The sequence below is a fragment of the Malurus melanocephalus genome, unplaced genomic scaffold, assembly GCF_030028575.1.
Source record: "Malurus melanocephalus ecotype Western Australia unplaced genomic scaffold, MMel_1.1 scaffold_51, whole genome shotgun sequence".
NCBI lineage: Eukaryota > Metazoa > Chordata > Aves > Passeriformes > Maluridae > Malurus > Malurus melanocephalus.
This window is the reverse complement of record NW_026623283.1, coordinates 1,064,207-1,208,385: the sequence shown is the minus strand read 5'-3', so window position 1 is coordinate 1,208,385 and position 144,179 is coordinate 1,064,207. Positions and strand designations below refer to the sequence as shown.

At 40.9% G+C, this 144,179-nt stretch overlaps 4 protein-coding genes across 12 annotated transcripts in view; 3 read left to right on the top strand and 1 right to left on the bottom strand.

Moving 5' to 3' along the window:
* HECW1 (HECT, C2 and WW domain containing E3 ubiquitin protein ligase 1) overlaps positions 1 to 6,685 on the top strand; it is a 250,690-nt gene extending 244,005 nt beyond the window's left edge. For all 5 annotated transcript variants that reach the window (XM_057365334.1, XM_057365332.1, XM_057365336.1 and 2 more), the window contains one exon: positions 1,715 to 6,685. In XM_057365334.1, the coding sequence (XP_057221317.1) occupies positions 1,715 to 1,826 (112 nt within the window). In that variant the 3' untranslated portion in view covers positions 1,827 to 6,685. The remainder of the gene's footprint in view (positions 1 to 1,714) is intronic.
* Positions 6,686 to 15,029: 8,344 nt separating this feature from the next.
* On the top strand, positions 15,030 to 39,972 carry STK17A (serine/threonine kinase 17a). Its single transcript, XM_057365338.1, has 7 exons — positions 15,030 to 15,376; positions 22,748 to 22,960; positions 29,100 to 29,244; positions 33,854 to 33,980; positions 34,698 to 34,746; positions 34,873 to 35,052; positions 35,858 to 39,972. Exons 1-7 carry the CDS (start codon positions 15,198 to 15,200, stop codon positions 36,189 to 36,191), a joined length of 1,227 nt encoding a protein of 408 aa, XP_057221321.1. The 5' UTR covers positions 15,030 to 15,197; the 3' UTR covers positions 36,192 to 39,972.
* A 4,373-nt stretch (positions 39,973 to 44,345) lies between these two features.
* Positions 44,346 to 97,261, bottom strand: LOC130573118 (cytochrome c oxidase assembly factor 1 homolog). 2 transcript variants are annotated; one of them, XM_057365330.1, is made up of 6 exons: positions 97,183 to 97,261; positions 68,152 to 68,352; positions 52,258 to 52,360; positions 49,250 to 49,401; positions 47,280 to 47,356; positions 44,346 to 44,787 (listed from the first exon to the last, which is right to left on the bottom strand). In XM_057365330.1, the coding sequence occupies exons 3-6, from the start codon at positions 52,349 to 52,351 to the stop codon at positions 44,700 to 44,702; spliced, it is 411 nt and encodes a 136-aa protein (XP_057221313.1). In that variant the 5' UTR covers positions 52,352 to 52,360; positions 68,152 to 68,352; positions 97,183 to 97,261; the 3' UTR covers positions 44,346 to 44,699. The 2 variants fall into 2 exon arrangements, with proteins under 2 accessions (XP_057221313.1, XP_057221314.1); XM_057365331.1 differs by lacking the exons at positions 68,152 to 68,352; positions 97,183 to 97,261 and adding an exon at positions 52,636 to 52,734.
* Positions 97,262 to 98,836: 1,575 nt separating this feature from the next.
* BLVRA (biliverdin reductase A) lies at positions 98,837 to 134,954 on the top strand. Of its 4 annotated transcripts, none has more exons than XM_057365327.1 (7): positions 98,837 to 98,914; positions 120,846 to 120,973; positions 122,577 to 122,696; positions 123,334 to 123,431; positions 124,854 to 124,961; positions 125,698 to 125,869; positions 130,708 to 134,953. In XM_057365327.1, exons 2-7 carry the CDS (start codon positions 120,855 to 120,857, stop codon positions 130,979 to 130,981), a joined length of 891 nt encoding a protein of 296 aa, XP_057221310.1. In that variant the 5' UTR covers positions 98,837 to 98,914; positions 120,846 to 120,854; the 3' UTR covers positions 130,982 to 134,953. The 4 variants fall into 4 exon arrangements, with proteins under 4 accessions (XP_057221310.1, XP_057221309.1, XP_057221308.1 ...); XM_057365326.1 differs by lacking the exon at positions 98,837 to 98,914 and adding an exon at positions 103,254 to 103,370; XM_057365325.1 differs by lacking the exon at positions 98,837 to 98,914 and adding an exon at positions 118,312 to 118,386 and having other exon boundaries at positions 130,708 to 134,954.
* The last annotated feature ends 9,225 nt before the right edge of the window (positions 134,955 to 144,179 follow it).

Genomic DNA, 144,179 nt, shown 5'->3' with positions numbered 1-144,179 from the left:
ATGGACTACAAGAATCCTTCTGTTAATTAACTCCCAGTGGTTGATATGTACTGGCAGTGGATTGTAGAAACAACTTACATTGCCAAAGATTGCTGAGATAAACAATAAACWGTGCAGGACTACTCATGGATAATACACATGAGCTGCCATGTTTCATTTCAAAAGGTGAATTCAATAATGGCTTTATTAATGTTCCTTTTTCACTAACTCARTTGTTTCCAGCTCATTTCCACAAATTCTGTGTTTATTGCATTCTCTCTGAGACTGACCAGCTAACAAATCTTCATTCAGAAGGGGAAAAAGGATGGTAAAAGCTCCCCTAATTGAAATTCCATGATGCAGTGAAGATTATATGCCTCTGGCTATTTCAGTTGCTTGATTGCTTTTGATGATTTGCCATTGGTGCTTGATAAAACTCTCTCTCTGAATCTACAAGTCTCAGGCCAGCCTATCTACTAGCATTATGTCTTTCCTACTTTGTGGGTGGCCTAAGAGAGGACTAGTATGGTTTCATGTAGTTTTCTCCAAGATAGGTATGCTGCTTCAGTTTAACAGAAATAGCATTGAGTTAAAGTATGAAATAGAAGACCTAGAAGTAAAACAACTCCATGGCTTCAAAAAATACTGGGGACCAGAAGCTTAGACATTGTTAGCCAATGAGGCTACATTTCTTCTGTATGGTTTTGTCAGTTCAYGTTTATCAGAGTGAGCAAGAGGAAATAGAAATATTGCTAGCATCAAGCAAAACTCAAAGCTGACTGAAAAAAGCTGAAACAATTTTATTGAAAATGTGCCACTCCCACATCTGTTTATTGAATGAACTGTGTAGTTTCTCAGCCTGTTGAAATGGCTGAACTGTTGGAGCAGGGGCTGTTTCTTTACTCTGCATTTGTATAGCACCTCACACAGTGAAGTGCAGTTTGCCTCTGGATTTAATTGCTGCTGCCAGAAAAGCTGCAACAGGATGAAGGCATGCATGGAACCCATTCCATGGCTTCTTTTGAAGGTGCTGCCCATGTAAATATAGTGGTGGATAAATATAATGGTAAAACTGGGGGAACAGATGGTCATCAAGTTTGCAGCTTGCTCYGCACAGAATATTTTGCTTTTGTCTTGGGTACTACAAATAAATAACATTTAAAGGCCAGACTTGCAGCAGATGGCCAACAGCTGACTTGCAGGAACATTTTCAGCACCCTTCCGTCCTCAGTTAGCAGATCTCTGAATTATCTTTTAGCAGTCAGRCCTGCCTCACTGCAAACACATGCTGAGCCCATTCTGCCACTATAGTCCATCCCATTGTGTTTGTCCACTGGCGAAAGACTTACTGGCATTTCATGTTGGATGTACAGACGAGTGCCATTTAAAAAAAAAAATTCTTAGCAACCAAAATTATAGTAGTGAACTTTTCTATCAGGCCCTATACCCAAGCTCCTTGGTGACMTCCAGCATTCTTCTCCATCAATATCCATACAAAATCCCTGCAACACCTGACACAGGGATATCGGATGTTATATTGATGCTACTTCTTCTCTATGAAGTATTCATGTGTATGTTCACATACATTTAGTACCTCAAATTTTGGTGGAATTTAAGAGTTTTTCTTTGAGTGAACTTGAATGTCTTGAGTCTCAGTGGGAACTAGTTTTTTCAATTCTTATTTTCTCAAGTATTTTAGATTAAGCTTAACATGTAGCATATTTTCCTTTTTCAGGGCACACACGTGTTTCAACCGTTTGGATCTTCCACCTTACCCCTCATATTCTATGCTGTATGAAAAGCTGCTGACAGCTGTTGAAGAAACTAGCACCTTCGGACTTGAATGAGGGAATTCAGRCACTTCTGGTGTTTTTATGGCTGATGTCACCTTTCCTGTCCACCATCATTTGATCTTGGTTTCCCATGTTTTTATTTTTGAAAACAAAACAAAAATCAAGATTAACAAAAGCTGTGCATGAAGAACTGCCGCCCTCTACAATCTAACCTTCATGCTTTCATCCTCTATTTCCAATGGACTGCTAGTCTGTATGCAATAGAAAAACAACTGTCTCAAGGTTTCTGTATATCTCTACATACCTCCATTAATAAAAATGAAAATACAAATGCAAGTTACACTACACTTGACCAAATGTTGATAAATATTTACTTCCATCTACGTTGATTAAAAAATTAAAAAAACCTCATCAAGCATCCCAAGCTTTTATATACCCGTATCTTCTAAATTAATTCACAGCCCATCTTACTTCTTAATCGTTGAATCCAGTACTAGGAGCTGGTCAAATGTATCATCATCCATCCTTATTTTCTCTGTATGTATTGTCCATCTGAGAGACGCCTATGAGCAAAACTGAAATTTTTATATATGAACTCATGATCCACATCAGTTGCATCAGCTGGAACTGGCCCAGATACATGGTGCAGATAAGACCTTCAACAACTAAAAAAGAACCAACCTGTAATGCAATGCAAAGCATAATGGCGATTGTTATGATTGTTGCTTGCCAGTACTGGAGAGAACTTGCACTTCAGAGCTGTTGGGAGGGGCATCTCCATTGTAATGTTTACCACACAAGAAGCACAAGGTTGTGCAYACTCAAGAAGGATGTTTTATTATGTAGCATAAAGGACAAGGTTCCCTAATGTTCTACTCTTATGAAGACCGTTGAGTTCTGTTTGCCAGATYTTTGTTTTCTGATGTTTAAAATGTCCCTTTCCAAATGACAAGTCTAGACAATCCCATCCCCTGTGTCAGAGGCCATTTCTTTTCTGTTGGGTTGGGCTAATCTATGGTTGCTGGGGGCGGTTTTCAGTTCTGTCATTTCTCTTTTTTTTGTTCAGTGGAATAGTCCATATCCACAAGAGGGGCTGGTTGTAGACAGAATGTCTTTGTCTGGAGTCTGTCAAATGAGAAGCTGCAGTGAATGAGGGTATTTGTCAGGGAACTAACTCTTTGCGGGTTAGGATTTTGCTGCACATCCTCTTGGAGGAAGCCCAAAGGCCCTCCAGTCATACTAGGTATCACTAAACTAAAGATCTTGCTCTTGTTACAGCAGACACAACCCTCTTCAGTTTGGTGTACTTTCCAACTCTGAATCCAGGGCAAAAACAAGGAAAACAGACAGCAGTAGGCGTGTCTCGGATGGATTTTTCTGAGGCTGTTGCAGTCAAGTTATTGTAGTTATTAATCTTTGCTGCCCTTGTTTTCCAAGACTAATCTCAGATTGAAAGTGTTTGTCTTAACTGGGAAAAGGAAATACAAAATATCTTCTGACACTAAATATGTTAAAGGATCCAAGAAATGCAAAGTGAGAGATTTGTCAAGGTAAGTGAGAACTTCATAGTGTCTGACAGCTCACATTAAATACAACACCCTTGGGGGCTTGATATTGGTAGTTTTGTGTTAGTTATGCTTCAGAAGATGGTAAAATCAGGAGACCAGTTCAAGATCTAACACATCTAATTCATCTTAAGTTTTGTCTCCAGAGGAAAAAGTTGGACTCTGCTTTCTCATGTATTTTTATGGTGGTTGTACAGAACCTCATCACACTTGAAAAACTGCATTCTGGGAATTCTAGATCATTCTCCTGCTTTTATTCTTWGGTCAGTAGGTATTTGAAAGGTGATGGACCCAAAAATATTTTTTTGGCAATTTTTTTTTTGTTAATGATACATTAAAAAAATKAAATACTTAAATTGCCCCATTTATTCAATTTCTGTGACATTTCAGCCAATTTTATAATTATTTACTATGTGGCTTKTACTGAGAATGTATTTTATAGTATGTTGTTGTTACTGAGTAATCATATTACGGTTGCAAACAGGAACTGTAGCTAAAGGCCAGCTTCATTGTACCACACTCCGAAAATGTTTAGTGTTTCCATAAATGAGTTCTCAGGCATCTATTCCACATGACCAGCCCCACTGCACAGGAGAGATGGAAAATTTAATGTTTTTCTCAGAGAATCTGTCATCTGTCTCAGAGAATCATGTCATCTGAACATGAAATCTTCCAATGTATGTAATTCCCCTTCACCTCTGGGCCCCCTAATGCAGTGATTCTTGTATAGYTCTTAATTTGTTCCTGGTGATGTTATAAAGTTACCTGTACTATTCCAAATGTGGGATGTCTTCCAACATTAGAAGAAAAGAAAGAGAAGCATCCAACTGGTTGGTCCATCTTTGGCAAATCAAGAGCTGTCTCATTAACATAGTAAAAAAGTGAAAAAAATAATCCAATCTTTACAATGCTGTATAGGGTTTTTTAAAAAAATACTTTAAAACTATTTTTATTACAAAAAGGTGAAAATATTTTTTGTAGCATAATAAAAGATGTTTGTATTTCAGAGACATCAAGCTCCACCAAATGAAACACAGAAGGCTTTTTCCTGAAATTCATCTTCACAACATTTTCTGGCACTCGTCACACACTGAACTAGATTATGTTTGGCAGATGCCATCTCAAGCACCTTGTGTGTTCCTCCTCTGAGGAACACAGAGCATAGCCAGCTACTTCCCATCAATATCCTTGATCCAAGTTGTCTTTCAAGCACACAGCCTAATATTTTTTTAAAATTTAGTTTCTCAGTTGAYGAAGTCATGCAGATTTCCTTGGAAATTTTTTTGATATAAGGCCAGGAATAGAGACAGTTGACTGTTGTCATAAAACAAAGAGAAAGAAAATGCATTATGTGGCTTTGCTTGCATTCTGCAATTCAAATCCTATCCCTCTCTCTTCCCAAATGCCCTAYCATAGGTTTTCAAACTTGTCATATCATCTCTAGGATACCCAGATCAAYACTTCACAGTGTTTCTCCATTCCTCATCGTGGGCAGAATCCAGCCTGGAGTGAAGGGGGAGCTGTGCATSCAGTGGCATTGCAGTGTCAGAGTGAGGCAGTGAATGGTGCTAACAGGAGAAAGGGAAGAACCTGCCTCCCTTGACCTCTTATTTAATTAACTAATTATGCAATTAATTGACTTTGTTGTTGTTGTGTGTGTTCAAGATGTTGTGCATATGCAAGAACCCTTCTTTGTTCATCTTTTGATTCAAGTGCTTTTATTCCAGGTCTGCATCTTCATTTGTAAAACACTGACAGTTGATTACAGAAATTCTAGTTTCATTGTCTCCCCACAGCAAAGGGGAGATTTCCCCTTAGGGCAGATTTACAGTGAAATAATCTCTTCMGCTCTTTCACCTCAGTTTCCTTTAAACCTGGTAGTAGATATGGTGGTGGCTAGATTAGGATACAGTATCAACATCAATAGATTTTTTTTTAATGCAAGTGAAAAATGGAAGAGGCAATCTGACAGCTTTCGTTAATTCTAGTTTTCAGTCGGAGCAATGAATACTGGCAATGGTTTCAGAGTGTCCCTATGTTTCTCAAAATGATTGTCATGGTGGTATTAATGGTAGAGGGAGGGAAGTGGGTTCTCCTGTTTTTTAAATCCTTTAYCCTATTAGCATTAATCTGAAGATAAGAGAATGGAAATACGTATTTTAAATCATCAGTAGGTCTTCCACCTTGAAGTAGTCTCATTGACTGTTCAACCACATCAGATATGCAGGATTTGATCCAGTATGAACATCTGTATCTTAATGTTAACAGCTTCAGTAAGTAAGCCTTACAAATGCTGTCACTTCAGTTTGCAATCTGTTACATGAGCATTCMGTTTCAGTCTGTGCATGTTCAAAACTTGACTTTTATGTTCCAGAGAGATGCATGGCTGTCACAAGGCAAGAAGTGCATTGTCCAAACTACATCTATTATCTAATGGAGAATTCATGAGTTTTCTACAGGTCTGACACAGGACTTTTTACACGCAGTCTGCTCAAGTGCCCATGAACTTTTGAAAGAACTATAACTGAGGTTTGAGTTCATAGTCTAGTCTCAGAGATGGTCAGTGGGAAGGGGAGTGTTTGTTGCGATTGTGTTTTGTTGTTCTWGTTTCACTGTAACACATAGTTGACATACCTCTAGCTGGAAACAATATGAMACTGAATTTGAACAGGAAAATCGAAACTGAAATAAGCTAAAATATAAACGCACAGGGGATGAGTTCAACTCATCCTTCACTATTAATCCTTTGAGAATCTATGGAATTTCAGAAGGACAAGTTTCACTGGAGRATTGTTTAATTTCTGTTGAAATTATATTTGCCCTGATTCCATAGTAATATTAATAGGGCTTCCCAGTCAAGATTAAACACTTTCAGTCAAATGCAGACCAAGAGATCTTTCTACAACAAATGCGGTGCTTTTTTATTATTCTTGTTGTACCTCAATGTTCRCTATTAAAAGATAAAACTACTGCAATATACTAAATCTGGATAGGTTTTCCAGTTATCACAAGGTCCAAAAGATTGGATTGTTACTTTCTCACTAGTGAGTCATGTAGTTCTTTTGTTCCAGTAGAAAAACAGATGCCTGTAGATAGTAGATACTAGGTATAGTAAGTATTGTACCATTAGCCAAATTCCCTGCAGCTTCCGATTTATCTAACGGAAATGTCTGTTACAGTTTTTGTTAAAGACTACRTAAAGTCAGTGGCAGGAAAGGTCCTCATTATTGGACTGATTTTGCTGATATTGACAGAAAAATGTCACATGATACTCAGGCTGTGCTTTCTATTCAACCATATCACTATAGAGGAATGTCAATAAAATCACTTTGTTATGGCATTGTGTGGACTGTCTATTACAAATAAATTATTTCATAGAGGATGTATGTTAGARTGAGTGGAAACTGGCATTTTCAAGGTCCACTAGTTTCAAAAATCACACTTCCAGGATTGTGTCCTTTCCAACCATTGTGTTCAGGCCCCTCCACTGCTTTTATTCAATTTTTTGGGGTACATGTCTAAAATTTGAGGTTCTCTGCATAGGTATGCATGATCAGAGCCCCCAAGCTCTCCTGGACCAGCCCTGCCCTGAGAGCATGTGAGCTTATTCCTCACTATACCAAATGTCTGGTCAAACAGAAGGACAAAATCAGTATGTATGCTACTTATGCATACCTTGCTTCTAGGTATAATTACTGCATTATAGAGATGAAATGCAACTGCAAAGGTGATTTCTTAATAGCATATGCTGGATCTGCACTGTGTTGACAGCAAATACATAACAAGGTGCTCTGGCATCTCAGTATGTCACACCCATTTCTCTCCTGCTTGTCACTGTAATATCTCCAACATGTTTCATTAACACATTCCAGGATAGATTAACACGCCTCATACCGTCAGCAGACACCTTCCTGACCATACCTGTTTTCTTACATAAATGGCACCCCGTGAGACATCATAGTACAATGGGAAAGATGGGAAAGCTTAAATATGAGGCACTGTTTTTATAAGGACAAATATAAATCCATGAAAGAAGTGGTGAACATATCTTGCAGAAGACAAATCAGTAACAAATGTGAAACTGTGTGAGTGTGAGAACTCTTGAGARCCCCTCTGGAGCTGGCTGCATTTCCTCCCATGTGGAGGAGCACAGGTCATGAGCCCCTGCGCTGACTCTTCTGCAGCAGAGATGGCAGKGCTGGTGGCAAGAGTAGCATCTACCTATGCACATGCTCAAGAAATCCAGATGTCACAGCACAGCCTTTATTCATATCCTGTTTGTGTRATTGTGCTTGTGTGTGAGGAAGAAGTGAGGGAGAAGGCATTTTGGCACCAAGTTCGATTTCTCTGAATTGTTCACATRTAAGGGAAGGGAAAATCTATATTGACTAAAAAGCAGTGAGATGAGCTGCTGATCATTAGGGTGCATCAGAGGTGTCAGTTTCTGCAGCAGTGATTTGTGTATGATCTGCAAGTGGCTGGAACTATGCCTTTTACCAGAACCCATTCATTGATTCCACTCAAATTTTATGAACTCATGGATTCTATGAACTCATTCAAAGCCAAGATGGATACGGTCCTGAGCAACTTACTCTAGTGGGAGATTGGGACCRGTTGGTCTTTAAGGTCCATTYYAACCCCTTAACCTTCTATGATTTCTTGACAATTACTGAATTTCTGRTGAAGTAGAGCAGCAGTCCACATGAAGCCTCATGGGCACATTAGGTGTCTTTCTTGGCATGCCAACAAAATTTCATAATTCTGTAGGATATTATAAATCAATAATAATCTCTTCCTGCTGCCTTGTGATAGTAGTGTCATAGTTTTTTTTTGTTTTTTTTTTTTGGTTTTTTTTTTTTTTTTTTTATAAATCAATAATAATATGTTCCTGCTGCCTTGTAATAGTAGTGTCATAGGTTTTTTTTGTACAAAGGACAATAAATCCACATGCAGCCTTATGTTCATCCTTGTACAAGAGGCCAGACTGGATAATAGCTGTCAAGTCTGGAGAAGAAAGGTGCAAAGGATCTGCTGTGTCTTTTCTAATCACAAATCCTTCTTGAGCTGCAAAGACACACCCTTTTACTATTTTTTAATTTAATTCTGGTGAACTTGAAAATAATTTTTTGACTGAAAATACCTTTCATGACTCTATCAAGATAAAGAATGTGTGGCTGTGTTTAGTTCCTACTGTCTTGAAACTGAATTTAGAAGAAAAAAAAACCCCAATATATTATTCTATCTGAAATACAAGCCTTAATTCTTATGTATTAGGCTTTGATTTAAAGTAAAGCAGATTTGTATTGTTTTAACTGTAGTGTAAATGAAGCTCATCCCCACAATGCCATGTTACAGCTCTTTGAGGTGGAATAGAGTAGAAGTCACTGGATTGCACAAAGAGTGCAAATAACGGGGGTTTTTCCCCTGAACTTCTGGTATGTAGGATTTCATATATTAACTGCTATGGTACAAGAAAATAGTGAAGCTGCATGGGRCAGTTTTCTGTGCCAATGGTAAGCAATACTAACGCTGAGGTCACTTGCCTTTCCTTTTGTGAACAGTAATACACTTCAGGGACATTTTACTTTTTTTAATTTTTTCAGTATGAAAAGACTGGTTTGGGTTATCCTTGCTCCCCATGTACAAAATAAACCAGTCGTAAGGAAAAAGTAATCCTGTAAATATTCTGTGGTATGACACTGAAAATGTGTCCAGTCAGTTTCAAAATGAACCACAGACAGYAACTGAAAAAGTGTTGGATGTGATTTTCTGATGCTGCTTTTCCAAGATCAAAACAGCATGCAAAAATAAACTGCATATGCTCCAATGTTTCTGTTTTCAGCACTTCATATGCTTCAATCTGTAGAAAAAACAGTACAGAGTCCTAAAGAGCATGCCACAGGGAGTCATCATGTTCAGGTAACTGCTTTTCAGGAATGCAGGTGGGGCAGCACTGGAATCTTCTTAGGAACTTTGTTACAAGCTGTGGTTTGACTTCAGTACCTCTTAGGTATGTCTTGGTACTGAATGCAATCAATGACTTTTTAAGAATGACTGAAATTTAAAATAGAGATTGCTATATAAGATTATATAGCTTATATACACACACTTAGAGTGTGTGAGGATATGTTTACTGACAGCTTTGGCATCTTTGGCAATGGAATATAAGCTTCCCTGCTTTAGGCATGTAAATTAACAGCACTACTGATCTGAGCATTGATTAGCAGAACTGGGACCTTAGAATTTAAACCTTGCTTCTATAATATGTAATGCCCATGACATGACTTTTGAACACCATCATTTGGGCTTCTGCTATGTTCTTTAGTCCTCCAAATATACAAGCCAGAACAGTTTATGCTCTGAACACAGCCATACAATAAATACTGATGCATCTCGGCTCTTGTAAAATACAGTCTACCTAGTTTGTAAAAGGTGAATTAGTGTTTGGGACTGCCTGGGCATGGCAGAGAAGATGTGRCACTGATCTGAGGATCATCCAATGTAGTGGGCACCCATATGATGTGTTTTTCAACTGGTAAATTAATATTATAATAATATATGTAAAAYTCATATTCAAATGAGAATTTCTGCAAAATAGGAACCTGTGAGGGTATTTGAACAGGTTACTCATAGATTCCCTAGGCACAGGTTTATTCATCTGTCTTGGAAATTATGAAATCAAACCCTGTAAGTAAAAAAGAGGAATAAATCTTATTGTAAATAATATATAAAAAAATATAAAAATATAAAAATAATTCGACAGATCTGGCAGTTATGATGCACGACACTTAGTGAAGTTGTGCCTTCCTCCCTTAAACTAGAAAAGAGATTATAATTACAATTATAAGAGATTATAATTATAATTATAATTACTTTCTTTTGTTGCAGCTGGTAAGAAATGTCTATTTGTGCAAAAGTATAGGAGGGAACAGTTTTTCAGTGGTGCTGGGTACTCAGTGTTCTTGTGCAAGTGCTTTTACATGATGACGAGAGGCATTTCAGGAGTAGGGGAGCAAAACCCCACAAGTGAGGAATGTGTACTCTTTCTGTTGCCTCCTAGATAAAACCACCACATCAAGGAATAAGTAGCTTCAATGCAAAATAACTAACTTCAAAATGGAACTTCTGTAGCCTGCAGWAATTCCAGCCACAGAAGATCATGATTCGCTACAATTACAGAAGTTGAAACGATGAATTTAGCACCAGAAAAACAATCTTAAATTAGATGTGCTGAGCTACATACAGATTGTAAAATTTCGTATTTCTGTTACAAATGGCCCATGATGATGATGATTATTTCAGGTATCTCCTCTATCATTTTCAAGCTGTCTGAATACATTTGTATTGGGGAGAGAAATATCTTGTGATGATCAAGCCAGAGTAAGATTGATATAACAGAACAAAGCTTATGTCACTATGCAACAATTTTGATCCACCTYTTCAGGGCAGAAGAGAAATCACTYTTTGACTCCAATGCATTCAGAGATAAATTTAAGGGGACATAGCTTTTTAACAAAATACCTCTGGTGATGTCTTTCACCTCACCTCTTGCTTCTTAGCTTGCAGGCCAAACACAGAGAATGAATTCCCTGGATGCTATTGCCAGAAAGAAAAACATATATATTGAAGTATAGAAYAATTAATGTTATATGTATCAGCAGAAATTAGTACTTGCTATGCCATCTGAGTGCAATTGAGCATACAGCAGCTAATAACACTTGAGTGATTAGCAAAGAAAGAAAAACAGCAAAGAAAAAGCATGTACATTTTACCAGCAGGTAGCCTATAAGGGTAATCAGCCTGGATATATGTGTTGGYTTATCTCTAGGTAAATCAAGCATTGTTCATATCCACACACCTCTCTGTGTAGATAGCGTGTATAAGCTTATGCTGCAATATTTAAGACTGAAATGTTTTAATGCACAGGTGAAGTGCATGTTTTAATGCACAGGTGAAACTACAGTGAGTCATGAAGGTTATGTTTATCCTTTCTAGATAGACAATTTAAATTAGTACAGCACATTTCAGATCCACTGCTAGACAGAACATAGTAAAGTAAGAAAATATGTGGGACAGCCAGCGTGCTTCACCAAAGAAATCTTGTGTGACCAAGCCAGTGGCTTTCTATGATGSGGTAGCTCCACCAGTGGACAAGGGAAGAGCTACAGATGTCTTTTGTCTGATTTCTCTAATGCCTTTGACATGGTCCCCCACGACATCCTTTTCTCCAAACTGGAGAGACAGATTTGATGGGTAGACTGTTAGGTGGACAAGGAATTGGTTGGACCATCACATCCAGAGGGTGGTGGTCAATGACTCAGAATCATGATGGACATCAGTGACAAGTGGTGTCACTCAGAGGTCTGTATTGGAACCTGTGCCATTTCATATCTTCATTAATGACACACACAAAGGGATTGAGTGCACCCTCAGCAAATTTGCCAATGACACCAAGCTGAGTGCTGTGGTTGACTCACCTGAAGGACAGGATGCCATCCARAGGGACCTGGGCAGGCTCAGCAAGTGGRCCCMTGGGAACCCCATGGGATKCAACAAGARTGAGTACAAAGTGCTGCACCTGGGTTGGGGCARCCCCCAGTATCAACCCCCCAGCAGACCCAGGGAAAAGAACATGGGGGTGCTSGTGGATCAGARCTTGGACATGACCCAGCAATGTGCACTCACAGCCYAGAAAGCCAAACRTGTCCTGGGCTGCATCCAAAACCAGGTGAGGGAGAGAATTCTGCCCCTCTGCTCTGCTCTGCWCTGCTGAGATCCCACCTGGTCTGCTGCAKCCAGCTCTGGGGTCTCTGACATGGATGKGCTGGAGTGAGTCCAGAGRAGGCCACAAAGCTGCTCAAAGGGCTGGAACACCTCTCCTACRAAGACAGACTGAAGGAGTGGGGGTTTTCAGCTGGAGAAGACCTTAGAGCAGCATTCCAGTACTTGAAGGGTACTTGAGAGATGTGAGACAATTTAACAGGGTCTGTTGTGATAGGACGAGGGCTAATGGTTTTCAACTAAATTGGGGTCATYTTAAATTAAATATAAGGAAGATGTTTTCTACAATGAGGGTGATAAAACCCTGGCATATGTTGCCCAGAGAGATATTAGATGGATTGTCCCTGGAAACATTCAGGAAACATTCCCTGGAAACAATCAAGGTCAGATTGGACAGGCTGACCAACTGATCCAGTTGAAAATGACCCTGCTCATTGCATAGAGAATAGATACCATTTGTATTCTGTGGATAATTCTTTTTAAAAATGCATTAAATTTGCCTTCCCAACAGAACCAATTGCTAGATTTTTAAAGGCATTTAAGAATCTAAAACTTATAACTTATTTTAAAATAGATCCAGGGAACCTTAAATATCCTAAAGTATTTTGAGGACGGACTGTTCATATTTCAGAATCAATAATTACTCTAATTTTCATAAATTTTTATCAGGGTCCCCCCAGAAAAGTTGACTGTGAAAGTAAATAAAGAAGTAGAAAATGTCACAAGAATTAAGTATCCAAAACCTTCATTCAGGATTAATGTACCTTTAAGATCCAGTGTATTTGTCAAAAACCTATTCTCTGTAGTAAATGCCACTGATATGTACTTTCAGATGTAACAGTTATATAATCTCAGTTTAATCCAGATTTTATTGTTCAGCAGTAATATCCTGCCTCTGCTACAACTTTTGTGACTTTTTGAGTGGAAAGCACTGTGATTCCAAAAGTCTTWAAGTCTCTCTTACTCGATATACTGGTTTTGGAATTTATTCCTAAACTAGATTAGAAGGATGGACCACCTCTCTTATGAAGAAAGGCTAAAGGAACWGGTATTGTTCATTCTGGAAAAGAAAAGGCTTCAGGGTGATATAAATGCAGCCTTCCAATACATCAGAGAGACCCCACAAGAATGATGAAGAGGGTATTTTTAGAAGAATATGTAGTGACAGTGACAGGACAAGGGGGAATAAACTGAAAAGGTTTATATAAGATATTATAGAGAAATTCCTTACTCTGAGGGTGGTGAGACACTGGAACTGGTTGCCCAGAGAAGCTGTGGATCCCCCAGCCCTGTATGTGTTCAAAGCCAGGCTGCATGGGGCACTGAGCAACCTGGTCTAGTGGGAGGTGTCCCTGCCCATGGCAGGGGTTGGAACTAGATGATCTTTAAGGTCCCTTGCAATCCAAACCATTCTATGATTCTATTATTCTACTTTTTTTTTTCTGCAAATCAGATTTGGCAGTAAGAGAATGAGGAAATTCCAGCAAAATGCCTTGTTAGCAACTGTACTCCCATCCCTGATCWGTGACCCAGGTTTGGACTGAATCCTTTCCTGTATGTTGGCCTGTTTCCTCATTTGTCTTTTCTCCTCAATGCTCTGGATGTAGGCAGGAGATTCCATGCCCGTACGAGAGACAAATGGCACAGAATTTCCTTGATAAATGATGGCCACGCAGAACAGGTCTCTTTAACATGTAGATTAAGTAAGTCAGACAGTGAAGGCCTTGAGAAATAAGCATATGCTTTTTTCCAGTTAGGCTCATGCCAAATCCATGAGGCAATTCCCACCTGCCTGCACAAACAGATGACTAGGAGGCGATTCCTGCACACCTCACAGAGACACCTAGATCTCAGGCATGCATGGAAGAGATTGCTACGCATGCCCTGGCTGTAGGAAAGGCTTAACTGATGCATGTGCCACAGACACCACAGGGTCCAAGGTTTCATCCGGTGGGCCCAGGTGCATTTGGCCCTTGCAGAGCTGCCGCTGCCCCTTTTTTCCTCACCCTCTGTCAGCCTCCCTTCTCCTGGGTCCCAAGCCCAGATCAATGTGAGCCCAGATCAAGGTCCACATGGCCATGTCCCCCACCTCCTGTGGGTTCAYCCCAGGCTTCATGCTCCCTCCCTGCTATGCCTTGGGGCATACCTGAGTGYCCAGAGAGTGAAGTGCTGGGCTGAGGGATCACAGCATCACAGAATCCTTAGGGTGTGAAGGGACCTCTGGAGATCACCAAGGTAACCTCTGGAGTTACACAGGAATGCCTCTGGGTTGGTTTTGAATGTCTCCAGAGAAGGGGACTCCACAACTTTCCTGGGCAGCCTGTTCCAGTTCTCTGCCACCCTCAGTGTAAACCTCTTGTTGAGGTGGAACTTTCTGGGTTTCAGTTTCTGGCCATTGCTCCTCATCCTGTCACTGGGGACCACTGAAAAGAGTCCAGCACCATCCTCTTGACACCCACCTCTGTCATATTTGTATGTATTGGTTACATYCCCTCTCTGTCTTCTCTCTAGATTAGACAGGCCTAGCTCCCGGAGTCTCCCCTCWTAAGGGAGATATTCTGGAGCCCTGGTCATCTTTGTCATCCTSCGCTGGAYCGTCTCCAGTAGCTCCTCATCTCTCTTGTATTGAGGAGCCCAGAACCGGACATGGCGCTCCAGATGTGGCCGAATACAGGGAGAGGACACTCCAYCTGCAGTGACACGAAGATATGCGAGCCACAGAGGGAAGCAGGCCGGTCTCTCCTCMGTCACCCCCTCGGCTTTACGGGGGTTTTATTTAAACCTCGTTGAAACGAGCCAGCTCCACGGAGCCGCCGCTCCCCCGCCAGGTGGCGCTGCCCGCGGCTCCGCCCTCAGGCCCGCCCGCCAAACCGAGGCGCGCGAGGGGCGTGCCCGCGAGGCCCCGCCCCGCCCCCTCGGCCGGCGCGTGCTGCCCGCAGCCTCCGCGAGCCCGCGGCAGTGGCTGGAGGGAGCGCGGGCCGGGACACGGATACCGGGAGCGAGCGGAGAAGGGGCAGGGAGGAGGAGAGAAGAAGGGGAAGAAGAAGCCATCCCTCTGCCGAGGGTGAAGCCCCGTGCCATGAGCCCCGAGGAGAAGCCACCGCCCGGTCGCTCCCGCGGTGACCGGCCGCCGCCACCCCAGCCCGCGGCCGGGCGATCCCGGCGGCGGGGCGGGCTCCTGGCGGAGATCCGCACGCCCATCCGCACGGAGCCCTTCCAGGAGCGGTACAGCCTCAGCCCCGGCCGGGAGCTCGGCAGGTGAGCGCTGCCGCCGCTGCCCCGGGTGGCGGGGGAAGGAGCGGGGCCGGGGGGTAGTGGCGTCCCTCCCTTGCTGGTCCCTGCCGGCGTAGGGCCGCGTCCAGGGGCATCCAGCGGTGCGCTCTGCCCGCGCTCTGTCAGCTCCGAGGGCGTGCCTGTGGCATTGGCTCGGCTGGAACAGGGTGCTGGGAGGCAGCTGTACTCCGCAGCTGTCCCTCCTTGTGCTAAACAAGTCATCCTCGGCTCCCCAGCCTTGCGGATCTGGCTGGGAAGATGCTGTGGTGTTCCCTGGGAGCCCCTGTGGAGTAATGGTTATTGCTCTAGATTTCCCTTGGAGAGGGAAGCAAGCCTGCTCCTTTCAAAAAAAAAAAAAAAAAAAAAAAAAAAAAAAAAAAAAAAGAGAAAAGTATTTATTATTTCCTCGAGCTTTTCAAGCTGTGACATGCATAAAAACAACTTTAGACTCGTTTAGGGGTAGCATATCCTTGACAACAATGTAATGGTGGAACTTTTCAAAGAGTTAAAAAGCTGGTTAAAATCTTGGGTTTGGAAGTGATTCCACRTGTAAGGTTTAGACCGTGTATAATTTCAATACCTGACTGACAGAAAGCATTTTGGGTTCTGGGGCAAAAAGCCTCATTAAAAGTTTTTTGCGTCTTGGGAACTACATATATGGAATTTCAGCACCACTGAACCAATGTTTTTGTCTGAAATTCTGTCACTTCTTATTAAAATAATAATAGTGTTCTTAGAATTACATGTGCTTCATCCGAAGAATGTTCCGATAAAAAAGATTAGATGGGATACCACAGGATATATGGAACCATATCCTCCTTAATGTGTGTTCTGTTGCAAGTTGTGCTAGCTGTGTAACTCAGTTTATACAGCAGCAAAATCAACCCCTTTGGAGCTAAAGAGGAGTTGCCRTAAGTACCTCTAACAAATATTTAGGTTGTCTAGGTGTTAGCTTAATGCTCACTTGTAATTCTGATGTACCAGTAAAATAATTCCTGTTTAAACATAGTGGTCTAAAGCATTCACATGGAAAGCAGGTGGGAGAAACATCCCGTGCAAGTGAGAAAGATTTTTTTAGCTTGTTGTGACCACAATGTTCAAGGCCTGGAGACTGAAGCTAACTAAATGCAGGCTAGAAATSAGCCTAAATTCTAAGACACAGTCCAAAAGGCGTAGGAGCAGTTTAGCACAGAATGTCCACTGCTATCACTGGTTTTGGYTTTTTTATTTATTTGAAGTTCAGGTGACTTCAGAAAATATTTTGCAGTTCTTCCATGGAACAAGCATTTGTCTCAGAGCCAGCTGATAGTCATGGGCCTAATCAGAACACAGAATAGATGAAGGTTCCTTCTGGAACAAAAAAGTACAATGGAGAAGATTGGCTTTATACTTAATACAAGAATTAAGTACTGCTGCAAGTCTTAGTCTGCAGTTTAAACAAGTAAATCTCAGCATGGCTTTTTGTGTGGAATATTTTTTGATCAGAACTATATTTAAAGATGACCTTCATGTGAAAGTTGTGATTTTGCACCTGTAGTTAAAATGAGTTAAGTGGCAATTCTTAGTGTTTGTCTTGTTTTGTGCAACAGTTTTGTGCCGTGATTACACATTTTTGGTTCAGACTATCTTTATCTCTCCTCAGCTTCACAAATGCTTTCACTATCTTCTTTTTTTAGAATATAGAAATCTCTACATTTGAATGTATATGCTTGGGTTTTTATTTATCAGTTTTGGATGTTTTTTACTACATTTTGGTTTTTTAAAAGTGGATACTTCAGCTCAAATATTCCCATTAAAGACTATCCTTTGCCATTTCTGTGACAAAACATAGGTGGAAAGTCTCTGTGCCACTTAMAACTGTCATTTTATTGATAATGGATTAAAACAAATTGTTTCACTTTTACACRTTCATAAATTGTGTAATTCCTTACTTATGGGTAGAGTTTATCTTTACAAAGAACAAATTAGCACCCAGGTATGGCAGGTTTTTCTCTCAGAGGAAAAGCAGTCCTTGTGCACAGAATATAATTATCTTAGAATTAAGATTTGGTAGACAAAAGTTTATATGCTCTGTATTTGTCCATCCCATTTCCCAGAACTAGGGAAACAGTTTTAAATTTGAACTTTAGGTAGGTTTGAGAATAACAACGTTTGTATGGATTGTGTTTAAAACACAGCAGGGAGAGAGTAGGTTTATCACCTTTGCTGAGATCTGGGGTGCTGTGTGAGCTCAGCTGGTTTGTTTGGTCTTTGGCCTCYCTTTCTGTCAGTCAACACATATATGTTGAACTTCCCATGGCATTTGGAGACTGTTTTCTGTTCCCTGTCCCCTGCATTTGGAGGAGTTAGGAAGAAAGGGGAACATACCAAAACGTTAAGGCACTGTAGTTTTAGCAGTGCTGGGAAGAGAGGTATGGGGGCTCTGGCTACCGGTGGCAAGTTAGGGAGCAAAAGTCCATGGGAGAAGCAGTCCTGAGAGGTATGGATGAACCTGGGAGGAGGTGACATTTGATCACAGTGTCACCAGAGGGACTTGGGTGCAAACCCATAGGAAGTTCAGGTTCATTAGTTCTGCTCACAGGAGAAAAAASTGCTTTCAGAATGTGGAGCTTACATGCTTCAGAAGGTGCTGCCTCGTTCAAGTAGCTGAACAGGCATTTGCAGATCTGTTGAAACATAGCTGTTGGGAGAGCCAGGTTCATTTGGGAAAASCATCAAAAACTTTATTATAATAACCATTCAGGAAAGGAAATCATTGCAAGTTCCTTAGGTTGACATGGAAATAAAAGTTTTTAAATGGAATTATTTAATATTGGTCCAGTAMTCACAGCCTTAATAATTTTACTGTTCTGAAAATCAGAGTATCCTCACAAATCTTCACTTGCATGAGGTTTGAAATCAAACTTACCACTGATGACTGTTTTAAGGATGCCACTTCTCATCACATCGCTGAGACTTAAATGTTTTCAGACAGTGCTAGCGTGAGTTGGGTTAGTTTGAAGACACCAATTGCTTAACTCTTCCCCTTACCATTTGTTGTTATGCCAGAATTGTRCTGTAAAATGGGGAACAATAAATTTTCTATTACTGAGAGCTTCCTTAAGGAGTCTACTGTAAGTATATTTAGTTGTTTTGCTCATTTTCCTCAAGGAAAAAACTCCTAATTGCTAAGTATTGCTAGGCTATTAATTCTTCAGCTTGTTAATGGAATTCCTTGTTGCATTCTTTTTTTTTATGTGAAACAAGCTAAGCACATATTGGAATTCATCATTTGTGTACAGAAAATAATACTCCTGATTCTAGAGCTGGGTTAGAGGAAGGTGTAAGTGGCTGGTCTGTCTTTCTTCTGGAAGGTAACATTTGCCTTAAATGATTGATCCAAAATAAATTGTCTTCTAGTGAAATATGTGCACACACATAATTATGTGCACTGCAATTCAGTTGTTTCTCCTCATTGCCTGTTTTTTGTTAAAGTGTACAAGCTCATTCTCTACCCAAAGGTAAGAATAAGAAATACTGTAATTATTTAAGGAGACTGAAATATTCTGTTCCTGACTAGGAACTGGCTGTAGTTTACTGTGCAGATAATGCATGTCTTGGTTTTGACTTCTTTTTTTCCCAAAAGAACAACTCTGGCATGATGTTTTATTTCTCAGGTAACTTTCAGTAATGTACGTCTTAGTCTTAGCGGTACATGACACATGTGCCATTTTGTGCAGTGACAMTGCTGTCCTCAGCTGCCCTCTGCAATAGCACAACTGGGGTGAAATAGCTGTAGAACTAAGCAAAAGTGGGAAAGAAAAGAAAATGAAGAGTTGCAAGTAGTTGGTTTTGCCATTTGGGAATAAATTTATATGAGTACATTATTCATGAATGTCAGAAATTGAATCCCTGCACTTTGTTGTTTGGAAATCCAAAATTGTCAGGGGGGAAAAAAACCACACTTCAGAAAAAGTGTTTGATACTAATTACATAATAAACTGCATACAGGATTGTGGATCTTAGAAAAGTTTTTTTTTCTGAACTTTATAAAAAGTAAATATCTTCACAGGAAGAAGTTATTCCTGCATTTGTTACAGAGAGTGTTTTATAGGTTACTTTAAAAATAATTTAGTTGTTTTTAAATATTTAGTTAAGTTTAGTTGTTTTTCTATATTATAAATAAATTAGTAAGGTTAGTTCTCTGTTCTTCTGAACCTAGGACATCAAAAATTAATTGGTGTGACCAATAAATGTTCCTGCTTATCTGATTTGACATTTGATTTGTGATTTGACAATTTTCCTTTGAGCTATAATGTGTGTCTAATGAAAGACTGCAGATTCTGTTGGCAATCTGAAAAAGTGACATTGAGCTTCTTTGTTACAGATATGATTTATCTTAAATCATAATTCTTGAATGAGACTCTTGTGAGGACTGAGAACTGCTTACAGTTTCCTATTCTTGTCTCACTCCAAAGCATTTTTATTTGCGATGGGATGTCTGGTGGTCTGCTTTCAACTTGGAAAATGAGCATTAAGATTGTCATCTCAAAATTATTCTTCCTTCCATGCAGTGTTTTCACTGCTAGCTSTTCTCAATACACTAAAGTAGCAATGATGTGACTTAACACTATTTTATATACMTCTTATAAGTTCTGAAAAACAGGATTTTAAGAAAAGCAAAGATGAAGTGCATGCAATGTATACTTCATAAGAAAGCTTTTTATATCTGTCATATCTACTATTTTGTCTCAATCAAAAATAAATTCTTTAAATAAAAAAAATAAAGCAAAAATTTATTCTTTATTATAAAATGTATCTTTTGGCTTAACCGTACAGTGGATTCTATCTTTGGATCTTAACTGAAATTTTCTCAGACATTAATCTAGATCGCTGCACAGTAATTAGTTCTACTGGTTATAAACATCAGGTTTGTCAGGTTTGATCTTTTTGGGGATTGCATTCAGAAAAGATGAGTTCTAACAGGCAGTAGTTATAATAGCTCTAATTATAGGCATAACCATAAGGAATCTGGAYAGGATTCTTGGTCTGAAACAATTTTGAATTAGTATTTGTCAGCCAGCTGAACTCCAGTGTAACCTTTCCTTTGAATTACGTCACCTTTCAGGCTTCTGGCCAGCTTAGCTAAACAGGACATGCGTGGCCACACACGGTGGTGGCTCTTGCTTTTTCTTGCTGCTCCATGAATACTGTTTTATTTCCATAGTGACTAATGCACAGGGAATCRCAACACTGGTACTCATTAGGCTAATTAACTTGTTTCCAGGTAAATTTTGCATGTAATTCAAAAGAGCACAGTACTTGAGAACTGTATTATAAAGATTTCAAACTTTTCTAAGCCACTTTCTCTAGGTCCTTCCTAGTGCTAGAATTAAAAGCTTTTGACCACTCTCAGGCAACAATTCAAGAGGAAGTACACGGTGCATTCAGAGACTATATAAGGAAAACAGAGAAGGCTGAACCCAAGTAGGGACCTAGATTAATTGGAGTAAAGCTTAGTATCTATCAGGTATTTTAAAAAACTTGTTGCTAAAGGGCTTCTCAGTTTACTTTTATATGCTGTTTTTTTGGTTTTTGACAACATAGTTGCCAGCCGATTTCTTTTTTTTTGTGATGTTTTTGGTGCTAAGAACTTGAACAAGTACTTTAACACTTTTGATAAATGCATAGCTTTCTATTGTACATTATTTTTTGCTACAAAATTATCTTCATGCATTTACAAACCTTGATAGTTTCATGTATATATTAGCAATTAAGAACTTTCTCCCAAGAAGTTAGATTCAAGACATTGAAAGTATATTCTTTCTGTCTGCCCTCACCAGACATCTGGGTTGTGCTGTGATCTAGTCTTAATACATACTGTGCTTATGAAAAATATTCCTAGAGGAATTGCTGTGATCTAGTCTTAATATATACTGTGCTTATGAAAAATATTATTCCTAGAGGAATAACTGTGGCTGTATCAGTGGTTTCAAGTCCAATTATTTTATTGAGATTGCCTAGCAAATACCCACTTTGTGGGTGCTTATTTTACTTGATTCATTTAGACTGTGTGATTTTGAAATAAATGCCTATTAAAAGCAAGCTGACCACAACTTTGTTTAGCAGTTATAGTTCATGGATAGCAGTCTTCTACTAATAGACTGGGAAGTGAAAACTATGATACAAACTGAAGTAGTTAATTATGTGACCTTCAGCTTGGAGATGGGAGAGGCAAAACCCATTGTAATTGTATTCCAAAATAGATGAGGATGAGTRTTTTGGTTTCAGCAACCCTTCAATAAGTAAAGAACCAAAATAAAGATCTCTAAAGCTATTCCTGCAGCTTCATAAGGAAATGTTTACATATAAACAAAAAGGGTAGTTTTGATGATCATTATACCTGTATGCTAAGAGCTAAAGTAAGATTACTATACTTGAAAGTATGAGAATTCATCATTGCATTAGTGATAGGTAGTAATTAAAATACCTTTTCAGTCTAAAAATCAGCACTGTGTGAATGGAACTGAGTAGAGCAGGTGGTGTAAGACTCTTGCAAGGAACTTTAGAGCCACCACTTCTGSCAAAGTGCTGTGGGGGAAGTGGTATGACGCAAGCAGTGCAGTGTGGTTTTAGCTGGCCTGGTGCATCATCAGGTGTGTGTTCCGCTGAGGTGACGCTCATTAATGTGGGCTAAGCACCATGCTCAGCTCTCTCTGCTCTCAGTGTTCCTATTCACTTGGCATGGCTGCAAAAATTGTGCTGGAAAGCTTGGCGTTAGTCAAGTTGCTTCATTGTATTTAARTTATCCATGTTCCTTTTTTCTTGAGAACTGTTAACCAAAAAACTCTGGCTGTTATCATTTGAGACATGCCATGGTGAAAATACAAAGTGCCAACTTGGAAAATGTAGGGTCTGGATATTGCATGGCAAATGGAGCAGGATTCAATTAGAGTGTTATTACCTTGGATATGGTGGGATACTTAAGAAAACAATAACTGGTGTACTGTGAGGTAGTCAGAGAAAACATAAATTGCTTATTTGTACATTTTGGTTTTGCCAGCTTTTTTAATTAAAGTTTTGAGGATAAGGTGATTGTGGGAACTAGCACAGCTTGTTTATTCTGTRTTTTTGAAAACCGGGTTGTTTGAATTGATTGGGTTTTTTTCATGGAGATCATTTACATTTGGGCTGGGGTGTTTCTAACTTTTGARCACAAGGACCATCACTCAGCAAGGCATCTTTCTAAGTTTTGATTGAATCTTAAATGAACCAAATCACTATTAATGGGTACAAGTTTCCTGAAATGTTAATTTATAAAGGCAGTGCTAAAGCTGTCACTAAGGAATGTAAAACTAAATTYTTCTTTAATTTCAGGGGAAAATTTGCAGTGGTGAAGAAGTGTATCCAGAAAGACACTGAAAAAGAGTTTGCAGCAAAATTCATGAGAAAAAGAAGAAAGGGCCAAGACTGTCGGATGGAAATAATACATGAAATTGCAGTCCTTGAGCTGGCACAATGCAACCTGTGGGTCATTAACTTGCATGAAGTTTACGAAACTGCAACAGAGATGATTTTAGTCCTGGAATAGTAAGTATTAGTAATAATTCCTGAATAAGTTTCTGCAGTATTTKCTTAAAATTAATAATGTAAAAATAATGTGTATCAGTGTGAATAATGTAAAAGGTTTTATTGCTTGCCTGTTACCTTTGCTTAACTTCAAGAAGAATTGCTAAGAAAATGATGATTACAAGAAGCTATGTGCAGTCTCATAACTACTTCAGGTTATAACAAATTTCTGTAATTATGTAGTATCTTTCAAAGCTGAGCTATAATTTATGTAGTTAAAAACATTTTTAATGAAATATGAAGTCTGTACACTTCATACTTGTAAAAGAAAAGAGGAAAAAAGCAATGAGTATYTGTTCAGTAACTGAAGTTTATTTCACTGATAGTGGCAAAGACAGGATGAAATCTGTTTTGGTTTTTTACCAGTTATAAAAAAGGTATTGAAAGCAACGCCATTGCTAAAAAGGAACTGTCAAAAGCCTCTACAATAKAAAGCTTGCTAAAACAGTAYMTTTTKGGGGAAAGAAAGAGAGGAGGAGGATTGAGACCTAGAATAGTTACTTTCAAAGGTCATTTCACTCCACATTTGTCTGTGTGGTTTTCTCCACTTGAGTTTTTGCAGAAGGCTGTTCCTGCAGCTGTTGTGACTGTTCATCTCCTATGCCAATGCCTGTAGATACCAAGGCATCTAACTCGGTTCTGAGATGCAGCCAAATGCTTGTTGCTACTGAACTCTTAAGTTCTTGTTAAGCTTTATGGATTTTAAATAATTAGGAGAGGAACACTGAGACTCAGTAGTTCAGATGGGATTTGTCTGCTAAGATAAATGTAGTTTGTGCAGTTCTTGACAGCAAAAAGAAATGGTGAGAAATTTTGTGTCCCAATGACATCTGGTTTAGAAGTCAAACTATATTTAAAATTCAATGAAAAGGAATGAGACTGTGTCTCCTAAGGTGAAATTCCTTCTAGAATACATTTTTAAAACTTCATTGTGCCGTTAATGAAGTCATATGAAATATTTAAGTATCTTTTATAATACATAGATGTGACAGACCTTCTGGGGTTTTAACTGCTGTTGCTGGAAAYTCATAAATACTTGCTTTAAACATTAGCGGAAATTTAAACTAAAATATAGTTTAATTTTCTAGATCCTATAGGATTTAATATAAGCAGTGAAATCTAAATAAGCAATGAGTTTTGTGATAATTTCAATACAAAATTTCTAGTTTTCTTTTAGAACTCAATTTTCTTACAGTTGCAAAACTTCTAATCTGGAGTATTAACGAGGTTGTTCAGTAATTAGCAAAATTATTTGGYTTATATGCATCAGGCACACCTTGTTTCAGATAAATAGCTGTGTGCTGGAGTTGTAAATTACAAAAACAGTCTTTCCCTGACTTCAGCAAGTATGTCTGAATGCTTCTTTAATGTCAACATCTTCCAGAGACATGTTGCAACAAAACAGGTATGAATGTTAGTGAATTTCTGACATTCTGTATGCAGAGGATTAAAGAACATACCTAGACTGCAAGCTTCTCCAGGGCATTTCAGTTTCTATTGAGCTTGATGGTCTGTGTGGCAGATCTTTATCTCCTGAAGAGGTAAAACAAATACTTAATTCTTGGCCACTAACTTCATCTGCTGAGGTTTAAAGTTTCTTGTCTTGACATAGAATCTGCCATRAGGGCTGAGGGTTTTGCGTTGAGGAAGTGTTTTGCCTTCGGAAAGACAAATATTAATGTTACATGGATGGTTATCTTTGAAGCACTATCAATTTTTGACAGAAAATGAACTTAAAATTGGCCGCTGTTAAYATTGTGTTGAGCAGTGGAAAGCAGGGGCATTACAGTGTTGGCTTCAGCTGTAGCATAGCAAATTAGGGCTGTCTGCATCCACCCTCACAACAGTCTCTGATTTTGATTTGTTGTAATAAGATCTTAATCAGRGTATTTAAGTCAGTGTTGAAGGGGTAAGTCTGAAGGTGTAACAGATAAAGCCTGAAATTTATCTGTGTGTCAGTTRTATTTCTATATTTCACTGAAAATTGAATGAATGAAAAGAACCTAGAATTTTGCTGAAAAAGATACAGATACAGTCTGGGAAACTTGACATATCAGATATAAAAGGAAAAAAACAAAACTCATAACTTTTGGGCTTGATGCCTRAATGCAACCTACCTGTCATCTTCCAATTTCTTTTGAAAGAAGGAGCAGTAGAGCATCTGATGCTTAAGCATTGGTGTTTTTTTATAAGTGTACATGACCATGTTTTTACACATCTATGGAAGGGATAGATGATACTACTGGGTCATTCGTGGGTCAGATGTTACAGAAACCTGTAAGTGCAACTTCAAAAATCTTAGTCATTAGCATTATATTGTGAAGAGCCTCTGAACTGAGCTAGGGCCTTGTTTAAATACAGTAGGCTTTTGTTATGCTTGCTTTAAAAAAAGGAAGAAATTGTCTTTATCATCTTGAAGGCACAGTTAATATATATTTGATATGCTGGTTTCAGTGTTTTTGCACCTGTAGTTATTTGGTCCTGGATAATGTTATAGACTTATATTAATATTAATCYATTAATGCTAATGAACTTATATAGTCTTGGATATGACTTGTTGTCCTGCTTGCTGGAGGTGTGACTGGTTAAAATAAGAATCTGCTGTCAGGAAATGATCCATTTGGCATTGGATTCAATGGACAGAACTTGAAGCAAACCCACTGTAATCACAAATAACTGTGCTTCTCCAATATTTGTGTCTTGTCTATTAGAGTAGTAAGCAAAGTTCTTCTAGTTAGCAGTCTCAGATCAAGACTGGAGAGCTTAAAAAAGTTTTAGGGGAAAACTTCCCAAAKGGTCTTAGTTATGCTTTCTTTGTGTTTCATTCAGTTTTTGGGCTGCCTGATTGAAAAGGTGAAGGCAAAAAAAATTAAAGCAATTGTCTGAGAACCGAGAGCTTTTAAGACCAGTATCTACACCTTAATGCATTTGGATGCTTCTCTTCCCATATTCTCTCATCAGATATGGATTTACAGTTTTCTCAGGCTTTGGGGACATTGGTATTTTATGGTAGCCTTACACTGGAAAAATTGCCAGTCAGTGCACTTACTATCCAACAGTATGCCTAGCCAAGGGAAAGAGGTATGGTGTCAGCAGCAGTGAGCATGAACCTTTGCTAGTGTTACAGCCACTTTGGTGTGAACAGCTTAAGCTCCATGTACAGAAAGTAGATGACTTCCCATTTTCTTGCAAAGATAATCCTTTCAGGAAGATTGAGGAAGTACATCTTTGTCTATTGCAGACTRTATATAACTCAGCATTTAAGTCAAGTGTATTTTAGGAATAGATCCACATATCTGTACTCTGGTGGTTCCTACTTGTGGGTTCTTCTGAACACTAACTTAATATCTGATCCATTAAAGCTGACTGTTTTGCTTAAGGGAATCAATTCAGCTCACTCCACGGCAACAATAGACAAAATGGTCTTGCAATATTGAATTTCTRTAAGTGTTCTTGTAAAGGATTGCTGGTTAGTTATTTGCATGTGGTAATTTTTGGACAGAATAAATTGTCCAGAAGAAGTTGTTCCATCAGCATCCTAAATAGCAAAGTTGAGATCAAAAACCAAAACATTGCATATGAAATCACACTTCCATGTGAAACTATTTTGTAAAGCCAAGTGTCTACGGCAGCTGGGAATGTCAGTGTCTCATGAAGTGGGTGTGCGTGTGTAAGGGCTGTATTTGCATGTCTCACTCTTAAAAATGCTGATGAACCCAGGCATCTTAAGAAGTATTGGGAGGGACTTRAATACTTTTTATTTTTTTAATAAAGTTTCTGGATCAAGGGTTTTTTACTCTCATGTTGGTAGCACTGTCTCTTGATTTCTGATGGGAAATTGCTTCAGCTTTCATTGCCTTAACTTTTAACACCTATAATTCAGAGGTCTTTAAGTGTAGTATTAAAATTGTAGGTAGCTTACATTTTAGCATTGGTGCCTACCTCAGTTTTAATTAAGTTTCACTAATAAATAAATTGTAACAGATGGCTACCAATAGAAATATAGCAAACAGGGCTTTATAAGGTCCCCCCACCCACAACTTACACTTTTTTTCAGCTGAGTCTGTTAAAAGTAAAGTGTGATCCCATGTTTTGGGTGTAAACGCARTTTCACAGAATTAAATAGCAGAAGTATTTTTGCCTTATTTGAGGTGGCAGAGCTGTACCACAAAAATCCCAGGGTTATTGCTATAAAACACATCCTGTTAGTAATTTTGGTAGTAGATCTTATCACTGTATGTGCGTTATAATTCACTGTTACGAGGAATTAAATCACTCTTCAGGTAACATCTTGTGGCATTCTTAAAGCAGAAAGTTTAATTTATTGGTTGCAGTAGATTTTTTTATAGCTATTTGGAAGATATTGATTGCTTTTTCAAGGAATTTGGTTTAGGATATTAGAATGCACTAGCCCATGTTCATTTMAAAAATGTCATTAATATCTGAATCTTGTTCAAAGCTGAAATATTGCTATTTCCATGAATTAAATAAAAATGGACTGAAGAAAGAAGCAATATTGTYAGGCATTTGAAACTTTTTAAAAGGAATTAAAGTATTAATATTCCTTTGAAAAACTCATTTTATTCTTGAGCTCTATCATCTTTGATGCAGAATGCATAAAAATAATTATTTAACAGAGGGACTTCTTGAAAGAAAATCTTAGTTTAATAAATGAAATTGTACTGCTGTGCCATTTAGCCAGCATGTGTAGAACAGAAGTGTAAAACGCTTTAGAAAAGGTTAAGATTTAACCTTCTTTTCATTTCTTTTTTTTTTTTGAATAAGGCAATCTGCTCAGAAAATTTAAAATTATAGCAATGAGAATACCTTGGAGGGCAAAAAACTTGTTTTTAATCCATGAGGCTTAATCCATGAGGACTGTAGCAGCAAAGTTAGTATAGGCAAAATGAAAGTTTAAGTGTATTTAAGTATTCTTTTTCTGGGGGTATACATTTGAAATGCACAATTTTGGTAGAACGCACATTTGCTGTTATATTCCTGTTGACTGTGCCTGGCTGTCTTTGGGATAGCCTAGACAATACAATTCATTGGAAAAAAACAAGCAAAGGSAGAGTAGATGGGTATGCATCAATAAAGATTAGTGCTTGTGCAAAGTCATGTTTGCATGTCACAGTTTGGTCTAACTGGAGAGAATTCTGTCCTCAGGGGTTTCACCATCTTTCCCTAAGGGGCCATTATAGAATTTCCTGCAGAACAAAGGGTGTATGTGCTGATTCCACACTAGTAGTTCAACAATCCATATGCAAAGTGGCCCCATTCTGATGTTCTTATACCCATTCTGCTTTTAAGATGGAGCTTCTGTTCAGTTTATTTTACTTTTGATGCTACAAGGTTATATTGTAAAGCAATTTTAGTTCTCTAGAGCCATTGCTATACAGAGCTGGTACTGCATGTGGCTTCAGAGTATTTTAAAAACATTCATTTATATCTAGTTATTGTTAGATTTTTTTTGTTATTCTGCTATTTGTTTAAATACATGTAAACAAAAGAGGAAGCAAGCTGAGAGCTAAAATTTTCAGTTATTGTAAGATGAAAGAAGCTTAGAAACATAATATATCCCTGTATACCAGAGACTTCATAAACAATTCAATTGCAGACTTTAGATTTATTCTTTTGAGTATGTGCAAAGTGTTTTGAGGAGGATGGGAGGTGGGGCTGTTTTGCTCTATGTTTACAAGATTTGCCTTGGCCAAATTTCCATGTAGTTTCATAGGAATGGCCAAAGGCACATCTTTTGTGAAAATACTGTCCTCAAACAAATGTGGCATTCATCTGAAAGCAAAGTCAGTAGTGTTTCAAAAGTAGTCCCCAAAATTTCTGTACTATTTGTGTTCTCTAACGTAAATGTTCATATTCTCTAATCTAAATGACTAAAATCTTTGCTTCTCTCCAAAGCTGCCACACTGCAGAGAACACTTCCAAGGCTGTAAAAGCTTGCCAAATGTCTAATAATTAAAATATCACTATTGGATTATACCTCCTGCTGATCTTGCCTATATTAAAAAAAAATAGTGCGAGTAGATCCAAATGGATGCTATAATTTAGTCTTTGAACTAACAATATTCCTGCTGTTCCACAGTGCTGCTGGAGGTGAAATTTTTGACCAGTGTGTGGCTGAAAGAGAGGAGGCTTTCAAAGAAAAAGATGTTAAACGACTTATGAAGCAAATATTAGAAGGAGTTTCATTCTTGCATAGAAACAGTGTTGTTCATCTTGACTTAAAGGTAAGATTGGTGCAGTATTTTTCTTATTGGTTTCTGATCTGTTGACTTTCTTGCTGGTAATACGTCACAATAATGCCAATTTATAATTAACACAATTTTACCTAATTATACCTTGAATGAAAGATTAAGCTTTTAGGATAAAGTAGCCACTAGGTATGCAAGCCTTTTGGGGGTTTTCTGTGATTATGTTAAATATAAACTTCATTTGATTACATGTAATGTAATGAATTCAAAAGTCAATTTGCCTTGCATCTTAAATTTCAAATGAGTGCATATTATATGGGCATTGAAAAAATAGGTTTGTTTTTTGAATTTACTTGTTTCAATGAAGAAGAAGGGTGGTAGTGACACTGGTGGGATAAAGTGTAAGGTTGCAGAATGAAATGTTCATACAGGACTAGTAAATTAATGTGTTAGGTACATTTATAGCATTTTCTTCTTTTTTTTTCCCCAGTTACTGTAAAACCCAATTTAAATGTCTGTCATTTGCTGCCATACAATTGGCTGACAGCCTATTGTTATATAAATTATCATGATTTACTGAAATAAGTATTTTTTGTTATTGAAAAATAGGCTTGACCCAAATCAAGTGAAAATACAGTTGCCATCATATGAAAGCTTATGGTCAAGAAGGGAGTTGTAACAGGAATTCGGAAAACTCCTCTCCTATTGGCAGCAAGCTCCAGTTAATTTTCTTTAGCTTCTATCCATGCACTCATATGGAAGATGAGTGCAACTGTATCTTATTAGGACGTTGAAATAGTTATTACTAAGCAAGACAGTATAAAAAGTAACTTGCATTACATTTTTTAAAATTCTTGTTATATGTCCTACTCTTGTATTTTCTAAGTATGTTGTAAGATGYTCCGTGTTTGTTCTGTTGCTGAGATTCTTACTTACACTGAGTTGTATTTTGGCACAGTTACAAACCTATCAGTAGATTACAGTATCAAGCTGTATGTATTTAATATATAACTCAGCATGTCAGGAACCATTCATCAGCTAAAGCAGATGAATCATATTTGCACACAAATGTGTCGCCTACCTGGTTTTCTAAACATTTATCCAACTTACATGTGGAATTCTTTAAAATTTTGATTGAGTCATACTCAGGGAATATTAATAATGGTACTAAAGTAATGAATGAAAAATGGTTAGCAAGTGATGTGAGAATAAGTATTCAGAAAGACTAAAAATGAGCAGTTAGAATTCCTYTAAGTTCCCGTGTGCTTAAACAAGATACTCAGTATCTCTACAACAGTTGGCCATTGAATTTCCTTGAGGCGAGGTGTRTAAAATTAAAATGTCCTTCGTGGATAGTATATATTTGTACATGTTTGTAGTTAAAGTTGTGGTTTTCATTAGCACCACCAGCTGGATATCTGTAACTAATGTGTTGTGTTTTATATGACTACAGTACTTACTTGCAAAAGTAGACTTGGAATGTTGATTACARCTTTTGTCCAGAAAAGAAATTCATAAAAAGCTTACTTAGAAACTTTCCAGCTGGTGAGAAAACTTATGCTATAACATGGAGCATATGCAGTTCTCATTGAAAAATCCAGCATCATTTTCTGCTTTACAAAAGTTCATTARCAGAGCAAATTTTCTAGTGATTGAGGTTAATTAACATGTTTATACATTACTGCGATGTGCAATGTGTGTTTAAAAGTGGATCTGAATAGGAGTCCTACTTGCAGTGTGATGACTTTCATGATACATAAAAATATCAATCTTTTGCACAATAAGGTTTATGTAAGTCTTCAGGGTATTGGGAAATAAAAATGATGGATATGGTAGAATTAAAAACCATTACTTGCAAAGATTAATTGATCCACATGCCTTGCAAGACTTYAAAAAAAGACCCATTTTTGACAGAACTCACTAAGTTGTTTGCTGGCTTTGATTGCATATTTATTAACCCACCCTCCTCATCTGTTGTATCACATGTCTCATGCTGCTTTACCTTGCAGTTTAAAGCACCATGAAATTTACTAAGTGCTTTGTTTGTGATGACATTTGGAAGACTTCTGTATGTTTACTGCTGTTATGTAAGGTGTTTGCCAATAGCAAAGTTTACAAATTCTTGCTAAAATGKTTTTTTTGGTACTATTATTTTCACCTTTGTGTCTCTAAAAATTTCCATTTCATTTGTCTGTTACAAACTCCTTTGGAAAGGTCTATCCAATTTTCCATATGTTGCCCCTTCAAAAAAAGTCAAATTCTACACCCAGAAGACTTTAAATCCAAATGTTTGTCAGTATGTGATTGCCAGCTTAATACTTAYATTACAAATCTAATGAACCAGATCCATGACACTGACAGCTACCTTGCTTTACCTTCTGTTTGCCCCCTTAATAGATACTTTTCCTGAGACTAAACACTGCAGAAAGAAATGRTGAACTTTGATGTGGCATAGCAAGGTTGTCACCTGATCATTTYTTTCCAAAAGCATGGTTCTACTGAAAGATGGTTGAAATATGTCTTGCTTTTAATAGCAAAACATAATTATGTAGTCCAGTTTTGACTTGGAGAAAGAACAAATATAATGCTACCAAGTGCAAATTAATTATCACTTGATAGTATTGTGTTGATGCTATTTAATTTGCAGGGTGTGTGTAGRTTGTAGTCAGTAGTCTTTCATCTCCTCTTAATGGTGCTTAAAAGCTGCAGAGTAAGGGAACGCTTCTTTCTCTGTGTTCTAATGTGCTGTTTGACTTACTCTTGAATTGGTGTTCAGTAAAAGCTTAAGGTGTTGGGAATGGAAGAGAATTTAAGAAGCAAGGGGGCTGAGGAAGAAGATATGGGCATCCTTAATCTTTTTTTTAGAATCAGCCTAATTTAGTATCTTTTCACATAAGACAGTGCACTGACAGTGCAGCTGGAATGTCTCAGCTAGTCTGTTTTTCCTGTTTCTGCCCATTTTCTTGGATAATTCCTGYCTTCAGGGACTTGAGGGGGTTTGAGTATTATATAATTAGATAACCTGCAACATTCATGAAGGTTAAGTAAGGTGATGCATTCAAAACTTGACCTTTATTATGTGTCCTAAGTCCTAATGTATCTTCTTGAAACCAGCTAAAGAAAAAAAGAAATAAGGGGATCTAAATGGAACCTTTAAGCCTTGCTGCAGTAGAGGGGGAGAAAATTTTTYACTGGGAACAATATCTGAGAAGCTAATGAGGGAGGCATGGCCAGCTTTTCTGGATGTGTGCTTTTCTAATACAAATAGAGAATAACAAATCTGAACTATAAAGAATATGGTAATGTGCAGCTCCAAAAGCCTTTGTACAGCCACCGGATTCCAGTTTGTAAAGAAAATAAAAAAAGAGCTGTTCTTAATATGTAGGTTTACAAACAGAAAATAGATTGACACGGAGTTAGTTTGAAATTACACAGTTGAATTTTGCAGGAATTGAAAAACTTGACTATATTCAGTTTAAAAAACTTGACTATATTCAGGTCTCGCAGTGAGGAGAACCGGGCCAAATTTTTCTGAATGTTCTTCCCATGTTTATTTTTGTGTTCAAAAGCAAGGCTGTTCGTGTGAGAGCATGTCTTCATGAATGACTATGGGGATGGAGGACAGAACATTTGGGTTAGGGAAGAAGTATAAATGTTTGTGTTATTCCAGTTGGATTATCAATCAGCGTTTGCTTTGTTGTTCTTACTTTTTTGTCCTCCTCCCTTTTCAACCACCCTGATACAAGATGATCCAGATTCCCAGTAAAGACTTTTGCACTTTCATGRAACTTGTGCTCACTAGAGGCATGAATGCAGTGTCAATTGTCAGTGCTACCATTTGGAGAAGTTAATGATAAAACCCAGTGTAATCACTGGCCTGGAGGTAGGGAGGGTCAAACCTTTTTTTTGGCAACTATATGCTTAGTTGCAAAAAATGTAAGACCTGTTGTCTAAAGTTAGTTTTCAGATTTTTTTTGAATTGAGCTTTCATTTAAAATAGTAAGGAACTTCTTAATGGCCACAAAGGGCTTTGAAGGAAGACAGCCAAGATCTAGTGACGTCAACGCAAACAAGTTTATCCAAAGGTGATGCTCTTAAAAACCTGTTTTACAGGCTGCTATATTTTTTTAAACTGTTCTTCTGTTAGTGTTCTGTAATACAGTTGTTTGTACTTTGAACAGGATTCAGGTTGGTTGCAACAGACCTTCTTTAAACAGGTGCAGTCAAAAAATAGTTTTGTGAGTTCAGGGGTTTTTAAGTGATTGGGTGTCTTGGACACCCTTCAACGGGAGGTATTTTACACCATCTGTGGGAAGAATTAAGGAAGGAAGAGCAGTTTAAAAGGTGATACAAAGGACTAGAGGTACAAGTGTGGAGGTACTTAGATGCTATTGTTAATGACAGCTATTCGCATGCATTTCCAATGGGTTCTAAGCTAACAAAGGTTTGAGTCTCAGTTTTAAATTTAAAATCCTGCATTCCTTGTTGCTTTAAAATCACCTTGGGGAAAATACAAAAATTATCCTGGGTATCATACTTGTTATGGGAAACACTGTTGCTATTCGTGGTCTGAAATAATTGTGCAATGCAATTCATAGACATTAGATTTGGGTGATCCCAAAAGTCTCCTCCTCTTGTTTTTCAGCCCCAAAATATACTGCTAACCAGTAAGTCACCTCTGGGAGATATTAAGATAGTAGATTTTGGCCTTTCCAGAATAATGAAGAGCAGCGAGGAACTAAGAGAAATAATGGGAACTCCAGAATACGTAGGTAAGTTGTTTCTGTCAGAGTGATGAATAGGCTAGGCTTCTGGGGAGTGAAAAGAGAATTTGGACCATGCCAGACTGGCTGTGTAGTTACTGTGTCACAAGATCAAGTTATTACTTGGACGTGGTACTGCTGTCAAAGGCAGAGCTGGCAAGCCTTGCCAGTCTAATGAACTATGATTGTGTGCTTGTGCTGAAGATGAAGCCGCACTTTAGATGATTCTTCCCAGCAGCGATAGCAAGGATTACTTGGATTAAAAGTTTAAATTTCACATATTCAGTCTCTGAATACAATATTTCAGCCAGTGTATGTTTTCTATTTTTTTGTTTTTAAAAAGCCCAAACCACTCCAGGCCTTGAAAATATCATTAGGTTGTATGGTATATTTTCACAGTTATGGGTTACAGTACTGGAATATGCAATTTTGGATATTTCTGGGKTTTTCTGCMAGAAATTTGCATATACAGATAATATACAAGGAGGGAAGGAGGCTGGCCTGGCTTCTGAAGATTAYAGTAAAAGGAAAACCTTTTTTATACTTAAAAACAGTGAATGATAGAAACCATTTAGATACCTGAATAGAAATATCTTGATTTCAAAAAACTGTCATGCTTCAMATGGCTTACCTTAAATTTTATCACATGATCATTATTGCATTATTTAACTATAATTTAATGTCTGCATATGACAAAACCCACTTTTCTTTTTTTCCTCCAAATAGCTCCTGAAATTCTGAGTTATGACCCAATCAGTACAGCAACTGATATGTGGTAAGTTGAACATTATAAGTTTACTGAATAGGGTTGTTCTTTGGAGGTTTTTTGTTTGCTTGCTTTTAAGAAGAAAAAAAGACAAATTAGAAAACTGTTTTTGTGGTTTTTTTACTTTTAATTTAGGAGCATTGGCGTACTGGCATATGTTATGCTAACAGGGATATCACCTTTCTTGGGGGATGATAAGCAAGAAACATTCTTAAATATATCTCAAATGAACGTAAGTTACTCTGGGGAGGACTTTGACCTTGTATCAGAATCTGCCGTGGATTTCATCAAAACTCTGCTGGTTAAGAAGCCAGAGTAAGTAAAATACATAATTGTATATGCAAATATGTCAGACTGACTTAAATGTAGCAATTGCTAGCATATTCATTTTTAAAGTATAAGGGAACTTTGATTTCATTGTGCTACTATTTTTCATGTGTATGAAAAGAGAATTCCTCCATTTCTATCCAAGCTTGTATATTCCAAATGTRTCCAAGTGTTAGTATTTAAAACTCAAATTACTTTCAGAAAACTGTATGAATTGTAGCTTGTAGCAGTGAACAGTATTCTTCTTGCAGGTACCCTGCTAAAGTTTTTTATATTAACTGAGCTTTGAGTCCTTAATTTTGGATGGGTTGCTAGAGACCCTTGCCCTTTTCTGGTTCATTAGTACACTTTTCTCAATGGGCAGTGGACTGGAAATTCCAGGTTCCCAAATGGAACAGGTGTTTTCTGTGGAACTTCACCAGTTATTCATGGGACATGTCAGCTATTGAAATTGCCTACTGCTTGTCTATGTGAATACGTAAAGAATGTAGAGATTGCATAATTTTTCTATATATAAAAAGAAAATCTGTATAAACTTTGAAAGCTGTTTGGCAACRTGGAAGTGTAAACTCATATTTAGGGGTCTGTAAATTCCTTTATTTTAAATGCTAGAAGTTCATCTTCTTGAACTACTGTTGTCTTTTTTGGTYAAAGATGTCAGTGCCTTTTCCTTTTTTTTCCCCCAATTCTATCTGTCTTTAATACAGTCATATCCTTGGAATAATTTGTAGGGATTTCTTCTGCRAGGTACTGGATTTTGGACATTTATTTTAATGCTTTCTTTCCTCTGCAGGGACCGGGCAACTGCTGAAGAATGTCTTCAGCATCCATGGTTGGAACAAAGTGATAATCCTGCTTGCAGGGCCTGTAGTAAGAGTACAGAAGGGGAGACCAGTGATGCCATCCAGAAAAATGCAGATTCTGCCTCTGAAAAATCAGAAGATGCTGAGAAGACYGGAGAGCAAGAATCAATAGTGACAGAAGAACTAATTGTAGTGGCTTCRTATACGCTTGGACAATGTAGGCAGTCAGAAAAAGAAAAAGTAACTGAGCAGAAAGCCATYTCCAAACGATTTAAATTTGAGGAACCATTACTGCAGGAAATACCAGGAGAATTCATTTACTGAACTGTGTGGAGCTTCATAGCTATGACTGAAAGGCAATTTTTTCTACTAAACAAAARTATTCTAGCCAAGTGAATTTCTAATAAGCGATAAATGTTCTAGATAAAAGAAAGTGCTGATAAATGGCATACAACAAAAATGTGCCAAGTTGTTATTTTCATGGAACAGATAAATAAGATTTCAAGYGACAGGAATTTAACAAAGATTATAAGCTTATTTTTGTTTTTAATTTTTATTTCTGTTTTTTTGTTGTTGTTGTTCATTGGTAACAGAGTTTTCGTTAATTATTCCAGTGTTCTTGAGAAGTTGACACTGGAAGTGTTTCAGTGACAGATGTCAATAGGACTATTTTAGGATATGTTTTGGCATTTAATGCAAATATATAATGCYGGGTTTTCCTCAAATGCCTCCTGAGTTCAGTGAAACTATCTACTGATCTAAAATTTTATGAGAGGAGAATTTGATCACCTGGTTTGATATACAGATTTCAAAATCGTGCTGTGTTTCTTTGTTTACATCATGTCAAAGACCCAGACTCCTCTGATGTGTAGCTGAACAGTAAGCTGAGCTTGTCTAGACAGAGCTGCATGTGCCCCACATAAAGAAAATTGGACATATGTCTAATTTGGGAGCACAGTAAAATTTTGCWCCTGAGGGTGATGTATCTGCTTATTTCAGTCACTTGTGAGCCAGCAGAAATTGTTCCCTGCTCCTCCTATATGGGGTGAGATGAGCCAACAGAATCCAGCTCAGTGTGGCCACACAGTGCTGATGAGAGAAARAAAGAATGACAGTCTGATATAGCTCCTCTGAAGTTATTGAAGTTCTCTCCACTGACTTCACTATATTAGATTAGACAGTTTATGCAACTAATCAGCCCTTGATGCCACCTCCCCCAGAACCCAGCTGAGGTTTTACTGGGAGCATGAGGCCATTTCTGCCTTCTTTCTATTCCYCTAACTGCTGTTTTAAGGAAGAAAGGAGCATCCTTAGGCTAAATTCCATTACCTTGTTCAATATAGCTGTCAGATGAGGAAGAAATTATTGCTTCTTCTGAAACAATGAAACACAGCTCATAGCTTCTGCTTCCTGATCACTCTCCCATAGACACTTGGAAAAACAGCATGAYATGTGGCAGGGCAGGGTGAGATTAGGGAGCAGTATGGATGGGTCATAGTTCTCAATGGACGCAGTCCCTCAGAGGACAAAGCTGGCACCAACTAGGCATCAAAATTGAGTGTTTTTTGCAATGGACTGAGTCTTAGTTTTCTAAGAAATCTTTCACATTGATGCTGTTCCAAAGTTTAATTTTGATGTAATTGAAATTTAGTACTATTATATTGCATACTGTTAACTATTCAACTATTTATTTGGTTTCCTTAGGCTGTTCCTTTATAATAAACTCTGACAAAAGTTTTCTTCCTATAAAACAGTGAATAGAAACTCTTAAGCTAGTTTTTCCATTTTTTCCCTTGTTGGTACAACACACTTTCCTAATTTCAAATGTATCAAATGTTCTTACTTCATTTCGTGATTAGGAGTTCAGGGCTCTGTGCTAATGTTACAGTTCCTCCTTAACACAAAAGTTAAATGGTTTATTAATAAGACCAGGAGCACTGGGGTGATCTGATCAGCATGGCTGGAAAGGCAGGGGAAAAGCACTAGTACAGAAGAAAGCTGAACCAAAAGCAGTGGGACAATGAATGTTTTCCATAAGGCTTYATTGCCAAAGGTTGGGTTACCTTTGCATCAAGCCACATCAGGGAAATTGCACTTAAACTGTTCTATCAGGCTTCTTCCCCTATGGAATTACATATTGAGTATTCATGTAAGTAGGGCAGCTTCTTGTTCCTCAAAGATGTTCATATAAGACAACAGCCAGCAGTGCTCAGAATTGAGTTTGGACGTTTTATATTGTAATGCAGAGATGGCTTTCATGCTCTGGAGAAAGGAATCAGTTACTGGACAGCTCTGGCTGGCTCTCTGCTGAAGAATCTTTGAGCTAACAGCATCTCTGTGTTATCTGGGTGTGTCTGGGGGCAGACAGAAGCTGAGTCTACCTACAATGCTGATCTGTTTCAGCCATGTTAGGCAGGACAATACCTTCATGGGCATCTTTCTCTTACTGTCCAGACATTTGCTCAAGACAATTTGCTTGGGTGAGGTGACATTGATTCATTAAATTCTTCTGTGCAAGATTACAATTTCTCCCATCTTCTGTCATTGCCATTTTGACTTTTTTTTCCCCCTACATCCATGCTTCCTTACTTTACCAAGCTGAGCAGAGCAGTGACATTGAAACATATTCACATCCCACCCTTACAAAACAATGTTGCACACATAAATTTTTAACAACAACTGGTTGCCCACAACAAACTATTTGAGGGAGGTATACCCATTTCACTTCCTCTTTGTAACCGTAGATCAGATGGGGACTGGTAATTATGGAATGGAGCAGGTGCTGAGCAGTATACATTTTGTCCTATATATACTGTTTTTAATGTATGTCAGTGAAGCTTAACATGTATACATAAAATACATACTTATTACAAGGCCAGCTTCTCTTGAATTGGCTGCTTTGAGATTTCCAGTGGGCTGCATTTCTGTTTAACTTCTCGTGCCTTAAGGTGGTTTTATACAGTGTTTTTTAACGTCTTTAAGAATTTGTATAAAGTTGGGAAAGTTTAATAGTATAAGTTATAAACAAGGCATCTTAGAATCACCCTATAATAGGGAAAATTTTCCATAACATAACAGGACCATCAGCCACACCCACACACTTAAAGGCTGTTTCTGTTCCTTGGTGAGTGTGGGTAAAGCTGCAAACAAGGTGTTCCTGCCCTGAGCTGTAGGAAGGAGCTGTTGCAGGCAGTGCTCTTGAGCTCAGTTACTAGTGACGTGAAACACCAGTAAGACTGGGAACAAACCACAAGCTGTGAGGAACAGCTGGTTTTCTGCATCCCCATGAATACTGGGGACTGTGTGTACTACACAGGTCATCTGAAAAAAGCTGCTGTGTTGGTTGGGAAGGGGCTGATTGTGGGGAAAGAATCAGCTTATTGATCTTGTGGGCAGTGCCATTCCACTCCCTGCTCTCTGGACTGAGCACATGCTAGCTGCCTTTGTAGCACCAAGAGCACGGCTGGTGTTTGCTCAGATGCAGGATCCTGAAAGAATCGAAGGCCAGATATTCCTACAGAGTTGTTATCTGAGGTTCTGATGGAAGAGCTAAGAACTGTATCAATAGGAGGGGTAGGTCCAGGCCTAGGCCTCCCTTTCAGTTGTTGGAATAAATAGCAAAGTCCTAATGAAAAGCACAGCCTGTTCTTCTCTTGTTGCTATATTCACCTCTTTAAGGGACAGGCTTATGGATTTTTTAGTCKCTAAATTAAATGTTCTACAAAATAATATTTTTCTTTTTGTCCAAAGTAGAATTTGCATTGTGATTTGTCTTATTTGTTATATTTTCATTTGCAGGTCCCTAAATACAAAAGGGTGAATTCCAGTTTGTGATCTAGCCCATGAATCTTGAGAGCTTTTAGGTCACAAATGCAAATAAAAATTCACTGCCCATTCTTTRCTGGTAGTGCTCACAAGGGATGGGGAGGGAGGTGGGCGTTGAACCAAGTTATTCCATGGTTTAAGATCTCTCTTGAATATTTCAAGTAGTGTTCCTTGAAGACAGTTCAACRTTTTTAAAAAATAGTGCCAGTTCATTGTACTTCTGATAAGGTGTTTACTGTTTCAGGAACTTTACAATAAACAAAATTTTGTTTTCTGAACAGCTGATMGTCTTTTGTCCTTTATGCTTTGGGAAACATCTATTTGAAGGATTATTGGTATTTTAGTTTTCTGAATCTCACATTTGTTCAATTTGTGCAGCAAATATAAAATACACCAATAATCTTTTCCACACTAAAGCATTATGTTTTCACTGTATAGTTCTTCACAATACAGATGTTGAATTAAGCTGTCATTGGGATTAATAGATAGTCAAGAAAAAAATAAGTACAGATGGGTGTGATAAAAATCTCTTCCCAATTAAGAAAAGGTTAGGATTCATCAAAGTAAAGGAGAGCATTAGGACCAGAATAGTTACTGCAAAATTAGGAGAGGAAAGGAAAYTACTTGAAGGGATTATTTTTTTTCCTGTAAACACAGAGAACTTAATTATATTGAGTCTTTGCTTGCTTGTGCAAGGAGAATGACAGCTAAGCTGGTGATGCATTGAAATCAGTGTACCCCACTCTTCAATTAATTTGTAATGCCTGCATACAGACTGAATTACACAGGTGCCTTTTAAYTAATCCTCACAGGAAAATCTAAGCTCCTGGGCAGTCATTTACCATCTGCCACCTTCCTGTAGCACCTTGTGAGATCCAGCTGTTTTGAATGCTGGGTGAAAGGTCTTGTAGGTCTCACCAAGCAAAGAGAGGCAAAGATTGTYTCTCAGAAGTTACTGGATGAAGGTCCTTTGCTCCTAAGTCTTCTAGGAAAGCAAATTAATTGGAACTGCCTTAGACTGATCAAGAAATTACATTATTCCAGTATTTATATATACTTAGTGCTACTTCAAATGAACCAAAGGCATTTGGCTAGGTGTCATATGTCTTCCAAAGTAACACCAAGAATGTGCAGTCTCTGTTGCTCCTAGTGTTTCAGAAGTGCATGGCCCTGCTGCAGGGAACTTTGTAGTGAATTTTGMAGAAACCACCAGAAAATGTTTTTGGCAAGCAAGAAGATGCAGGCACATGGCAGGAAAGAACTGGATGTATCCTCATTTTTAAATGAGATATGAATCCAAATGATTGGTGTTCCCTATGAAGTGCAAGACACCTGCCCAAAATAKTAAGTGAACTGAGCGGCCCATAAGTTGGACAAAACCCTATCACTCCTTGGAGAAAAGTACTCAAAAGGGAACATGTCTGCCCACTTAGCCTTTCTGAAGGCAGTGCTTTCAAAACATCTGGTTTCACACAGCCCCTGTGAGCTCATCAGCTCCAACTCAAATATGTGCCACTGTTGTAACAATGCTGAGCAATATTTGCTGCTCCCGAGCTGCAAATTGAAGTCCTTGCCCAGAACCGTCTGCCACCTTGGTAGTTTGCTTGAGGGTGATGACTGCCTGACAGAAACGATTAAAATCAAACTAGAGAATAAGAAACAAACATGCAATCCAGCAAAGGTCATGACGATGGTGTTTGTTTTAGCCACCCCAACAACTGGAAAAGGAACTGCACAAATTTTCAAGCCAATTAAAAAATTATTTAACGTACTGAACATGATTAAGATGGGTAAAGGATTGCAGCACCTTTTAATGAAGCAGAGAGACCTGGAATTGCAGAAGTCTCATGGAGGGATCTTATCAGTGTGGGGGCAGAGTAAAGAGAATGGAGACAAGTTCTTCTTGGTAGTGTCTAGTGTCAGGACAAGAGGCAGTGGGCACACCCTCAAACACACATTTTGTTTAAACATAAGAAAAAGTTTTTTTTATTGTGAGAAGTGTTGAACATCGGTACACCTTGTCCAGAGCTTGTAAGATCTTCATCTTAGGTGATCTTTATACCATGCTTTCAGGCAATCTGTTCAAGCTGACAGGTGGGAGTAAAGCAGTTGGACTAGATCATCTCCCAAGGCTCCTCCCAACCTCAACTGTTTTGTGGAACCCAGGCTCTTTTACCAAAAGATGGATATTTTGTCAAAAAAAAAAAAAAAAAAAAAAAAAGTGTTTCAGTAAAATATGAAGTTAAAGAGAATTTAATCTTGCTCCCATGTTCCTTAAATGAAAAGACAGCAAGAAGGGTGCCCAGGTGCCCTTTTGAAGTTATTTGGGCTTTCAGCAGCTGCTGGTGGTTCTGAGACCTTTGCTCTCCCTGTTTTCCCGGCATGTTCCAGCTCCCTTGGCTGCTCCTGCTGCACCTGTGTCCTCTGTGAAAGCAGCCGCTGTGGGCTGTGATGTATTTAATGGGAGCCACATGGCCAAAGCAGCTTGGCTCTGAACACACCAGCTGGCTGCTTTTTTTCTCCTTTTGAATATGTTCATCCTAAAAGAGCTCAAACACAGAGAGGAAGTGACTTCTGAGGTCCTTCAAGGTCATGAGGTAAGAAATTCTGTGTTTGCTGTTGTAAAACAAAGGCAAGGAATTCATTGTGATTCTACTCTTTTTCTCCTCCGCTGATTTACTGGCTTCCAGCTTCACCCATTTCTTTMTTCCTTCTTTGGGTTTTAACATTTGATTAAGAGAACCATTGCTATGATACGATGATATTGCCCATTCTCACAGCTCTCCTGACCCTATGGGTTGGGATGCCTGGRAGCCATGAAAGTTAAAGGGGTGCTCCAGGGAGAAAGTGAGAGATGGAGCCTCTTTGTAAGCTCCATTTCCCCTAAGCAAGGTAATAAAATCTCCAGTGTTATTGGTAAGGTTTCTGTGTGGAAAACTCCTCCAGGCYTGGAAAAGCCAGGGTTAGAGCCAGACCAGGCAGTGGTGTTGTGGTGCAGCAGGTTGTGAAGCCAGCATGGGGACATTGTGTGTGCCAGCTCAAGGGACAGGGAGGTGGTGAGCAAGCACTGTGCTGTAGGCTGAGGTGGCTGTGCCCAGGTTTCTCAGAACTGGTGCACCTTGCAGCCACTACAGGTCCCAGGCTTACTGAGCACACAGAGATGACTAAAAGCAGATGAATAGCARTGTGTGCCAGATGCTCCCAATGCAGACTCAGGGAGGGACTGAACGGCTGGGGTTCCTCTCCACAGCCACAGTATCTTTGTGGATTAGCAACAAATCAAAGCTGCAGCCAGGGAAGTGGTAATTGATGAATGGGAAGTGGTTGATTTGGCTTTTTCTTGTCAACTGTTTGATTTCCCACCRAAATTCTTCAGTGACCAAAAGATAGAGTTGCTCAAGCTCTGAAGCACCAGGTGGCTAGCAGATCTCCATATGCCTGAGGTGTTGTTCCTGCTAGTGGTARTGCAAGGTTAATGTTTTCATATCATGTGGTTTGTATTTTGTTTTGTGAAGCCACTAAGCAGCAATTTCAGTCCTAAAGCTGGGTAGTGCTGTCTTTTTTTATCAATTCTAATCCTCTCCCTGATGTGCTGGGCTTTCATGTGGGTTGGATCAGGTCTCACAAGTGCTGTTCATCCTGACAGCTCCTTGAGAAGTTCAAACTAAGGCATACATGTATAGTTTCATTAAAAAATTGTTTGTCCAAGATGACTTTGCTGTAGTTCTTTTGGCATCTTCTTTCTACTTAGGCATTTTCTTTTCAGGTTTGTTCAAAAGCCACCTTGACCAGTTTGCTGGGTCGTTGTTGAACAAGAAAATGCTCACTCTTCTTTAAAATTCTTTGCTCTAGCTTTCCCTCCTCTATGGCCCTTGAGAAGCAGTGCCTGGGTCCTTGGATTTCTTGGACTGAAATTTGGATGAAGAGATGGAAGGGTGAGGGACAGGGAATGGAGTGGTGTAAGCTCTGGGCTTTCTCTGGCTGCAGCCTGATCTCTATCACAGTGAATTCAAAACACTCTTTTGTCTGGATATTCTGAAAGGCTCCCGTGTTACTTCCTGCTACAGGCAGGACAGTTTTGTGTATTTTTCCAGTGTCTCAGACTGTGCCTTAGGCTTTGCAATTGTTCCCATGGGCACCTTGGGGTGGGAGTGGAAATTGTGTGGGTTTTGTTTTTTGTTTGTTTGCTTTTTTTTTTGTTAGTTTGGGGTGTTTTGCTTATTCCTCAACTTGCTTTTAGTTATGGGTAATCACCTGATGGCACAATCAAAATCTCTTGTGGTAGCCAGAGCAACCATGGCAGTGCTTCACCTCTTCTGCAGCCTCCGGAGTGTTTTTCTCTCCAAATGTCCACTCCAGAACTTRTCAGGCAATGCTGGTGTGAAGCAGAGGCTTCTTCTGAGTAGCCTTCAGCGTGAGCAGCAAGTCTCTTCTTCAGTGCTGGAATTCCTAAGTTACAGTGAGGGACCTCAGCTGTCTCATGAGCTTTGTAATGATAACTGTGAGGATGCAATATCTACTTAAAAGTCATGTCGAGGGTGCTTCTGCTGCTTCATCCCTCCTGATTTAGGCAGGACCTTGTTGAGAAATAGGGGGGAAACTGAGGCAGTAARGGAATAACTTTGAGAGGTTGACTTCTCCTGACTTTGGTCTGCAAATGTAAAACAAAGCTCAGTTTCACGGCAGTTTGTTTATTTATTTCAAATTTATAATACCAGCACATACAGGGCCTAACACATTACTTCTGTGGAACAGCAACTCTTTTGCAAKGTATTTATTTTATGCTTCTGTTAAACACATGAATAAACCAGCAAAAGACAGAAATTACAATTACAACAATTATGAGGTCAATCTTAGAGAGAAAATTGTCTTAAGAGCACCTGCTTAAGTGAAACTGTCACTTGTGACAACTGTGTACATTCACAGACTCAGCAGGATGCAATCGATTAATGGCTCCTTTGGCTCAATGGGAGGTGGAAATGCAGCTGTCTCTGATTTTTAGCCTCCTTAAACACCAATGCTTTCCACTGGAGAGTGGTAAACAGGAATATTCTGACCATCCCGCAGTTTCAAGGTGACATCCTGAAGGCACCAGCTGACACAAACCGAAAGAGATTTTTCACTTGTAGCAATCATTTAAACATGGTAGCATAGAAGTAGCTGGCACAGAGAAACAAATYATTCCACACATTCATTGCTTTTAAAAATTCTCTCAAGTGTTTTAAAACTTAGTTTTGTGAGTGTCAGCTTCTGAAAGCTGTTCTCCCTAACAGGGTAGCACAGCCCAGATTTAAAGGTCTGGTGTGCATGTTCCTATTTGTTGCAATTTAAATAAAATCCTGCCAGCTCTTCTTAGGACATTCCTTTCCCAACCCGGTGCCTTTTTTTCCCTCTCCATCCTGCGGGTGCATTCCTTGTTCCACTCCTCTCCAGCCTTGGAGCCAGACGGTGTTGCTAAGGAATTATTCTGGCTTGGAAGAGTTTGAACACTGTGTGATCACTCAATGTGACTGCTGAAACCCTGACAGGGTACAACAGTGGTTACTCAAAGAAAGAAAATTGCATTTGTTGGAGACTGAGGGGGAGTGTTTTCCTTCCTCTAAGCTCTGCTCCAAACCCACTTCTGAGAAACTGCTCATGCTGCTTTTCCAGCTGGAAAGGGCTATTATTTTGGGGTACTAAAATAGGATTTTTTTTTCAAAAGCTACTGGCACTGGCCCAGCTCTGCTTTTGCTGGAGTCAGTGCTGGGTACATACAATTAGGTAATTAGGCTGCTGCACCTCTGTGCAATGGGTCTGCAGTAAGGCTCTAAGCAGCAGCCCTCTGCTCCCACCCCAGGCCAAGCAATGGGGCTTGCAGGTGGAACTGYTTGTTTCCCCACTGTGGCATGGGGGATCAACCCTTCTCCTGGGCACTTTAGGGCAGGAAAGAGTAATTTTGCAGTGCTTGATTGCCCTTGCCTCTGGGCACCCTCCTCATCCCTGTACTGCCTGCCTCTGAGTGAATGCCTCTTCCTCCTGGACCAAAAGAGCTCACAGACTCCAATTATTTTTTTGTACTGCCGTCTCTCTTCTAAATAAATAAACCACTACAGACAGACCGCACACTCAGAGTCAGAAGCATTTCAGTGGCTTCAGTGCCTCAACAGCCCTTGCACAGAGCATACAACTCCTGCGTCATTTAGCTCTGTCTGTATCGGTGAGTGCCGCCCTGGTCTGCCCTGGAAAAGCACACGTGGACTATGCACAATCCCCCCAGGATGACTGGCTTACATGCTTGTACTCCCAACCATTTTACTGTTAGYTCCTCAGTGGCGTGCAAGGACACCAAGAGCTGCCTCAGCCCCACATGAAACTGTGTACAGAACCCTGCATGTAGGTGGAGTCTGACAGACTCATCTGTCACAAATCCTTTTACAAGAAGATGTCTTCTTTTCTTTCCCCCTTAAGTTTGCGGAAATGTACAAAGAGCTCACTTTAAAACAAAACTCCAAGAGATGTGTATGCACTGCTGTAGTTTAACATTTTGCAGTCTTCAGTTATCTTCACAGTAACTGTGAACCGGGAATAACTGGGAACTCTGTGTGAGGAGGGGCTAAGGAGGAGTGGGGAGATCACAGTTCAGGCACTAGGGAAGCGAGGTGTGCAAGAAATGTGGTTGGGGACCTCTGGGGTTATCCCTGGTCATCAGGGAAGAGGCCAATTCTGGTACTGAGCTCCTCAAGTTGCAGCCTAGTGCCTTTCTCACATCCTTTTACACCTTCCTTCCCATGCTTAGAAGAGAAGTCCAGTAAGTCATGCTCATCTAATTATGAATAGAAAACATTAYCATATGACTGGTGGCAGTTGAGTAAAAGCTTTGTAGTTTCGGTTTCTAAGTAGAGCTAACAGAAGTACCTAATGAAAGGTTTGCATCTAGTAAAACTTTTGAATTCATGTAGCAATTCTTTACTCGGTTCCAGAAACCAGTTTACTGTTGATAAACGATGTTTTCAGGCTTCAGTATGACAGAAATGTGAAGTCATTTCTGTATGGTGCAGAATCAGAGCATCCTTCTATTATAATGTATCTGTTCCAGCACTTTTTTTTTTTAACTGTAAGGACCATACTTCTTGGACAGCTTAAAAAAAAAATCATGTGTTTTTAGCTCACCTCACAAAGCTCCAATATAATGAGTGATTCCCTCACTGCAATCCATAATACCAGATTAGAGTTAGGACTGCTGTTCAACAGCCTGTGCACTTCTCTGGGAAGGTGGCTTGGGAGGGGACAATACCTTGGCTCACAGTATTTGTATATGTACTGYGCTACAGCTTGCAGAACACAACCCAAAGGAATGGCTCCTGCTGCTCTTCTATTCACAGAGAGATTAATTCAATSTATTTGTCAACTAACTTACATTACTTTCATTAGGACTTACATGTCCTAATGAAAACAATAATCTTTCACAAGACCTTCACACAGGAGTTTCTCCTTGCTGTGTGTGCATGACCTCAGCAACAYGAATGACTAAAGTAAATATCCTGCTCCACTCTTTTCTCCCACCACTTGTTTGCCATTTCTCCTGGCACCTGCCCCAGTACGCACCACTGACGGGAGTGGTCCATCTCTGCGTTAATGTAGAGATATCCAGCTGATTTTGTTCCAGAAACTGGTAACTTTATCTGCAAATGTAAAAGCACATTAAAGAATCTGCAAAGCACATTATGGAACGAACATTTACTCCTTCTAGTCAAAGACTTTTTGACTCATACTATTTACCTTTTTAACTTATATTATAGCTTTTTTTTTAAACTGTACTTCAGAGTTTGACTAAGCTATTCTAACAACTAACACGTGACTACACAAGTATGTCTGCTCTGCCATGCATTAATTTCTCTCTGCCAAAAGAATGTACGGTGTTACAGCTGCAACCCCCAGGGAAAACCACTTGCTCTCCAAAGTATTTATGAGCTGACACCTTTCTGCACCAGAATGTATGGTCATCCAGAGGTGACCTGCACTGTTAGAGCTTCCCATAACCATAACAAGCCTGTAGGCTGAAATACTCTGCATATCAGTCCTTTAATACACAATAAGACAATGAGATGTTCAATGATTTTTTTTTTTCAGTATCATAAATTCTGTCACTCATCTTTGTTTAACAAACAAAGCTGGAGGTGCAGCAGTGACCATGACCAACTATACTGGGTCTAATGTCTGAATAAAAGAAATATTTCAGGTAYAGCATTTACTGGTGGTGGTGCAACAACACAGAGAAAATGACAGGTGTTCTGCAACAGACCCACGAGCTGGGAATGTTGTGGAGTCAGTAAATCAACCTGTGGTACAATGMTGATTAACCAGTTTATTTGATGAGAACATAAATACTTAGGAGCATGAAAAAGTGGAGAAGACAGTTGGTGATTTGTGTCTTGGATGAGGTCAGTGGAAGGCAGGGTTTGACTTCACCCTGAGTCACCCAAGTGACTAGCATTCTTAAACAGTGACATAKGAAAACATCCATGGGAAAGGTTATCTTCTTTTCAGTCAGAATATGAGACTGTGTGGGGTTTTGCATGATTATTTTCCTTAGCTATGTTTCCTGATGAAAKCTAAAAAATACAGGAAACTTTTTGGTCCAGGGTATTACATAAATGCAGCCTGGCTGAAGTTAAATGGAAAGTGATTTTATATGGTTAAAAGTTTGGGGTTTTTTTTTAATCTTACCCTGATAGCCACTGTCATTGTACCATCTGACCCATTCCTTTAATACCCTTGCTTGCTCCCTGGCATTCTTAAGTGCTCACCGGTAAGAACAAAATTATTCCAATGTGATGAGTTACCCTAGTGAAGGATTTGGAGAGGTTGCTAGGGACACTTTGTGTCACCAGCAAAACAAGGGAAGGGCAGCCAGTCATGGATTAAGGGGTAAAAACACTGATGGAAAGTACTCTTGAGGCATCAATGCTGAGTTGAAGTGGACTTATGCTTGCAAGGTTTGCCTGGGCCCAGCCCTTGGCTGATACAGGGCAGCCTTGTGCAATACTTCAGCACTGAGCAAAGCATTCTCCAGTCACTAACACTCACACTGGGGCTGGGCAGCTGYTCTCCATGACACAAACTTACAGGTGCTCTTAAAAACTACACCATTTATGGTGTACCAGAGCACAGCCTGGAAGAGGCTGTAAAACTGTTCTGAGCAAAGCTTAAAAACTAGCATGGGACATATCTGGGGAAGAAAGTGAAGCAGGTGCTATTTTAAAGCTGAATCTGATATGTCTCTGAAAATTATTTTGTGGCTTACAGTGTGAGGAGAGGGATTGATTGGCTTGAGAGGTCCCCTGGCATTCTCTGACGGGCCTGGATAGCACAACATAAAGATGCTGCTCTTGCTGCTTCTAGGCTAAGAGATTTATGCTCTGGAAATCCATTCTTCTTCCAGATCAACTGGCATGCCATCCTACTGCCTTCCAGTGCCCCCAGGTGACTCATGACCTGCTGAAAATCCCCTGGCTGATCTCTCATCAYGTGACATCTCAGGAAGCCACTCTGTGACACTGCCTGCCCAGCAATACCCGTGCTCTTTCTGTGTCCACGCGATTGCTCCCATCTGTTAGTCGGATGTTGTGAACCTTAAGAGGGGGGGCACCCAGGGCTTCCAGGACATCAGGATTGCTGTTCAGATGCTCCAAAGCCTGCTGGTAATACTGGGTCCTGGCAAAACTTTCTAGGTGAGAGAAACAGGATAGTGAGGACACCGTTCACTTGAAATCAAAACATAAGCTAAAAAAAAAAAAAGACCTTTTGTCCAGACTACCACACCCTCCCTGAAATACAAACCAACACTATTAGTTAGGAGAAATTTGGCTAAAGGAGGAAACACACCCTTACATCAGAGAAGCAAATGCTATTCAGCTCATTTAAGCGAAGAGGGCTCTGAACATAGCCTGCTCCATTCTGATATATAGTTCAGCTTATGGCTGTGTCTCCCCACTTTTCATGCATTTGTAGGTTATCTAAAAGAAAGAAAAAATAGAAAAAAAAAGAAGGCACAAGGATGAATATCTGAAATGTTTGGATAATTTTTCTTTTGTTGAAGGTACATAAAATACTTTAAGAATGGAGAATATCTTGCAGACATTGAGACAGRAACAGCTGTTGCTGTGAAGCTTTTGCTGTGGCCTTGTTACATATTTCCAAGTGGCAGCAGTGAAGCTGCAATTTTACTGACAGATGCATTAGAAGGGAGGCATGAAAAAGCACCACTCAAGTTACTGGTCAAGCAGCCACAATAGCACAGTAGATRGATGCTGCAGTGTTGGCACATGGAGGACAATTGTGGCAAACTGCTTTTCATTAATGTTTGGTTGCTCTCTGTGGCTAAGAAATGCTGTACCATGATTGCCAACGGACAGAGCAGAGCTCAGGGGCTGGAAACTTGCTGACCCTCCTTATGGAGACAGATTTGCTTTTTAACAGTTTTAAGTCTGTCTTGCTGGGGTTTCTAGATTAGCATAACTTTACTCTTCTGGGCAGAGTTAAGCTAAGGGTGTGCAGTTGTGTAAATCCTACTCTGGCAACTCTGCCTGCACCTTTGAAAGGATTTAAAACTAGGTGTAAGGTTTGTTTTTTGGTCTTTTGCCTGTCAGTATTAATCTTGGAGCATAAGGCAGAAGGATGCTGCCCTCTCTCCCTAATTAGAGGTATCCCCTGTGAGCAGGCAGCATCCAATTGGCATAGAAACAGCTTTGCAAGGCTGTAGCCTGTTTTGGTCCTCCTCTGTCCCCCTGGCACATCCTAAGGAGCTCCAGCCAAAGGGGTGGCAGCACGCCAGCCCTTTAGTACCAGCCCTTTAGTACCTATTAATCATGGCAAACAGCCACCCAGACCGTGTTCAAAATATCTTGTGTTCATCCTTCAGGTTGGAGAAGAAACAGATTCCAGTTTCCTGATGTTCCTTCTCAGCTGTTCCTTGTTAGTATTTCACTCATTAGACATTAAATGCCCAACTAATCCATTTGTCCATGCATCTTTTGGTAGAAGACCTGAAAGCCTGCTGGAGTTGGTTGAGCAGACTGCTTCACTGAGAAGGGTGTGGAGTGATGTTATTAAGTAGAAATAGGATTACCTGARTATTTGTACAAGCTTGCACAGAGACCACATGCATACAAACTTCCCTTCAGTCTGAAGGAAAAGAAGGCAAGCAATCATCTCCTTATGCTCCCACCACTATAGAGGCCACTTGCTCCTCATGAATCCAAGTATTGGCCCRTTCTGTGCACTAAGCAGAAGGACCTGAAACAGCCCCAGGCATGGGCCAAGGGAGGAAGGTTCTTAGTGGGGCTCTTGTGTCTGTTTAGAGGATAGAGGACACAGTTGGCTGCAGAAGGTGCTCTTTCAGCAGCCTGGCTGGCTTGCCACCAAGTTATCAGGCAGCTTCTCAGTGGCCACTGAAATTGCAAGAAAGTCAGAAGTAGCCATTGCAATGTGCCACTTGACTGCACAGCCAAGGGCTGCAGGGAACCAACCCTCAGACTTGCCGTGTAGCATAGSGGGTGACTACCCCATGAGATTTCTAGAGAACTGTGCTGAAGCTGAAAACCAAAAAAATGCTTCTGCCCTTGTTAAAGTCAGATTCAATATTTTAAAGGGTAAGGATCATGTTTCTGTCATGTACTCGAGAGCTTAGGGCATAAGTTGCCTAAAATTAAAGCCTGCTTTCCAGCCTTGCMTGATTTGTTATTAATATGTGTAAAATGAAGGGGAGGTTTCAGAGCTTATCTGARGGCTTGAGGAACAGGCTTGGCTACACTTTTTTCTGGCAGCATCCTCTGGTATCAGGTGAAAAGCAATAGCATTTGATAGCACCAACAATGGGGAGGCATAGGGCCAAGAGGMCCCCCTGAGAGAGATGCAAAGCCTATTTAGCTCTGATGCTAAATATCTAAAAGTAGTTTTAGAAAAAACAAACATCTGTAATTTGGATTAAAAATGTACWTTCTTGACCAAAGACATATAGCAACTAGAGATGTCTGCAAACAACATCACCTGTCCAGCTTTTCTCTTTGTTCTGGTCTTCTCAGTGCTGRCTGTTCTTATCTGTACTTCATTCAYGAGAAATTMATKATTTCTTAGCACCTCACAGGTGTGTTGTGTTTAAGGGCCAGCATTACAYAGAGATTTACAGATGAAACTGCTAGATTTCAACACCTTCTCACAGATGGTCCTCTTTTRCTGCCCAGTTACAAAATCTTGGTTAGGAAATGAAACCTGCATTACTGCCTAAGCTTTCACTTCACCATCACCCTCAGGCAACCCCCCAAACCCAGATTTTTCTTCTGACCACACCAGCCTGCTTGCCACACTGTATCTGCCCCTGGAAATGCATGCAGCAGAAGTTGGGAGAGCAAAGGCCCTGGGGACGAAAAAGTGGAGCCCACAGAGGCAGAACTCAGAGGCTCAGCCACACTTACTTTAATTTCATCTGCTTTTCACAACTCGCATGCTGCTCTTTTCCCCACTACACAAAAGCCAGTGAAAGGGGCAGAGGAGAAATAAGGTTGCTAACAACACCACAACTTACTTTGCATAAGATTATACATCACGATGAATCCCCCACCACTGAACAGTCCCATGAAAACAGCCATTTGCTGCAGTTTTCTTAGAGAAGCTGGCATTTTTCCTCCCTGAAAAGAAAAAGAGAAGAGATTTGTTGTAAAAGAAGAAAGCCAAAGCGTTACTTCCCCCCTCCTCCTCCTCTTTCCTAAAAGCCCTTTCCAACCAGGCCTGAATGAAAGCGCAGTGCACAGGCACCGAGCTCTTGCTTACTGGGGCCCCACCGTGTGCCCAGAAGGAAGAGTGGTGAGAACAGAGCAAACTGGGAACCCAGCTGGGTTGAATGTGTTTATTCAACTTCTTTTAGTGATGCCACCACTTCGCTAATTGCCGAGAAGAAAATGACCKCCCTGGTGCGGCCAGGGGCCAGTGCCACAGCATTGTGGCGGGGCTCCCGGTGCCCGTGTGTTTGCTCGCACACTGCAAGCATTCAGGCTCCGGGGGCTGGATTTCTCTCTCGAGTAAACTCCTGTAAAGTAAACACGCTCATGCAGGGATGGATCTGGCCTAGAGTGGTAAGGGACGGAGCCAAGCCAGCACAGTGCCAGCAAAGATAATGGAGCCAGGGTGTGYGTATTCTGTTGTGTCAATTTTTTTCCCAAGCTGTGAATAAACAGGAAGTCTCTTGCAAGGTCTTTTTCTTCCTTCTTGTACTCCCCCCAGTCCAAGCTTGCCCTTTTAATGAGTMACAATTTTGACATTTGAATGTGTGACCCAGCAGAATAAGGAACACTTCCATACTTTGAGTAAGAGGAGGACTGAAGAGCCTGAGCTAATGCTCCTGCRCACAGCAGGTTAGTAGGAGTCAAGCTGAGTTGTCAGTGGGGGCGTAGTACTTTGCTTCAGGCTGTGGCAGGATGGGACTTGAACAAGCATCTGAGTATTAGCTTATGCTCCTGAAWCTCTTGGAGACGGGATGGGAGGGAGGAATGGTCTTGACAGCAACTTAAAAAAAAAATATTGAAAAACTGTTCTTTTTCAATGGGCAGATACACATGAATAATTGGGGGAGCTGTATGGGGAGCTATATTTCTAATCCCAAAGGCTTCACACCCCAATACTTGCCACACAATGGTGCGGCTTAAGAGCTACACTCAATGAGAGCTGATTAATAAACCAAGGCCCAAACCAGTTACAGAAATGTGACCTGGGCAAGGCCGTTTGAGCCATGCTGTGGAAACCACCCCAGCATCCCTCAGGTGTTAGTCAGGTATTGTTCAGCTGACAACRACAGTTTAGCGAGGGTAGAGAGACAAGTGTCAGGATTTCTTCCTGTCGTGGCCAGGTCTGGGTGACACAGGCAGCCTCCCWCTGCTCACCACTCCACCGACATACYCTTATACTGACACCAGCTCTAAACTGAGGGAAACCCAGACACCCCAGGGATGTGAYCACAGCACCAAGCCTGTCTGAGTTCAAGAGGGGTTTGGACAATGCTCTTGGGMACCTGGTGTRAATCTTRCCGTGTTCTGTGCAAGGACAGGAATTGGACTCTATTCTATGATTCTTGTGAGTCCCTTTCCATTCAGAATATTCTGTGATTCTACAAAACTGTGAATGCAACTCAGGTGTAAAATTCATCTCCTGCCTTGTCGGTACTAGCACTCAGTTGTAATGCATGCTGTTAGGTTGAATGCTTTCCTTGTTAACTAGTTTCCTTGATTTTTAAGAACCCTTAGATTTTAAGTTTACTATTTAAATTACTTCAGCTTTGTGGATGGCTAGTAACGATAGAAACCCAGAGAGGCATGTGGATGTTATGTCTGTTTTATGCCCCAAAATGCCTAAACTGTGCCGTTGTGCCATATAGTCAGCTATCATCTATCTCACTCCTGATCTGTTTTTCTGGTGAGTTTTTTTTTCTTCACTTCCCCTGGGGAACTTAAATGGCTTGAGAAGTTACAGCAGAGGAAATGTGCAACTGTGGTTTTACAGAGAAACAGTGGTAATCATTTCACAAGGGCAGTGAGAACTATCTGCTCGCCTGCTCGTGTTTGCAATTTTCCTTAAATCCCCACAAAATCTGATTAATAACCAAGTTTCTTATAAGATTCATCTGGCCAGGAAGAGGATCTGACACCACCACATAACAGGAACAGGGAAAAAAACCCCATGGTAAATCTGMAGGGAGGATCAGATATAACAGTTTGTGACCTGCAGCCTTTGTTTTGCCCCTTTCAAAGTTGTGGCAAGGCAAATTTGTTTTCTGTGATTAAATTCAGGGTAATTKAATGCAAATGTCTGGAGGTGGGGGGGTGCTGCTGGCAGTTTGCTGAGTAAGGCTGGGAAGATAGGGAGCACTTGTGCCAGTGAGAAGGTTTTGACTGAGGTTCAGGGGACCTGCCTAGTAAACAGTGGAAATTAGAGGCTCTGCAACTTGCTGTCAGTAGGTTTGAGGTTTGTTACGTCTCACRGTCTGCTCACACCCAAATATGGGAGATGGATGGAAAGTAAGAAAAGCTTAGTGCTGATCTGTCACATGCTCACACACACTCTCATCACCACCTCCACTCTAATGTTGCAGTGCAGAGACAGTGCCATCTGGCAAGGGAGCTTGGCAGCTGGGAAATGTTGATCCCATTAAACACTGCTGCCCCATGCAGCATGCCTGGCTGCCCCYGTCCACAGCTGTCTTCTGTTGCTGCTCCTGCTGAGGCAGAGATGTGGAGAGCTCAGGTACACCCAAGTTGTGCACCAAGGTCCTCATTACCGTAACAGGTAGAACATCTCCATTGCTCGTTTTCAGTCACATTCGGAAGCCCATGGGCTGGACCACTCCATCCCTGTCTAGCCTTGATGCTCTGCTCCCACTTGTTTCTCAGCTGTTTTCCCAAGCCAGTCCTACAACAGCACACTGTGGGAAAAGGTTCAGAACTATGCATTTTAACAAGTCTTTCAAGAATGCAAAACTTCTCATCAATGCCACAATTCCTTGCCAGCCTCCACCCACAGYATCCCTCACAGAGGTCTGCTGCTTCCCTTTCCTGCCATCCTGGTCCCTTGCRGCATGGATGTCTGAATATTGCAGCCTTGAGCATCTTTTGGCACGCAGCTGCTGATAACTTCTGAATGATGACAGCTTGTGGAARATCAAAATGTAGCAAGGATCTTTTGTCTGCAAGGACGTGTCAGTAGGATTTCTGTGCTATGGCCAACTGTGTTTGCTGCTCCATTGGCTGCTCTGCTGAAGTGCCATGGGAGTGGCTCACTAAGGAAGGGAGGTAGAGGCATGCCCAGAGGTGTGCCTCCTGTCCTGAGCCTCTCTGAATGTGACTTACAGCTTGCAAACTGTAGAGACTGTTACAGGGAATGGCCAAACCCCCTTAGCTTCATTTGCCACAAAGGGAGGAACTGTAAATATTTGAGAGAATGTTATAGCTACAACATGCAATTGCCTCCTAAGGAGGAAGTTCATTCTGCTATCTGTGGTGATCTCCCCRGAGAACCTGTTATACCACTAAAAAGGTATGCAAGTCAACTGGTGGAAAAACAGACTTTTTCACAGCCAGTAATTAAAAAAGCAGTTTCCATCTATGCCRTTCTGCAAAGACACCTTTTCCTCTGTGTTATTTGGAGCGGTAACAAAGATTAARTGGAGATTAGCATGTACAAAATCACTGAACTTAGTTACCAGAAGAAGAGACCTTTTATTGTTTTAAGCAGTGTTCTCAAAAAATAACCATTAAAGAACAGAGCACCCTAATAACAGTGACATTCACTTTGTGCCTTGAAAACAGCAGGATATGGAGGAGAAGGCTTGACTTTGAATCTAAGTGGGACTCAGGCTGTTAACAAGATTTAGCAAACTYCCAGCATCACATGTGAAATGGTGGTTTACTGCAACAATAAAGGCTGTTTTTAATTAGACTTTGTTTTCTCCACAGAGGATCTTCTAAAAATAGGCTGGCTTAAGAGTCTCCCTTATTTTGGCACATTGGGTTTTCTGTTTGGTCTCTGAAATTTGTGTGGCAGAGGYTGGTCTCAGGCAACTCCATCAAAGGCAGGTAATGGAGAAGAATGGCATCCAAGTTCAAACATTTATTTTATTTTCCCTGAAATTGAGCAAGGGAGCTGGGGCTGCAAGTTCCATGGGGAAGGCATGTTCTCTTCCTTCTCCTTGTCCTTCAGCTCCTCCTGGTGCTACCAAACTTCACCAGCATCTCCAGCCTATGGGTGCTACCACAGACCATACAGCAAACAATAATATTGCTCTGAAACAAGAGAGAAGTAACTTGATCCACGCAAACTCAGTGAGGTCACTGCTGCCTATATTGATCTAGGTTATTGCCTACCCATACGGCCAGGACAATATAGTGCCAGACCATCAGTGCAACCATCTGGGAGCCTTTAARTAACCTTAAACCACTGTAGTCCTGAGGTGTTGGAATGACACATTAAATAGGGGCAGCAAAAAACTATTAATAAATTAAAATTTGTCAGTAGACCTGAACACAGACCTGAGCATCTGACTTCAAGGCCGAAATTGTTGTTGACCCTTCTGCAATGAAACTCTCCCTTGGGCTGGTGGGTTTTTAACTGGCCTGAGGCACAGYTTCTCAGCAAACCACCCAGGAAGTCACAAGAGATCAGAGGAATGTCAGGCAAACCACACATGAGCACACACTTGTATTTCACATTCTTGTTTTCTTGCCCATCCATTGATCTTCTAGAACCATAAGGCAGGCATCTGGATGCAAGCCAAATTCTATACTAATAACATGGTAGACAACGTTTTAGAGACATCTTTTTGACACTGTCTACAATATACCTTCATCATCAGTTCTGTCACCAAAAACAGAACAGTAGAGCAGAAGTGTTCTGRCAGGATTTCAGCATGTTATTTTCCCTTTTTTTTTTCATGGAAATAGCCTCAAAATATTATTTACCTCATTTAAGAGATGTAACAGCACAACTTTTGCCCCCTGCCAGCATGTTAATATAAAAAATTTTGCATGTATAGAGTGTCTTCACCAAGACCTCAGAAACCTGTAGGAAAGAAGTTCGCTTAATTCACAGTCAAACCAAAGTAGGATTAATATTGTTTTTCTTTTCCCTCAGTGGTTCTTCAGATGCACTGAAAACACATATTTTGGCTTTTAGGGTGATAAAACACCTTTCTAGAAAGTTTTGAARTAGTCCCTTCCAGGATCTCCCTGTGGATGGTTCCTAGATATGTGTAGCTTGCCCTGATAGGAATGCTTTGAAGGGGCCACTACATATGAGAAAGACTTCTGGCAAGAAAGCCAAGAAACAGTGGTAAGTTTATTTTATGCCTTTGCTACTAGCTAATTAACAAAGAAAGGGAAAGTGGTCAATAAACTGATTAAGGACTCTGAATAGCCACCTCACTCTTGTAGTTTTATCACTTCTCCTGTGGCACATGCTACAAAGCAGTTGGCCTTCTCAGCACAAAATTTACATGGTGCCTTCAGATACCTTAGTTTCATTTCATTTTTCTCCTCTCTTGGGCACTCTTATTTTCATGTTTCTGTTCTACTTACAGAATAGAATTTCTATTCTGCTGTCACAGACAACTTCCCTTTATTCTCTTAAGCTGCACCGTCTCATCTGGTGGGCTCACCTGCACTGCATTTATCTTCCTCCTGCCCACCCACCTTCACCTCTCTAGGTGCCCTCTCCCCTGCAGAATATTGCACCACCACCTTAGTGCTGTGCAGACAGAAGCAGTGGGGCCAACATTCCTAATGTCTAAGGAATCCTGCTGTCTCCTGCTGTCCCTCAGTTTATCCCTCTGTGAACAGTCTGTCTTCCTAACTGCRGGTAACAAAGGCAGGTTCCAAAATCCTTTATTGATTTTCTCTAATTTGGGAAGATGCTACAGCCTAGTTTTTTCAGTCTCTTTGAAGGCCAGGCCCATGTGCCAGCAGCTCAAAAGCCTGCTCCAGATCACAACTGAGAACAGAACATAACCAGAGCTGCCTGTACTTTGTACTGAAATATGAAGGATMTATCTCAGAAATAAGGCACAACCAGGGCATATTATTAGAGAACCAGGATAATTATACCTACAATGTGACCCATTTTTGCTGCCATTAGAGGATGGCATTATAGGTTCATATCTAATAATCTGTCATTAACATCCCTAATTGTATGTTTCTGTAATTGGACACCATGGAGGGGGGAAGAAGGTGTGAATGTTCACCTTTTGTGTTTTAGAGGTGAATTGCAAAGGATTTAAGAGTAAGAATTMATAAGTAGAGTAAATTAAGCAGTTGCATCCAAGGTGCAAGAAGAAAAGATCAGTGATGTTTACGGGTTTAACAGTGAGTGGTTTACCTGGGAAAGCTGTGGGACAGCTTCTTGGCTTCCTTGCTGCTAGGAGTGAGGTCATGAGTGCTGCAATAGAAGGTTCAAAAGAATTGCTCTGTGTTGTCCCTGCCGCCTCCCCACAGCCTGCGTCACAGGCCAGCTTCCAAATAGGCACATTAAAACAAAAGAATCACATAAAGAAACAGCAAATAGAGTCCTTTGACTGTCTCATGCTGTCATGATGAGAGGAAATAGCACTCTGTTCTGAGCAGAAATGAACTGTCAAGCCAGTGAGGCTTTCACAGTGTGATGTGTGTTTTCCATATATAATTTCCTAGAATAAGTTCACTGAGCCTGCAAAGTAAGGGAGCAAGGAAGACTACAAAACCATTTCTCATAGAAAGATCAAAGAGTTTGCAATTCTTTCCAGGCAGCAGTTTTTACTTATCTTTCTTAGCAGTTTGTGGGCATTTATCTATGTCCAATAACACTCATTATGCTGAAGACACTGACAAAATCTCAAAGCCAATGACCAATCTAGTTTCAAGTCAACCTACTAAATCCTGAGATGTGGGAAATAATCACGAAACACCAGGAATCTGTGATAACCTTCTCATAAAAAGGTTACCTTTATTTTGTAAAAAGAAAATAAAATTATCTCAGAAGTTCACAGAAGTAATGCCAGTGTCATTGGGCTAGGAACTCTATGTGGCTATGTTAAAAGTTAGTATCAACCTAGAAGTTTACAATCTCTAACTCCAATAAGTCTTATGCTTGTCTGTAGTCTTACTAAAGTCAATAATATCATSCACATGCACACGTTAAACAGGCATGCAGTAGACAGTGACCTAAAGGAACTGAATGGCAGGGGAGGCAGTCAAAGGGAAAAAATGTTTAAAGCAGGAACATAGTGTAAATCATATGATGTTTGCTCCCTTGTCTGCCTCCAAAAATGAGGGGGTAAAAGATGTGGTCTGCTCTGCTGTGACCAACACATAGCCTGATTTACAGAGCTTTTCAAGATATTGATGGAGCTGGGAAGATACGTAGTCCTGTGCCAAACACCTTGCTGATCTAATGCTTTTTATTATATAGTATTACAAGCAGTACATGCTTTTGGCACTTCACAAACACCATGCTCCTACTCTTACTTCCTACTGGAAAGAAAAACTAAAACAAATYCTATCCTAATTCCCTCCAGATCCTCAGATGGGGTAAGTTTATTTCAAGTGCCCATCWTTATACCCTCCCAGAAGGGCCCCCCCTTCAGAAAAGAAGGACCCTACCCTTCTGAAAGTCAAGCCCCTTTTAAATATATCAGATCAACACTTACAGCCTAAGGCTTTAAAGAAAACTAATTACTTTCGAACATCTTGGACTCCTGGATTGTTTCCAGAAGTTGGTCCTTGCCCATAGGAGCAGAACTGGTTCAGTATCAGCTAAATCTGTTAACACAAATTAGGATCTGGGGAAAAGCTAACCTCAAAGACTCATGACTTTTTAATAAGCATTGGAGACCAAAAACAGCACAGGACCAACAACATTCTGACCTAGAAACATTCTATTATCAGAAAGACAAAAATGGAAAAAAATAATTATGATGGGAACTAGTAAAAATAAAAGAAAGAAACGAAGTTCCCATAGTACTTGAAGGTTTCTGTTCAGACAGATCCAGCTTGTTAACTCGTGCACAGAGCTGTGCAAGATGAAGAGTGCAAAAGGGCAAAGGAAGCAATGGAACCTGCCACACTGCACATGCAGCATCTGGAGTCAGACCTTTAATTTCATCTGGGGAGTAGCTACCGATTTATCCATCCGCCCTTGGAAAAAAGAAAACATATACTGGATGGTCACAAGATACTTGGACATGAATCAGATTCCCTTCCAAAAATGAGTCAGGTCAAGAAGAACTTCAGAGAACAGCTGACTACAATCCATATTTTCCTCCTCAGAATATGTGTGGGAAAGATTTTAAGGAATAAATCTTTATCTGTTTAATAATTTGAATGTGATTCACTAAATCTTTGGACCTCCAAGAGCTCCTGTTAGGGAAGACAGGGATTTCTTTTYATTATTTTGAAGAGCTCTGGCAGAAAAACACAGAACAACTTCACAGGAAGCCAGTGCCAGGTCAGGCACTGACCCAGAGACTGATTCCCAGAGACCTGGGCTGCTCCCTGTTCCCTGACCATTCTCTCTCTTGGGCTAAAACATGCCACACTAGACAGATTCAGCACAACTCCAGGGCTATTTCCTACAGTGAACCTACCTTTATATATGATGACAAGAATTGAACTACAGCATAGGGCTTTGTCCAATAAGGAGATATTACAGTCCAAGAAGTGGACAAAAGCATAGATCACAACTGTATGTACTGCTGATGGGTGAGACTTTTCAAAATGTCGTGTGTTTGTGTGTTCTCAACAGGTAATACCTTCACAGGATCACTATCTTCTAAAAGATCTTTGGAAATTCAGTAGATGCTTTCTGGCATTTTCAAGACACATCCTCAGGAGGAGCATTCAAACAAGGCAGCTAACAACATACACTATTTCCTCAGAAAACAGCATTGTGGGCTTTGTTGATTAAATGCTTGATTACTAAGGGCTCAATGCAATGAAATTTGACAAATGTGGCACACTTGAGAGGTGGGCTGTGATCCATTTCTGTTTGTTTATATATTGTTTTCCCATTACATAGCATTCAGGTCTGTGGTGGTGGGAATTAGGAAGAGATGCATACCATCACTTTTATACAATTTTACTCCCAGGAACCTCTGCTTACGTAGAAAAAGCCCCTGCTCAGTGTTGCCTCCAACCTCCCTTTTGGAATTCATGTGATACCAGCAAAAAGCAGGAGACAGTGCTCCCACATTTTACAGGCAGCTCAGGGACTGATTCACCATATCACAGTGGCTAAAAGTATAAACTTTGAGTGTCTCAATTCACACATGCAAAAATAAGTGACTGAACACTTCCTGGTTCCTACTGGAGGATCTCAATATTTAATGGCTGCAAAGTGCTCTGACACCTTAAGATGTAATTTTACTTTGGCATGAATTTGCCCATGTGCAGTACACTCATGTTAAAAGGCACGACAGTGTGTTCCAGACAAAAGAAAATGAAATATTTTGCAGTTTGGCACAGGGCATGTTGTAGGACCAGCTAAATAATTATGGCAGCTGCAGTTGGCACTTACTAGAAAATTAAAGAAGCTGTTAACAGGTCATTATTAATCTGTGACTACCTGCCTTAATAGTATTCTTCAGTCGACAGGCATGAAGGTGAGGGGGTAGAGGAAATGGTCACACCTTCTTCTAAGCCACTGTAGAAGACCGATACTCTCAGTTTTCATCACTTTGTAATCTGCTTGTTTACTTCCCTCCTGGTGTCTCTTCCCACTGGCTCTTCTCTCCCTGCTGACTCTCACACCAAACAACTGCAAGGCTCTTGGCCAGGCAAGCCATCTGCAACAGCCAGTCCCAGGGGAAAGCCAGCCCTCGTCTGCAGTGTCCCAGCCTGGTAGCTGCCTYCCTGCTGTTTAGAGCTGCCTCTAAACACTCCTGAGTGTGTGCTCCTACTTCTAAAGATTATTTTGTCCTGTACCATAAGGTCTCCCTGTCCCTACAGCACACTAGGACTTGTTCTCTTGTGTCTTGGTCCTTGCCTCCCTCGTGTAGGCAGATGGATGGAGGAGGAGGGAAAAGCAACTTGTATCCAGGCTTCTTCAGACAAACAAATGCTCTCCAGAGCAGASCGATGCCTTAAAGTCAGATCCAGGGCATCAATTCATCTTTTGGGTTCAACTGTAGAGTATAAAGCATTTGCTGGCTCTGGTCTAATGCTTTTTGACATTGTCAAGCCCCTTCAGTGAACTACTGCCTTGTAACCAACTTGACAGCAAGCATTGTTCKACATTTATTAATACTGTACATGTTATCTTCCAACTGACAGGTTCCAAGGCCAGGCATCAGCTGTGCTCAGCTCTGAGTTAAGAAAAAAAAAAAATCAGACAACAGCACAGACCTCCTGCTGCTAGTAAGTAAATAAATAAATAAAAGCATGCCTTCACCATGCTGGTGCCACATGGTTTTATCCTTTCAATCTCGATTTTTGCAGTAATTTTTTTTTCTTTTATTTGGGGGTCTTAAAATTTGAAGTACCCAATTCCCTCCACCCTCCTCTTTATGGCTTCTTTAGGAAAGGGCATTTGGGGTATTTTTCCGAGTATTCTTTCAATTCAGACCTTGCTCTCTCATTTGGATGCAAACTATATTCCAGAAACTTGAATCTACATAAAAGTTAATTGACTTCAGGAACTGTTTTTCCTCTCRTCTCCTTTCCAGCTTTTTCCTACTAAAGCCACTATAATTTTCTATTATTTTTAAAGTGTTCAGCTTAACGGGTTATGTTTACTCGGTCAATAAGCTAATGATGCCCATGACAAGACCAGAAGTGTTTGGCTAGCAGCAGGGAGGAAAAAAAAATCAATAACTCAAAGCATTTGGCAGCTTTGTGGGCAGGAAATAATTTGTATTCTCTGGTTTAAATCAATGACCTTCTTTTCTTTGCTGTTCCAACAGGAAATGATAAACTCTGTGAACAATATTTGCATAGTGCCTTCTGCAATACACTTGTATATGCCTGGGAAAAACAATATATTAACCCCAGCAGTGCTTCTCTGTGGTCCCCATTACAGAAACCCAGGCAYTTTAGCATACAGGCTAAAGCATTTTCAGCAGGCACTTGTATTCTTAGAAGCAGAAATAGTCTAGAGAAAGATGTGAAAAGAACWCTTTCTCCACTTCCAACAGTACCAGCAAAAGATGAAGGCACTGTTATTTGAGACAGGGTTGTCTACCGCACAGTACGAAAAAGTGCTTTCTTTGTAAGTTGGCAAGATRTTGTATTTTCAGTATGACAGACAGAAACTCACTACTTGTACATTGAAGCTGCATTTGCACTTTCATGTGTTGCTTGTCAGGGTTACCTTAATGTGCCAGATATGTAAGTGCTGCATTTTTGCTTGAACTCAGCAATACAAAGTTCGTGTTTTTGAAAGCTTCAGCCTCCTCTGTGTTGTCCTTTTGTAAAATTCACTTAAGGAAGAAAAAKAAATTGTTACTTTGTCTTGCTAAGCAAAGGTAATGTTGAACCTGGCATTGAACTTGCCTTCTAACTTCTTCTGCTGCCTTGCACTGCATTAAGTTCAGTTCAGGTAATTTTTTAAGATGTAGAAGAGCTGGCATTCAAGAAAACTATTCCCAGGAGATGGAGGAGATATGTGACCCTCTTTACTATGTTTCTTCCAGTGTGAACACAGTGCAGCCCCAGTCTTTGCCTAGGGCCAAAGGTAAGTGTTGCAGCACCAGCAACTGGCACTGTAAAACTCCTGGACCTAATCATCTATTGATATCCCTATCTTCATCCGGTGCAGGAGAATGATATTRTAAATGTGTCCAGAAAACATGATTATAGTCCCAGAAACCACCAAGGTTTCAGTTGTCTGCACCAAAATAAAACGTCATCAAATTAGGGCACCCAGATTTTTCTGCTTTGTTTTTGCACATGACAAGTCCTTTCRCAGTAGTTCTCAGCATTCCTCCTGTGCTCCCAAAGCTACTGACACAAAGSTGTAGTCATCAGATGACACTTGATGTATATTTATTAGTTACATCACAGTTTCCCTTCTGAAACAAGAATGATGAGAATGTTTCTCAGAGTGATTGAAGTGGAAGTAATACGTAATTCTTGGTCTCCTGCTTTGTTTCTACTTACTTGCCAACTGTAAAGTTGCCTGTCCTGACCCTACAAGGATACCGCTCCTTCCCACTGCAAATTCTACATGTTTATTGGGATCTCTTCCAGAGCTCCTGGCTGCTAGAGCACCGTTTGCTTTTCTGAAATTTGCTGCTCCTGACTGAAGAAAGCCAGCTAAGAAAATGAGCTGCCACCCTTTCTCACTGACAAGAGACCAGAGCAGCATCACAGTACCACGAAGGGCTGAGGTCAGAAGGGATCTCTGGAGGTCACTTTGTCCAGTATCCCTGCACAAATGTGGTTGCCTACAGATGGTTGTCTAGGATTATGTCCAGACAGCTTTCGAGTATCTTCAAGGATCGAGACTCCACAACCTCCCTGGGCAACCTGTGCCAGCTCTTTGTCAACCCCACAATGAAAAYATGTTTCCTGATGTTCAGASTGMGTCTCCTGTGTTTCAGTTTGTGCCCATCACCTCTGGTCCCATCCCTGGGCACTGTGGGATACAGCCTGGCCTCTGTCTTCTTCACACTCTCCCTTCATGTATTTACTTACACTGATGAGATCCTGCTTGCACCTCCTCTACTCTGAATAGTTCCAGAAAGCRGAGGGATAAATCAAAGGATTAATTAGGTAGGTATTACTCAATTCACTTTCTTCTACTGAGATGGTCAAAAGCAAATGTTCCTTTCTTTCCCTGCTGTTTTCCCATTTTTCTTTCTTCCTCATGCATACATCTTCTAAATGTCATGCTGTCACCTTGTTCGACTGAACACTACATACCTAGAATCTTTTTTATATCAGAACAAGAAATTTTTAACTGGAAAGGCATGCAAATAGAACAGCTCATGTGAGAAATATGAACTGGTTTGGTTAGTTTTAGGCTTTGGACTGATTTATGACTGATTTATGCTTCCATATGAATAAAACATAATCAAAAACTGTGGAGTGATACTGCTGTATAGATAAAGAGGAGAACTGCTCCTGTAACACGTGGGAATATATAGGCCATAATCTAATTCTTCTGAGGTTGTGAAAGGTGTGCTAAGTGGCCAATTCATTTCACTAATATCTGACAAGCCATTTTCATAATGAGAAAAATTMTCTTCCTAGATAATTTGGTTTTTAACAACTTATCACAGTTATTATTCTCCTAAGGGTGCACATTTTTCCCTATGCAAAAGATTGGCATGGAATAAAAATGCTGATAGACTAAAAACCTTCATTTAGATTCAAAACAGAAGTTTGTGCATTGTTGGCTTTAATATGCATAAGCTACGGACTTTGAGATTTTTGCTCAGAAGACAGCCACGTGTTTCATGAGGCCTCTGTTCATGAAAAGGAAAATATATTTTCTGGGGAAAATAAACTAGATTACACTGCAGGAAAAGGAGACTTAGTGCTGCAATATTCAAGACTGCTCAGATGGAAATTCAGTTTCAGAACCCTGTACTGAATTTAGACCATGGATTTTCCAATTGTTTCTGYTCTTGCAYTTGCTTAAATATACTGTTGTATTCMTACTGAATTGAATGGGATTTGTTGTAGAAATAAAAAGCAAGATTTTCTCTCATTTGAGTTAAAACCAGGTAATGACTTTGTTGACTTCAGCATAATAATTCTTGATTTATACCACTATAAGCAGAGGCAAAGTCAGATTATGAATGTATCTCAAAGTGACARTGTTCAGATGCTATTTAACCTTTGTTAAATGAAGCATTTGCAATAAAATGCACTGATCACTGCTCTTACTGTTCTCTCATGCATTGTGAAACTGTATGTGGTGGTTTTCCTACTCTTTACAAATTTAGAAATGAGGACCCACAGCATCCAAAATTCTACTCCCCTCATGTGAAGCCTCTTCAGTGTAAACCCAGTCCCATCTCCAAAATGGCAGAATTATCTGACAGAGCTAGAGTTTACCAGTTTGGCTCCTCTGCCCGAGTCTGGCACAGATGAGGAGCAATACTTCCTTTGCTGTCCTGGATATGTAAATCCATTAGACACACCCTTAAGTGTCTTATTTGGTTTTTTCCTTTTATGTTGGCCATTCCTTTTTAACAAGCCATTCTCTTCCACCCAAGACAAGCAGCTAGGAAAGCAAATGGTTGAAAAGACTTGGAAGCTCCTATAAGCATGGGATTTTCCCCTGGGCATGTTTTGTCTGGGCTGTTTTAAGATGCAAWGGTCTTACTGGAAGAAAGAACTGGTCCTACTAAGTCCAGATACCTCGCTGAGAATGAATACTAGTTAGCAYACATAATACCCAGTACTGGTGGGGAAAGTAAGAAGAAATCAGCCAGTTATTTTGGACTGACGCAACAAGCCACACTCCTCTGTGKTTTTTTTTCCCAAAATCTGCTTGTTAACTGTGATAGAGTATGTGCCATTTGTGCTTTAGGGGACTAACACCAGTTTACTGGTGCAAGCAACAACTTTGTCATTAAAAATTAATAGCTATGTTTTGATTAGTCCTGGGGCTCTGGTAGGGAGTTAAGCCCTTCCTTCAATAACCAGCAGTTACAGATACAGCAAGTGTTAATAACCTCATAGGAAGTAAACTAGGCAGGCATACACTCATTCCCAGAAATGGATCTCATGTAGCTTTTTGAGGCACTGTTCACACTTTAAACCAAAAGAGTGATTGATTTTTAATATGGAGACCTGGGTTGTTTGCAGCGCCCAAAGCTGCAGTCCCATAATGTTGCTTCCCATTTCTCTCAGACCGATGTTTAATGTGCACACTTGCCATACARTTTAAAACTTCAAATATCATCTGTTTGAGGAATGGAGAGGTGAAGAAATTCAATCAGGAGCAGCAGCTATTCTCAGACTTTTAGCAGCTGTGCTCAAATGTCAAAAGAAAAAACATAAGAAATCATGAGAAATTCCAATAGCTTTGTATCTGACATGAGCTTTTCAAGCCACAAATGAACTTTTATAGGGAAACAAGAATATGTATGCAGGTTATGTGGGAATGGAAAAGAGTTTCATATGCAAGCGTGACATGAAAGTTTTATCAACTGTTGGCCTAAAGGCTAATCGGAGCCTGGATTTCATTTCTGGGCCAAATGACAGCAGCCAGCTCTCTACCCCATCACTGCTGCCCTCAAGTCTTAGCTGGAGGAAACTTTCTGTTAAACGGAGCCCAGCAAATTAAAGGAAAACCCAAATTGAGGCATTTGAATGGTTGCTTTATCTTTAGGGATACAGTAACTTTAGGAGATACTTTAGGGATACTGTATCCCAGATGAAGGAAAGAGGTTGGGATTTTTTTTGAAAGGTTACTTTTGAAAGGTCTCTCTAGGTATACTGTAACCTTTCTGGAGACTGYGTCTTTAGGAATAGTGAGTCGGTACTTTGAACAGTAACAAAGCTGATCCTTAGGTTTTTTTTTACCCAAGGAAAAAAAAAAAAAGGTAGACTGCCACTTACTCTCTTWAGTAACCAGTCAGCTTAGTTGATTCTTGCATTTTAGAAGATAAACTGAAGCTGCACAAAGAAATCTTGAACCTTTGTCATGGCCAAGAAGCATGACTGGTTTTGGCAGCGGGCAGGGCTTTTCCAGTGGATCTACTGCAGTTTTCCAGCCTCAGCACTGTTATAACTTAGGAAGCTCTTGAAATGCAGCCCAACTTCAGTACAGCACTAGGGTGTACTAACAAGACATCATTTAATGTAGTTTTATTACAACGGGGAGAGATCTGGCAATATTAGTGTCCTCTACACTGCACTGTGCTCTAGAGATTTTCCCCCTGGCTTCATTCCAAACAATTGTAGGTTGACAATTATATTTTAAACTCAGTCATGCTATGGATGCAGGCTTGACTTACCGTATTTGGACTGAAGGTCAGTATCTATGGYTTGATTGTCAGGCAGCTGAGGAAGCAGGGAGTGTTCCTTGTCCTGTAAAGCACTCAGCATTAACAACAGGCTTTTTGGTGCCACTCCTCTAAAACTGTGGTTCGAGATTGCTATCACTCAGCCTCAAAATGGCTAAAAAGCTCTCCTGACAGCTCTTATCCAGACTCCACCTGAAATAAAAGAGAAAAGGGTACAGGAGTGGGTATGTATCAGAGACGGGGGAATATTCAGACATTCCTAAGGATTCAACATGGTCATTCAACCTCCCATTCCAAGACATCTAGCACTGTCAGTCCTACTCCCTTRGTTTTCCTTATAACTAATTTATAGTAAAGAGAGAAGTTGGTACGTGATATTTTGACATGACAGTAGCGTCATCAAAGATATTAAGGATATTCTGCAGCCTTCTCCAGGCTTATTCATAAAAACTTTATGAAAATAATCACACACTCTTCTGCATGAAACCATGCCTGCCGGCTGCCTGAACAGTGCTAATAGTATTTGTAAAAAGGAGGTAACTGACTGTGTATGCCAGGCCTGTAACTAAATATAATTTATATAATAGACATTACTCCTATACTATATACAGTTCTTCCTCTGTTTGTAATGATAAATAAATCCACAATAGTTCATGAACTGAGGCTTCTTGTTTGGCAGTTTATCCAACTTTTATGAACTAATCTACATGAAAATGGCACTTCTAATGGCACTTGGTGTCTATCAGTCTCTGCACATGCAGTATTTTTCTCTCTAAGTACCAGGAGGAACAAAGTAGAGGAACCAGTGATTTTTAAGATGAAACATTTCAGTCTGCAACCAAGACCTTTTAATTTGTAAGCTGTGTGAGAAATGGAATAAGAACACCTGATATCCTCCAGATCTGGGCCTTTTGGAGTCTCCAAGGCTGACAAAGAGCATAGTTCCCTGCAGCCTTTCCCCTGCAGAGAAGATCCAGATGTTCTCCAGTATCCAGCCACGTGCTGACACAAAATTCTAGTATTTTCATTATCTCAAAGACCCTGTGTGTCTCTGCCAGGTCCGTTATAACAGGGAGGGAGGTTCCCAAACTTTATAAATACAGATGTGGACAGGCACAGAACATGTTTGGAAAACAATCATTTATGTAGAAAACCAGGCTGAAATATGAGCAAGACAGTCAATATAACTTGGGCAATTCTCAAGATAGCTGGTAAAAAGCTTGATAAACATTGGCAAAAGTCTATGAATGGGACTGAGCACTTGCCACAGAACTGGCTAAACTGTACCACAGCATCCCAACAGCAGACTCAAGTACTCTAGTCTGCAGGAGTTAATCTTACAGTATCACCAAGAACAGCCTCAAAAGAAATAAGACTTTCATTCAGTGGTCACTCAGCCTTAATTAAAAGGACACTTTTCAATTAAACTTCAATGTCATCTTATGAAAACAAGTTTTACACCTACTATATTTCTTTTGGACAAAACAGTCTGCTCAGCCGTATTCCCAACTGTACACTTTGTTTCTCCAAGCTTGCTGGCATCCACAGCTGTTTAGAAAAAAACTCAGTTATGTCAACTGCTAGGATTTTCTACAGTACATATTACATCACCTTTCCTGAGAAACTTGTCTGAGCAGATCCCTTTTCTTACTTTCTTGTTTCGTACTGTCCTTCACATTCCTCTTTCARTATTTGTTGTTCTCTTTTTGGAAGCTTGGTTGCTGGCATTTTAAGGAAAGGTTACATAGCAAAAGGAGTAATAGAGTTTTTTTCTCCCTATCCCATAGTCCTGGAGAGAAACCCTCTGTGTGTGGCACCTTTAGAAAAAGGTTTTCCTTAAGAAGAACCTACAGGATTCACTGCCAGTTTCAGAATAAGAAAGTAAATTTGGAGTGTATTATTTTGGCCTTTTAATTCTAAAGGTGGAGAAGTAAGGAGGAGAAAGAGCAAGAGACAAAACAAAACAAAGACACCAAATTAAGCTGTGCAAGTAAAAAGTCAGATCCCTAAATTTTATCCTCATCCCTGATAACTGGGTGACTGTGTCTCTGATCAATTCGCTCTTGTGCTTTTGCTTAATTCTTGAGTCTTGGTCCTTATGAAATGGCCTTGGAAATCAACAGTCACACATCTTTGAAAATGCCCTCCATACAAAGATGTACCAAATGAAGTATGGTCCAGAGACAGCTGAAGGTGTTGGGAGCCTGCCCAATTCAGGTCCAAAGCCTTCATGGTAGGCAAGGTAAGAACAAAGTATGTTAAGTCTGGGGACAGGATTTTGAATAAGCTGGGAATGAAGCATAGAGAAAATAAAAAGATAAACATTTCCAACCTTAGGTGTATAAACTTGGGTGGCTTAATGCACATGCTCACCAGTGGGAATACATGTGCACACACATGTGAGCTGGYTGCTTGCTGTTGATTGAAGCAGGCTCTTGTATAGTCCCTCATTGCAGCACAAGGCGTGTACAGCGAACACAAACAGCCTGTTGGAGGGCATCACCTCAAAAATATGGTAAGGATGCTTATTGTGGCGACTGCCAAGTGGCTGAACATGAAGTCCAGAGGTATTTTTTATTCAAATGCAGGTCTTTCTTCTAAAAACAGTGGCTCCCATATGATCTTCTTGAGCAGATTGAGTTTTCCTATACAAACAATGGAGAAGGAAATCTAATTTCCAGTCTAGGAAAGGAAACACGGCTAAGTGAACACTGTTAGCAAGGGCAAGGATATTATCTCTGCCTGTTTGAGAGCCCACTGAGCTGAAAAATCTTTTCATTAGCTGCAGTAGTCTTTATTACACTTGATTTGAATGATCTGTTTAGGATTAAGCATTTCTTGAAAGACACACTACTTTTAATACCAAAGCATTTTCCATTCCATTTGCCTCATTTTAGCAAAATGCTGAATGATCTGAATGATCTGTGTCATGTTAAACATGAAGTGTAACTGAAGCACCCTGCATACTGCAGAAGCGCTTTCTGGACTTGCATGTTTTAAGAGAACTCTGAAAAATCGACAGAAGAAAAAAAACCACAAGAAAGCTATTTTAAGCAAGCAGCCATAAATTTAGTACAAACAGGCCCTTCTCTTTACTGGAAAACATTTAAAGACATCATAAAAACAAACAAACAAAACAATTCAAAACCACTGTGCTTCAACAGCAAAATCATCTAAAAATTAGCTTAATCCTTTTAGGATCGGGAGTCTGGACAGATAACTAAAGCAATGGATAATAAAATAGCCAAGTACTGGGTACCCAGTTAATGTATTAGCATGCTGATGATGGCATATAAACAATGCTAAAAGAACACGAAAATTATTAAAGCAGAAGACAACACTTACTGCTCAGCTGGAATTACTGCTTAGGAAGTCACTAATAGACATTCATAATGAATACTAGAAGTGAGCACAGGCAGAAACTTGCCTGTTACCCAAATGAGTATGACTTATACTGAATGTGTCTCTCACTAATCTTTCTCAGAGTCTAAACTTCATTTCCAGAAAGGCAAGATTTTTTGGGAGGTTCCATTTTTCTACTTAAATGCAGAATCAGACACATGGTGTTCTTCTAAGAGCTCTCTGGGTTTTGGTTTCTTCTGAGCAAAAAGAACATCAAAGAGTAGCAAAGTCCAAAGCACCTCATCCAAACTTAGTTAGCCAACCTTCCAGTTCTACATTGGACTGGGAATTTTATTCTCTTTTCTGGATGACAGAAAAGAAGAAGAAAGAAAAAAAAGAGCAGAAAAACTGGTCCAAAGCAGTATTCTGTTCTTGTTCCAGTTGATCTGTTGTCTTGGGTTGATTTTGTGCCAATCCTGTATTCMTATATTCCATCAGCTTGTAAGCCCAAAAGGTGCCTCTGCCTTTAAATGTGACCGTAAAAAGGGGSAGGGGCRGCTGGGAAGGCAGTGCGGGCAGTTAAAAGCYGGGCTGCCATRCTGCYGTGGGCTTTTTGAGCTYAGTTTGCTGCGTGCAGGGGAGTTACATTGTTGCCATTTAGCTAGCTCRTGTTTGTTAGCTTGGGCAAACAGCTCTCCCTGGACTGCTATTCCTTTCTGCAACTCCTGTGATTTTTCTAGAGAGGATTGGCAGGGCTGTGGTCCGAGAACCAGGAGGCAAGTGCCGACCAGCCGGAYGCTGGCAGGAACAAGCCACACYGCTCATCCYGGACTCTAGSAGAAGCCAAGCCGGTGACAGAAAAGCACAYWGAGCCCTCTGTTTCATCCACWGTGAGGAGWGGACTGCTCCAGGTTTTGCCACTGTTGCCTGAGAGGCTTCTTTTTTKACACTGTTGCTTCTTTTCMCGGGGACAGGGGCTGYGCCATCTTTCTCCGCACCACTGGCTGAGTGGCTGTGGGGGRAGGGGTGGCATGCGTTCCTGGACTTTCAAATATCCAACAGTTACTTTTTTATCTGTCCTGTGGGCACTGTGTTTTGTTAATAAACTACTTTTTTTTTTCTCTTCACTTTTTCGCGAACATCTATTTCATATTGGTGGGAAAAAATTATCAAATTTTTCACTTCAGACGAAACGTTTACTCTGTAAYGTTTTTTCTCTGAAAACATTGTCTCAAACCAAGACATGTTTAGGATTTTGTCACTGGCCTTTGCTAGACCATTCTTTGTATGAAAAATAGCACCCCACCATGGTACAGTGGAACCCCCCTGCCCCTTTTTACAGAAATCACTCTATTTCATGAGCTCTTTCCCACTTTTCCTGTTTTAGGAGTCTCAGGTGAAGAGGCAGCTGCATCATGCCAACCTATTGGGATGTGTCTATGAGGTGTGTCTTCCAAAAGGTCTGAATCAGGATTGCAATGACCGAGTCAGATGCCTAAAGTAGGGAGGCAATCTCAATCCAGACTACCCTTTCCCCTTCCTGAAATGCTGAAGTTACTGATTTTTTCCACTTGCTTTTTCAGTTGGATTCTGATTTTCTGGACTCYGGATTTCTGTTAGAAAGGGGTGATAATGCATCTTAATTTCTAAAGCACATAAGAATGCTKCAGTGAGAGGTTCAGATAGATAACTTCTGAGAGATTCAGAAGTGCTACTGAGGAGCAATTCTGTGACATACAGAAGTCTTGTGTATGACAGGCTGCTTCACAAGTAAATCCAGCTGGGTTAGTAACAGGCTGTAAGCTATGGCATTTAGAGAGAAAAGGCAGACTCAGGACAAACAAAGGGATATGACATAGAAAGAGAACTTATGACTACATTTTGCCTTCCCCCCTTCAATTTTTACCCTTCCTCCCTTCTTATTTCATTCCTTGTCCTCCCACTCTTTTGCAAAAATCAAAAAATGGTCAYTTTATAGCTACAGACCATTTGTCAAAGATTTATCTCCTCCCTCTCTGTATGAGTTAATAATTCCCATGAAGCTTTCTGGGGTGATGAGTTAGTAGCACAAAGAAATGACAGATTAGATGTGATATTTATTTCCCTCTGCTTTTTTTTTTTTTTAAAAAAAGGGCTGTCTCCTCTATCTGCAAGAATGGAGGAAGGGGTAATCAAATGTACTGTAGCTGGGAGCTCTAAGGATARTATCTCCAAACTCTGCACCTTCCAGTAAAAGCCTTGTAGTTTTTGTATTCTTTTTCCTGTATGTTTACTCAGCAACGCACTATTTTAGAAGTTTCAACATTCATCTTTAAACATTAATTGCCAAGGCATGATTGCTTCAAAAATCCAATGCCTGAGGCCAGGGCCTAGGAAGTGGAAAATGTAATTTCAGAAAGCAATGAGAACAAATGCTGAGCGTTTTAACTGCAGGTTGGTACAAATTACTAACAGTTAAGCAAAGCTCATTTTTGACGAATATGTTGTTCTGAATCTCAAATTCAAAACTTAGCAGTGAGTTGCCTGGGGTTTGTTCTTTCTCCCCTACTCTCTTTGTAAAAGTCTGAGAAATGGATGAATTTTTGAGAGATACAGGAAGTACTTTTCTAAAAATACTGTTTAAAATTTTTAAAAGAGAAAGAGAATAGAGAAATAGAGAGAGGAAGAAAGGAAGGAAGAAAGAAAGTGAGGAAGAAAAAAAAGGGAGTAAATTATGAATGCAAAGTCAGGCAACGGTTGCAATAGTCATTGGACAATTACTGTGCTCTTTTGGAGTTTCAYCTCAGGGTGAAGGCTGCAGTGATTCTCAGCATATGTCTCCATCTCCCTCAGTTCTGCTGAAATTTCCCTGGGATCATCAACAGTGTAACAATGGATCAGGCCTGCTTCATCATGTGTGGCAACACAAGACTAAATGCTGCTGTGACTCAACATTGCCACACCAGATGTCCCAGCTTGATGCCAACAGAACCGCCGCAATAGCAATGACATCTTCAACTCCACCCTTCTGGCCCTGCTACTGGCAGAACAGGGACAGCCCTGTGTGAACACCTTTGCAGGGCATCAGAGGCATTACTTTTCACACAAGGGAGAGAACTTGTTCATTCTAGTCCCACACTGCCACACCTGGGAAAACACATCAGATGGAGATATGACTCATGGCCCCTGATGGGTTTGAGGCTGGTTTCCTGTGGACAGACCACATGAGCAGAATCTGTGATGGTCGTAAAATTGCATTTGCACACAGAAGTCTGGAGGCTAAAGAGACTACAAATTGTGATACTCATATTTTCTAATTCTCATGTTTGCTGGAAAACTCCAGTTGTGCTCCTGGGTGTTCTCAGAAGCACTTCTGGCCTCATRGCACCTAACAGCTTGCGCCTGCCTCCCTGGGATTGAGAGATGTCGTGCCACTTCACTACCACATGGCCTGAACAACCAGGTATACAAAAAACACTGCATAACCCCTCTTTCATCCAGAGAAGTGAAGACAAGGTGTTTGTGATGATGGTCCTTGTGTCCCACCTCCTCTCCCACTTGCTCTTAACAGTTCTGTACTGAAGGAGTTTCAGTATTTATGTGACTGGAAATCTGTTTTGAACACTCTGAGTACATTCTCTTGCGAATTCAGTATGCACCCTTCTGTCAAATGARGAATAAAAGACCTCCTTTACCTCATGGATATTCTCACCAGGCCTGTACTGCAGACCCTTGCTCACAGGCCAGTGTTTGCAGGATGGCTCATGACCACACTGCTTCCTGCTGAGTGGGCTGGCTGCACCCACACTGCACAGTGCTTAGCTTGCATCTCTTCTCRTGACCCTGTAGCTAATTGGCAGTATTTTCTGTTCATGGGCTTGGTGGGGTTTTTTTCAGTTCAAAGTATGAAGAGTACTACTAACAGGTGTATGCTGCAGGCCATCAGAGCAGTGCTGTGTCAAAAAACTATAATGCCAAAAAAAACAAAACCTGTTGTGTGCTCTAGGAAAAGGATGGGTGAGAGTACAAATTATACTATTGCCTACCTTGAATCCTTGCTGAAGCAAACACATTTGGTGTCTTCCACATGTATCCTATCTGTTTGGAGCAAACCTTGCAGTGATCTACACAGCTGACATCCCACTGGGGATACCGAGGGATTTGTTCCAGGAGAGTGCTCTGACACTGATGGATATCTGGCATACTGACCATAGGTAATATGAATGACCAGGAAAACCATTCCTGGAGAAGAAGAGCAGTGTGCCAAATTCAGTCGCAGCATTTTTAAGCAATAGCCATTCTACTTCGACAGGATCTATGAAATTCAGGACTCCCTCAGACAGAGCACCAAGCAGAACATCAAACCCAAGCGAAACATGGTACTGTACAGCAGCCCKCAGTGGGTGTGTAAGTTGTTAAGATGACACACATTTTCCACTATTTTATCTCACACTTTCAGATAATCCAGGTTAGKGCTGCATTTGTAGGGTGATGTCGGGAAGTGTGCAGGAGAACACTGGGGCTTGCACTATCTCCCACCCTGCCCTTCTTTCCCAGAAATCCAGTGGCCAGTTTCAGCACTGTATTATGACAGGTATGACTGGGAAACTGAGATCAGTCTCCTGTGCCTCTGCCCTTTTGAATGTCACTGCTGCTCCACASAAACCCAGCTGCCATTATGCTTTCCTGACCGCCTCTAAAATGATTGTCAAGGACAGAAAATATTAATTAAATTTTAATTAATAAATTGAATACTGTGGGGTTAATTATAGCTATTTACAGGGAGTGTATGGGATTTGGAGGGCTTACCTTCTGGTGTTTTTGCACAGTGTTGCCTCTTCCCCTAAGCTCTAATTAGCTACTTTTTTTCTTTTTAATAGCCAGCCTTCAAATGACTGCTCAGTAGCTCCCATTTTGTTCCTCATCAGCAGTCCTGCAGCACAGCTGCTACAAAGTGCAGCCCTGCACTTTGCCTTGAAGGGGGCAGGTGATAAAGAATCTATGAGAAGTGGCGTAAACCAACAATATGAACTAAAAACAAAAAAAAAAAGGGAAAAAAAAGGAGAAAAAAATAAGAGGTCCAGTCCAACTCCTAAACCATGTCAAGCAAAGAAACTATATAAGAAGCAAAGGACATGGGAAGAAATAAGAAGGAACTGCAACRTTTGAAGCTGATGCAGTCAAAAATGTTCTCTCTGTATGCAGCCCTCTTGTTCAGCTACATGTTCTGCTTTTCTGCCTATGCACAATGCCAAAAGCCATCAACAGCAGATAAGCACCTGGGAAAAAGCAAACTGYTACAGCACAAAGTCAACTGTGAAATTCAAAACAATTTCTCCTTTACTCCTGATTTTCAACCTACACATTTCTTCCCTAGTGGTAAAATCTTTTTAAAATTTAAGTGGGCCTAATTACCTGTACTTCTAGTTACTCAGTACAAAGCTATAAAGAAAAAGGGTCCTTTCAGGACACTGTCAAAGTGAAAGCACACGGTAACACATTGTGCCCTAATATGAGGAGTTTATTCCAGACAGCTTTTCAATCTCATGCCACTAGATGAAAACTAATACTGCCTAAAAACCAACACAGAARAGAGCTTTGGGAGTTTGGGAGTATTTTGGATGTTGTTTTGTTGGGGCTTTTTCAAAAGTGACCAATATGATCAGYAGGCAGACCACTGCTTTCCCTCAAGTATCTGCTCCTGCCTGCTAAGTATTCATGACTGAATGGCTGCCATGGAGGGAGCAGAGGGCTGGCACCAGCACCACAACCGGTAGCTGGCYTGGTGCCTGCCTTCTCCTCCTACCACAGCAGCTGGCTCCGAGTGGTAGGCACAGGAGACTGGTTTGGGCTCCTGCTGAGATGAGACTGAGTGAAGAAAAGAAGGAAGAAAATATGCTGGGTTTTTTTATTTTTTAATTTTTATAATCAAGAGTAATAGTGCTAGTAAGGGAAAGTGGGGAGACACTGGCCAATATGGAGAGCAGGAAATCTCCAAAATTTCACATGGAACCCTGTGGTTTCTGAGGTTGGAAAACCATTGTCTAAATTAAGAAAGCTATCTTCCATGTCGAGAAAGGAAGCGTAATAGCCAGAATCACATTTGCAGGAAAAACCTAACTTGTCTGACTCCTCAACTGTGCTCCAAAATTTTGTCTACTCTCCTTTGCAGAAAACAGTTTCACTGCCCAGGGATGCTGAGCTGAAAGCCCTCCAGCACCAAGGTGCCCCCTCACCCCATGCCTTGGTTGAAGGTCCTGGATCACAGTGCAAAACTCCTGCTTCAGGTCTACCTTTCACAGAGATTTCCCCAAAGCAAAGAAAATAAAATACCATCCCTTCTAGTAATTGGAGTTGTGACACCTGAGAAAYGTTTGCCAGCATGTGTAATAACTCATCTGTTGCAAGACATGGTTTTTAAAAAAAGCAACCCTGAACTGTGTCTTCAATCAGGCSTTTCTCCACTTCAACAGCAAAACTAATTTTGTAATGAGGAGGTAAAGATCCTGCTGCTTAGAGCTTCTGCTACTGCTAGGACTTAGCTGCTTATTCAAAATCCCAAGATCCCAGTCACAGCGTTGATTGGTCGCCCCCCAAGCCTGTAACCCGTAGGCTCAGAGTCCTGGAGTCAGGCAATGAGAGCACCGGCTTAGTTACAGGCTTAAAGGGCTGAGAGCCTTTAAGGAGGCTGAGATCCTGGATTAGCCRGAGTGTTTCTAAGCGGGGCGGAGGTGCCCGCCCGGCTGGGCCAGACAAGAGAGAGCAGCCGGCARGCTCGGGCTGCCGGTGCCACCTTCTGGACACAGGAGCAAGCGTTATTCACCTTCCCCTTTGGATGGCAGAACGCTAAGGAAAATGGCTAAATTTCACCCCCAAGTCTTGCTTTTTTTTCGGTTCCTCCCCGCCTCCCTTTTAATCTATCATCATTAGCACATAACTGAGGGACGAGCTGCCCCAGCAGGGTGGCAGCAGCAGAATCCAAGGACAGCTGCACAGTGCATCTTGCCTCCTGTGGAAAAGTACGCACCACAAGGTTGCAAGAATGTTCCCKGCCTTTAGCATTTCATCTTCTTCAAGCATTCCGTTAAACAGCCAAGGCTGGCAGAAGTAGACACAAGACTCAATTAAGAAACATCTGTGCATTTCAGGGATGAAAAGCAGGGGTATGCAAGGGCACCCTGGTTAACACCAGCAGCGACATCTCAGRGACTCACAGAGTATTTATTTCAGCAGGTGTTTATTTGAGCCTGTGGACAGGGATCTGACTTACCTTGCAATTAGCTTTAATGGACATGTATGAGTGCAGATATCATAAAATCTTGCCATTTATGCCAACAGCAGTTGTGTTCTCACAGAGAATTGTGCTCTGTAACATCCAAAACACAAACTGTTGCATGTGGTTACACCACAGGCATTTCTGAGAGGAAGGCTAAGGTTAGAGAGGCCACCTCATTCTGAAACAATCCAAAGCTATATCTCCCATGTACAGCAGCTGCAGTTCTTTTTATTTCTTACAGCTGCAGAGTGGGACTAGACCACTGTCTTCCAAGGGATAAATGGGATACATATATCCAACACAGTCCTCCAAACTGGCTTGCAGAATAAGCTTGGGAGCTACTTTTAGCACAGAGATGTCTCCAAGAAATGGTTTTAAGAGCACAATTAGGAGTGTCAGGCCAGAAAAAAGCTGTGAGGTTGGAAAAAAATGTCTGAACTGGTAGAAAGCAAAGAGGAGCCAGAAGGAAAAGCTAAGGGGACAGTCAGAAARCAAAGAGCAATGAAAAGCTGCAGGCTGCAGAGTGCAGTGCTGCAGAGCTCCACATTGAAGACTTGTTCTTTTGCCCCAGACTAAGATGGAACTTATGAAATATGGACTTTGAAGCTGTCAAATGCTTGCAGCAGCAGCAAGCAGGCATGCTGCATCTAAAATAAAGGGTCTCAATTTTGTGGCAGCTGTTTTAGGGTTTACCATAACATGAGACAGTGACAATGGAGGCAATGGGCCTTATGAAATGTAGACAAAATTAAATGTGGCCTGCAATGGTAACTGAAATGATTTAAGTATTACACAAATGCTGCTGCACTTCTATACTGCAAATGACGCTTCCATTTCAAAGGACAGGGCTCAGCAGTGATATGGAGTCAGGCTGAAGGACCCATAAAACAAATGTGCAGCAATAGTAAGGCAATATATTTATTTCAGAATGATATTTTTAATGGCATTTGTTCTTAAATATGTAAACAATTATATGATAAATACCAGCTGTATGGAAACTAAAGCCACACTGCAGCTTTGATATTGCCATGTTGCTGTAATGCAACCCAGTTTCAGATGCTGACCATCCAGGTTGCCAGTTTTTACAGTTCAATCAGTACCTGAGTTGAGCTGCTGCACAGCAGTCCCAAATATATGTATTTTTACTGCTTGTTTGTGCAATGGCTTCACTCAATTTCTTCTAATCTAGATTTATTAAATATAGCAATAAGCTATCTTCCACACCAGTGTAATCAGAGTAACTGATGATAACAGCAATTTATTTATGTCAAGGCATCTAATTCCTACTGCTGTTGAGTCTCATTTCCTATAGCTCTCCAGGACACAGAAGGATATGGACAAATCCTGACTTGAAGTAAGTTTCAGAGAGATCTGGGATTCTGAGCCCTGCAGAAAGAGATTTATAGATGCACTTCTCTCTGGCACTGCTATATACTGTTGTATGATTTATAACAAAAGGTGTCACTGAAGTACTTCTTCTCTCACTGAGCATCATCTCCATTTATAAATTTTATAATTTCTGGTCTGTATTGATTTTAAAACCATCTTTAACATGCAAACAACTGTTTAAYGCACTTTGACCCCAAAGCAGGGAATTTGCACTAGTATTCCCAATCGAATGTTTGTCCTTTCGTGTCTATGCATTAGGGCTCYGTTTAAAATCTGTCCATGTCCCTAATCTCCCTGGGGAGCTTTCCCTGAATATTCAATGCTAGTCCACAGTCTGTAACAAAATGGGGGGGGGGCGGGGGGGGGTGGGAAGAGAGACAGAGAACACTGTTTATGCATAAAGTTCAAGGGCCTTTTCACATAAAAAAACATATGCATGCACAAAAGCACCTCAACTACGCAACCTGGCATTTCCACAGCAAAGATGTGACAGTGCATGCAGTTTTTCAAGTTAACTAATTTATAATAAGGGCATCAGACATCTGAGCTCCAGATGCACTCATTCAGGCAGCCAAGACCATAAATAAAATGGAAAAGAATACTCTGACTCTGACATAGGTTTTATAGAGATGTGTTGAAGGTTTAGCAGATGGGTTTGCTATTTCAGCTTTTACCTGTGTAACACAGTAAATGCATAAAGCTGCTTACTTTCTTCTTGAATTCAAAACCTTTGCATTTGCTCCCATATGCTCCCATGAAGATATGGCTAATTTAAACAATGAGCAAAATCCTACTCCTCAGGGAAGCTGATAGCAAAACTCCCACTGGCTCCAGCAGGCTCTGGGTATTGTTCAAAATAAATGCAATTGGCTGAACTTGGCTAATAGCATAACCAGTACTATTATCGAATTTGTATTCTTCAGTCTATAGATTTGCCACCCTAATGCCACCCCTGGTGCTGCTTTCATCCCATGTGSAAGCACAAAACCCATGACACAGCTGTTGTCACCAAACCTGGAGTTGCTGCAGTCCCAGCCCAGGCTGACAACCAGCYCTCTCCCATGGAGAGGTGAGAAACCCTATCTTGAATTAGGATAAGATATCAAAATATATTTTCACATCACTAACTTTGTTTTGCTCAATCTACATGCTGTTCTAACTCCCAAAACATGTATAAGACATAAAAGACAGTATATCAGACAAGCAAAAATTGCTGAGTTTCAAAAAAGTTTGCCAGTTGAGAAATGAGTGTTTTCCCCCACACAGAGATCATCATCATCATCATCATCATCATCATCATCATCATCATCATCATCATCATCATCCAGTCTAGCTTTCATAAACATCTGAGTATTCTTTTTGAAGCCAGTGTGCTGTTTGGGCAGATGGCATGGAAATTTTACAGTCCATTTCATCCCTGATGTCTACACTAAATGCTCACTGTTAATAATGGAATATACACACAGATACACAGAAGAACATACATGTGTATACAGACGTGCTAAGAGAAGAAAACATTTCTGACRTTCTTATAAAGGAATTAAATTGGTGAAGGCAGACTTCTGAGCTCAGTACATACTAGAAGTGCATCCTCAAAACTGTGTATTTGGCTGACCTTAGGAAAATGGTGCACTGTGAGCCACTGTGAACAACTAAGGATGGGGCAATGATGGAGAGAAATACCAAGTCTGAGGCCAAAGCCTGCATCAGGAGGAAGCAACAGGGGCAACTCTAGCAATAGCCGATAGAAGAGGGAGTACAGGGAGCAGATTTCAAGGAAGTTGCTGGACTAATCCATGGCTGGGTACATCCTTCCAGAACTATCCTTAGGAGGCAATACTTCACTCAAGAGCTCTTGCAAACTGGGCTCTGCCTGTGTCCCCATGCCTTGGCTCAGTCCCTACCCAGATTCCCCATGCCTGCTGCTCTCAGGACCACTCCACATAATGCACCTCTGATTCCAGTCACAGCACTGCTTTATAATATGGCTCAGAGAAAGACAGAGGAGGAAGAAGAGAACAAACAAAATTGATGACTGATGACTCAATCTAACTAGAGAATGTGCTTAAAGCAAGTTTCACCAATGGCAGTGTTTTGCTGTTTGCTTTATCCCCTCCAGACTAGGTCATCCCAATTCCTTTTCTCCATTTAATAGTGACATAATTAAGTGGCCAGGAAGAAGCCRTCTCACCTATCATAAAAATACAGTACTCAGTAACCAGACGAGGCTACTGTTCAAGAGTCATGACCTCCACATTTAAGAATGTGGATTTAAGAATCTACTAGTCTGTAATTCTGAAGAACATGTTTATTAGCAAAATCCTGTTTTTATAAGCTGAAAATCAAGACACAGCTTCCTTCAGCACTGTACCASATTTATGAATCATGAGCCCTGTAGTCCATGAGATTTTGCTTTAGAAATAAAATTTCTTGCTCAACAGCAGAACACTTCAGTATTCTTTTTCTATAACTGCTGCTTAGTCTCAAGCCAGAGTAAAACAGCTCTGGAATTACACATGCACTTATAGTCCTCTTAGAGCTACCAGATTCAGTATAAAAGCATAAAGATGAGTTTCTAAGTGACATCTGCTCAATTAGCAGCATTTTCAATATATGGTTACTTTGCAACACTTGGCAGCTAAGTAAAGCAGGTCTAGCACACAATCAGACACATGGATTTTTTTTTATTTTTTTTTTGGTGGGGGGGGGGGGCAGTGCTAGAGGTTTCCCATATATCCCTTATTTCAAAGCAGGGAAAAAAACAATGGCCAGCTCTGTACCAAACCACAGGTCAACAGATTTCAATGGTCCAAGGTCAAAACTGGCCTCCAGCTAGCTGCACACACTTATCCCATGGGTATTAAACAGGAAACTTTTAAAGCTTAAAAATAGTTACAGTTATGTGACTTATCCTTGTACAAGGATTTTTATCATGTACATAAAGACTAGAAGCTTTCCCCTTTTGAAATGTTTGTGTTTGACACTTTCTCTAAAGCACAGCAAGTCTGTGTTTTTCTCTCTTGCACAGACTGTGAGTTGAGTTTTGTTTTGCAACTCTTTTTTCTTTCACAAATCAAGCTGTCAGCAGCATGGCAAGTAATTCTGTAACTGGGACACGTATGAGCTCTGTTCAGACTGCATCTCTGCCCCCAGTAAAGTCACCCTTGGAAACAAGAGCACTTGGGAATATCTTAGCACACTGTGAAAGCCTTTTTGCTACAGTTTACTTAGCTGAAAAGAAAAAAACATAATTCAAGAAAGACTCCAGAGCTTAGAGATACTGAAAGTATGTAGTCCCTGCTACTGCAGGTCACAACCTCTAAAGAGCACTGCGTTTGAATATCCACTTCTAGGGGACAATGCTTTTGGGCTGGGAGATAAACCTAGTTTTCTTGGACTGATATGAAAGCAAAAGCATAATATACGCCACTCTTCTACTACACAAACACTCCCAAAACTAAGGGAGTCCAGACCAATACCAAAGGGTCATGCTGTGCACAGCTAATTGATAGATGAATTGCTTTAGCCTGCTATTAACTTCTTTCCTTTGCCCCTTACTCATTGCCCTGTATCATGGCACGTAGCTGTCCTCTCATGTCCGGATTTCATCCCCAACACATCCATCCCATCTGTCCCCAGATGCCACCTCTAGCCTCCACATCCCAGGTGGCCCAGCTTACCTAACCTCTGCAGAGCCTATCTCCATCATCAGATGCACTGTGCTTAACCAACCCAGCCATGTAATTAGCAGTGCAGCTGCACAGCCACCAACCTGCCAGCACACATGTGGCAGACCACTTCTTGGCAACTATTAATCACATAAGAAACAGTACCTGAATGCAGGCAAGTCTTTCCACTCCTGAAACATGTAAAAGACATAAAAGCTTCTGGCCATGYAGAAAAGTGAACAAAATGAGTGGTAATTAACTCTCATGACTACAARGGCTAGCAACTTCAGCACTTGGAAAGGGGATTGGAGGCAGCTRAGCTGAGAAAGAACTGTAGTAGAACAAGTATTTGCCTGGGAGCAAACACTGCCTGAGTGCTTATTTTAGAATGAATAGTCATGTTAGTTAACTAGAACTAACTAACGAACAAATAGCTCATGTTACAGCACACTGAGGTACACTAGATGCATCCTTTGATCTACTGACTGACAAACCTACTGTAGAGTTCTTTTTTTCAGAAATAAAAAAAAAAAAAACCTTCATAGATGATTCTGGGTTTTGGCTCTGTCTTCTCACAGATTAATGGAAACGAACCTAAAATAGACTTTATCATACCATGATACATTTACATTCAGCAAGAGAATGTGGTTTGCAAAGAAAAAAAAAGAGGAACCAAACTAAAAGTTTTTTCTGTAAATCAGCACAAGACTATSTCTGTCAGGACAGGCAAGTTTTGGTGCACTACATGTCCTTGCTGTTTCTGACCTTTTAGCGCAACTGCAGCCTCTAAGCACCGGGATTTGGCCTACAGTTGAGGAGCATACTTTGCAGTCTGCCACACCCTTCATGCCAGTTACTTAAAATACCAGTGTGGACAACGAATATGACTCCCATGGTTTTCAAGAAGTAGGGGAAGAAAACTGGGATTTGGGGAGTGATTTTTAAGGCAGCCAAAATTCATCCTGAAAATTTTAAGTAAAATGTGTTCAGATTATTACCATGACAGTAAACATATCTCATCTRGAAACATGTGAATTAGGAGTAAAAGTTTCTTTTCTATATGAACCATTTCACACTGGTCATAAACTTAAGGGATTTGACAGGGATTAAAGATTCTCTTGTCAGCTGCTATGTCCTTTAATTAGCTTCCTAACATCCACACTGACTGAAGCAGCATGTTCTCAATTTACCAAATCAAGCTGTCTCTGTCCAGGTTTCATGGTAGCTCTGAAGACCTGAAAAAGAGCATTAAATGCAGTGATTCCTCTGCCCCCTAGTAGACATAATCTATTATATAAATTATCTTTTCTCCCAGCTTTAATGAAATGGACAACAAAAGTATTAACCTAATTTCCAGAAGATGGGTAAAGTGTGTGCGGCTTTTCATGATCTTTTGAGGAGAAATTCACAGACCATAACCTCATGTTGTGCTCTGCTATGACCTGTTCTCCTATTTTAGTTCAGGTCCACGGCAAACTTCACCACCTACATTCATTTACAACTTCACATCCATACCACAGGTAGGTAGGGATGGCCTTGGTTGCAAAGCACTTGAAAAGACTTAGGGTTCTCTGCCACAGACAACCCAGACCCTAACTGTTTAACCCAGCCAAACTTTCTTCACCCCTGTTTTGCACTCCCACCTTTAATTGTGGAGATGATAAAATCCTTCAACCTTTCCAACTAAATATTATTCTACTTTTTAAATGGTACACTCCCTAGGACAGAGGGTCAACCACATACTTACCCAGAACCAAGCACAAATCACACTTTGCTTTAATGTTTTGGGATCCCTGGGTAGGAATCAGCCCCTAAGATGTTAACCAGCATTTTTTCTAACAGCATTTTTWAAGTTCAAACCAATGGTAAATCAGACAAGGCAAATTCTCACGTTGGGCCATTAGGCGTTGGGCCATGTATCTCGTTTCCATCCTCCTGTCTTTCTGTGCTTTAGGTGATTCCAGGCAAGTTTYTTGCTGATCTCTTACACTTGTTTTAKAACAAGTGCCATCTTACACTGCTGRAGCCATGCAGTAAACTTTAATAACACTAACTGCTCAGCTTTGACAGGACATAGCTATTTTTACTGGATTACTTTWCTGGCACAGCTCTTAAAGCACCAAATGATTTGACACCTGTAATTTTATACTTGGAATAACATAAGGTATTCATATTTCTTTTGTAATGTAAGATAAAAGCAAACACTACATAGGTTCTCATTCCAGTGCTGCTGTCTGACAGCTATTTGCCCAAGGAGAAAAAAGTACTGTTACATTACAGAATAKGTGGAAAAGAAAAAGCTATGGAAAAGAAATCATTAAACAGCTAACTTATTCCCCTGCTAGCACTAGACTATTCCCTGCAGCATGTTTCAGAGTGTTTTGTCCAGTCTGGTTTTACAAGTTTCACATTACTTTTATTTATATATTTAATACAGCACTGAGTCCCATGTGGTTTGGTACTGCTTATTTTCYTTGTCTTTCAACTAGAAGACTCAGTGCTAGACCAGCTGTTCATATAGAGTCAGCTCCAAAACTACTGAAAAAATATCTGGACTCTTTCCACTGACTTCAACAGGCTTTGGATCAGGCTCAGGAAAAGACGACGAATACATTTCATGTAAAACTAAGCAGGTTACAGTCAGCAAAGTATAAAGAGGATTAGCTGTGTACAATCCAAAGGCACGTTACCCTGCGTGCTGAAATGCCTGCCTAACACAGTTTCACTTTCATGGAGAGAAAGGGCCAGATTCGTTTCTGGTGCTCTACCACAAAGTCAACACTACCATGCAAGGAATGAGTGTGATCTGGAATTTGCTCAATTAACCTCATTACAACTGGGATTTTCCTAAACTAGAGGTGAAAAAATCTATTTTCTAAAATTGCAAAACCAATAAGCAAATAATAGACTCATAGAATGGTTTGCATTGGAAGSGACCTTAAAGGTTCTCCAGTTCTAAACTCCCTGCCATGGGCTTTTTGCTTTTCAGTTAAGTTTAGGCCTCTAGACTAGAGACCCTATGGAATACRTATCAGGAAAAACACAGTGGGTTTTGTCTCTTACCTCTGTCAGGGAAGGATGAACTCTCTTTTACTTCAGAACTTAAAATGGGTCATATTTGGTTTAAGACACACATATCCAGACCTTTGCTTTTTATCACCAAAACAGGTGGGTAACCCCAAACCAATCTGCGTATATTTTACGGAGCACTGATACTACAACACCCTCCCACGGTGTATGCTTTGAGTGCATGACTTCTAAAAGCCAGAACGCCTTTTATCAGGTATTATTTTATCMGTAGGGCACTCATTCTGAACAATACCACCAAGTGATGATGGTGGTGTGCAGTTATTTTTCCCACCCTTTCAAAGTTCACAATAAAATGCGTCAGTGTTTGGGATGYTGTCAGCTGCTGAGAATGCTTTAATCAACCAGAATTTTTTGTTCTGCTCCCTCTGTTCCCTAGAGACAGGGGACTTCATGGCACTGCTTTGTTGTACAATGTGTACAGTTATAACCTACACTAAAAGTATGCCATTAATGAACGAACTGGGCGTGTGTGTGTCAAGCAGATGAGAATGTTCTTTTGATCTTCTGAGCTCCACCACTTTGGCAGACGGATGTCTAAACTGCTTTACTAAGTCTTCCCTCATTCCTCAAACAATTTTGAAGGAAAAAATCATAATTTCATCATGCTTTGATTTTCTGCTTTTCTAATTCAAATCTAGCTGGATGTAAGGGGGTGGGGGAAAGGATTTCTTTAGTTTTCAATTTTTCAGGGGAGGTAGAAGGAATATTTCATATGCTTGACACTTTCTGAGGCAGCCAACAGAAMCTTCTCAAATTTCTGTTTAATTTCAAAGCAGTTTTCACACAATATGGGAGGTGTATGTAGCTTAGGTAAAATTTTGAAACTAATTCAACAGAGCAAGACAATGGATTCAAAGTTTTTCTGACGATAACAYAGAATCAGAATAAGCATGTTTAAAAATCATAGGAATTTATGAAAATTATTATAGCAATGGTTTTAGCCTCCAATGTATGAATAGCCATGAAAAACAAAACCCAACTGGTGTGAGGCCACAGAAACATATGGAAGAAAGTTTATATGCAATTATCTGTAGAAAAACTATGTAGAAAATCCTTGATGACCCTTCCAAATATATGAGTCTAATACGGTGTTGTGACAAAAAACTGTGAATCCACCCCAGTTTTCCCAGATTGAATGACATAACTGTAAATGACAAGGAGGAGGGAGAAAGAGGCAATGTAGGACCTCTGCTCTGTAAAAGAAACAAATCAAATTACCACTTCACAGGCAGCTAARATGATCTAACCAGCCACTTGAAAAAGTGAGAAGTCAGGTCTCTCAACCTCTTTGCCAGCCTCCCAGCTGCACTTGSAACAGCTTGGTACTCCTGAACATAGAATCATAGAAATCGTTYGGGTTGGAAGRSACTTCAAAGATCACCTAGATTCCAAAACCCCCATCACCAGGCATGCTACTCACTAGATCAGGATACTCAAGACACATGCAATCTGGGCTTAAGTACTTTCAGGGATGGGGCATTCCTCTGGACAAGCCACTCCAACATCCTCACAGTAAAGCATTTCTTCCTAAYATCTAATGTAAACCTACTCTYAGTTAAAAACTATTCCCCCYTGTCCTATCATCACAGGACTTGTAAGAAGTCTCTCTCCARTTTTTTTAAGTYCCCTTTAGGTACAGAAAGGCTGCTCCAAGGTCTCCCTGGAGTCYTCTCTAGGCAAAACATCCCCAACTCTCTCAGCCTGTCTTCACAAGAGAGGTRCTCCAGCCCTCTGAGCATCTTTGTAGCCCTCCTCTGGATATGTTCTAACAGGTCCGTGTCCTTCTCATGTTGGACAAAGGACTCTACGTAGGGTGTCATGAGAGCAGAGTAGAGGAGCAGAATCCCCTCCCTTGCCCTGCTGGCCRTGTTGCTTTTGATGCAGCYCAGGACAYGGTTGGATTTCTGGGCTGCAAGTRCWTATTGGGTCRTGTCAAGCTTCTYRTCACCCAATATCCCCAATTCCTTGTCCCCAGAGCTGCTCTCAATCCATTTTCTGCCCAGCCTATCTGTGCTTGGGATTGCCCCAAYCCATCTGCAACCCATAWMTTGCACTCGGCTTTGTTGGACTTCTTGAGGTTCACACAGGCTCACCTCTCAAGCCTGTCAAGTGTAACCCCTTCCCTCCCACCACACAGCTGGGTATCATTGGCAAATTTGCTGATCCTCTACCTTATGTCTGTCATTTAGTCAGCTATTTATCTCACTATTCTAGAGAAAGCTACCACTTTCCTGTTGCTTCTTTTTCTGGGCTAATAGGACAAATGGAGAGACCCAACATATGTCAGAACCAGCGCATGGTAAGCAGCAGAATTACCAAGACCAAGGACTCCTGGGAGRGAAAAAGAACTGGGGATTGCCACCTCTCTCTTCTGTGCAAACTGAGATTGTCTGAGGGTGTCTCACGGAAGAACTGTCTTAGTGCTAGGACTTGTTATTAGAAGGGAAGGGGGAACTGAAAGGAGAAGCGGAACAAGTAAGGGTCCTGTTGCTTTGGAGGAGTGTATATATCAGGGTGCAAACTAGAGCAGTAGAAATCCCAGAGGATTTCATGGGTAGAWAAAACTAAGCATATGCAGCATCTGCAACACACAGGAGCCACGGATGTATAAGCAATATGCAAATATCTATGCAGTTCCCCCGTGAAAGCATGAGGCTGACTGCACAGCCTCCATAGCTGCACAACGTGTCTGCATCAAGTCTGCTGTTCCTGATGTTTTGCTCTTCATATGCATGGCTGGAGAGCACAGCACATACACAGAGCTGCTCCAGTGAGGGGCTTCATGTCCTCTAGCTGCTGTGTGTGCTCACARTGCTGACATCCAGAATTCGCAGGCATGCAGCAACCAGTTCAGAAATGTCTGCTCTCTATAGATACCACACATCCAGAAAGCCCAGACAAATTTATGAAGCCCTCAAAATCTGCCTAAATGTGATTTCCAGGTGCAAAGAGTAAATGTGTCTGGGAAAAGGAAGCCTGCAGCATCTATGAGTGCCTTGCTACTCACAGAAAACCAAATGTAGGACACCAGAGGTTTAGGAACACCTGTTCTGATGAAGTAAAGGTGGGGCTGGAGCTTAAGTCTCAAATTCTTCATCTGTTTTCTCCACTGACTTGATTTACTACAATTACATTTTACAATGAATTTGAGAGGACATGCTTTCACATAATGGAAATATGACAGGTGTCTCACAGTTCAGCTTCACAAATGTTCCTRTTACTGAGGCCACTACAAAAGCTGCATAATGAACTTATTTCAGGTCTAGACACCCAGGAAGAAAATAACTGTACATGAGTAAGAGGCTATGTACTAAGATGAGAATCCCTCCTTCTCTCTCCTTTAAATGGCAATGGCTTATAAAATTAATTACTTATATACCTCACAGAGACACAATACTTAATTAATATTTGTTAAGTGCTTTGACATTCTGATGGAAGACATCATACTATTGTGCATCATTATTAACACAGTGTAAAAGCAATGCCATTGGTGCTGCTCAAGCAGAATGGTGAAGGGCATCTATTCAGTTTTCTGATTTAAAAGGGGGAATGGACATGGAAAAGGTTTAGGAAAGCAATTTAAATCTCAGCCTAAAGAGGAAGGGAGACTGGGGGGGAGAGGAGCTAAAACATTTTTCAGAGGTATTAACTGTGCATTGTGCATTAATTCCCACAAAGTTAAATTGTAAGCACCTACAGCAAAATCCTGGCTCCAATCAAGTACACGGAAAATGTATCACTGACTTCAGTGAGGTGAAGATTGTTAGTTTCTGTCATAATTTCCAGCAGATGCATCCCATATGCTSGTTTGCAACTTTGCACGGTTGCTTGTTTATAGTTTAGGTTCAGGAAATAACCTCATCAAGCTCGGGCATGCTCACCATGTAAAGGCAACTGCTCAGCTTCTAAACTTTCTACTGCATCCCACACTTGGAGGTAACCTTTCCATTCTGTTAATKAATTTGGAATTTAAGTTAGTGGCAAAACTCCAATTAAATAGAAGCTGTGTGGAGATCACTGCGGATTTTGTAATAAACATGGGAAACAAACGTCTTGTGTTTAACAGTATATACCCCTGGAGTTCAACTCATTTAYTCAGAGGCCTGTGGAATTCTAACTGGAAAAACAAACCAAAACAAACCAAACAAACAAACCCCCAAACTCCCAAAGTAACAGAAATTCAGGCAACCTATTTTTTTAAGCATTAGTCCTTCATACCTAGCAAGATTATTATTCAGAGAAACATGTTCCTCACCACTTCTGGATAAAGCAGAGTTAATTCAACTGAAAGCTTTGCCCCTGTGAAGCTCAAAGAAGAGAGGTTAAAGAGTAGCAGGGGAGAGGCACTAAAACTTGAGAGAAGGCACCTTTSAGCTTCTAGTATTAAGAAGAGTCACTTTCAAGCAGCAGCCTACAGCTACTTTAGGTAAGAAACCAAATGAAAATGTTCTAGGCTACAAATTTTTATTTTTTTAAAAGGACTGAAGACTTTTATGTGGTGTATATGGGGCCCTTTTCCAAGTGGTGTGTGATGGCTTCCATTTTCTTCATGTACTCCTATACAGCACAGGAAAGCTTAGAAGTACTATTTATTCTAAAGCATCTATTAAGGTGGGCTCTGTAACCACACTACATRTAGAAATGTTGTACTACAGCAAACCAACACTTGTGGAGCAGTTTTGTGTCTATGCAACTGGTAGACCAGATGTAATGATCATGTTGCACATAGCAGCTCTCCCTTTCACTTGTGCTAGTATGCTGTATGTTTTTAACTGTRGTGCAGGCTCTGAAGCACGTAGGCTTGTAGTTTTCTCTCTGAGTGCTTGTACAGCTGTGTCCACAAATGTATGTGTCCAGTAAAGTACAAGGAAATGTTCCTGGATGCCAGAATAAGCTCAGATAGCTGCAGCTCTAATAACTCACATGCAGCTCACATTGTAGCTCTAAGTGCTGACAGTTGCTTTCCAGTCCTACTGGAATAAGCAGCAGCATTTTTCCACCTAAACTGAGCAGTGAAAATGTGTTGGTGTATGAACTACATCATGTTGCTGYTCTTGGGATCCTAAGGGCAGATGATACTAAGGTGCTAAAGCAAAAATTCAAGCCTAAAGCTTTAATTGACTAGAAGTTAAATGTGTGATACTTAAGCCATGTGAGAACAGTGCTGTGTCACTCCTGTAAACAGACAGCCTGCCTGTGTCTCATTCCTCAGAATGCTAAGTTATAAGATACCTMCTGGACAATCAGTAACCAAATATGGCAAATGTTTCTCCAAAGTCCGCCTTTATAATTGCTGGAGATAATGGTGCGCAGGCAGTAGAGAGGAAAAATCATTCTGTCAATTGCTTGGCATGGCTRCTTATAGGGAAGGCCACTTAAGAGATGCTAACTACATATTTTGAAGCAATATTAATTTTGTGGAGGGGCCAGAAGAAAATAATACCAGAAATCAAAGTGAGCAAAGCTGTATGTAGGACTTAGTGGTATCTACACYGAGTTGACAAGACATGAAAGATTTTTGAGATAATACTGTTCCTCATTTTTAGACCTCAAGAAAAAACACCATCCTCCTAAATAAGGTATTTCATGGCTTGTTTTCCTCATTGTGTGTCCATCTACATTATTCTTGACTTGTTACCTGGYTAGGCCTGTCTTTCTCCTACCGGCTTATACTTTTTTCCTCAGTAGCTGAAGAGCAGCCCAGCAGCAAACTCTAAAAAACAAACAGACCTGTATGGAAAGTATCTGAATTTCCTCTAAGCCTGTCTAATGAATTCTAATCACTCTTATCTCACCTGCTTTCCAGAGTAGGTTCTTGCCRTTCTCTAACCTTTTAACTTAAGTTTCTGTGCATGGTTTTAATGCTAAAACTTCTTTTGTGGTTCTCTTATGCCATGAACAGTACACAAAACTATTAATTTTTATCTCTGGCAGAACTTGCATTCCTTCTACGTATTTACAATCTGCCAAACAGAACTATCATTCAGCAGTTTAGTCACTCTGTATCCACAAATGCCTCTGCATTCGGRGTATCTTTCTATTTTTTCCTACCTCCCAGGTACCCTATGTACATTTCCCAGCCTCAGGGAATGATCTCTCATGTTGCATTTTTATGAATGTTGTTCAGATGACCATGTCTTTTTGAGTAGTCCAGATCTTGGTGTATCACTTTGTGTTTACCTTCAATTTGTGGCATTCACCAATACCATACAACCAGTTGTAGAGGCTCTCGTAGAGTGCCTAAACTGAAAAGGAGTGGTGTGAAGTCTTTGGGACTATGTTAGACTTCTGTTGAATGAAATTTCCCTATGGATATTCCCATTTCTTATGGGTCTTCCTTCTGGRGGATTGAGTATGTCAATTTAAATTATTTTAATGCTAGACTAGATTTTTATAAATACTGGCTGGCTACTGCTGGCTATGTCTATATCAGGAATAAGCATGAGTCTGCAAATGAAAATACCTGGTGCTGAGCACWGTGTTCCCACTATGGCTCTGTGTGTGTGGTTTGTCTAGGTTAGCTCTTGCCTGCCCTCATGGACTTTCCCATCTATGAATTGTGGACAGTGCTGGGGATTCGGTGGTGGTGCAGCCTCTGGTAATCCATCTGAAAACTTCATGTTCATGTTCAGAGTGCAGTACATGGAGACAATCTGCTTCAAACCCACATTCCTGTCTCTCAGTCTTAACATCATCAAAGTGAGAATCTGCACTATTGCTGGTGCACAGATCAACACCTGTCAGACAGTCTGGGAGATTACTGTTGCCATTAATGAACATAATCCACATCTGGAGAAGGCACACAGGGATGTGCAAGATCTCTATCTCTTTGTYAGTTAATGGGAAAAGCTTACAAAGCCAATCTTCAAAGCAGATATAGCTAGAGATAGGAAAAAAAAGAAAACATTCTCTGTTCACTTGCCTCCAGTTTGATCTATTAGAGGCCTAACAAAATAATGGCAGAACACATTTTGATGTAATGGATAATTTGGCTTACTATGTTTAGTGCAGTGATCAAATTAATAGCAGGACTGACTTTTTATTTGGTTTATGGAAGGGTAAGAAAGGTAGGCCAAAGCTCCTGTTATCTGCTGCGTACTGAGGATATGCAGAGTACTCTGAGACAATTCTGGAAACAGGGACTATGTATTTTAGCTGGCGGTATGCTATGCAAACATTTAGTGAAAATTCTTAAACACCAAGAAAAGCAAATTACTCTGCCCTGGGGGAAGGGGGTTGGGGTTGTTAAATTCAACTGCTATTACTGCTGTGCAGTTGTTAAAAAAACACCACTGTAACAAAGCAGATGAAAGTATTCTGTCACTTAAGACATTTTGATACCAGAAAGGATCCCTAAAACATGCTAAAAGACAAATGCAATGTTTTTTCAAGTTGCTCACAACAGGAAAAGACTAAGAAGTAATACTGAACTGATAAYTTGAAATTTTACTAACATATTCCAGTATTCTTSTGCATCAGATAWCTTTTCAGAAGTACACTCTCAAGAATTTTCTATATTCTGAGTAGAAAAAAAGTAAAACTTCAAGAGGTTAGTTCCCACATTAGCCTGATGGTCATGTAACTGCTCCTCCCAACAACTGATATAGCCTTTTTCTGAAACCTCCTCATTTACGCAAAATCACAACTCAAACCTGTAGACCAAATCACTAACAGCAGTACAAAGAAATAGAAAAATCCACCTAAGTGCCTCTTTTCCCCTCTTCCCTCCCACTTGCATGAATATGCAAGCWTTTCAAGGTAGGTGTTTACACACATCATTTGTTGACTTGTTTTAGTGGCACTTGCAGAGCTGGGAGTTGGACAAGCAGAGAGGTCTACACACAAAAGTTGTCTAGAGCTGATATACCAAGCTTTCAGACCTGTCTCTGGAGCCTCCTCCTAATTCTCAGAACAACCACAAGCTGGCCCGCCAACAAACGTCCTCAGAGCTGCTCCAAAGGCTGGGCTGCAGACTGGGTAAAGACAGCACCAACAAACGAGGGAAGCTGCTGTGTAACAGCAATGCTCACATGGAGGAAGCTGTACTGGTTAACAGATAAGCTGCACTCACCTGTGCTGGCTAAACTGGGGGAGGTATAAAAGAAAGGCCAAGTGCCTTRACAGGCAGTGCTTAGGGAGGGTGTGCGTGGGCCCATCTCTTTGTGTGAGCTCCAAGTCTCAAGGCACCTTAAGTGTAGTGAAAACAACCCCCAGCATCAGCTCTTCTTCCTGCTTGATTTTATGTTGTGGTCACAGCTGCAAAGGTAAGGATGTTATTTTGCTCCTCTGGCATTGAGTCAAACCCCAGAAGTTTGTATTAGAAAAGTGGCCTGGAAAGTACTGTATTAACAGACATGCAAAGCCCCTGACTTCTGGGGAATAACCAGCTTTGAAATAAAATACGCTCAGCAATAATCCATGCACACTTCATTAATTTCAGAACTGCAACMGTAAAGTACTACTTAGAAAAAGCTGTAAGATAGTAATGAAGGCTTTGGGTTTTATTTTTATTTTTAATCCCATAAGCTCCTTATCTCTATTCTCCATATTTTTTCATTCAATTTACAGTAGTCTAAGTTAAAGCTCATCTAACAAAAAAATGACACATTAGGTTTGGCTAGCCTCTTCACTCCCCTCTTGATGAGAATCCTTTCTTCCTCGGGGGAATAAAGGCAACAACTTTACAACTGGTACATTGCTTGTATAAGATAACTTTTCTTTGCACTTTGTGTTTAAGGGAATTTGGCTGATCTGAGGTATTTCAGCACTTTAAAAAAATTGAGATAATGAGGGCAGCAATTTTTGCCAAGTCTTAACTAGCACAAAAGGATCTCTAGGCAGAAAGGCAGTATTTTGTTATCTGTCAACATGCATGCATCTTCACCACACCCCCAGTTAAGTTTGAGAACCATTGACACGGGCTACTGCACAGTATGAAACATCGGTTTACTGTTCAAATTTGAGCCAAAGCTTAGACTCAAAACAGAGTAGATGCAGTTTAACATTGGATTTAAGGGCAGGTCTGAGGAGTTGCTGCTGGAACGGGGGTCCTCATKCCACTTTTCCCGTCCTACTGTGCATCTGCAGCGCATGCCACGCCCAGAAAGCTTCGATGCACTGGAAAAAGCAACTTTCAAAAAGCCAGCTGATCCCCAAGCCTGATGCAAGAGGTACAGCACGATGCTCTGCTGGGCGGGGGAACAGGGCCACCTTGCTGTCGCAGTCTGCTATTACTCCATACAGCCTTTGAGGCTGGACTAGGATTTTTAAAAATCTGTTCCAACACTTCAGTTCATCAAAAACTGGCTCTAAAAGAAGCAACCCAGGCCACTCGTATGTTGCATGTTCATGTTGCATGCTCTCTTCTTGCACTTAAAGAGTTCATGTGAATGAGCAAAGCGAAACCAACTAGGCCGGTTAGCACGAGCATCTAGCCTTGTCAGTAAGAAGGGATAGGGGAATCTTGTTTGCTTCAGTGATCAGAACAGACTCATACAGGGACTTTTACTCCACTTTTACTCCAACAGACTCATACTCCACTTTTTATGGAGAAAGAAACATAGCAATCCCTTTCCTTTGCAGTATTTGAACGTTAAACACACTCAAGACAACCCGATCGCTTCACAAGCTATACCTTAACCATGTTCCTTAACCATGTGGATGAATTACCGCAAACAACTCACTTTATGTTTTCCCTACCTCTTCACATTTCCTCTGGCTGTGCTCCTGCCACCGAGTTCCCCACAGCACAGGGCACCTTGGGCCTGTGCCTGTTCTAAACAACGAGATGTTTTCAGCCATACTTCTGTTTTTTCTCCGCTTTCTTTGTAGCTTGCTAGATAAATTTGCCTCGCACCCCTCTTCTGAAGACGGCKGAGATGTATCTCAAGTGCAATTACCATTACCAAGCCCAGAGGGGAAATGAGTTCGGACTCTCGGTGTCACGGAGCACGCCCCTCTGCCCGCCTCACGGCACTGCKGCCCTCACCGCCATGCCACCGCTCAATGGCCCTGGTTTGACCCCTTTGTAGGCACCCGCCGCTCCCCGCAGTCACGGCGGCCCTGCAGTGGCCGGAGCCCCGACGGGACTCCCCCGGTACAAACCCTCCCCGCGCCCTCCCCGCCCCCGCGGGGCCCCGGCCGCCCCCGCCGCCATTTTGCGCCGGCCGAGCCCGCCAGGAGGGGCGGCGGGGCTGGCTCGGGTGTGGCGGTGCCGGCGGGAGCGGCGGCGGGGCCCGCCCTGGCCGCGCCCCGGCTCGGCTGCCCGGCCCCACTCACGGCAGCGGCGGTCGGGTCGGGCTCACGGGGGGGCCGCCATTGTTGCGGTGCCGGCGGGGCGCGGCAGGGGGCGATGGCGGGAGGAGGCGCGGACGGCGGAGGGGAGGGTGTTAGTGTCTCTCTGGTCGGAAGGGACCCGCAGGGACCATCGACTCCGACTCCTGGCCCCGCACACCCCAAGGGTCCCGGTGCCTGAGAGCGTTGTCCATACGCTTCTTGAATTCTGTTACGCTTGGTSCTGCGGCGACTTCCCTGCGGAGCCTATTCCAGCGCCCAGCCACCCTCTGGGGGAAGAACTTTATTCTAATATCCAACCTAAACCTCCTCGGTATAACTCCAGGCCATTCCCTCGGGTCCTGTCACCAGAGAAAAAAGATCAGTGCTTGTCTCCCCCTTCATAAGGAAATTGCAGACTCTGATAAGGTTTCTCCTCAGTCTMCAGATTGGACAGACCAGGTGACCTCATCCACTCCTTCTAATGGCTTCTCCTCACTGCCCTTTGCCATCTTTGTTGCCCTCCTTTGGACACTAACWGCTCACTASCTTTCTTATAATGTGGTGTCACCTCACGGTGGCACTGGGACCGCCTGTGTCTCAAAAGCAGCATTTTCCGAGGGTCCCTCTTCTCACTGGTAGGGTTGAGGGTTTCCTCAGTCTGTGTGTCACCGGAGGTGGCAGGTGTCCCGCAGCCATGGCCTTGGCTGCCGGGCGATTGAGGGAAGAGACGAGTGCAGTCCCCTGGTGCTGCTGCCCAGGCTTCCCCACAACCCACATCCCCTCAGCTCCGTGCTGGTCATCCAGACCACACCTGAGCTTGCTGCCAGAGRTCTGCTCTCTTTTGTGGTGCTTTATTATTATTTTTTCCAGAACAAGCCCTGGTCCAAGAGACACCATGAAACCAGTCTTGTTTTGTCAGTGCAGTCAAATAAAATCGAAAAACGAACAGTGTCTGTCCAGCAATCCCCAAAGAAAATTCTGGATCTAATCTGGCCATCTGATTCAACACACTGGTATTAATATTTAATTTAATCACTGCTGTCTTTAGCTCATCTTCTTCATTCCAGATTTATCCCTCCCCATTGTTCCATGTAAGCTGTGTCCCTGTTGGAGTTTATTTAAGTGAGCTGTCCAGCACTGTCCCTGAGCTCAGTGCTTAGGCTGTGGCATTTGTAAAGTGTGTGTGTGTGTGTGAGCACTGCTGGATTACATGATCCYGAGCCTTGGCTTGCAGTCTTGATTCATCTGAAATTAAATTATGAGTGTATCAATAACGTCAGAGKACGTTCTGCTGCTGTTCCTTAGTGCATCCTACCCACTTTGATATTTACTGTATGTGCTTCCTGGCTGAGGAGTTGAGTCAGGCATTATTCTCAGGGCTCTTGCCAAGCCAGTTTGTTCTGTTACCCTAGTAGCTTCCAGCTTCTTATTTACACCTTTTGCCCTATCGTTGTGATTTAGTGGAATACTACTACCTGCTGTTTCATTCTCCCAAATAAAACTGTTTCTTCCCATGGCAGGCTTCTAGCAGTTTCCAGTCAACTACAATCAGGAGCTGATTACATTATTTTGCATTGCTTAGTTGTCTATGACAAGTGAGAAGGTGCTATGTTGTAGCTGAAGTTAATTAATGTATCTGCTTTCTAGGACTTGCAACACCCCTGGAACTGTGGAAGGTGAGAGCGGGGAGAAACATGGTGTAGAAAGATAATCAGCAGAACAAAAGGATGTGCAGGTATGACCAAAAAAAAGACAATGGGAAATACAGGACAAAAAAGGGAGTGAATAGCCCAGCTTCTTCTTACTGTTACATGTGGTTTATGTCAAAGTGACAAGGTGCTTATGAGACCTATTGATTGCAAACTTTCTCTAGCTTTTTTTATACATTATCAATATAAGAATGTAATAACTTATTACATATTATTAAAATACAATGTAATAGCTTTCAATATATTATCAATAATAGCMTTTTCWTATATTTTTATAAGTTTTATATAGGGTATTAGCAACATACAGTGTATCTGCTGGATGTAATCCAGCCAGCTGGATTAGTATGTGGACACATAGAATYACCAAGGAGCATAAATCAGAAAAAGTTCTGAAGAAAGTAGACAGGTAGATGCTGTAACAAGGAACAGTAGAGAGCTCTAATGAGAACTTGGCAGAGGCACAAGACAGTCAGCAAAATAAYGGAAAATGAAGACTTGGAGGACTAGAAAAAACCATGAACATCACAGCTGTKCATGCCCTGAAGACAAAAGTGAAAAGTCCACCATGATGAAGAGGGTTGTCTCTCATTAGAGGAAGGCACACTAGCGGAAAGGAGACCCCCATGACCACCGAATTGAGGATGACACACGCGTACTTGTAAAACTATGATATGTATTTCTGTGCCCACATATGGTAGTGAACGTATAGTGGGTGTATGGGGGGGGTGTAGTGACAATGGTAATGTTACACCATGCTTACTGCATAAATAACTGCCAATTCTAAGCAAAGGCAGGGGCGTTATGAGGAGAAATCCCCCTCACCTCCAGTGCTACACCACCACTGCAATAAACAAATACATTAAACAAATGCTCTGTAGACACAGGTCTATGGGGTTTTATTTCCAGGCCTTTTTCGGGCATCATTACACTGCTAAAAAGCCCTGTTAAGACACTATTTTGTATGCAAAGCTGCAGGGATTTTTAATTTTTTTCTCCCATCTTGCCTTTCTGCTACTGTGCCTTCCTTGGTGGATACAGTTGCCTTTACCTTCAGAGTGGGTATGACTCCTACATGACTATTTACTCTCTGAAAATCTATTTCATACATTTTATGCCAAAAATTTGTCTACAGTTCCCAGCTATGCTTGTGTTGGCCTAACTACCCCTGCTGACCTTTTTTCCTGGTAATTTTCCAGCGATGAAAGCTGTGCAATATCCATCCARTTTTGGTGAAGCTTTATTGGTACTGAAAGGTACTTACTATTTATAGATATTTTCTCTCCTATTTCCATATGCAAAGAGAGACAGCTGCTGTAAGACACCAGTATTACTATGTCCATGCTGGGACATTTGCTGTTGCCTYTTCCCAGGCTGGCATTTTCCCCTGCACACTATCACCACCCTGGGGACCCAACTTATGCTGGCCTCATCTCACAGCTACAGATAACTCTTTCAGAGCCTATATCTCGTTACACCACTGGAAGAACTGCTCCCCCCACATCTTGTCCAGGTCTGGAGCTCATTTAAATGTTGGGGATTTTATCTAGCTGCCTGAATAAATAAACAGTCCTATGGCAGAGGGAGCTCAAGGCTGTATACAGGAATCAAACAACAGGTAGGTACAGGATTGATTTAAGCTAACCTAACTACTGGTATGGTRGAAAGAGGCAGTTGTGCCCTTGTGTTTGGCTGTATGTTGTGCCACTTCCATATGGTTTTGGGATCTGATCCATTTGGACAGTAGCTGGGTTTTTTTAATTTTTTTTTTAGTATTTATATTTTTGTTGGGTTTTTTTTCAAGATTAGTTATGAGATTGAACAGGTCCCACATCCTGTACATCACATGGCTATACAAATAGGAGCATGGTTACTGAATCTAAGGGCTCTTAGTTACATCTGCCTCTAATCACTCCCATATACATTCTTTCACATGTTCTGCTATGCATTCTGGTTTCCTATCATGTGCTAATTGATTCATTATTTTATGCTAATCACACAGTCACATGCTAGTCATTAACTGTTCCATATGTTGAACTCATGATGTATATGTTTAAATATTGTATCTCCYGGTCTGCCAATCCTCTTTTATGTAATACCACACATATGTTGAAGATCTTCAGACTTTAAACTTCCTGCTCATTAGTTTTGTGTATAATTTTTCAGTTACTTTCTGGAGCTCCTTTTTTCTRTTGTGTAACAACTGTAATTAAAGCTACTGAGGCATAATTAGTACTTTAACCGATGGTAATACAATATCTTTGAGAGGAGATGGAARTAGTTTTGAAGCATCTTATAACTTATCTGAAACAACGAGCATAGTAATGTCATCACAAACCCTAAGTGCAGTCGAAGTTAAATTAGACCACGGAAGTTTTGCAATACTTAAAATTTCATAACTGGTTCAGAAAATGTGACTCCGGCAAAAAAAAAAAAAAAAAAAAAAAAAAAAAAAAACAAAACTGGGAGGAGGCTAAATGAGTTCCTGTAATCTTTCTGATGAGGAAGTTAACAAGTCCGAAATGAAAAAATATTGAAAGAAGGGTGTGTCACTCTCAAAATCCCAATCTGCAGAATTTTAGAATGAAGAATTTAAGAATAAAGAATTTAAGGAATCCAGAGATGCATTCAATTTTTAATTTCTATAGGAAGAAGGGCTTCTTCTGGTGTGACTACTTTACACAGCACACAAGATTTACCAGAAACAGGTTGACATGATTACACTTGTGTGAAAAACAAAAAATGGTTATCCAGAGGTATTTCTWCTTTATGCTTGAGATACAGAATTTGATCCTTTGTACCTGTAATCCCAATGTAACACAGATTTAGGTGTGTATGTAGTGCACTCACTGTATAAATGCTCACCATCAGCATGGTGTAGAAAGATCTGTGGAATTCAGACCATCCTCATTTTATACGTTGTTCATTGCAGAAACTGCTGGCCTGGGGGGAAACAGCTGTACCCTCACAAGCTTTTATCTTCCAAGCCCTGAAAGAAGCAGCTGAAAGTCCTGTTGCATGTAGATAAGAAATGGCAAGAGGCTGGGAGTAAGATCTGGGTAAAAGGTGTCTCCCCTAGAAAAAACTAGTTCTTAAGCACAGTATGTTTTCTGCCAGGAAGCAATCCCAGTAGAAAGGGAGGCAAATAGTCTTGAGTAAGAGCTTGGGCTGGGCTGTCCTAGCGGCTGCTTCTCTGCATGCTTCCTGCTTGGGCAAAGTCAGGCACGTAATGGTTTCTTTCCCTCTTGGCACTTTTGAAACTCCCAATTTCCAGAGCACAGACTAATCTTGCAATGTAAACCCTACGGCTGCAACTGGGCAGACACAAGCACTGCTGATGTACCAGTGTCTGCAAACCATTGTGTGAGTGGGCTCTGGAAGTGCYTGGCTGGGGTTGTTTTCCCTAATGTGGACTCATTACGTGGTGTGCAATGCCAATTTAGACACCAAGGAGAGGAATCTCCATTTATTTATTCTAGTTTGTACAARACAAGGACCTAGGTGGTAACACACAAAAGGCTAGCCCACTGATCATCAAAACTTTATTTATATGTTTTAGCAACAAAAATATCAGTATTCATTATTATAAGTTACATAGTTTTCTCATTAATTAGTATTATATCTTCTTAGCTCAGTTTGGTTAGAGCATGGTGCTAAGAACACCAAGGTTGTAGGCTCAATTCCTGTATTAGCCATTCACTTCAGTGTTGGACATCTTGATCCCATTGAACTCAGAATATTCCTGAAATCAYTCCAGAAAAAGGGAACTACTTAACTACTGGTTAAGTGATTCTCTCACTTATGTTAATTAGTCCGAATCCTTAGTCTCTTCCTCCTCTTGAGTCAGAGTGTTTCTAGACTCAGTGGTCTGTGAGTCAGTGTTTTCAGTCTCCCCCTGCCAAAATCACCTTTTACTCAGCTGGCGCTTTAGACTGATGAGTTGCTCCTGTTCGTTCCTCCTTTTGGCCCTATCTCGGGTGTTCTGTCAAGCATGCTTGTGGTCAGTCAGTTCAGCATTCCATTGCGACTGATTTCAATAGATATATAATCCTAAATTCCTCCTTTTTTTCCTATTCTTTTTCTGCGGCTGCAGCTACTGAGGCATATTAAGGGTATAAACGAGATTCACTGATAAGTAGTTTACCATTTTAGAAATCCTCCGTCAGAGTGACCACTGCCTGGGCTTAACCGGGGCGTCTTGCCGAGGTCCCCAGGGAGGTGCCAGCCCCTTGCTAGCCATGTGCAGCTTCCAGGCCATTTTCCGGGCGAAAGCTCCCCGCCTCAGAGCCGGCTCCAGCTTCCTCTGGCTTCAGCCCGCCCCTGCAGTGCCTTATTGGATTCCCGGCCGAGGGGGTGTTGCCTGCGCGACTCCGATAGGGCGTGCGGGAGGTGATATGCCGGAGCTGCGGAGCGTTGTGTAAGGAGGAGCTGCAGGGATCGGGGGAGAATTAAAGAGGACACGTCTCTCCTCTGTGATCTGAAGAGGTTAGTGGCTATTACTTAATCCCTGCTAGCTGTAATTAGGATTTGGAAGCAGGGCTTTCGTTTTCTGTCGCCCGGCTCCCTCCCTGGGATTGCTTGCCGCCTGCTTTCCCCCCTGATTGTGGAGGATTGGGGGAGTCCTTCGAGTCACGTTGTCTTGGCTGCTCCAGAGACACCCTCCACATCAGAGGGGACGGGCCAGCACTTGGGGAGGGGGCAAGAGAGAGAAAGGAAATGAAAGGAAAAGCCCTTTATTTGGAATAGAGTCCAGGTTGCAGTGAAGCATAGTACTAGTACTAGCCTGTAAATGATGTGGAAGTAGCCAAGCAGCATCCTCGAGTGCCCAGGGCACTGCATAGTAAGAGTGTGAGAGATCATGTAAAGCCTTTCCTACAAACTGGATTTTTTTTTTTAGAAGTGCTGAGTTTCCTTTAATTCTGTGAAAGTCCGTGTTTGCTATAGCTGTTGGATGCTCCCTTCTGAAACAGCAGACCATTAAGCAAGGCTGTGCCTCAGTTTACTCATGTKTGAAGTGAGAATGAGAATGTTTTCCTTTTGTAAAGGGACGTGGAGGGGCCATATTTCAGACAACTTTTGGTAGGAGAAAGATTATTCTTAACGTTTTCTGATATGGTTACAGAATCCGTGTATAAAGCAGATCCACACTGTTAATAATTACTTTATGATCTAGTCACAGTTATCACCTGTCTATAGCTAAAAGAAAAAGGATGCATCCGGAAACACAAGTTCAGCCCTTATATAACCCCTGGCATCCTGCTGAACTTTTGTGTTGGAGCTTGTTAAAAAACCACAAATAACCAATGTTAATTAGGGCAACAGTTTATTGAACTGATTTTGTGTGAAATCATTTTAATCCAGTTTCTTGCATTGATTTGCCAATTTAATTTTTGTGGAGTAAGGATAGTCTTTCAGCTGCTGGACCTCTGGTTACAGATGTGAACACAGAATGACACTATGCCAAAAATCAATAACATAGTGTTTGAACATCTTTCTGTCATTTGTGTYGATAAATGAATAAATGAAGACAAATCTGTTTCAATAATGTAAATCCAACTTGAAGTTTAATTTTCATAATATAAAGAGCAATGGGTTAGTATTTTTAATTATTTTCAGCATATATAGGAAAGAGTTAAAGTCTTAAGAAAAACTTAGATAATAATTATTAAGAATTAAATGTTATTAATATAATAACTGATTGTGAAGTATTTTCAAATTTCTTACTGTTGGATCGGGAGACTTCCCTTGTGCTGGAGTGCTGATGACTCTGGACTCCTCCTCCTGCGTTTACATCCACATGGTCGAGAAACTCTTTTACATACACATGGTCAAAAAACTTTTTCTAATACTAATCTCTCAGTTTCTTCAGAGGGTGAGCTGAGTTACTGTTTGTGAGCAACGGGAGTTTAARTCAATAAGTATGGTGTATGTTATTCTTAACGGAGTGGCAGTGTTTATTTTGTAGAGCTGAAAAGGACACTCAACCTTTGTAGTTTTCAACTTCTTATTCTTAGTGTCCTCATTATTTTCCCAATTGTTGTGCTAATTGGATGTTTTAACACCCGCTCCTTACCCTGCAAAGACAGCCCAAACCCAACAAGCCAAAAAGACCACCACCTTCAGTTCCAAGTGACTTCATTTTAAATCTCAGAGGGCAGACCTGTTTTTTTTTGTCATCAAGAATATCTGCTGTATCCACAGGCTTTGAAAACTGAGCTCAGCAGATCCGAGCAGGACCACTCTGTTCTCTGCAATGATTATTAACCGGCCTGGTCAAAACAAGTGAAGATAAATAGATAAACTAACTGRCTAGTTTTCAAATTAAAACGGGAATCACTTTCCATCTTGATTTCAGTACTTAAGTRGATGCAGGGTTGGACTGCACTGGCATTTTTGCTTTTTAGTGATGACTAAAGTCACCTCAGTTTCATCCTTCTTGTAGGGAGAACATTGCACTCTGTGTTGTGCAGATATGTTGTAGGAAGCTTCAGAGGGTGTTTGCCATTACCACTGCTGTGGTCTATTGAAGCTCTATCTGCTCTGTCGTCCTTGGCTATGKACGCAGAATCAGGCAACAGGAGATAAAACTAAGCCGAAGTTGGGAAGAAGTGGAGGCATTAACAGAATTTGGATGGATGTGCTAGTGGGAGGATAACGCCCTGAGGAAGAGTTCCGGTGTTTTACACAGCGGTACAGCAACATCAAGGTGTGCAGGATTGTGGATAACTTTCACCTCTRATTTTCAGGCAACCATAGATCTTTCTGAAACTTGCAGGTAGTGCTCAGTGTCTTAAAAGAACTTASATTATACTCACAGTGCACCTTAGTAAGCAAGGCATTAAAAAGGTTGCTTCACTGAGTGGGGAAGCAGTTGGGTTTAGGAAAGAAAAACAGTCTGAAAGCCAAAGGTACTCTTGCAGTTTAAACCTGTAGTAAAAAAAAAAAACAACCTCAAAACCAACTAAAACCCACTCTGGATGTATCCATGCCCTGTTGTAACTTAGGAGAACAAAGGTTGCTGAGGAGCTRTCTCATGCCTCTGGAGCTGGCCGTGAGCCATTGATGAATGTTCTCATTCCTGAAAAGCCAAAGTGTTGGACTTACATATTAAAACTTTATAAAATAAGTGCAACTATATTAAAAGATAAATATACATTTGACTTGTTTCCTCACTTCTCTCTAAGCAAAAAGAGCTTTGGCTTCTTGTGTGACTGAACTTAAGAGTTCCTTAGACGAATGTTTGCATTTCAGACAGAGATCTACTGCACTAACTAGAAAACATTGCAGAAAACACACCTGACTGGGAGAGATAATGAAATACGTTTGCTAATCCCATTCCTTCAGATAAGTACAATCCACCACTTTGCCAATTGTACAACTCACATTGTTTTAAGTTTCTTTTTTTTTTTTAAATCTTCTTTTCAGTGTGCCATTATTAACCAGTTAAAAGGAGTCTGTTTGGGGCAGCTAATGTTCCTGTTATAGTAACTAAGCTAAATGCTAAATTAAAGGCTGCACAGCACTGGCTAATAAAATAAGTTGTTCTCATGGCTCAAGTAATGTTACCATGTTAATTAACTTTTCCTCTTAGTGAAATGTGTGGGTACAAAGGCATCTTTATTGTCTAGTCATTACCTCTGTTCTGTGAATGGGAAAAGAGGAAAGCTGCCAGAAAGAACATGGATTATTGAATAATCCCCAAATAATAGAAAAGAAGAAGTAGTACAGGATGTGAGGGGGAAAGTTGAGACCACAATCATTCCAGTTAAAACGTCATGGACATTTTTTTTTTTTTGCTGTGCTGGAAGTGATAAAGCTTTGTAACCCTTTCTGTTGCTAGGGAGAGCAGCCCTTAGTCAGTATTTACTGTCCTTTGCAGGGCTGACACAGATTAGCAACTGAGACTGATTAGTCAGTTATTTGGTGATGAACACAGAGACTTTGGTGGCTTGCTCGTACTTGTCTTTAAAATGCATTTGCTTTCTTTAGAATGTCTTTARAATAATTTCTCAGACATAGCAAAATTGTATGCAGCTGGAAGTGGGATCAACATGTTGATAGAGATCTTTCTCTGCTTAATGTTTAGTCTTGGTGAGAGAAGATATAAATGTATCAAGGGTGCAAGTGGGAGAGTTATGTTTGTTTGGGTTTTTGTCTTGTTTTTGTTCTTGCCATTAAATCAGATGCATAAAATTTGGATGGAGATGGCAAATTAATTCCTGCTTCSTGTCTTCCTCTAAAGCTTTGATTCTTTAGTGGCAAAAATGTTTGCTCTAGGAAATGTGTTTTTCATTTGGACTTTTGGTTTTTTGAAGTCTATTTTGTATTTACTTACTTGCTTAGTGAAGTGAAATAGCTATCCATGCATTTAGCCCATTATTTACAAATTAGGATGTACTGCCTGTTCTTATATGCCTGGTATCTGTAATGAGACCTTAAGACTGAGGGCTCTTGAATAAATATTTTCAAAATAAATAGGTCATTTGCTTGATTCTACTTACGGTTTAAGAGTAAGAGTATTCTGCCATGTGTTTCCAACCCGGTCCTTCTTGAATGGGTCCTGGTGACAGCCTGACCTTATAATATTCACAATGTAGACACAATGAAGACACAGCAAAAGAACAAAAAAAAGTCGTATTATATGAACACATAAACAGGACTTAAAGTGGCTGGTCCTTTGTTTTAGGGTAGGTAAGAGTTTCCTTTCTCCTCTTGCCTTCCAAGCAGGGAATGTAGCCATGTAATTCTCTGACTGCCCTGAGCCAAATTTTTCTGATGAGACTGCATCAGAAAGGATATGGCTTTCAAGGACACTGCCTTAATTGCCTGGTATCTTTGAAGAAGGCCCAAATTTGTGCCAGGGAAATGCATGSGGTTTCTTTTGGTTAAATAACTACTAAATAAGCTGTCGACTCTTCATTTTTTGCCTGTGGGATCTCATACCACTGTCCTGACAGATGGCCTTTTTCATCAWGACTATCATTATGAGCAGGAAGAGCTGATGCAGTTGCCAAGTCACTCTCCATCATATTTAAAAAGTCATGGCAATCAGGTGAAGGTCCCAGAGACTGGAAAAAGGGAAACATCACACTCACAGCCAGGAGATTGGACTAGRTGATCTTTAAAGGTTCCTTTTAACCCAAACCATYCTGTTGTTCTAACAAAAAGTGCAAAGTACAKTCTGTTACTGCATGCTCATAATTATTATTTTTTATTTTCACCTCCTACATGACCTTATTTTTTGCTTATATGCCTATTTGAAATAAACGTTCCTATTCCAGACTACAGATCTAAAACCCGTCAGGAGGAAAAGCCATCCAGCCTTACAGCAAGTGTAGTCAAATGGCTTTTGATCTGTAAGACTGACTCAAGCCATTGTTTGGCCACACTGTTACGTTATTGGTCCAACTCAATTTCATCCAAAACAAAACCAGTGGATCTGAGTGGACTCAGAACACAGATTATTGCAGACAGTTGTCACTAACATTTTCTAAGCTGCTGAGGCTCAATTTCTGCCTTTATGCACACAAGTCTGACCATGTCAGAGAAGAACAGAGATTTAGTGTCTAATGTCTAAGATGGGCATCTGTAAAATAGTGATAACTTACACAGATACAGCCTACCTGTAGTGTTTGTGTTTATCATATTAGTGTAAGGTGCCTTGTGTTTTTCRTTTCTAATGATAAATAATGGGATTTTGTGTTTAAAAGTGATTTTGTGGAGGGTCTACAGTCATGCCTTAGATGTAGATGGCTTAATTAATAAGTGTTAAACTTACACAGTCAACTTCTTTCCCATAACCTCAAAATTATTTCTTTAGTTATGTTAGCAGAAAGTAAGGAGAGAAGAAGGGATTTAGATGGGTATTTTTAAAAGGAGTCAGGCTGAATAAAGTAGTGAAGAGTGTTGCTGTTATATTTTAAAATTACTTTTTGTCCTGATTTAGAGACAATTTTAGGAGGAAAAGCCCTGGAGTTAGAGTTTCTTTTAAAGAAAAGGGTTTCCGCAATATCTGCTAACCAATATAAAGTGAATATTGGTTGGTAAAAGGTGAAAAATAAGTGTTTATTTGACAAGGTGCCTGCATGGCACAGGAGAAAAATTAATAACTGTTAGATATTGAACTGTCAGACCTTTAGACCCCCCCTCGACCTGCAGCAGACCAAAAATGCCAGGAGAAGGGAAAAAGCTGCCATCCACCTGGCTAGAAAGAACAAAATGGCGAATAACTTTGTTTTGGGGAAGAAGAAAAAAGTCCACATGGCAGCTTGGGGGAAGAAAAGAAACATGGGAACCTGGTGAACTTCTGATGTTGGTCCCCTCTTCACAGCAGATGAAGCTGGTGGATTTGGATTCCTTTGTTGGTTCAGCTTTTCCCAAGGCCTGGGCGGAGATGGGGCGCTCCCATAGCCTGCTGGCGATGGTCTGATTTGGACCAAAAGCCAAGCTGAACCAAAAAAAAAAAAAAAAAAAACAAACCAGAAGCTGCCAAAGAATTGCCACTACAGTCCAGGGGAAAAGCTTCCTGCCTATGCTAACTAAACCCAAGCTAGCCAAAAGCAGCATTGCAGTCTCCCATCTGAACAGCAAGCCAAGCACATTTGAGAGTGAGAGAGCTTGAGCAAAGCCTACAAGAGTTCCCTGGCTTCTCCTCCCCCGGGCTTACCTTAAAGGTACAGAACCCATTTCTGGGCATAAAGCAGATGATCAGGAACAGTGTATCAACATAAAATTACCCCATGACACTTACGTTACTATTGGTGGCACAGGTAGTTCAGTACAGCCACTGTCTTTTCAGAGCTCAGTGACCTCTTTCTTGGCTGTTTGAAGTAATGGTGCAATTAAGGACATGAACTTGAGGGGGATCAAATCTCTTCCCTTACAAGAGTAATTGTTAAATCACTTGACCAAAATATTGCAGAAAAATGAGGTGGRTATGTTCTAGTAAAATCTGGGAAAGAGAGAAACATCTGCATTTTATTTCAAATGGAAGCACTCATTCTTGGAAATCTGCTTCCATGATCCAGTTATTTTTCTACGTCTTTTATAAGGTATATTTCCCTCTTCCAGTGCCCTGAGTATTGTCTTATCCTGAACCCTTGCAATAGTTGTTTTAGTTATTTCAATATTAGGCACTTGCATTGATCCTGCCTGTGATGGGATATTATCCATTTGTTCAGCCACAGTTGTTATAAATAAAGTAATAGCCCACACTGAACACATTCTTTTGGCAGAAGGAGAAGAGTGATACTGGTTTCTTTTATCCCAATCACAYGGCCATGCTGGTTCTGAATATTTGTGCATTTAAAATACTTACCTGAACAGGCTGTCAGCTTCACTAAAAACTTCCAGCTCCATATCTTTGAAAGCAGGTTTTGAATAAAGAAGTGAGGGGTGGTGTTTAAGTCTATTACCCAATTATAGTGATATTTACATAGATTTTTGGACCTGGTCTTTGGAGAGGGCTTTGAAGTAGCCAGCAGCTTCACCAGTCCCAAACTGATGAGATTTAACAAAGAATGTAGAAGCTGTGATGCTGTTAATATCGTGGCACAACCCATCCTGTACTATTCTCTAGCTAGTGGTGCTGCGTGGGCTCAATCAGTCAGTTTTTGATGAGTTTTGTATTGATTGCACATTCATGTGCAGGAGATGAAATATATACTCATCTTTCTTTAGACATGTTTTAAATAGGGGTAGTTTTGGGGTGACTTTAGCCAAGTAGAATCTTCTACTTTGCTTGAAGTTGAACCTAGCTTGATTAGAGTTTTTTGGGTACTTTTGGAGAGTTCATGGAACAATAAATCTGGTGATGGTGATTCTATAAAGAGGCAGGCAGTTGTAAATAGGAACCATTTTGTAGGTTGTTTTTTTGCTTGTTTATTAACCCTGAGCATGAGCCTAAGCATGTCAGGTTCTACCTTGGCAYGTTTGAAGGTTCAGGTTTTGGCATGCTCAGAGCTGCCTGATTGTACAGCCAAATCAAAAGTAGCGGTATTTTAGCCATCTTCTTTGCATAAAAAACTATATCTCTTCTTGCAGAAATCATAAGATTTGATGTGGATTAACCCAAAATTGGGAGACACTGGGTTTGCTTTTATTTGTGTTCATTTATACACAAATAAAGCATTGTTCTTCCTAAAACACTTTGCATGGAACCTAATGTATGATTACAATACTGTAGGAAATACACTTTTACATGTTTTCTGTAACATTCTCTTTTTTTTTTTTAAATTTACTTCCTTGTCAGGTTTTAGGTAAGATACCAAACACCCCCTCTAGTGGCTGTTACTTCGGTAACATGTTTGCTTTCTTGGAACAGTTTTAACAGATGAGTAGCASATCATGACTACTTGACTACTAAAGCACATTGAATTGCATACTAACTCTTCCTTGAGAGAGAGGCTGGCTTGTGTTATTCTTGAGTGTTGTGTTGCCTATTAACATGAAAAATACTGATCTCTAAAGTTAGCAGTCAGTAACCTCAATTGTTAATCTTCATTTGAAACCTTTTGGTTTTCCCTGCTCTCAAGCAATTTATGATGTTAGGTTTCCAAAATGTAATGGGAATGGAGAGCAACCATTGCATTTTTCAGGCCCAGCTGATAAAGTGACAGAGGTGATACRGCAGAAATTTTAAGATTACAACATTATGCAAAACTTCATCTATTTCCTATGTTATCTCAATCTAATTATTAATGAAAAAACAATTTTATCTCACTCTCARTTTATTTCAGAAGGGTGAAGACTTTTTTTCTGGTTTAGGGGATTAGAAAGCTAAAAAATACACTTGTCTGACTAGCTAAATTCTGTGTGTATGCTGTTATCTCTGAAAAGAGTTGTGAGGCGGGTCTCCAATGCTATGAGTTGCTGTCATGCTAACACTGCAGGCAGGCAGTTTCATCAGCCATGGGAAGCAGTATCTTGSTAGTGACTGCAGTCTGTAGCAGGAGTGCTTTTTTTGTTTGGGGAATTCTCAAAATAGGTCAGCCTGTCGRAGATCTGGGATGCAGTGACCTTTARTGGACCGGAAGATAGGTATCATCTGTTGGGTTGAGTCCATAAGGATATTAAAAGAACACACTTGTAGCTGAATGTGTGTTTTGTTCTCACACATACTAATATTACAGTCAGCAGCAAGAGCTCTTCTTTCTTAATGGGCTTGTAGGAGTATTCTCATTGAGATCAATGGGATTACTTGAGATTAAAGCTGGGCAAGCATATAATTCCTTTTAGGATTTGGGTTTCAGATTAATTTAACAGCAAGAGAAGAAAAAGAAGAAATGTATTATTTTGTTATTCATTGCAGAGCATTGTTTTATTTAGATATTTATATAAAAAAATTCAGTTGCAGTCATATTTTCTAGATGTCTGATCTATGTGRGATCTCCTGTAGTGAAGAAAAGGGGTTGTAATAATACCTACTTCTTACATTGCACCTATTGTCAGTAGGTCTGATAGTGCTTTGCTGAAGAGAGAGGTTTCCCCTGTTCTGGAAGGACTGGTAGGGAAAGGTGGAGTAATTTGCTTGCCTTTYATTGGATCAACCAATGAACTTCTGTGAGAAAGTAAGAGCACAGCGTGGGAATACAGCTTTCCTGCATCTGCCCAGCCCAGCTCTGCATTCCTTAGGCCCTCTGAAGAAGAAAGAGCTTGTAGAAAGGACTGCAGTAATTGGCAGGAAAATTCGGGGTAAGTGTAGTAACTGAGAAAATATTTCAGAATATTTTCCTGTAATTGTTCATCATCACTTTCAGTTGTGTTATAGCAAAAGGTTGGAAACATCTTCTGGCATTAGAGTTTACCTGCAAACCACTTGTCAGTCGATCAAGTTATGTGGAGAAGCCTCTTCTCTCAGTAGGTGACAGCAAAAACAAAATGAGCAGCATGGCGAGGAAAGAGTGTGGGCTGACATTCTTGGGCGTGTCTCATGGGCTACCCTGKCAGCTACACCTCTTGTTATTAGCTCGGGGTAGTTTCCCCAGAAGTGCAGGTATGGATAGGTAATGCTACATTTTTTTTTTTTAAACAAAATATGAAAAGCACTCAATTTTAAACAGTGTAAGAGTCAGCACAAAACAACAATTCCTTTGTATGAAATAGGTGTTTAAGCAGAGTCTGAGTAATTAGTGTTCAGACACTAACTGCACAGAGACTTTACTCTGGGGACTTTATTGCTCTGAAGGGAAGACAGGGGATGTGGTTCATGATCCTGCAGGGATCTGGGAAAGTTCAGCTTTTTGGTAACTTTAGTGTTTATGTAGATGTTAAGTCAAAAAAGCAGTGAGAGGATGTTTCATGCTTCTTGGTTTTTTTTCTCTTTTGAGCTAGTACCATTTTCAGCTTTATTCAGGGTTATTTTCTCAGACACAAATTGGTAGTGTAGTAACACTATTGTTTAGTCACCTGGAAAATTAGCATCTGTGAATTGCTGATGGCTCTAAAACGTAGCTCATTCTCCTTTGGACTTTACTCAAGTAATTGACTTGTTGCTTGTTAAAACGCTCTTCTCTTCAATCACTGTGTTAAATTCGCTTTCAAAAATTGTTATAGAACATTAAAGCCTGAAGGAAATGTTGGGAACTTTGTGGCTCTCTTTGCTTTAGGCATGTGCTTATTAGCCACACACTTGCTGCCTTTTGCTTAAAAAGTAGCTGTGATGAGGCTGCAGTTGTATGCAATTGTGTTTGTTTACCTACCAGAAGTTTCACGAGACTTCCTGSAATTCAGTCCAGAGCAGTTATTGGAAACTTAATATAAGTAAGGGTTTAATTTTTTTTTTAGGTGATATTTTTACAAAGCAAAAAGTGGAGTCCTTCATGTTTTTTGCGTTTAATTAATGATTTTTCAGGTGCCCCTAAGCAGGCTCTGTTCTTTCTTACATAGTTTCGCCTCAGCAGTGTAGATATATTGAAATGTAATTTGAGTTTCAAACAAATTAAGTCTGACTGAAGACTTAGACCCCAGAGATATGTAGAGAAGCTATTTTAAAAGTGTTACTTGCCTTGTTTTTTCCTCTTCAGGCTAGCAACCAAATCTGAATCGCGAAGGGTAACTCCAGGCAAGAGAACAGGACAAAATGGTCATTCCTAGCTGTGCATGTACATCACAGAACTTCTGTTTCAATCCTTCATGGTGTGGAGTATGTCACATTAAAAACCGATCTTCAGATTTTTTCAGTACTTCTCATGGTTTTATATTACTTTTGTGAAATGATTTTGCTTTGAGTATGGAGTTGCAGGGTGTGGAAAGCAGCCTTGTGATGGGTGTTAGGACCACTGCAGGCTCTGGGGTTAGCACATTTAGCTTGTAGAACTGTGTTTAAATAAGAGTTTCACACCTGCTCAGGTATTAATGCTGGAGACAGCATATCCGCTACAACTGCTGTTCTTTATTTAATCAGCCATCTGCTGATGAGTAAAGGTGCTTGTTTGGCAGCTTAACACAGCATCTGACCACATCTCAATATAACTATATCAACTTCAGTTTTGGCAGTCAGCTGGAAAACCATAATTTAATTGGTGAACCTGTATATAAATGTAAAATAATGCAGGCATGTTGTTCAAGTGGCATTTAAAGTTCATTTGGCTGTTTCCAAAGTACAGTGATGCCAATAGAATGAGAGATTGTTTTCTGCTGGCAAACCTCTGTGGGAGTTGGTGTCTTGAAATTATAACTCACTCAGCAGAACCTGTGTGTCTGTTGTGAGACTGTGTCCTGAGTTGTGATAGCCAGAGAAATGGGTGGGAGACATGAAGAGGTGCTGGCAAGGGTTGATATTTAAAAGAAGCAGTTCTCAAGGAAAATGTACATTGTTGGTCTACAACTTGTATGTGCTGTTGTTTTCCTCTGAAATGTGGTGTCTGTAAATGGTCTGGGCATGTTTTTGTGAAAATTTCTGATTATCATTTTATGTTCAATTCATGTTTTGGAGAGATGTAGCGTAGAGTGTTGGAGATTACCTTCCTGACTGTTTCTTTATAGCAGAAGACTTGACTTTTCTTTCTAGGTTGCAGCAAAGGCAGAGCAAAAAGTAATAATATTTTCATTCAAGTTTTGTCTTTCGTGGGGAGCCTGTGCTGGGTCTGCTTCCAGGAAGTTCTTGAGCATATACAGACTGCGTAAGTGCGTAGGTGGTTTCCTGCAGAACAAAGGGTATTTGTGCCTTTGATTAGGATGCTAAATTGGAGTATTTTTGARTTTTCCCCTTTTAAATAACAATTCTAACAGAAGACACTCTGTTCAGCTGCTGCTTTCTCTCCTCTGGGCAAATGCTTCTTGCTGAGGGCAGACAATAAAAGCAAGATGTGGTGGCACAGGTTGTAGCATGTACTACCAGGACCCTGACTACAGCATCTACCAGGTCTCTGGGTATTTTAAATCAGAAAGTTAGAGCTCAGGGAAACCTCAATTTTTCAGCTTGTTGATTTTACAGTGACTGCTTCTGTCTGTCTGGTATTTCCCAGATTCTGCAAYCTTCATCTCAGGGCTTCACTGCAGTAACAAAGAAAGCATTTTGTATGATGTCCAATCCACAAGTCTATTCAAGGGGAACTCTGGAAAACTTCCTCAGTCTGTTACCAAAATTTGGTAAATATAAACTCCTTAACACCAATGTAGCATTAAAAAGCAGGCATTGTTTATTTGGTCAGATGTATGAGGGGATATGAAAATTTTGCATACTGAATACAGAAAAGGTCCTGTTTATGTACTATATTTTGCATACATATTCATTGATCTTCCCAGAATAAGCATACATATGATAATAATTTCCTAGAATTTTTCTTCCCCTTTACATATGCTTTMTTTTGTCCTGGGGTCTCTTTGGTGGTTTGCGTGGTGGTTGGCGACCCCAAAGTAATACCTGACTCCCCAGTGAACTGGTAAAATTTGGCACARCTGGTCTGGTTGCTTGCCTGGGCATCATGCTGTTCCATAGGTCAGTGGTTTTTGAAAAAAAAAGTGTTGTGTTAGCTTACCAGGTRCAGGTGATTTTTCATCTGGCAACAAGTCCAGCTAGATTTTGTGTCGGGAAAAGATCAGGCTGAATCCAACAGCGTGGAAGAGGCAAGACTTCCATGGGCCAAATCAATATTTAAGCTTAAAACGTATTCCAAGCATACACATGCAGGGCACACCTATACACCATGTATATGCATATGTGCATGTCCAGACACACACAGAGATCAGAGACCGAGCACTCACAGCACCAGCAGTCTCATCCTCTCTCCTCTGAGCACTCAGGGTGAAGGTCTGCTAGTGAGGGTATTTATGTGTGTTCATCTGTACGAGGTGGATCCCTCTAGCAGCCAGGCTCAAACACTCATGGTTCAACTGCTGAGTATGCAAAAGCAAGCTAACCTGTATTTTCAGATTAAGTACTCATCTGTGAGGTTTCTGCTACTCTTAAGATACATGTGGCACTTGAAGCAGCCCGCTTTAAAACACCAGGCTGGGAGTGCTTCAGGAAAGCCTCCCACATCAGTGTTAGGCTGCTATCTGTGATACTAAGTGCAAAATATTCTAATTTCTGATGTGGGTCACTCATTCATATTTGTGGGAACTAGAGTTTGAAAGCACACAGGGAAAATGCATGAGGCTTGCTGAAATTCTTATCTATCAGGAGAGAAGGTACTTATATTCATTCTGTTATRTCTAGACATGGCATGGAAAATTTTCATGAAGGGGAGATAATTCCTGCGTTCTTCCTTTTATCTTGCTTCTGCACTGACTTTACATGGCCTTAGTGATGTTGCACAAAATGGAGGTAGGCCTCACTTTCCTCAAGCTTACCTCGGTGAGTGTTAGCAGTTTTGAGATGTAGGGTCCCCCTTGTGTTTGCACTGGAGAGGAACACTTTTACTGAGTTTAGGATTTCTTTGGACTTACTCCATTATTTATTTTGTTGCTGAATATTCCTGCTTTGCTGCTAAATTTTGCAGGAACATTTGAGTATAGAGCACTTTTTTTAATTGCTGCAGGGTAGTATAGCTCTAGTGTAGGAAATATGCAGCAGAAGCACAGAAAGCTTAAGAGCAGAGGGTGACAGTACAATGATATATTGGTGTAGAATAAATGATCCTCTTCAGCTATTTGCCTTTCTCAGCTCCTTCTCTGTGTCATCTCCCTCGGGAAGAGGAGCCACTTGTGCTGGCTGTCAGTGGGAAAAAGCTCCCGAGCAGTCRGTGGCAGCCACCATCCCCCTTGATCCAGTTCAGAGGGGACCCGTGGTGAGGCTGGCAGGGCTCCCTGCAACCCAGCCAGGGTGGGTGCTGCTGGGATGTGGGAGGCATCCTCAGACACAGTGTGTGAGYATGAAGGAGATCTAAATCTCTAATCTTCTTCTAATCTTCTCATCAGCCCCTTTGCTTTCATAAAGCCAGTTAGGAAAGGGTGGCAAAAATGCTTTTGGACAYTGGTTGATATACAGTTATATCACTCACAGTATGACTTTTTTTTTAGTATGACAGGAGCCAAAGTTCAGCAGCCTTGAAAATGCCTCCAAAATCTTTTTTTTGTCAAAGCTTTAACAGAGGTGACTGATTCTAAGAAAAAGGTGTGAAAGGCAGGTACAGCAGTTTATGATGTGTGTTTCCTACTTYATCATTTTTGTACTTGAAAGATAACTGTAGCTGTTACCTTCTTCTAAAGGTTTGAAATAAGAAGTAAATGGTTATATATTCATCTGGACTCTCAGATGAGAATTCTTTATTCTGCTCTTACCTGCTTTGTAACAGTTCTGAAAAACCCCTAATTTACTTTTCTCCCTGAGCAGCTGCAGATTTTGGTGTGTGAGCAAAATGAGGATGATAAAAAGCTGCAGCAGGGATGCAAACATAGCAATTTTTCTCTTAGCTATGTGCATAAGCAAAGGTTCCATAACATACATTTAGTAGCTGGTTCTCTYGGTGTATTAGCCAGTGAACCCTTGACCTGGACCAAATGGCTGGTTGCTATGGCAATGGGTTGCATAGTAACAGTTTTTGTTCTTAGGCTGAAATCATCTAGCTTCTCTTAAATGTTACTTTTGAAGAGGTCAGGAGATGTTCATTAAATGAATMTTGGAAAGTTTTTTTGAAAGGAGATGAAAAATATTGATTTTCAGCAACCCGAGCATCTGTGAAGAGATTTTCTTTGTTCACTGAAGAAGGTGGTCAGCACCCCCACTTTCTCCACTTTGTTGAAGCAGAGGTCAGTAGTTCACCACCAGCAAAACAAAACAAAACAAAACAAACAAAAAAAAAAGTAGTTCTTGGAAACAAGATTATTGTAGGAGGTTCAGGGGAGTTAGTTTGCTGTATGACTCCAACTCCCAATCCTACTGCAGCAGTAGGCAAATATTAACAGCTTTAACTTCACTAACCTTGAGCATTTCTGAATTTAAAGTCGGCTCCTGATCAGCTATTTTCAAGCTGGACTTGTGAGAGACTGGAAACTCATGTCTCGAGACATTTTGGGCTGCATGTGTGGGAGAGGAAGGGGCAGGTCGGACCTTGTCCTGGTGAGGCAATGCACTGCCCTGTACACCCACACCCCTAGAGCCAGTATTCCAGCCTGGCAGTGGCTGCCAGTCGCTGCCACAGCAGGGGCAATGCTCTGCACTCTCCTCTGGAGCCCCTCATCCAGCTCCTGAGTGGCCAAATGACTGGAAGTCCCACCTGGGGGAAGGGCCCAGGAAGACCAAGGGGTATTTAAGGTTGAACGTGAAGTAATCAGATGTCTTGACAGTACCTCCTCTTGGAATTTCTATCTGAACACCACTGAAACCCAGGAGCTTGTAACTGTATGTGTCCTTTTCTATATATCTATATCTATTTCTATATGTCCTTTTCTATATTTTCTGTTCTTTCTTTTTCTTCTTCTAATTCCCTCTTCTTGGATTTTTGAATAACTTAAAATTGAACAGACTTAGAGTCTGCAAAGTTAAATAGGCCAAGTTAATGCTTTGAGAAGTGTTTTATGTTGATTTAATGTTGCATTAAGCCTTTTGCCAAACTTCTCTGAATTTCTAAAGTGGGCAGTGAAGTCTTTTTTGTTGTTTTGACCTCTTGAGAATTACTTGTTGGTATTTCTCCTGTGCATCTAACTCGGAGTGCATGAGCAAATATAAGCCCTTTTAAAAGTTTCATTGATCAAAGTTGTTTGGAGCCTTACAACACTTACGAAGTTCTTGCTGTGACAGCGGTCAAACACTGTGGCAGGGGCGTGGGAGGCTGACGAATTGCCAGCCTTGGGGGCAGTCAGAACTCAGCATGGCCCTGGTGTGACTGAGTGGGGTTTGGATTGGGTGAYCTTCTGGGGCTCCTTCCAGCTGAGGTCATTCTGCAAGTCTGAGTCTCTTTTWCTCTTTGGCCATAGAGAAAAGCAAATGTGATGGACAGCCCACACCAGGACTCTGCCCGTGGGCGTTGTTGAAAATGGGTTGTGTTGTCATGTTGCCCTCCTTTACCTCCTCTCTCTCTCAGCTATGTCTAGAGCCTCTCTTTGTCTTTCCTGGTGAACATTGTCATCATGCTTTACCTCAGATATTTAGTAGTTAAATGTCACTGGTAGTTAAATGTCTCCTGGAGAACTCTTCACTATATCACTCATTTTGTTCTTGTACTAAACATTCTGCTCTGTGTTTTACCTTTGTACCTTTTTAGCATATATCAAGTGAGTGGAGTTCAGCMCCTTAGGCAGGAGCCTATAGGAAAACAAAATACAGACATGGCATGTGATTGGAGAGGGGATCTTTTTTACTTTGTGCCAGTTGATGTAATTTCTCTGCAGCTGTCAACCTCTCTCATTGCCAGAACAGTCACTTATGGCTTTGCTGCTGCACTGTGATYCTGTCAGACAAGAGGCACCAGGAAGAGTTAAGTGGGGCTGTCCATTTACCCATCTCAATCTCAGAAAGATGTGAAGGGCTGCAGCCAAGTAGTGTAAACAATCTAAAGAGTTCACTCAGGTGAAGGGATTGGCAGTAACAGGAAGAAGAGTGATACAGAAGAAACAGATTGAGGGGATGCTTTCATGGAATGGAAGGAAAAAAAAGTGAGGAGGGTCTGACCTGACTTGTTTTAGGGCATTTTCCTGCAAATCTTCAATACATTTACGAAGTGTTGCTAGTCCTCAGGGTGCTGGAACAGTGCAGATTTGAAAGATTACACCAGTTGCCTTTGCAGCTATTTTTGCAGATCAATAGCAAATCATAAAACCAACAGAAGAATTTATTGCCAGAGCCCCAGCAGCCCAGCCAGTGAGTGAAGAGAGTCTCATCCTCTGAATTAGGCAGTTGTGTCAGCACTTGCATTTGGGAGATGCAAATCTTAAGGACATGCCTGCTTGTCATTATAGAGATGGCAGAACTTTCTTTGTGCTTGGAGGTATCAAGCAAGCATCTTGACCAAATTATTAGATGGTTGGTTACAGCTTGACATTGTAGGACRTGCTGGCGGTTACATGGGGAAAGAAAAGATGCTCTTTGCTTCCTGTCCCRAAGTATTCCAACTATGCTGCTGAGCACTGTGACTGTCTGTGTGGCACTGTGCTGCAGATACTCAGGAAGTCAGCAGGGTTTATATAAAGCTCTGCTGGGTTTGCAGAACCTTTTGGCTCCTTTCCAGCTTGGAAGTGGYGATATAAATAGAAGAATGTCTCACTTTTGAAGTCTGCTTTCTATCCACGGAAAGGAAGAACTTTGCTGGAGCTGTGATTTAGTAGCTGTTCAATACAWATCTCAAGACCAGTCCTGTGACAGACTGAACCACTTGATCCCATTTCAATGGGATGTGAGTGAGCTTGGTAGCCTATGGCATCACATCTCTGTTAGCTGGTTGCTGACACCTGAATAAGGTTTGGCTGTATGAAAGCAGGGCTCAAGAATAATCCATTCTCCCACCTTCCCTCCCAGTTGTGCTTGTCTGGGCTACAAGAAAGAAAATGTTGTTTTTTAAATTTTTTTTTCCTTTTGGACAGATTTGCAAAATGTTTGGGACGGTGGTGGTTGGAGTTGGAATTGCTGGTTTAGCACGTATCCGAGACTTGATGAATCCGATGCCTTCYAGCCCTTCTGAGCACCTGAAACTATTTGGATTTGTATCCAGGTTAGAAATTTCATCTTAGCATGTTTAATATGTATATTGTTTTTTCTTCTTTTTTAAACTGAAAAGGGAAAGTTCGTGCAAATATGCCTGTCATTCTGAGTGGCAGCTCAGAAATGAGCACAGAAAGCTTTGCAAGTGGGAATGAATAGGTTACCTTAGAGAGATATCTTTCAGAAATGACTAAAATAAAAGTTGAGAGATGTTCTTGCTGTACAATCTGTGTGATAAAAATAAATTGTCTGACTGGAATTTCCTGTAGATTTAAGGTACTGCAGACAATAAGTACACTAATGATCCAGTGTCTGCATGACACTTCTTGAAATGTTAAAAAAGTAAAAAGTTTCAGAGAGTTTAAAAAAGTTCTTTTACAAAAACATGTTTTAAAGCCCCCAGTACTCCAACTCCATAGTAACATTCTAGTATTTTTTTAAAACCAGGTATCAAACCTGTACTAAAGACAATGCTGTGATTTAGTACCTGCAATAAGGTTGCKTCTTAGAGAACAAGAGATCTTCTCACCCATTTGGAGCTGTGGAAATTTAATGAGTACCTTCCTCTGAGCATTCCTGCTAGACTGTCTGATCCATTAGAGTGGAGCAAAGCAATTTTAAATAGGCAGTACATTTATGGATCTCAGATAGTGAATGTATTTTTCCAGCTATATTTAAATCATGCAGGGCTGTTTGAGACGGAAAGGACTGATTAGGTCACCCACTTTATCTTCCTGCCAAATGCACTTTTGGTTCTCTGATGCCTCTGCCAGTGCTACAGGTAACCTTGAAGAACAGTGAAGATAGGGTTTCCACTGCTTTTTTTTTGAGAAACAGCACTATTGAAATGCATGATTCACAGTAATCTTCCTTGGATCCCAATCACACACAAACATCACCTGTCTTTGTTYTCAAATCCTGGTTGTGGCCTGCCTTCCTGCCCTGTGTCACCTATACTAACACTCTCAARGTGCCTGCTGCAGTCTGTAGTAATGCAGAGGGCTTTTGGGAGAATGTGTTTTTCATTTGCAACTGGAGATGTGCTCAGCTTTCCCCTTAGCACTGACATGCTGTGTATATTGCAATGTGGGCCATCGTAGCGGAGCATCTGCTTTGTCCCGATCMTGCTTGTCTGTACTTGCAGTTGTGTGTGGCCCTGCCAACTCGAGTGCTTTTGTCCACGTCATCCAGGATGGTGGGGAGAAGTTCTCCCATAGGAGCATTGTCCTCTTTCAAGTCTCTTTTTTACAGCATCTCTTTGGTAATAATGCTTATTAAAAGCGAAACACCAAAACCAAAAAGGACTTGACAGTTCAATAGGCCAGTTTCTGGACTGATACCACCACCTACACACTGGTCTTTTTTTTTTTTTTTTTTTTTTTTTTTTTTTTTTTTTTTTTTTTTTTTTTTTTTTTTTTTTTTTTTTTTCATTCCATTTCTGTCTGTTAGTGCTCATGCTCTTCCTGCATAACAAAACTGCCTTTGTTGTACCCTGGTTGAATTCAGTGAGACAGTGGTCCATGGGAGCAATTTTTAAGTACTGCTACACAACGTGTTTGGGAAGAATGGACTGTGACAGTTACACTCTGGTTGTATTTATGCTAAATATGCAGGAGAAGTTTTGGCAATATTAATGATGCCAARCAGATTAGCCTGGAAGATGCTCTGAGAAGCAAAGACATCCATGCAGCCTTCATCAGCACAGAGAACAGAAGCCATGAAGAAACCATCAGGTATTTTGGGGCATTTCCCCCTGCTCTTTTCCCCCTTTCCCCTGTATTTTAAAAACACAGAAAAGTTGTGTAAAGCTGTTGCAGGAGAAGATATGGACTCTGAGAAAAGACTGCCAAACTAGAGGCCTGAAGTGAATGATAGTGAGTTCCCTAGAGCACCAATAAGCCCTGGAAGAGAGTAGGATTTAAGATGCATTAATTTCCCAAGTAATTCCATTTCCATACCTCTAGGTCTGTGTTTGATGGACAGGCAGCTTTAAACAGGATTCAAAGCCTTTCCTCACGGATTATGTTGTGGAAGGGTAGTCTGGTGCCCCACTCCAGCTACTCACATGTCTGTAAGTCAGAAATTAAAGTGCTCAACTGTTAAAATGCTGTAGCATTTTAACGACTTGATGTAGGTGAGTGAGGGAATTTTGTGGCAAAAGAAGAATTAAAACCCTGCTCCACTGCTGTTTAAATGTGTGATGTAGCCACCACACCATCCTTGCTAGGAAAGTTGCCATTTATTTCTGTTAGTCCATGTTGTGTATCTCCCCATATAGAGCTGGCTGTGGGAATGAGAAGCAGCTTAAACTGTGGTGAGAGAGGATTAGGATAACATTCTTTTTAATGGCTGATCTTTTATCCCTTTCAGAATGTTTTTAGAAGCTGGGAAACATGTCCTTGTTGAGTACCCCATGGCTTTGTCTGCTAAGGCTGCCCATGAGCTCTGGGAGATGGCTGAGCAGAAAGGTAACACATTYGTTCTCAAGAGTGTAAGCAGTATGACCTGTAGGGTAGGACCAAAGGCACCAAACTCAAAGGCAAATCTTCAGCTGGCTATTAGTCATTACATGCAAGAGAGTGTGACTGTCTCAGAGATGTGCCAGTCTAGGATTTAAGGCTTGTGCCAACAGGGAAAAATTACAAATGACAATGCTAAGAGTAAATTATGTTTGCCCTCACAAAAATGCTAGCCTCTATTTGTACACTTAGAATGCAGTTAAAGAGGAAAACTTCTGTCGCAGTGATAGTAAAGCATTTGATGAGTGCAGCTATTGAACTTGTGCACTTCTGTGTTCTCTCTCTCACCCTGGAGTGAAACTGCAAGCAGCTACCCTAACTTCTAGTGTTTGTGATGTGCTGGTCACACACAGCTGCTCATACTGTTGTAGGCCAGCAAGGCATCCCTGTCTAAAACAYAGCTTGTCTTTAGCAAAATGTCTTTATTTCCAGAAAGTGTGTGGTCCCATCCCAGTGGTGGAAAGAGTCAGAAGATGGCAGTTCATTTGAGGCCAGTGGCGATGAATGGGGCTGTAAGGGAAAGAGCAGTACTGGGCAGGAGCAGAGTGCAAATCATTTGGACGTGCTGTGCTATTTATACTACTGCTTCTTAAAAATCTCCTTTGTGACTTTTGTCCTGAAACACCGGAGGTATAGGATTTCTGCTTTGCTCTTTCCCTGTACCGACACCAGTTACTGCCTTGCTGCTTGCCAAATGGCTTCCCATTGAGCAGAATTTATTATGCCTCWTTCCATGAAGCAGCAGCAGTTACTGTCAGCAGCCTACACTGACTCTCCTGGAAATCTTCCAGAAAARCATGTATTGAATCAGGGACACATTCAACTTGTATTGGATAACCTCTATTTCAAAGTAGCCCAATTAATTGCAGTGGAGGGAGGAACTCCTTAACATATTGTTTCAATCTGGGTCTGAGCATTATGCTATTTTCCCCCTTCCTTTTTCTTTCCTAACTACCCTGGGAGGAAAAATGCAGAACAAGGGAATGTGAGAGGAGAGAGGCCAAGAATTAATCCATCCGTTACTCTGAAGAYTCATGTTTCAGCCTTAGCTGGGTACTGGATTTCAATCAGAGTTTCTGTTAAACATAGTGGCTACTGTTCTTGTAGTCTGTATTTSTTGTCTCCTGAAAATCCTTTACCAAGATGGATGTTTCAGCTCAGGGCCTGGTTGATTTTCTTCCTGACATCACTTTGTCAGCCATGCATGAGAATATTTCTAAGTGAGTTTCCACTGCTGGCTAGTGAGGCCTTTACTGTTTAGACATGACTTTTATCCACACGGAAGACTTACTTTTTAATCTGTCCTGATTTTTGCCTTTTTTRTTGTTGTTTTTTTRKTTTGTTTGTTTGTTGKTTTTTTTTTAATGACAGATAAAATACTCCAYGTGGAGCACATTGAGCTTCTTACTGAAGAGTACAAGCAGCTGAAAAAAGAGGTGGCTGGGAAAGACCTGGTGAAGGGAACATTGCATTTCACAGGTCAGTAGCTCTGAAGCAATCAAAGTCCATCTGGCTTTGTCTGCCTGCTCCACAGGCTTATAGGCTTCATTTAGTCCTTTTACACTAGAGTCCCTCTATAAACTGAGGCCCAGGTATTGGTTGTGGATATTGTGATGGAATTGYAGAACTGTCTGGAAAGCACCTTTGCCTTAACAGCTGTTTTCTATGGACTCATACTTTGCTGATTTCTTTCTGCTGTCTAGTGAATAATGCAAGCCTGTGCCTTGGTGTATGCAGGGGAGAACACTTGTTCATAGCTTCTGTACTTTGGTAGGAGTGATGCATTTCTTATTCACATTGATCTTGGAGAGGGGGTTGAGTGCTGAGAAAGTGTCTCAATTTCTGGTGGGAACCTTTAGTCTTCAATACTGATGTTTGCTCCCAGAAGAGCTGGAAGAGATGCTGGGARAGATTTTTTTGGCCATTGTTGTCTCCCTACTTTATTCCCTTGTTGAATCCACATGCACCCTCCTGTTAACATGTCCTGAAGAGTTTGTTGTATATCTACTTTTTGCAGCCTTCTCTGCCTTGGCTCATCAACAGATTCATTTCAACATTGTCCATGTTTGTTGACTTTCCTACTCAGTCCATCCACTCATGAACTTTCTACACTCTGATCTTTAAGCCTGCAACACTGCAGTTTATTCATCCTTTCCTATGCAGAAGGTGTTACTCATTTTCCTATTTCTCAAAAGTTTCTATTCTGTTCCATCAGGTAGTGTCCTTGATGAAAACAAATCAGGATTCCCAGCTTTCAGTGGAATTGCCCGTCTGACTTGGCTGATTGACCTCTTTGGAGACCTCACTGTTACCTCTGCCACCAGAGAGAAGCAGAAGGATAAGAATTATTCCAGAATGACTGTTCACTTTAACACAGCAAACAAGAAGTGAGTAATGGCTGTGACAACACGTGAGCCAGGYTCCCTATCATCTGCAGGACTTCTGCCTGCAAGACTTCTGCATCCTCTTCTCCTCTTGTGGAAACAGAATGGGTGGAGGCTGGTGTGGAAGTGTACATGTCTTTTAAASATGCATTTTATAATACTGAGTTTGATCTGCCTTTTATTATGTGGTGACAGTATCCTYCCTGTCAAATAGGGTATTTTTAATAGCCTTGCTAAAAATTGGTGTATGTAAAAACATTTCATAACTATGAAGTAAGCCATCAGTATTTCATACTGTTGATTGAGTACTCAGCATGGTCCAGAGACTGGTGGAAACTCAGGTTTGGTCGTTCAGGATTATCTATACACAGTTCATGTTCTTTCAAATATGTTGAAGTTACTTAAAATGTCACTTTAAAGCAACAAGATACAACTTGAGAATTACTTGGAAAAAAGAGATAGAGAAGTTACCCAATGGTGCTGGAACTATTTGTTCTTTTTTTTTTTTTGTTTGCAAATATGCTGATAGACCTTATAAAAAGCCCAAACCTAATCCAGCATTGCAGATCAATGTTTAGTTAAAATATATATAACCCGAACGTTAAAATAAATTTTATATATATATATATAACCTGAAGGACTAGCTGTTTGGGGAATGAATAATCAGGGTTCATTTGAACTCTTAACTTCACTGCGAGTCTGGTTAAGCATTTCATCAGCCACTCCTACAAACCCCATTGCAGTTTATCCTGGGATTATCATCTTGTTTTAGCAATCTTCCTCTCTCTTTAAATAAAACAGCATTTCCAATTCCTTTTGAAATGCAGTTGTAAGAGGACAGAACTCTGTATACAAGGTCTGTTTACCCTCCAAGCAATTTGCTAGTAACTTAAGAAGCTGTAAAGATCTAGATAGGGTGAGATTTTGAACTAATTCCAGCAGATGGAACTAGCGGGTGGTTTAAATGTTTCCCTGGCTGTCCTGTCTCCTGGGTAGTCTTAGCTACTATGTATATTTGCTGGATACAGAACTGTTTCTGGAATGCTCGTTTTTTTCCTGCTCCACACAATTAACCAGTATCTGCTTCTCTTGGCCACTACTATTTGTATGGATCAGTGTTTTCTCACCAGGAGTGTTTTAATAACTTTGGGGACAGTCAGTTTTATGTGTCTGGGATAATTTAGGGTGGATGGAAAATCACATAGTGTTCCTGTATTGTGTTCAGCTGGGGCTGTATTTCCTGCTGACCTTCCCCCACTGACGTCAGTGGAGTTACTGCAGTAGAGAATTTGGCCCAGTCTCTGTCAGGTGAAGTTATGGCCCAGTAGTAATGGTGGTGGTGTACAACTCTTGTTTGCCCAACCTTTATTTTGCTGAAGGATGGGAAAGGTCTGTGCCTTTCATGACAGCTATCCCTTCCTTGTTTGAAAGAGATGAGTACAGTAACCTTCAGAAATCAGGTTAATTCATCCTATTTTCTGCATTRGAAAATACAGCAAGTACAGAATGCAGGAGCCTGTGTTCTGCTTGTTAAGCAGGGATTTGTGCAAAGGGTATAGTCTGTCTCCTCTGCACAGCCCACCCTGGCTGCTTTTCTGGCTCTGGGTGGATTTTGGAGGTGTGTTAATGCCTGCACCCAGCTATTTGGGAGAYGACCTCTGCCTCTGTTGTGTATCCAAGACAACTGAGCTGACAGCCTCTCTGTGATACAACATTGAGCAATCCAGGAAGAGCCAAACTTCTACTGACAGCACGTCTGGTTTGGGACTGCAGTTCCTGTCCCAGGATTACAGAGCTTGGATTCAGTAAATGTCAGAAATCAATTTTTAATGCGAGCTGGAGAGATAATTATTTGGGCAGCATCCCTTTTGGTATTATCTAGGGATAAGGTTCCATTGTCTAATTTCCATTCAAGCTAAGAGAGGCCCTCATTGGTTTAATGATAAATTAAAAATACTGGCATGTCGAAGTGTGAAAAGGAAAATGTTTAAAAGAAATTGAAGACATTTTTTGAACATATTCTGACAATAAACATTTGAAGTTATACTTTTATGGAGATCTAAGCTTACAGAGTCTAATAAAATACCTTCAAATTGAACATTCATAGAAAAWTATGTAATACAGACTTTCTGCAGAAGTTGCTGCATAAAATTTTAAGCTGAGTGGACCCAGAATTCTCTCAAGCATGAAACCAGCTTAATTCTTCTAGAGGTACAAAGAGTGTTTGCTTCATATTGGTTTATTGAGCTATTGCAGTCCAGCAAGGGCCACTCATTTAAGGAAAAAGGGAATCAGAAAAGAAAGAAATCTCTTTCAATCCCTGAATAAAATGTAGCTAAGAAAACTCTACCTGTTTGAAATTTGGAAAGACAGAATGACCATAAAAAGGCAGGGTGTTTTCTTCACTGCAGACTGTTTTCTTTGCAAACAGTCAGTATAAAAATGTTTTGTTAATGCTTAATTAAATTTTCTTGTTCCTCTTCTTTAACTACTCAACATACATAATCTGGCTTTATTCAGCGCTCAAAAATGTTGAATTTGTTGCTTGTAAGTAACACTTCTAAATAACTAAATATATCTGTAGCCAAATAATGTTTTAATACAAATTTTAAATTAAAATTAATAAATTGTCTGTGAATAAAGCAGCAGCCCTTCACAATTTTCTGACATAAAATGCAAATCTGTTTCTTAACCTACAAAATTGCTTAAATAATATGGAAACTTGCAACATACTTATCTTTGTAGCAAAACAAGAGGCTTATTTCAGGGAAGTTGTTATTAATTAAAAGTGAATATGTTTTGGTTACCAATCAACTAGTATCAATTTCTCTAGGAAAATGACTAAAAATCCAATTGCAGGAGAAGGTATATCTATTAGCAAATCCAACATTTTCCTGCTCACTGATCTAAATCAGTCATTCGAATCACTGATTAAATTCTGCCAGCTCTGCATGATTGTGCTTCTGGTTCAGTGGCTTCCCAAGCTAGAGCAGAAGGCATACACTTGAGCCTGATCACTGGTGTGCATCTGCTCTAGATCACCCCAGGGAGGTGATCCTGCATTGACAGGGCCTGCTTTGGATCATGTCGTGAGCTCCTTTCTCTGTTACATGATGGAGATCTTTGCCGGTGCCTGCCCAGTGGTTTCTTCATACCTGCCTGCCTGAGATAAAGTAGCTTTGAATAACAGTGGCCTGAATGCTCTGGGACTGTTTACAATCATCAGAATATAAAACCAGCTCTGTCAAGTCAGAGCAAAGCTCAGCTTGTTCAGCAGCCTGTCTCTGACCCAGATCAACAGCCTTTACCTCAGGGAAAGAGAATGGGAACACAGAAAACACTGAGCAATATGGCCCCCAGGCACCCTTCTTGCTTGCAGTGACATGTAGCCCGGGGACTTCCTAGAACCTGCAGTGCCCTTGCATTTATTTGCCCTCTGAGAATTTTTTGGTTCATTCTTGCAGGCTGTGATTTGGGTATATTTCCCCCTTCTGGTTTTATTCTGTTCAGTCAGGTTCATCTGGCCATGCTTGATTTGCAGGGRGAATAGTGGGGATGTGGAAGCACAGGTGAGCAAAGAATAATTGATACAATGGTGTAAATATAGAAACTGAATCCTAGAGTGTGAAAGATGAGAGATGCAGAAACACTGAGCTGAGTGCTCTGCTGAATGTGTTCAGAGCAGATTGACAAGGACTTKCTTTCCAGATCTAATGATACTGAAGATTTAATGGGCAGTACTTGGAGACAGRATTTATTCTTCCAGGCTGTTGATGCCTTCATAATTTGTGAGTGGCAGACTAAAGTGGTTCATAAAGGACTGTGGAAGGGCCATCAATAACCAAGTAAGAAAAATAATGTGCATCCTCTAAACACAGGCAGTAGTGACTGCTGATGAATGAGCTGCAGAAAGGCAATGGTATGGTTCAGGAAATCGACAAAAGAGCAGGAAAAGAGGATCATGACTATGGCTGGTGTTGAGGATCATTCCTCAAAGGCATTGCAGTGTTGGGTSAAGGAGTCTGTTAAGACCCCTGAAGTGGCTCAGCACATCCCATGGCTCCATTGTCCTCAGCTAAGATGGGAAGTTGGGAAGGAATGTGTGAGCTGTGCAAGTCAATAGCTAATACCACCACACTTGGTTTGGAGACTGTGCTGTTGCATTGGTTCAAGACAGGACTCTGCTCTGATTAAGAAAGGCCTGCCTGAGAGGCTATTTAGGTATAAAATTTAGGAACAGCTTAGTGCTCCTAGTGATGAGAACAAAACATTTTAAAAGTTCAGAGAGTATGGACACTTTGTGTGAGTGAGCTTGTCCGGCTCATCCCCAAGGGGTGAGGTTCAGCTCACACAGTAGCACCTGGGTCATCATCATGTACCTGAATGACTTAAATTTAATCTTGCTGGAGGAATGACTAGACATTGAGGGCCTTTTGAGTTTAGCAGTGACTGAATTACGTACAAAATTTTTGGACAATTAACTGTACTTTTCATCCAAGTCCACAAACAACCAACCCACAAACTTCCCTCTTCCTTGTGACGTCTTGATGTTGCTTGCCTCATTTTGTGCATAGGGAAAACAAAGCTGGAGAGAGMTTAGATGGTGTGCTGAAAGTCATGGCATGAAACAGGGCAGAGTTGAGACTATCACCTGCTGTTGAGCTCTGTAACCACAAGGCATATTGATCCGGACATGTTGCCTAAATATGCAATGACTGATACTCAAAGATGGTGATTTATTAGCACGTTTTCTGTAAATGCTGAGGGGAAAAAAACCAAACAAATTAGAATTGTTGATTGAATTTCATAGTTAATACTTTTTCTCTATACTTTCAAACTAGACCCTTGACTTGGATTGAAGAAAGAGGACCAGGGATGAGACGTGAGAAGAAAATCAACTTCTGTTTCACAAGTGGTTGCCTGGAGAACTTCCCTGAAGCTCCAAGGTCTTCTGTGGGCCTTTTCATGCAGGATCAGAACCTCTTTGCAAAGAAACTGCTGGGCCAGGTCTCCAAGGAGGAGCTGGCTGCWGAGAAATGGCGAATTTTGCGGTGTCTTGACCTTGCTGAGCTCATCCAACAGTACTGTGAAGAGCCAGAGAAAATCTACTCCTGAGACTGCTCTTAGGGAAGGCAAAACGTGGCAGATGGAAAAGCCGTAGGGCTAGAACTTGCTGGTGCCATCAAGCAATTGCTATTTCTGTTTCCTTACCTTCTTTCTGATTGTTTGTGGTTMCTGGGCTCTCCAGGTGGTCTGGAGAGCCTGGGCTATACCCTGTGCCTTGTGGTTTTGCACCAGACCAAAGCAATGGCCCCTGCTCTGATGCATTTCTGTTCTTTCAGGTAGATTGGAACCTAACAGCAACAAGCTTTCYGGTGATTTAGCTCTCAGGGAAATATCCCTGAGAGTAGATCCTGCAAGACTTTAAACACCATATATAATTCTCTCTCCTGGGGTCTGTCCCCCCATTCCACATATGTCTGGAAATTAATGTGTTTGAATAGTATTAATGTACTATTTTCTAGAAAGAAGTATTAGCYAGAATTGAGTTCCAGTTCAGTTTTCCACCTCTTTACTTGAAATACAGAACTTGTGCCACAACAGCCCTGACCCTTTCTTCCAGATACCCTGAATTGTTCTGTGTGTTTGCTCTAATTAGCAGTTTTGCCTGTTAGGGGTACGTGTGTGTGGGAGGTCATGTGGTTTTGGATTTTTTGGGGGGTGACTGAGTTTCACACTGGAGGTCAACTGCCTTCAAAGAGAATCTGTATTGGTATCAAACCAATAGAATAGGAGTCTTGTCTCTTGATAGATGCCATGTTGGTTTCACTCAGCTTCTCTGGTGCCCTGTGCCAACATAGAAATCCTTTTCCAGCAGAGATTAAGAACATGCATTGAACTAATACATTGCCTGCCTGCGTTCTACTGAATCTAAATCTTTTTCCTTTGTTGTACTGGAGGCAGCATATTATTCTCCTTCATTTGTGTTCTAAGTCAGCATGTGAATGGATCATAGCAAAAAATAGCAAATATCTTGCATTTAAGAAAAGAAAATCACTAATGTGCTCCTAAAACAGAGAAATTCGTTAGGAATAGTGATAAATTTAGAATAGTATTGTAGAAACKGGAGCAATGTGCAAGTATATCCTTGTGGTTATGTCATGGTTCATCCCCAGCTGGCAACTAAGCACCAGACAGCTGCTTGCTTATTGTACCTCAGTGGGATGGGAGAGAGAATCAGAAAGGTAATAGTGAGGAAAAAAAACGGGGTTGAGTTAATGGCAGTTTAACAGGTAAAACAAAAGCTGCATGTGCAAGCAAAACAAAACAGGGAATTCATTCACTGTTCCCTGCTTCCCATAGGCAGACACTTGTTCAGCCACTCCCAGGCAATCAGGGCTACATCACAGACAACAGCTACTTGGAAAAACAAATTCCATCACTCTGAATGTCACCCCTTCTCCTTCCCCAGCTTTATATTCCATGTGGTGTGGAATATTGCTTTGGTCAGTTGGGGTCAGTTGTCCTGGCTATGTCCCCTCCCAAATTCTTGTGGCACCCCAGTCTACTTGCTGGTGGGATGGGGTGAGAAGCAGGAAAGGCCTTGAGGCTGTGCAAACACTGTTTAGCAATAACTAAAACAGCCTGTGTAATCAACGCTGTTTGCAGCACAAATCCAAAATACAGCCTCATACTCTGAATCAAATCAACTCYACCCCAGCCAAAACTAGCCCAGGTTTATAGCAAATGACACTTGTGGGAATGGGTCTTTAGTGTTTTTACTGTAGTCACAGGATCACGTATGAAAACATTTATCACTTCCCCAAAGAAGCATTTTAGTTTTAGAAGCCTAAGCACTGCACAACACTATTAACAATTCCTCTGGTTGCCTTTTACTTTCTAATTACAGCATCTGTTGGTGCTGTATTAATACAGCAGCAAACTGCAGTCTGTGCAACCATCTTTTTTTTCTGCTTTATTTTTTAGGCAACTTTTTAATAAGGGGGCTGTCTTGCTTTGAAAGACAGGTGCTTGCCAGTGAAGGCAGGGACCTCCCTTGGAGTGGTGGATATGACCCCCCTTCCCTCCGAATTATTACATCTTTGAAATCATGGGCTTTCAGGCAAGAATGTGGGTAAAAGGCAATAACAGTTTTTACTAATATGTATAACAAGGTGAAACAAGTAACAACAATGATAGCAACAACCAACCCAGCCACAAACCCAGTGACAGCCTTACAGAGACACAGCCTCCCCGTTGGTGCAGTTACAGTCCCAGCCGGCAGGGGCGCTGTTGGCTCCCGGCCGGGCAGGGCAGGTGCGATGATTCCCCAGCGGCTGCAGGGGGCGCTGTGGCGCGGGTCCCGGCTGGTTCAGATCTCCCGGTGGCCAATGGCGGACACAAAAATGGCAGAGATGGATGGAGAAAAAGTTCCTCTGAAAACTGTCAGGGGAAAACTCCAATCTCTGTTCTCCCCTGGACAGCAAGAAACCCCAGAATGGCCAGATGGGCAAAAAGACGAGCAGAATCCTGCGGCTATAGACGGGATGCAGCAGAACTCAACCACTGCAGCTGGAATCCCAGGGGTCCCCGGCAAGGCACAGGGGCAGAAGATCACAGTGCAACAAACAGGAACCAATGGCTGGAGATGCTGAGCTCTGAGCAGCATCAGGCGAGCTCTCCCCTGCAGACAGCAGGTCCACCATCCTCCCCCGAGCCAATCAGGGCAGGAAGTGAATTTACCCCCCGCCCCACACATACACATGCCCTCCCCGAGCCCAAAACTCCCGCAAGAACTTCGTCTCTCCAAAGAGAGGGAAAAAAACGCTGCCAGGGAGGAGGAGTGCCCARTGAGACTCTTTGGGTGGGGCTAGGTTCCTTTTGTCTTCCCCAATCACCCAACCATCAAAAGAATGACCTGGCAATCAGTGTATGCCAGCAACAAAATGGGAAAGAAAAATTCCCCAAGAAAGGAAGCAAAAGGAGAAACCTTAATCCACAACAGGAGCACATCTGTTGTGAATATATACACAATTGCAGCCAGTCAGTATTGGCAGAAGATAGTCTTCCTTTGGGTAAATGTTCATTCAGAAGTTGGATTCATTTAGATGAAAACAAGAAAGTCTGTATGATTTTCTCTCAAATCAGTCAGATGTTAGGAGTGACTGGATCTTGATATGCGAATGAATTCTGCACGTGACATTTGTTTACATCTACCCTATCTGTTAAAATCAGTGAAAATCCTCCTGTTGCCTTCCGAGACTCGTGGGTTGGCAGCAGATGTGTGCAGGCAGATCCTGTGCTTGACCACCCAAATGGGTGCCTTACTGAGCATTCACATGCACTTCTGTGCCAATGGGCATGGGCATACAGCATGGGCAAATCTGATGCTGTACAAAGGGGAAAAGTAGACTTCTGGCAAAACAGGGTCCRTCTGGAATTAGAATGAATTATACTCTTCAATATGTGTCTGCGATGTTGAACAGGCAGTGAAATGTCCTGTTCCTTGACAAACTCATCTGTGAATACGGGATGAATGCCTCTTGTTTACATGATCACTCACAATGGGTGGTTGGGGAAGAAGGAAAAAGGGAAAGGAGATTTACACATCTTTAGGCATCAAAATTAGTCAGCACATCTCCCTGGGCATGCTCTGCAATTGCTGATGAGAGCAGTATTTCCCCAAGTAATGGAGAATAAGTTCATGGGAGTTGTGTAGCGCAGCAGTGTAATATTGTGCAGTGAATTGTCCTCTGGAGAAGCTTGTTTCTTTAGAGAGCACCAGGGGAAATTAGCTGGTTAATTTGAGCTGGGGAAGGCAGATGCCTAGAGCTCATATATCCCTCTCTCTCTTCATTCCCCTCCCATTCCTGCCAGCTAACCTGCTTACCTACTACTGTCTTCCCTGCTCCTGGGAGCCTGCATCATTTAAATGGCTTTTYCTTCTACCCTGTGAATTTGCCAAGATACTGTGCTGGTTTGTATATGGGAGCTACTGGATATCCAGTTCCAAATGTATGTATTGTTTAACCAGATGTCAAACTCACCAATAAAATAGTGGAACTCTTAATCATTCTCTTTAGTTCCGTTTGTCCTTCATTAGCAGTTCCCATTGCTTGTTCTGAAAGTGGCTCTGTCCCAGCTGTTTTTTTCCCCACTTTCACTTCTCAAGGCCTGTGAAATCCTGCCAGGGACTTTAGGCTGTGATAACATCCTAAAGACCTCAGCTGCCTTCTTCTCCCTTTTCAAAGTTCTGAATACAGGTGTGGTAGGATTTGTGACCTTACCTCACCTCATGAGCACTCCCACAAAATTCCTGCCCGTTCTGTTCCACGTGACACTTACCCAAGAGTACTGGCAAGTTTTAATCTCATTGTACACTTCCAGTTTCCCATTCACAACAACATGTTGTATTTGAGAAGCCTTCTTGAATGCAATAGGTAGAATCTAAAACAAGTACTGAGATAGGGTTTTTTGGGGGTTTAATAAACTGCTTTATCGTAGCAGAAAAGAYGAGCTTTTCAGGTAATTGTTGTAGCCTAAACCCAGGCAGTCTTAGAGATGCAGAGGTATGGAAAGGCAAGTGTAAGGTGTGACTTGAGCAGGTTAATATATTGTGTTCTTTAGATGGAGCTGCTTTTCTACTCATTCTGCTGGAAATCRCCCGAATCCTGTGGAATATTCCATGAAGTCCATTGCAGGAACCTTATTACCTGCCCAGTAATATGAGTTGTCCTGAAAAGTGCTCTGGTACACAATGCTCCTACATGAAGGAGAGATGTTCCTTTGCTCATTGAGGCTGGAGATTATCTCTAGCAGATGAGAGGTGTGGAGTCACTAATTTCAACAAGCTAGCTAAAACCTGCAAGAAGTGGTTTTATCCAAAGCCCTTCTCAGAGGSTTAGAGATCAGGAGAATGGAAAATTTCCAAAAAACAAAGAAACTAGATATTGGTATGAGGACCTGGAAAGCTGTGTGAGAAGTTCGGGCTGAGATGGAGAAATGGGTATCATTTTGGGATCAACCTGAGAATTTATTCTGTGGATCCTGGGAACRGGGTCTAATTTGCCTGTGTGAATACTGAGGGTTTTCAGGAACAGTATGTGAACATGGGAGGTGGGATGAAGGGGAAGGCAAAGAGGACCAGGGGACACCACAGGAGCTGCTTGAGCTGGCATTAATTGGGAGGAGGATGTCATTGGAACCTTCCCCTCAGCAGATCAGAGAGACAAGGAAGGGGGAAGGCAAGGGTTGGCAGCTGTGCAGACTGGGACTGCTTTTCATCCTACTGTGTCAAAACCAGCTTTTTAAAATGGGTAGTATGTATGGCATCTGTGTAAAACTGCAGGGCTGAGTTGGGATTGCAGGTCCTCCAACAGTCTGCAGAGGGGTCACAGTGCTAAAGACGGACCTGGACATGTGTTTTCAGCTGCCACTCGAGATGTTTAATTCCTTCAGGTCGACAGTATGACCCAGGGCCTTGGACACCCACACAGTGAGTGGTGAGTGATCCCCCAAAGTTGGTCCAGGGAGACTTGCAAGCCCTGTGTGCTGATGTAATTCACACAGCAGCACTTACTGCTCCCCAAAGCATGCGTGTGCTCGGCGCAGCAGCAATGAAACACAGCACTGGGAAGTTAAGGATCTCCTGTAAAATAACAGCTCCAGGGTTTGGACAGGGATAGAGAGATGTTTGGTTAGCTTCAAGTGCTGTAAGCTGGTATTTGTAGAGGCTGAATTAAAGGAGGTTACAGGACTCTGTTGAGAAACCTGTTAGGATTTTTGTTTAAAGAAGGGATGTAGCAGAGGGGTAATCAGTAGCAGACTTCATCCTCAACCCAAAAGAGCCAAGCCCTGGAATGGGAGACAAAGSATGTCCATGCAGTGCAGTATGGTTCTATACAAAACCCTGGAGCCAGCTCTTGGCTGAGCTACCTCTGTTACCACAAGGGCTGGTTTGAAGKGTAATTTTATCTGACCAGATGTGCACAGCTTCTCAGCAGAGCTGGGGGGCCTGTGTGGAGCACTGGGTCAGCTCATCAGGCTGTGTAAACACTCCAACAGCTCACCCTGAATGCCCCTTTGGCTCCTGGCCTTCCATCAACCAGCAACTTCCTCCTATTTACACTAACCTTTTGGGTTGCAAAGGGAACTGAAACAAAGTTTTCAGCCTGTGCTCTCTGCTTTCTTGCTGACCCARCCTGGTTCAAATAGATAGCTTTTTCTCACCCTTGAACGAAACATGAATGACAGGGCTGCTGCAGTGATCACTGTGGTGTTGCAAGCAACAGCCCCAGGTTTGGTGCTTGTCTTCCACATCTTGACAATAAAGACACTTTACTAGAGCCCAGCTGTGTGCGGGTCAATAAACAGAGAAATTTCAAACTAATAATTTAAGTGAAATTACCATYATCAGAAGCTCTGAATAGTAGCCTGGTAATACGCAGGCTAGCACTTGTAACAATAAATGTGGCCTGATCTAATAAAAATCACTTAGTCTAGGTTACTACTTAAAAGAACTTCTCTGAAACTTCTTAGTGAATCTTAGATCACGTTGTGTGTGAGCTGACTTTCTGATTTTGCTGCTAATATTACAACCTGCCTAGAATTCCTATCTACCACGTGTATTGTGCCACCCTGCCTGACTACCTGTGAGTCACCCCATTTCCCTGATTAAAGTTAACTTACAAAGAATCCAGTAACATGTCTCTGAAACAGCTAGATTACCACAAGGGAGTGAATAACAAACTCCTGAATTAGGGCTTTGTGATGTTTTGTGCATGGATCCTCTTCAATTAGCAGATAAGTAAAAATAATTTTAAAATGCCAGGTTAATTAGCAGAAAGTCAAGACAAGCTTGACAGAGGAGGAATAATAATAATAATAATAATAATAATAATAATAATAATAATAAGAAGAAGAAGAAGAAGAAGAAGAAGAAGAAGAAGAAGAAGAAGAATAACAACAATAACAATAATAAATAATAATAGTACAATGATGATGATGATAATGATAGAAGTAGTGTCCCTTTGTGAATAATCCGTCTTCAGGATAAAGCTCTGTATTAGTAGAAAGCAGTGGGTGAACCATTAATTCTTTTTTCTCACATAATTCAAATGTTGTCTGCAATTCAAATATAGTTCTAATYAAAATGGTCTCTTCCAGTGATTTGGGAAGCAGCACTCTGGCAGCATTTGGGCTTTTTATTTGTTGCCAGGATTTATTGCTGGTATCCCAGTCTGGGTAGGCAGCAGTATCCTCCTTCTGCTTGACTCTTTAAGGAGCTGTTTATGTCTCTCTTCCTCTCATGTACATGAAGGGCTCCTCCACCTTTTATAAACTACACAATTCCCTTGTAAGTTGTCATCTCTCCTTTATTCTGGCYCTTATTGTAAGCAGTACTTRTAGATAATRTGGTTTTGCAAAGGCTSGGTGGGTTTTTAAATTAATCAGTATGCCATTTCTCAGCTTCCTCTSATGTCAGTTTTCATTTCATTATTTCCACCACTGGTGGATTTGTTATTGAGTTCAATAGTTTTAAGCCTTTTCTTTCTAGTACTCATGCAAAATACACATTTATTATAGAAAAGGCCTGGATGCTGACATCATCCTACAGTTGTTGACTGGACCTGCATTTTAATACTGCATTTTTGCGTATGGGGACCTGTTTAATTCCTAATTTTGTTCACAAAAAGAGTGTTCATATTTAAACTTTTTCTTTTATTGTGTTGAAACCTATTCATCTCTAGACTTTAAATGCTACAGAAATTTCATCAAGAACTGTTAAGATGGGGAGTTACAAATGCCTTACCGCCATCTTTATCTTATTTTGACCTATGGTAAAACCCAAAMTGTCTGTGTCCCTGTTTCTACCCTGAACAGCTTGATCTTGCCTGCCAGTCCAGCTGCCTTGAGCTCAGGCAGGATGGGTTCATGTGTGGGTCTTTGTGCACACCTTGCCTCTCACCAGGAATGCTTTTTGCTTTGCTCAGTGCAATCCACCTCTGCTTCAAACCTGCTGTGTTCTAACATTTGCTTCTCTTGTAATAGCACATCCTGCTGTTGTGCCCACACCTCTCTGGGCTCATGAGACTGTTGCTCATATCTGCTTTATTACAGGTATCTGTTTTATTACCTGACCATGTAGGTCATAACTGCWCACTAGAGCACTCCTGTGTGCTGTTGTATCTTGTTTTTCTGTGTTAAATTATCAGCCATTGGAGCTTTCTCTACTTTTGCTTTTGAGCTTGATTTCATTAGGAGCTCATCTTCCAGCCTGTCATCTCAGCCTGCCAAGGCACAGTCATTGTCAGCTGTAGCCAGGTTACACACCCATGAATCATTTTGGAATATCCTTGATTTCTCTCATCAGAGAAACTCTTCGTGTGGAGGTGTTTTTCACTGGAAAATAATGATGATTTGTGTAGCTCAAGCAGTGGACCCAATATTTTTTTCTATTCTATGCCTTAATTTTGTTGCTTCCAAATCACTTTGCAGGTACTATAGTGTTAAATTGAGCCCTGTGTGTGGCAGAAAGTAGCTGTGGTGCTATAGGGTGAAATTTGGCACACCTTTATTTAGGCAGGATGACCATGCACCCATGCCTTGTCCCTGCCAAGCTGCTTTTATGCAACTGTGGCACTTCCATCCTCTACCCCTACTGCTTTACCTGTAGAGGCCCCTCCAGATGCGCTGTGCTGCTGCCGTTGCTGCAGCCCCTTTTCTGGTATTTCAAGATGTGGCCCTGAGGTGATCAGTAAGAGGATCAACAGAGGGCTGTGAGGAAAGGAACAGGCAGCAGCAGTTCTTCATCCCAAATCCTGCCAACAGTAGGAGGGATGGAGTCTGTTAGGGAGGGAGGAGGGAGAAGGCTGAGCAGTCACTCAGTCACCACTTCACCAGCTCTCCCACAACAAAGCACTAAGGTGGGCTCAGTGATGCAGCCTCACATCCCAAACTCTTGATCTCCTCCTTGGTTTCTTACCAGAAGTGATTTCAAAGGAACCAAGTGTCTGTGAAGGTGGTTGACATCATTCAMGAAGGGAAACCTGATAGAGGAAGTCTCCCTTTGTCCCTTACCTCATGTGCACCCTCCGCAGACCTACCATGCTTTCTTTTGAAATGCAGCAAAGAGCCACATTGCTTTCAGCAGCTATTTTAAGAGGCTCCTCCTTGCCATCCTACAGCACCATCTGGCTTTGGGAAAGGAGGTGAGATGGGAGAGCTGCACAAAGTGAGGTCTGGCACCACCGTCATCTTTTGGTGCTCTGAGTGGGAGTTGTGCTGTGCTGCGAGGAGAGTGATGGTGGAAACCCACCCAGGAGAAGGGTTACACCTGGACACTGTGCTCTCTTTTTCTGCCTGYTGAGTTCCTGTTGTGTGGTCTGCAGCAGTAAGGGCTTGTCCTCTGGCTTTGGAAAGCCTGGAGTGGAAAACTTTGAGATTTCCACATGGGTTGGAGCTCTGGACACACTATAGGATTGGACTGGTCACAACTACTTTGGCTTCCTCTTATCACCCTTTGAACAGCAGGATTTGTACCTTCTCTTTCTCATACTGTTGCCTTTTTCAACCTAGAAATGAAATTCAGATTTTGTCTAGTAGGTAATATAGAAGTGGATCTTTATTGGAGCTCCAGGGGCAATTATGGGATAATATCCACAAAAACCCACCCTCACAGGGGTGAATATGGTTTTACTGGTTTTAGGAAATTAGCATAATTGATAAAAAGCACCAGTTGGGAGGACAAATGGTGATGCAACTCCCCGCAGGTCAAGCCCCTTCTCTGGAGCTTCTCCCTGGGTACTACATGTACTTGTTTATGAAAACATGTCTCAAAGACCTTGGTTCCCAGGAAGAGCCAAGACAGAGTGGGGGCCTTGTACCCTGCCAGGGCTTGGAGCTCTGGAATGTGTTTGGTCTTTCTAGCTGGGGGAAGGGGTAGGGAAAAATACTGGGAAGTACAAACATATGAAAGGAAAAAGGCAAAAATCATTCCAGCATCAGCAGGTCTGCTAAAGTCACCTTCTGAAGGAAGCAGCGATGCCTTGAGTGGCTGCATGAGTCTGGACAGYTGTGCTGCTGTGTCAGGAAAGTCCTGGATTCCAACAGCTCCCTCGGGTAAGCATCTGGTTTTTGCAAGTAAAATTGACATTAGAACTTGACCTGTAGCATCACAAATACTACAAAGTAGCGAATGCAAAMCTCACTGTATTCTTTCTCTGTGGTATGTAGACTTCTCTCTTTCTCTTCATAAGTATTTTCTACAGATTCAAATTGCCAGCCCTGGTACAAAGGTGAAGCCAGTGGTTCTGGAGAATGAAGAGTAAAAACACAGATGTGTGGGAGAAGGATGAAAAAGGGAAAACTAAATAATTCCAGTAAAGAAAGGGTTGGGGAACTCTTACCTCTACTCTTAGTCACATCAGTAAAATTCTCTACAAGGCTGAACCATCCTCTGCATATGCAGCTGAAAGGATTTCTTTTCTGCATTGATATTCAGTTTGCAACAGCTTATAATAAGATGTCACTCGCAATGCTCTGGTCACTGACTGTGTTCAGGCTTGTTTATTAGTCAGAAAACTGCAGTAAATCATAGTCAGGTAGCTATTTCTGGCAGTGTAATATTGTGCTATTAAKGCAGCTCTGATCTTTTGGAAATTCAGGGCACAAACTAAGATATATCAACAACTCAGGCTCCATCCTGTGAACATACCCCACTGATTCTTAATTCATTAAACAATCACAGTTTAATCTGCCTGTCTGCTTTTGGCTATTCATGTCAAAGAACAGATTTGTTTTAAATGATGTCTTGCAGCTATTTTCTTTTTGACTGTTCAGTTCATTCAGACTAAAGCAAACAGTTTTCACGTAGTGAAAGCCTCACGTAGTAATCCTTACCTCTGAAAAAGAATACAAAGGGTAACAACAGCAAAATGTACTACATCTCACCTACTTTTTTCAAAACGCAAAACAAAAGAAAGGCTCTTGATTTGGTACTTGTCTATTTGAGCCCCATTTAAGACCCTCTCAGAGAAGCTGTGCCATTAACCTGTCACAACAAAAAAAAGAAAAGCAAAGCTGGAGGGATATCTGTTGATTGGAAGTGCAACAAAATTGGTCCCAGCAACATCAAGGAGTGGGATTTATTCAAGGGAGGCATTCAGTGGAAGCATGTGGGTGCAGAAATAAAACCATGTCATTTATCTGGCTGTCACAGAATGAAAACACAGCGAATGAGGGCCAACCTGAGCATGTCTGGGGCACAGCTGGCAGAAGGGTAATTCCATTTCATGGCACCAGAACTGATTTTTTTCCAGGCTGGGGGAAAGCAAAATTTCTGAACAATTTTTGTGGACACAGAAAATGAGTTTGAATAGTGATTAAGGTCTCTAAACTGCAAAGTAATAGTTTGCCTCATTTAGAACAGATCTGGGTTTTTTCTTCTTTTTCTCAGATCACTCTGAGCTAGCAGAACAAGCATCTCACAGGGCAGGGTTTTTTGCCTTTCAGTGTGGACTTTATGACTTGGTCAGAAAATATTCTTATTAAATGAAACAGAAAATAGAAAAAAAAAAAAAAAAGCTCTATTTGGAAATTGAAAAGTGCTTTTCCAGGATTGAGAACATAGATGTCATTTTTCCAAGCCAGCTCATTGTATGAGTTTCAGGGATGGGAGACAGAAATAGTTAAAGTCAGATTTTAAATTGAAAAAAAMCCCTAAACATAATAATTAATAGAATTTCAATTTAGTTAAAATTGCATTTGAAATGCAATGTCTGTAGTTATTATGTAAGACAAATAAAATAACCAACAAAAAAAAGCARTGCATATTTTCCACCTAAGTTTAGGATAAAGTTGCTGAAACTGGAGAAAGCTCCTGGCATAATGACTAGGGCCAGAATTTTCTGAATTGGTGGAATGGATTTCTATAGCCCTAACTTTTCACAGAATGCTTTTTTCCTTTTATAGTATTTATTTCAGAATAGTTACCTCCAAAGAATGACTAAGCAATAACAAAGAAACAGGCTGAAAGCTTAAAAAGCAGAAATCAGAAATAGTTGCTTCTTTCTTTGGGCCTGTGCTTACAAACCAAGAATGGAGGGCTATCTGAGCATTGTAAAATCTTCAGGTTCAAACCCCAGATTATACTTCCATTGCTATCTAACAGTTTTAAATATAGCACATTTTGAGGGTAAATTCACTGTTTTCTTCACTGTTCAGAACATTCMACAGCATTTTAGATTACTGCTCTTTTAAATTAGAATAGCCCACATGGCATCCAAAGCAAATCACAAGTGAAGTGTTAATAACTCAGTAAATAAGAAGTGCCATTTGTTCTAAAATAATAAAATTCTATCAATGGGAGTCTAAGCACATACACTGTAGGTGTATGAAAATTCCTTGTGTTCTGTCTTCCAGAGCAACAGACAATMAATAAAAGTGAAATGTAAGTTTTACACAGAATTTGTGTTCCTGTCAGTGGTTCTTCATAGATGTAGTTCAATTATGGTTTCAAAAGTAGGTACAAAGTACATATTCAACAATTTTAAAGCAGCCTGGTATTTACATTGATTTACCTTGCTGAATTAAATCCAAATTTCCAGAGTTTTAAATTACTGTGATATCARTATATGATTGATTTGTGACTTGATTAATGTATATAAAAAATAGGTGATCTTCAGGGATCCCTTACTACTCAAACCCCTCCATGACAGTAGCCAGTGATGTATCTAGTATCTAACYGAAAGTTGTTGGTTTCCAGCTACGTAAAAAGATGGAAAATTCTTCTGAAGAGTCACCTCAGTAATAGCCTAGACTCTGAATTTTGGCCCCATCATATTTTTCCTTGTGTCCCTGAACCTGCTCTGCAATACCTTCCAAATGGCTTGTGAAGAGATGTGTTAGATGTAGGAGTGGTGCTGGCTTACCTGTAGATCCTCATGCTTGTGGTTTTGWGGTGGTTAAGTAAAGAAGCCTCAGCTGCAATTATTTTGTGTGGAAGGAGTCCCTAGTTTTGAAGCAAGACATAGTGCAGGGGCTCACATTAGGATCTTTGGAATGTTCATGTATGAGCACAGTTTTCCGGAGAAATGGGCGTAGAAGGACAGGAAACCTGAAGAATCACCTAAATGTGAAGAAAAAAAAAAAAGATAGCTATGACCTCCCTACACAGCCCTGGCACTCAGATGTGTTTCTGTGAAAATATTGTTTTTGAAAATGGAAGTCCAAAAATATGTTACATTTCTTTGTAAATGTCAAGGTTATTTTGTTTAAAACAAGCATTTGTAACCGTCTTAAAGAAAAAAAAACA